Raw genomic sequence first — 112,262 nt, forward strand, 5'->3', positions numbered from 1 at the left:
GTCAGATGAATAACCTTGCCAAAAAAATGAATGCCTGTTACCGACGCCCCTAATGATGATTATCCAATAAGGGCGCATTGATATAGAATCTATATCAGGCACTTCCCTATAAGCTGTACTTAGACGGCGGATACAAGTAGATGGGGTAGTTGGCAGCGTCTTACACCCCCCCCCCCCTCCCCTCTCCAATAACTAAATGGCAGACATACAATAGTTGAACATGCTTTAGCATTTTATTGATAATTTACAACGGGATTTCATCTAGATCTCTTCAGAAACAAACGTCAGTAGTAGCAAATAAATTTAAACAAATAACCTTGTACTTTTCCCCACCATCACCACAATATGTACACTGAATGCAAACATCTTTAAGAGCATATTTAGCACGGCATCATGTGAAAACATAATAGAAATGACACGTATCTGTGGTAGGGCTGTGTCTGGTACACCTCAAGGAGAAGGGCTTAACACGGCCTAAAACGTAAGGAGAATACTTCTGGTATTAAAGCATGTACAGTGAGTTCCAGTGAAAGTCATATATACTTCACAATACAGTGTATAGCTTATTGCATCCCTTCCAGAAAAGTCCAACACACTTTCAGAGCAATTATCACGCACGCCAATCTCTTGCAAACCATTGCCTGTCACAGTTATATACACAGCGGTTCTCAAGCTGTTGCAAAACTACAACTCCCAGCATGCCCAGCCATGGTGAAGTCGTCATGGCATGCTTGGTGTAGTTTTACAACAGATTGCAGACAGTTTTAAGGACTTTGTCCCTACTTCTCTATCCAGTAAAACTTCATTGCTGGGTGACAACAATGCCCCCATGGATAGTTATTGAATCCCTCCAACATTTACAAATCACACAGACAGTGGCTCTTACGTCTATTCTTTGGCTTTCCAGCTGTTACCCTAAATATCCCAGCTACCCTGGGACTTGTAGTTAACTATATAGGCTGTGCATTTGTATATGTAAAGGGGATTGTATAAGAATAGAAAAACATGGCTGCTTGCTTCTGGAAAGGGCGCCACTCTTGGTCGTGTTTAGTATTGCAGCTCTGCTCCAATTATTTCCATGCTACAATACCAAAAACGACCCATGAACAAAAAGGCGATGTTCTAGAAGAAAGCAGTTATATATTTCTAACATTACACAACCCCTTCAGCGTCAAATTCACTTTGTATATCCAAATTCTACATCAAACATAACTTGTGGAGAAGAAAAAAAACAAACTAATAGTGTAGTAGTGGGATAAACCGAAAAGTGGACCCAGAGCAACGTGAGGTCTGGTGATCTGGGCACTCAATACTTGGGTTATAAAGCTTGGCACCTGCTGCCGGAGGTACCACGGGAGCCATATCCCCTGCCCGCTAGTGCGCATTGACCATGTAACTAAACAAGCATTCCATGTGCTATGTTCTGCAAATGCAGAAATGAATCAAAGTGCAAATAGTGTTCTGCCCCTCCCCCACTTACAATTCCCATCACGAACATAGAAAACACAGCGTTCCTCGCCCTCCTCACCATACACTTCCCTGACGTCTTCAATAACACATTTGGTCTTTGAAACTCAACCTGCGCTTTACACTTTCCTCTCTGCTGCAGTCTTTCATCTACATACAAATTCCTCCTTCCGACATCCTTTTTCAGTGTTAAAAAAAAAAGTTTCTGGGCACTCTCAATTGGCAAATAAAAAGGATTCCAACTGGAAATGAAGATGAAAAGGTGAGTGAATATGTTGAACCGCCTACGGTATAGTGTCCATCACGTGTTGAGATGCAAGGGGTCCACCCGGTACTATGCACAGGCGTTAAAACATTGTCGAAAAGCATGAAATTAAAGTTATTTACACCGGAGACCTCTCTGTGGTACCAAAGAACAGCCAATGTGCACTAGAGCACAGCGATATAGTTCTTGCAGACGTCCTATGGCATCACCACGGAGTGATGCAAACACTTGGCTCGCACTACGACCACTAGGGGGAGCTTTATAATACAACTCGGGACAAAGTACTGTAGCCTCTTCTGTTCTTACGCAAGACATACTGAATGTGAAATGTCCTCCGACTGCAGCTGCGTCCTGATGAAATGTTTCCAGCACTTGTTCTGCAGTTTCCAGTGTGAACATAGGATGGGTTCTATACAACTCAAGCTAGAGTTCTCTGCCGGGGCTTTATGCGCGGGTACAGCTGCAAAACACATGACAGGAGGAGGAAAAATATTAGGATTTACATCTAATAAGAGCAAACTAACTTTTCTGTAAATGTTTATGCACAGTCCACTATACTGCCAAGGCATTAGGTGTGCGCAGCTTTAAAGGGGTTCTGACACGGAAAAAAAAAAATTTACTTGCCTGGCCAGGACCGATTGCCCTCTGTCCGGCATCTTCTTCTGTGGCTTCTAGAAGGAGAGCAGGAGCAGTCAAAATGACGGCTTCCTGCTCTGCTCCGTCTGTCAACCACTTCCGAGGTGAACAGACGGGCCACCCACAGTAAGCACGTCACAAGCAGTGCTAGCTGCGGGCAACCTGTCCATCCTGGCTGAACTCCAGGATTCTGCGCTTGCGCAGTAGAGACGTGGCGCGTCCTGACTCCTGTCAGAAGGCACCTCTCCACCGCGCATACGCGCAATCCCGGAGGTGGGCGGCTCGTCGGAGGAAGAAGGCTGCCTGCTGGGAGATGAGCCCCTGATGATGACAACAACAGGAGACAAGGCAAGTTATGTTTTTATGCTTTAACAGCCAAAACTCGTGGGTTCCCTGTGTCCATTAGGCAGACCAGGGAACAATGGCTGCTAAAGCATAAAACGTTATTCATGTCAGAACCCCTTTAATATAAATGGATATAAAATATATAGTAACTGCTAGGATCAGGGATGACACTGATATCTAGGGGGTTAGAGGGAGGGGGCCTTAAACAAAAAAAAAATCTATAAAAGCAGGTTTTATTTGACACAACTGTTACATAAAAAGAGAAAAAAATATTAAACAATTTATATATATGCTTATCTATATATACACTCTATCCCCACAAACGAAAAACAAAAGTTAATCTATATGGCTACATGAATTAAAAAATACTATTATTGTGCAAAATTAGTGGAACATGAAAAACGTATTCAGTCTTGCTGTAATCATACCAACTCATAAGAATAAAGGCACCACATACCATATTGCATAAATTTAAAGGGAACCGATCAGCAGCTATATGCACCATAAGTTATGATGCTTATAGTTGATAGGTTCCCTTTAAGAACCAAACAATGGGGAATTCTTTTTTTTTTCTGTAGTGGAAGATGAAAAGAAACTTTGCGAAAGTTAATCCATACATTGTATGTACCCCAAATTATGGCAGTAAAAATAAATACAAGTCCCATAAAAAGCAAGTAAATATACAGCTATGTCAACAGAAAAATAAATAGTTAATTGTCTAAATTGGTCAAAAATTCTAAAAAAATAAATGTAAAATCCTGTACTTTTTAGTTGAAAAGATGTACAACCCTACCAAAACTTCATGGCTCGGGGCAATTAACAGATCACCCCAGGCCCAGCAGGGCAATCAGCTGATTTTTTTAATGTTTGTTTAATATTTACTCCAAAAAGTAGTCCTCTAGTTCTCCTGTGTGTAACACCACGTGTGTATATTGTGCAATTCATAACGCTGCTATAGTGGTGACAACAAAAACCCTATTTTAGCTCCCTCTGTAGGTGGATGATAATCGACAAAGGACATTTTAAATAAAAGGGGCAAGTAGATTGGGCCTTGGTAGGAGTAAAATTAGTGGCTGGGGAGTTTTAAGTTATTTTATGTTTTTGTATCATACATTCTGAGTGACAGGGACTTAAATAATGCACGAGCACCTGACGCTTATGCAAAACGCATCCATACCATGCAGGAGGCCTAAAATTCGTGTTATGCACTTTGTTGAAGGGATGATTGTTTTATTTATCCTTTTTTTTTTTTACATGTTTTACTGTATTATTTTTTTTACTGTGGGGTTACAGGTTAGCAGGGAGCACATTAACCATGTGTTCCCTACTGTCCCCACATACTATTGGTAACAGCCCATCAGATCACTGCTAGCAGAGATCAGTAGTCACAGACGTGCAGAAAAGCTGCACCATTGCATCCCTGCGGCAGGCCTCCCAGCAGCTCTTCACAGCAGGAACTGAATGTTTCTGTCCTTCCAGGACCAGGAGACCTTATCAGTACGTCAACTAATCACTTGACAATTGGACCAAAGGCTGTTAATTATAGCTTTGAAGAATCAGCAAGCATGTGATCCCTGCTGGAAGTGGGACCATAAATATATAGCAGCTTGGCAAAGTAGCACGCTGCTAGCTGCCGTGTGAGGTGGTCGGGAAGAGGTGAAGAAGTTAAAGGGGTATTCCTATCTTAAGCATTCCATAGGATACACCATAAATCTGACAATTCTCAGTTACATTATAGTTGATAACAAAACCACAATCCCAGCTGCTGTAGAGCCTCTTTGTGAAGAAAAAGGAGGCTTCATATCAATCACTTAATTCACATGAAGCTGGTGGGGCAAAAATATGAACTGGGCCAATAAAAAGGGACGCAGTGCAGGTAGTCAGTGGAGATGGAGGTCCTCCACCCCCGTCACAGCTGTATGGATCCATAATGTGGAATCAGGTGGTTCTGACAGTAGAATGCACTGCACATCACCTATAGAATCGGATGGCTCTGATGTTAAAACACGCCAATTATATAACTTTTCTTTATTAATGCATCAAAAGTAGATATAGTGAAACCTAATATAACATTAAAAACTGAACTGAAATATCTTACCCCCAACAGGTTCTTAGGCACATATCCCTCCTTATCATTCAGACGTGCCCACCACCAATCTGTCTCCGTATCATCTTTGCGCCTCAGGATTGTAATGGCATCACCTTCTCTGAATGACAGTTCATCGGCATTCTGTGCTTCATAATCCCACAGACCATATACTAGACCTTTATTCATGACGCCCAGCTTCTCTTGAACACCTGCGTGTAGTAAGGAGGGTTAATAGGTAGAAAGAGATTCCAATTATTGGTCATCCAGTTCATGCTGCATGTAGGAAACATCAGTGTTTACAAAAGAAAAACTGAAGTGGGGAATACAAAGTTAATAGAGTTGGTCTCCTTGTCGAGGCCCTTCACCTATTAACAAGAGCAAAAAGAACATCTCTAGGATATGTTCAAATAGTAGAAATGCTGTGGATTTACTGTGTAAAATTCACAATATTTCTACAGTACGAGCAGTGTGGATGCGATTTATTTTATTTTTTTTACATCTCATCAAAACTGCAGAAAAAAAAACCAGCAGTGTAAATTGACCTGCAATGCCAAGTTTAAATTCACTGCAGATTTTCAGCATCTATTGCACTGCTTCAAACGATGGAGTGAAATCCATGTGTTATATGTGGACCGTGATGCAAATCCACGGTGAATTTTCTACTGCTGAAAATATGCTACATGTGAACGTAGCCTTTAGAGGACTTGACACATCCATGCATAACACATGAAGCACATTCATCTTAATCCAAATATGGAATATTTATTTTGTGCTGTGGTGGCATTGCAGAACACTGAACACAAAACTTGTCTGGTCCCCTCCAACAGCCCTACAAACTGATACTATATTGTATCTGTATGGGCGCACTCTATATTTGCCATGTTTTGTTTTATTTTGGGGTCCACCTTAACATATCTTCCGATTTAGCATAACATTTCAGAAGATGTAATGTCCGTGTGCTGGGACCCTACCAGATGTCAAAGCTAAAAGTTGAACGGGCGCAGTGCTCTTTCCTAGAGCGATAAGGAGGATTGATGAGCAAGAGATGAGATATTGGAAAGAAGCTGCTCCGGTCTTGGCTAGGAGAGAACCACAGGTGACATCCTTACGTGTCATATTTAACCTTGAGCTTTTCCACCATATACATTTATGAAATATCCACGGGATACCCAAAATATGCAAAAAAAACCCGATATATTTTCTATACACAATAATGCAAACGCTTAATTTACCATAAAGGAACTGAGAACACTGAATATATCCCTCTTCCATCTCTTCACACTTGTCTGCAGCGGTCTCTATATCACTGATTGTGGTCGCAAAAAGGGCTGCCCCGCATTCCACCAGCATCTTGCAGAGGTGAACACTGTTACATGAGGCGGCGCAGTGTAGAGGAGTCCTGACAGAGGGAAACACAGCAGCAATGAATGACAAATGATATAGTAAACTCATCTGTGCCCATCTCCTGCACTGCCCCAGAACAGTACTTGTTACTCGGCCCCCGGCATAGTCAGCGGTTTTGTAACATGACTGTTAAAAGGGCGTTCCCATGATTAAGTATGTCACTTCTCTGTTAGGTCAACCAAAGCAATTGTAAAAACTGCTCTCATGTCCAAATTCGGCTACATGTCCCGATGCGCCTGGCTTATTTTTTGGTGACTCTCAGGACGTCCACCTAATGTAGCTGGTCAGAAGCTGCTTCTAGTGCTTTGATGCTTATTGGTTGGTCTGTACAATAGCAAGAATCACTACACTGCTGTGTATAAGAGGATGCACTGAGGTATAAGAGGTCATATGGCACTGAGCATAGGGGTTAACATAGGCGAAAACCAGGACATGGCACATATATCCCACAGGAGAAGACAATGCGAAGTCGATTTTGAAGCCAACTTCTCTTGTGCGCAGAGGATTTCTGAGAAGCCACTATACCCGGGATGCGATTAAGCTGATTGCAGAGCCATAACAGAACATCTCAGCGCAATGTGATGAAGTCCTGAAATGCGTGCTATTCACTGGTTATTAATAAAGAGAAGGTTGAAGCTTTGACTCTGCATTCTGTCTTCTCAGGTTGGGTGAGCTTTTGGTCTGCATTTTGCACAAGGGCAGAATCCAGGGAGCTGGAATAAGTCGACTCTGTGGTCTGTCATTGGGTGCCATACGTCACACATTGGTGACCATCAGACCTGTTATCCCCATACCGGTGACAGGCACTACGACTAGAAAAATTTAATATCTACACCTGGGAGCATTTTTAAAAAGATTAAAAATGCGTTATATTTTGGATGAAATAACAGAATAAATACGGGACAACCAGTTTAATGTGGTCATGAGCACAGATATAAGAGAGTGGGCAGACAGAGAAAAGAGGTTGGGGGGGGGGGAGAAAAAGAGGCTGGGGGGTATGAAAGAGAGAGAAGAGGCTGGGGGGTATGAAAGAGAGAGAAGAGGCTGGGGGGTATGAAAGAGAGAGAAGAGGCTTGGGGGTATGAAAGAGACAAGAAGCTTGGGGGTATGAAAGAGAGAGAAGAGGCTTGGGGGTATGAAAGAAAGAGAAGAGGCTGGGGGGTATGAAAGAGAGAGAAGAGGCTGGGGGGTATGAAAGAGAGAGAAGAGGCTTGGGGGTATGAAAGAGAGAGAAGAGGCTTGGGGGTATGAAAGAGAGAAGAGGCTTGGGGGTATGAAAGAGAGAGAAGAGGCTTGGGGGTATGAAAGAGAGAGAAGAGGTTTGGGGGTATGAAAGAGAGAAGAGGTTTGGGGGTATGAAAGAGAGAAGAGGTTTGGGGGTATGAAAGAGAAGAGGTTTGGGGGGAGAAAGAGAGAGAAGAGGTTTGGGGGGAGAAAAAGAGAGAAGAGGTTTGGGGGGAGAAAAAGAGAGAAGAGGTTTGGGGGGAGAAAAAGAGAGAAGAGGTTTGGGGGGAGAAAGAGAGAGAAGAGGTTTGGGGGGAGAAAGAGAGAGAAGAGGTTTGGGGGGAGAAAGAGAGAGAAGAGGTTTGGGGGGAGAAAGAGAGAGAAGAGGTTTGGGGGGAGAAAGAGAGAGAAGAGGTTTGGGGGGAGAAAGAGAGAGAAGAGGTTTGGGGGGGGAGAAAGAGAGAGAAGAGGTTTGGGGGGGGAGAAAGAGAGAGAAGAGGTTTGGGGGGGGAGAAAGAGAGAAGAGGTTTGGGGGGGGAGAAAGAGAGAAGAGGTTGGGGGGGGGGGAAGAGAGAAGAGGTTGGGGGGGGGGGAAGAGAAGAGGTTTGGGGGGGGGGGAAAGACAAGAGGTTTGGGGGGGAGAAAGACAAGAGGTTTGGGGGGGGGGGAAAGACAAGAGGTTTGGGGGGGGGGGAAAGACAAGAGGTTTGGGGGGGGGAGAAAGACAAGAGGTTTGGGGGGGGGAGAAAGACAAGAGGTTTGGGGGGGGAGAAAGACAAGAGGTTTGGGGGGGGGAGAAAGACAAGAGGTTTGGGGGGGGGGAGAAAGACAAGAGGTTTGGGGGGGGAGAAAGACAAGAGGTTTGGGGGGGGAGAAAGACAAGAGGTTTGGGGGGGGAGAAAGACAAGAGGTTTGGGGGGGGAGAAAGACAGAAGAGGTTTGGGGGGGGAGAAAGAGAGAAGAGGTTTGGGGGGGGAGAAAGAGAAAAGAGGTTGGGGGGGAGAAAGAAGAGGTTTGGGGGGGAGAAAGAGAGAGAAGAGGTTTGGGGGGGAGGGGAAGAGAGAGAAGAGGTTTGGGGGGGAGGGGAAGAGAGAGAAGAGGTTTGGGGGGGAGGGGAAGAGAGAGAAGAGGTTTGGGGGGGAGGGGAAGAGAGAGAAGAGGTTTGGGGGGGGGGGGAAGAGAGAGAGAGAACTCATTAGATAGGCTGAGCAATATTGGGTGGTGTCAGGGACACGTAGATATTGCTCGTGTAGATTAGGCCACCCCGTATAACACAATTTTGTGATGATCTTAAAATGTAACGGGGACGTAACTAGCTCATCAATCATCGCCACATTATACTAGTTATTTAAATTCAGCATCGCTTATACTGTGATTCAGACCACTTACCACCCATCGCTGTCAGCTGCATTCACGTTAACACCAAAGTCCAACAAGAACTTCACTATGTGGTGGTGCCCGGCGCACACAGCGTTATGTAGAGGCGTGATACCTTCATCATTGGGTTTGCTGGGATCCTCCACCTGTTGAACAGGGCACACAGTAGGTCAATTCTGAGAAATCATACCCACAAAGCAGGAAATGTCTGAACAGCAGAAGATTTTTCCATTAGTGTTCCTGTTTATGAAGCAAGGACTCCATCACCACCGTACCCCTTGTGGAAGGGAGTCATACTACAGACCAACCTGAACAAACAACGTAGCTCGTCAGTACTGCACCCCCCAGGCTGGTCAGGGGCATTATTCATTTCGTATATTAAGCTTTAAAAAAACCATGTACCTCATAAATAATCCTCTGAACTAGATCAAACTCTCCTTCTAGAGATGCATCGAGCAACAGAGCCAGAGGGTTGAACTTCACTCGGAGTCCATGTCCTGTCCTCTCAGAGTTTGGTTTCTTCAGATTTGTGCGCTTCACCTAGAGAAAATAGAGAGGGGGTTAGCCGCAAGTCATTACATTAGCAACACAATAAACCATTCTACTATTACACAAGGAACAGGATTGTACAGCATCACAATACCCATGTACATTACATATCCTATACACAGTGTAGCAGGGTGTGGGCTTCTTGTAATTGCAATGACTGCGAGTCCATGGACAGAAGTGTGTCCAAACACAGTCTTGGAGAAGAGATGGAGTACAGTTAATCCCCCAGAAACCAGCAGGGTAGTTATATATAACAAACGTATCTGTGTGTACAGCATTAAAGTGACCCTCTGGTCCTGGACAATCAAAGATGGCCACACTGCTCCTCTGACTACCTGATGCACAGTGAACATTAGTATACTTTAATATCCTGCCTTACCTAGGCATCCATTGCAGTACTACAGAACTGTTATCTAGCATTATGTTCCCTGCCATCTAATGCTCTAGCGAGAATCTTAATTAGCGTTCAATGTGAACAACGAATGATAATTCATTCTCTTAAAAGGGTAAGGTTGTTTTAAATCAAAAAAAAAAATCAATGCTTGCCTATTCCTTCCCAGTCAGTCTTCTTCCAATATCTTCTACTCTCCAGTCTCCCGGGTCACCTCCAGCCGGCCGCATCCTCCTCTTCTTGTTACGATGCGTCCATTCTCTGCATTCTTCTTCTGGCAGGTCAGTGAAGCTCACGTCACTAGTGATGTAATGTTCACTACCTAGGAAGGAATGCTGATCTATTGCCAAGACTTGCGCATGCGCGCTGTCTTGCTGCGAGAGTTCATATACTATTGCAGAGAGACTGAACGCATGCGCAGTCTCTGCAATAGCTCAGCACTCCCTGCTAGGCTATGAATTCTATGTCACTAGATACATAGCATACATTGCCCTGCAGGAAGGAGACTGCAGAGACTTGACGCTTTGTACCGGAAGAAGAAACACCGGCCGGCTGGAGGTGAGGTGACCCGAGGAACAGGAGGAGCCAGGGGAAGATTGGCAAGGAGAAGATGCAGTAAGAAGGCTGACGGGAAAGGAATAGGCAAGTATTGATTTTATGTATCAATTACTCAGCGCCTCATATTAGAAAAAAAATAAATAAGCAACCTTATTTACAATTAAGTGAGTAACAACTCACCTGGTGCCCAGTGGACTTCTCTGTAAGGCTGGGTTCACACTTGGCGTATTCCCGTCGGAAATCTTGCGGTTTGGCCGCAGCAAAAACCGCGAGATTTCCGCTGGGAGAACCGTCGCGGTTTAAGCCGCGGCGGCTTTGAAGCGGTCCGGCCGCATGCTTTTCCGTTGTGGCCAGCTCTCCCACAGAGGAGAGCGCGGCCGTGACATAAACAAACAAAAAAACGAAAGTAAATAGACATGCTGCTTCTTTTGAAACCGCGGCTGCGGCGGCCGCAGCCACGGTTTCAACCGGACTTACCGCAGCAGATTAGCCGTCCCGTGTGGACGAGGTTTCTGAGAAACCTCGTCCACATGGCTGGCTAATCCCGAGATTAGCGGTCGCGGGCGGTTTTGCCGCGGGCAAGTCTGCTGCGGCAGAACCGCGGCAAATCCGCCCTGTGTGAACCTAGGCTAAAGAGAAGCCACTGGCACCCGAAATCCACGATAGCCTTGAACAATATTCCGGGCTCTAAAATCCAATATTGGAGAGACGTCTCGGAGTTGCAACCCTTGGGAGGGCTGTATTATTGATTTTTGGTTTTCTAATGACAGAACCGCTTTAACGTTCATTGTTCAGTTTATGCATGTATGAAAAACTGAATGACAATCGGCCCATATAAACAGGCAGTTAGTTGTTCTACTATGAACGACTGCCTGTTCACTGTAAATAAAATTCCTTTAACTCATTTTCCACATAGTTTGAAATTCTGGATGAGCAAAGTTATCAGATGGATGTGGGTAGGTAGATGACAATTATTTTTAAAGCTAGACATGCTCAACAATGAAATTCACTATAGGAAAAGTGGGGGTGGTGTTCACTTCTTTGTTATGAAGCAGCCAAACCATAAACCATAACTACGATTTCTACATATCTGGAGATAGCTGCACTGTTAAAAAAGTTTCAGAATACACCAAGATCATTCAAAGCTCAGCTAGCTGTGCTGTAGAGGCCTGTCCTATATCGCTGACAAAAAGTAGTCATTGTCTGCAATGTAACAGATACAGTAGAGCTGCAGCCCAGTCACAGTCACAGTTTCTACAAACCTGCTGGCTCATATTACATTTTTCACTCTCTCCTCCTCTAATACTCTTCTACACACTTCCTGAATTAGTGCTGAAGCTGCTGTAATCACATGACTGCACTAAATAGCAAGTTCCATCCATAGACACACAAACATCCTGCACTTCCCTGTGTGGGTAAAATCTCTTTTTTCTTTTGGCTCCTGCAGCTGACAACAGGCAGAAAACAAAGGACTGCAGTAATTCAAGTGTCCTTCTCTTCTGCCCATTATGAATTGGATGGTGTGTGCAGTCCATGTAGTTTTTAAGGAATTAATACAAAACAATCAAACTTCTTGGTAATGAAGGCAAATTCACTTCTACACAGTTCTGTTTTCCCCATCTCTGTATTACATATAGTGGTTCTTAAGACCAGATATGGAAAACCAGACGTAGTTCAACTTGGAACATTTCAAAATTCAGGAGATACCGTATATACCCCAGTATTAGCCGACCCGAGTATAAGCAGGGGCACCTAATTTCGCCACAAAAACCTGGGAAAATTAGGTGCCTCAAGTATAAGCTTAGGGTAGGAAATGCATGGTCCGTGCACCATTGCTTTCATTGGAGCTGCGGCTGCTCACGGCAGCCCCATTGAAATCAATGGTCTGCCAGCAACCCCTGCCAGTAATTTTCAGGGAAGGGCTTTAAATATAAGCCCTTCCCTGAAAATCATCCCTAGCATGTATAAAAAATATATATAAATCACCTGACAGGGCTCAGGCGCCTCTAGCCGCTTGGGTCCCGTCACTGTAATGAAGTTCTTTCAGTAGGAGGGGATTTAAAATCCCCACCTGCTGAAAGGGCTGCGTCTGATTGGCTGAGCACTCAGCCAATCACATGCAGCGCTTAGCCATTCGCTGAATGACAGCTGAGCACTGCCTGTGATTGGTCACAGCACTCAGCCAATCACAGGCAGCCCTCGGTCATTCATTGAGTGCCTGTGATTGGTTGAGTGCTCAGCCAATCAGACGCAGCCCTTTCAGCAGTCGGGGATTTTAAATCCCCACCTGCTGAAAGAACTTCATTACAGTGATGGGACCCAAACGGCTAGACGCTCCTGAGCCCCGGCGGACAGGAGTTTATATACTTTTTAAACATTCTAGGGATGATTTTCAGGAAAGGGTTTATATTTAAAGCCCTTACCTGAAAATCACTGCAGGGGTGCCAGCAGTCCACTGCTCTCAATGGGGCCTCCGGCAGCAGCCGCGGCCACATTGAAAGCAATGGGAGAAACTCGCGACTTGAGTATAAGCCGAGAGGGGGCTTTTCCAGCATATAAAAATGGGCTTAAAAAGTCGGCTTATACTCGAGTATATACAGTATTTAGAATTGAAAAAAAGAGTACACTTATGAGTGGGTAACAACTGAAAGAAACTCCCACATCTATAGGTTTCTACTTACAGGAAGAGTCTGTGATGGGGCACTGGGTGGTGAAGCAACTTCCTCTTTCACTGGAGATGCTACTTCAAGTACAGGGCTAGGAGTTTTCTCAATGGAAGGTACTATGACTGGATTATTATTATTGTTGTCTTCTGTTGTTTCGGATATCTGGTTTATAATCTCACTGCTAAGTTCTTCTGTGATGGGTGAACAAACCTTATTGTCATTATCATCTGCTGAGATCTGTGGTTCTGGTGGTTGTGGTGGTGAAGGAGGTTGGGGCAGAGAATGTGTAGAGGGGACAGCAGCTGCTGGCAGAGAACCTGCCTCTTCTATGTTACCATTAGGGCCAGTGTTCCCATTGTCCACATCGGCTAAAATGCCAAAGTCCTGCGAGTTGCACTGTTGGTAGAAAGGTGCGGCCTCCATTCCTCCAGCTAAAGTATTGAAGCGCTGATAGAGAAGTTTCTGTATGTTGGGTCCGCTGGGACCTTCTGGCTCAGTTATAGAACTCCGTTTCTTCAGAGGTCTTGGAGCATTGGCAAGCTTTCTCCTAAGGGCTTCTAAATCTGCATCACTTTGATATCTAAGAGGTGAATGCACTATTGGGGTCAGTTTGGTGGGGCTCAGGGGACGTGGTATGTTGTCCACACCGGTATTTTCAGCTGCAGGAGGAACAGCCTCTCCTTCTTTGTCAGCATTAGGAGGTGGTCCAGAATGTAGGAAAGGAAGTGGTGAAGAGTTGGACGAACCAGACTGGACAACTGGTTTTCCATACACTGAAACACAGAGATACAACACATTAAAACTGAAGATTAACCAACTGTAAGGCATCTTCCATCATCACAACAGCTCATTATTATCACAGCATGCATAGGTTTCTTGTCAATTTTGCTTTAAAGGGGTTTTCAAGATTACATTGATGCCCTAGAATTAGGATTCGCCATCAGTGTACAATTGATGGAAGTCGCAACCCAGGCCCACTTCCGATCAGTAGAAGTAAAGGACAGCAGCAGCTCCTGCTCAGCCTTCTTCACTTACATAAGGTACAATACCAGCCGTACACTTACAGACGTCACAGTGAGTACCACTGCCTCTTTGATCATATATTGATAAAGATTCCTTAGGAAAGGCTAACATTCTGAAAATTCTTTAAGCCACCTATAGATTCCCCTAAGCTCTGCTCGTTCTGCAAGAAAGGGACATTACAGTTTTGGGTGAACGGAGTTCATTCTACTTCCAACAGCTGTAGCTTCAGTTCTATCCATGCTATTGACACGCTTTTAAGGTCACTGATAGAACGGAAGTTTCAGCCATTTTAAGTGGAGCCAGGAATACCAAGTTTACAGCTGCTACTCGGTCTGTGTGCAGGGCTGGGGAGATGAGCAGCAGCAGAGAACAATCTGTGATTCTCTTTCTGCCCTCCTGTCATGGGGAGAGGTAACATTCATGTTATCACACCACCCCCTTATCAATAGGAGAACATATTTGCTCTCTAATTGTCACATATGGGTTTTTTCACCCATTAAAAAGGAATGAAAAGAGGACCACTTGCTCATCTAAATCACATTTAACCCAGCATTTGCTGCACTAATTGCTGACTGTAGAATCTAAATGATTTTATACAAAATAAAATGGCTTTTCTACTCCCTTAGGACTGTCTTATACAAGCATTTGGCAATTGCATATTATGCGAGTGGGTTTTGCACGCATAATACGCTGCACCAATATCGCATAGGCCACCATGCTGCACCATGTTACAGCTCACATGAATTGCATATATTACGCAAGAAAAGACGTACCATGTTCTATCTTGACGCGCATTATGTACGCATACACGCCAAGATAGTGCATGATGATGGTCGGCCCGCAGCCTGTATACAATTTCATTGCGCACTGGCTGCATGACGAACACATATCACGCAACCCACACGCTGCGAGATACTATCGTTTGAGCCCGGCCTTATACAATGCTTTAAAAATTTTTTTTAAATAAAATAAAAAGTACATATAAAACCACACATAATTGATATCACCACATCCGTAGCAACCCATACGATAACATATTACATTTATCCAGCATGGTAAATCCCATATAAAAGAAAAAAATTAGAACCACCAAAAGAGTTTTCTGGTTATCTTCCTTCCCCAAAGCAGGAATGAAAAGTTATCAGAAAGCCATATATACCTCAAAATGGTACCAACAAAAACTACAAGTCACCCTGCAAAAAGTAAGCAACCATACAGCTCTGTCAATGAAAAAGCTCTGTTCTTAGAATGTGGCACCATAAAAAAATGTTATCAAAGTTATTAAATTCCTTAAATGAACACAAAATTGGTTTGTATAAAAACTAGGAGTTCATCCCGCAAAACATAAGGTGTCATACAACTATAGTGAGGAAAAAATACAGTTCTGACTGCTGGAACACAAAAGGGAGAGGATATACTGATTTTAAGGCCAAAATTAATTACGTTACTAAGGGGTTAAAAACGCACTGAAAGGTGAGTTACACGCCAAATTTACAAGAAACAAATTCAGAATCTATAATTAAAAAATAAAGACATTTTCGGGAGGGCGTTTCCAATTTTAATGTGATTGTAAAGGGTTAACGTCTGGTGGAGATTCTATAGTCATATTATACGTATAGATTTCAGGCAGTCAAGTCACATTTGTATTATACCTAGTGGGGCAGAAACTCATCTCACAATATCACTTAAAATTTTTCAACATTACTGAAAACACTGTTACTTAAGACGTTTTAAGGCTCTTTTACACGGGACGAGTGTCGGTCAAACGATGGTCAATACTCGTCCCCATGTATCCTCGCGACCGTGCTGTTACACAGGAGCGAGTATCGCTCACAGCGCGACCAGCAGGGAGGCGGGGCGGATGGAGGAGAGTTCTCTCCTCTGCCCCTCTCCATTCATTGTATGCAGCGGTGACTTAGTACTGTTTACACTGAATGATCATTGGGGGATTTTTCCCATGTAAAAGGGCCTTTAGAGAAGGTTTGTAAAGAATTGATTACACATAACGCATTGGTACCTGCTTTGACAGATTTGTTCAAGGTGTTGTATACAGCCTGTTGATAGTTCTTTGGTGGAGTGGATTGTTGAAGATACATAGAATAAATAGAGCTGGAGTTCACAGTTTGTGGCCCTTTTCTTGGGGACTGAGGCCTTGATCCTTTCTCGGCCAGGAAAGGTCTTATAGCCACAGTTAGAGGAGGATCAGGTCGAGTGTCTGTTCCAGGGAACATAGGGGAAGAGGAGGGTGGGTACGTAGGGCTCGGCGGCACAGAAATTCTTTGTTGTATCTGTTGCGAGGAACCAGGAGGGTGGACGTTGCTCGTTGTTGGTAGTGGAAGAGGTCTTGTACGGGTCGTGGATCCAGACCCAGGTCTTGGCAAACTTCCATCCTTCCTCCTTTCCAAGGAATTTGTAGCACTCAATGGAAGAGGACCCTGGTACATGCCGTAATTATGTGGCAGAGACTTGCTCAACCCAGGCATTGGAGATGGCAACTTCCCAGCATCACCAGACTAAAAGAAAAACAAAAAAAACAGCAGAAATAATTTGGTAGTCCAAGAGAACAAAAACCTGCCATAAAACCCAACATGCATAAAATTGCTTAAAAGTGTCTGGTTCTTTAGGACCAAAACACTGGTCTTTAAAGGGTTAAAGAGGACTTGTTACATCCTGTCAAAAATGGCTGCATGATTTTACAGCCAACTATTCACTAATTGCAGCACCCTTTTCTTCTTCTAGCTTCGCCCTTCCCTTGCGATTGGCGCCATCAGTTTTTGCACGTGATACTAATACATTTTTAGGTGAGAGTGGTCTCTACCGCTCAGTGTAGGTGAGGTGTAGAGATGAGCGAGCACGCTCAAATAAGGCAGTTACTCGAGATCTCCCCACCCCCCTCCGCTACCCACCGCCACCCCCACCCCCTCCCCGAGCCTGCTCGGACGAGAATGCAGTTACTCGAGAAGAGCGACGCTCGCTCGAGTAGCTAACTTATCCGAGCGTGCTCACTCATCTCTAGTGTGATGACATTTGAGTGGTGAAGACCGCCCATATGACAACTAATAGGCACTGAAGCGAGTGATCTCTGTGAGCAAAGAAAACTTTAAAAAAAAAAGCAATGCAATGTGTGAATAGTCGGTTGTAAAGGTATTCCATTGTTAGAAAGTCAGTGACCTCCTCCAATAAATTTGACACATACTTCTTTGTTAAAATAATTAAAACCAGAAACTAAGATTGCCAATTACCCCTTTTAATTCGCTTATTAAGGTCTAGCAAATGTGTATTAATGGAAGAGATAAGAAGCTAGAACTAATGCTTGTAGTCATACAAGGGACAGTGGCGGAGACCCAGCACTGGATTTTGGTTTGCTGTATGTATCGTAATAGAAGGTAAGATACCAACCAGCTTCTCGGTGGGTCCTACAGCAGCAGAAGGTAAGGGCTGGCTGGATATAGGAGCGGTCTTGAAGCCGGGCTCCATACTTGATTCGTTCCAGTCTGAGGTGTTGAGTGGAGGCGTCTTCACCACCGCCATTGTGCTTTGTTTCAGTGTTGGCCAGCTTGTGTCATTACCTGAAAAGTCAAGATTGTGTGACCATATGGAAAAAAAACAGATACTTTCCAAATTACAATGAAGTCCAAAAATTATTGAGATTATCTTACAATTATCAGAACTAAGAAATGATTAGCGGAAACAAATTCAGGTAATGAATCATCGTGACAATGGGGTTAAAATAAGTTTTTATTTTCTAACAAAGCATTAGTGTTTGTTTTTGAAACCCTAAATCTTCCCCATTAAACTACATCTACAGGTGATCGCGGTGCGGTATAAGGATTTATCACACATAGGTGATGTTCACTAATGATATCAGTGTGTAAATACATAGGGTCTACTGAATCCTTTCAGTGAGCTGATCACCAAGGGGAAGCCTTGGGACAAATGTAGCATTACATGGTACCCAATGAGGTCAATGATGGAATATATATTCCCGCAGAAGGAGAGACACTGATTGCACTACTTATCGGATTAGGTTATATAAAAAAAGGGAAGGGGGAGGCCCTGTGGACCACCTTTATGATGTTCACATGTCCTCAAATGGTATATGGATAGGGACTGTCATGGGGACAGCCTTCTTAAGAACGTTCTCTAGCCAAATGGTATTGGATTAATATTGTATTCCAAGATAGCACAACTTGCTATTAGTACTTTGGTTTCCAGCTTTGAGAATACCATCTGAGACAGTTGCGACGGATTTACTGCCCAATAGCCATAGTCTTTATTGTCAGGCAGCTAGTCGTTAGCAACAGTCTCATGTCTGACAACACCAGTCAACCTGAGCATAGAGGAGGGCATGGACGTAAACTACATCTAGCTCTTACTGCCATATTCATCATAGGTTTTACATTGTACTGTTCTTCATAGGGCGCTGCCTGCATTCCCTGAATTGACAGACAGTGCGCACATCAGTTCCAGCTTATAAAAAGTTTCCATGCTGTTAATCGGTGTCCCCAGTGACCAAACACATAAAACAGCTTCTCGCTGCCCCAGTTTTCACATCAATTAACAAACCAGGGAGCTGGTGGAAAGAAGGTCAAGAGGCCTATTAAAAAAGATAATTAACCTGTATTTAATTTCAATTAAAAATGATGTCTCAAGAATAGAACAAAACCCAAGGCTTTGACAGCGACTATGGAACTACAAGTACCAGTGGACCACACTTGAATCTATATTACTATCCCTGGGTAGCCATAATCTGGCAGCCTATAACAACAGATCCATAAAGGCATAAGCAAAAATTTGGGCGAGGCCTCAAGACTTCCATTTTTACAGGATCCATGACGGATCTGACATTATTGGGTCATACTGGGTCCAACAAGTTTTTTTGTGGGTATGAACAGAAGTTTACACTAGAGTAATCCGTATTAATAACTAGCCTGACATAGAGATTCTGCAGAAACATTACTGGGCTTGCGATCCCACATTAGTGGCCCAAGTACTGAAGGATGCCATACTGTTGGGAAGAATTTGGCATACATCCTTAAAAAGTAGGAAGCCTATTTAGGGGTCTATGCAGCAAGCTTAACTTTAAAAGCCACAGAATGGCACTAAATGCCCTTGTATATTTGTCCGAGGTTCACACTATGGGGCTAGAATGCAACTTTGACCTATACATCCATCAAGAAGAAACTGATAACAATCATGTAATACGGACATATTTCTCCTACTTAGACCTTCAAAAAGCTGCCAGCTGTTCCCCCCTTCATAGCCTACAACATTTCAGAAGTGTGAATGAGACACTATTCCACTCATCATCCTTCAGGAACCAAATGATGACAATATGGGTATTGTCCTGATTAAATCATACAGCCCCACAGGCTTCAAATGTGTGATGAAAAGTGAAGTTAGTGAGACCATCATAAGCAAATGTGCAAGTCCTGCCCTAAAACTACGTGCAATCACTCAAGTCTAAAAGGGATCGTTAGAAATATCAACCAAAGTCTAATAAAGGTCCATGCTCCTTAGGCCTAGTTTCGATCTGCATGGGAGGCTACATTAAAAGCCAGGATAAAATATCACATCCTATGCTACTTAGTCTGGTAAATTACTAATCACCATGACCCTATTTAGTCTATACGGTGCCATTGGTGTCTGGTATATAAGAGATCACTTCCATTGTTCCGCTCCTATAACGGAGCAGTACAAAAGGAATTGAAAAACACCAATAGGAGCGAGGCCTCAGCCAGGTTTGTATATGTTATTTATTGTTCTGGGATCTTCATTATCTACAGAAAAACTAAAACCACTATGTAAATCTTCCCACTTGTCTAGTGCAGATGAACATCTCTAAGGGGCTGATGGAGATCCCACTACAGCTCTCACCAGAGTGCATGAAAATTACTGCGCTAAGGAGGATTAGAGAGAAGATCTGGTGTGATTGGCAAGCAAACCGTAAGAATTGCCGCTGAGCAGACTCACTGTGCAGGGCGTCAGAGAGGCCAGGTGCCTGATGGAAGACACTGTGGTCAGAAGACTGGAGACAGGAGGTGGAAGACGACCGCACAGGATCCACTAGAATGTCTAAATCTGAAACCTTCCAGGGACCTGGAGATTTTTTCACATACTCATTGTCTCCTTCTATTGGAGGACAACAGGTAGAACAAGGTGGCCACCCCGAGGAAAAATACATCACGGAAAGAGGGAAGAGAGAGAAAAAGGACAAAGACCAAGAGGAGATACAAGACACAGGACAAGACATTAGGATGCAAAAAGAATGGTGATGTGAGAAACAGACAGAAACAGTCGTATAAGTACAAGAGATAAACAGCAGTAGTCATGATATGGTGTCAGATGGATCCAGAATCTTTAAAGGAGAAGTGTCAGATCCTTGAATCCATCAATTAGGTTACATGATAGCTAAATTAACAACCTTATATTAGACTAGTAGATCAGAGACAAATGGGGAAGGAGAATGATGGTCAATCTGCATATCCAGTTGTAGCTCAGCCAGCTTGAAGTCAATATATCCCATGTTATTCCATGTTTCTTGGCTAAACTAAATAGGAAAAGGAGCCTACAATTGGCATCATGGGCCAATACTGACCCACTAAGTAGTATGATGCTTAGTGAATGTGTCCATCTTTGAGCACCATTTTAAAAGCTCATATATAAAAGTAAAATAAATTAAAATCAGGGGGTGTAACTAGAAAAGGCTGAATCTCATAGCAAACTTTTGAATGGGGCACCCCTGTATGACCGCCTAGATGCCATAGTCACTAGTGTCCACGGCATCTAAGGCGTTAAACTGCCGGGATCGAAGGGAAGGAAATAAGCTCTACTATTCTGCTACTTCTCTGTTGGGAAAAAAAACAAGTTGCACATGTTTGCACAATAATGTGTGACTTAATGATAGCCTCATATATTTTAAGAAAGTGGCTATGGTTTCCCATAGCCCATTAAGATTTGCTATAATTTATGCCAGAAAGTGGTGTAATTAATAGCCAAAATCTATACCAGATTTCAAATTGTGGCACAGAAATGGAGAGAAAACGAATTAAGAGTGTTCCTCTTGATACATTTAGCGTATTTTTCGACAGCGGGTTTCATATCAAGACTGGCATTCTAAATGTGGGTCATAATATATATGCTCTAATGCATGTGCTTGTGTATATATATATATATATATATATATATATATGTTCCATAGACACTGTATGTGCCAACATATAATATAGTGCTAAAAACGCATTAACATTTATCCATGAGAATACTACTTCCAAGTAGTCCCTCTCCCCCACCCCACTGTTAGGTAGCTACATGTTCCATCCCATTGTCATCTATATCTTGCCCGTGTCTGCTCTGACTCACTGGGACTTAATCCACCCGGGCCAGCGCTTGTCTTGGCTTTGCGTTAAATAAAATGGTGGCGGCCGCAGCTGCTGTCGCGCATACGCCATCCATAGCACGCACTACTAACTCACTCAACATTGCAGTAAGGCGGCTCCCCCCCAGCCATGGCCGCCAAGACCGGAGGATCTGCCTCCTCGAAATGTTTGGCAGCGCGAGTATGCTAAGATGCAGACACGCAGACCGTGAAATAGTTAGGTCGCAGTAGTGACAGGCAGCAGGTGCATTTAGGAGCAGACGGGCCCCGTAGCAGTCGCTACAGCAGTAGTTCAACCCATGATTAAAATATATTTTAAAAAGATTACAATGGGGACTAAACTTTTAAGCACTTTGCTAATACTTATTTTGTACAGCCTGTATCCATTCATATTCCACTTACATCAATGAACAGTGAACAAGCTTGGGATTATTATTAGAGATGAGCGAGCATGCATGTCCGAGCTTGATGCTCGTTCGAGTATTAGCATACTCGATGGTGCTTGTTACTGGAGCGAGCACCACGCCGTGTTCAAGAACATTTTTTGGCCCCTCCCTGCTTTACCACTTCCTGCTGTGACGTGCCAAGCGTGCGCATGTCTACAGCAGTGTCTGGCTGATAGGGAAAAAAAACACTCAGCACCCGGTGGGTCCATTGCAAAAATGCTCGAGTCTACCATTGACTTCAATGGGGTTCATTACTCAAACAGAGCTCTCGAATATTACAAAAAGCTCGTCTCGAATAACGAGCACCCGGGCATTTTGGTGCTCGCGCATCTTTATTGATTTCACCTACAACCGAGGCACTAGGGACTGTATGGTTAAGATGGTCCAGCGAAAGATTTCAGCTCTAAAGCTTACAGAATTGGGAGTGCAGCTCTGGGCTACAATATATGCCAGATAAAATGGCATACCCCACAGATAGTCTGTATTCAGTTTGTATGGAAAGGGAACACTTCATTTATGTAGAGTTACTGTCTTCCATTCTTTGGCTTAAAAAGTTGGTGTAATAATCCTGTAGCAATCCCGTGATTCTGTATTCTACTAGTCAGTAAGATAGAACTACACAGTACAAGGACCTGCACTTCCCCTTTAAATGAAACATGACAATACACATAATATGATGATGGTTTACATATGGATGATTGTTAATGAGCAGACTGATCACTAGAAGATATCTCATGAAGAGAGATAAGTACAAAAATCCTACAGGGAATGTACAGTATTTACTTTTGCTAAGGCTATTTGGTATGTTCATGCAGGAAACATTACAGCATGTATCCATCATACACCTCTGAAAATCCCCTGGCCTGCCTAAGCAAATACAAAATCAGTGATTATTTCAGTTCGACTATACAAATGCATAAAATTGGGCAGAGAGTTGAGGAGTGCTGATTAGGACCTCCACTGTCCACAGAGAAGAACTGGTACTAAGAGTGGAGGACCCAATCCTCCAAAACCAAGATGCCCATAGATGTCAAGGGACATCATGTAAAATATTCATTTCTACTGCAGTTGATCAAAGAGTCTCAGCAATGTAATCTCCATAATCAACTTACTGTTTGGAACTTGTCAGAATAGTGGTTCTCTATAACTTTCTAGATGCAATTCAGAAACATTGACTTACCAGACTTGGAGCGGGGTTGTGTCCCACTAGCAGCAAGAGATAGAGACTGAGGTTTGACTGGATCAGCAGGTAGCGGAGGATAGTTCACTGTGCTTGGAATTTGGATGTAAGGACCCACTGCCGCTACGCGCCCCGAAGCGGATAATGTGGACTGAGGAGATGGCGTTCCATTGATGCGGTTCAGCTGTAATGTGAAGACGAAAACATGTCAGTGACACTATAAGTTATGAGCAAAAGTTGAAGGAAATGATAAAATGCTGCATATTAAGAATAGTGCCCTGGTTAATAGTAAATCTTACGGGAATGTTCTCTTTTTGACGTGCCTCAACTTTCTTCTTGTACAGGCGTTCACGCAGCTCATTGATTCGTTTGTCCATAATGGCCACCTCCATGTTGCGTTTGTTTAGCAGTTCCTTCTGTTGCTGGAGCTTTGTGTTCTGCTCTTGGTTGAGACGATTTCTGATCTAGAAAGCACATGAAACGTTCACAGGTTACAAAGGAAGTATTTTGTTTTACAACATAATTGACTACATTAATTGTGGGGGTTGTTAGCGATCTGCACACTAGAACAAGCATGGTTATGCACAGGCCATCACCATCAGATCGGCGAGAGTCTGACACCTAGCACCCACACACTGATTAGCTGGCTGAAGGGATCATGGCGCTCTGGCAAGTGCAGCATCCCCCTGCACTGTTTACCAGGCACAGTACCTTACATTTTGTAGTGAGAGTGTGTGGTACTCCAGCTTGTTACAGCTCAGGCCCCTCAAAAAGATGATCCGTGGGGGAAGGTTGGGGAAGAAGGGGGCGTGGGTGAGGGAGAAGGGGGGCATGGTGGGTGAGGAAGAAGGGGTGGGGCGGAGTCAGGGAGAGGGGGTGAGGGAGAAGGGGTGGAGGAGGGGTCAGGGAGAATGGGTAGAGGGGGGTGGTGAGGGAGGAGGGGGGGGCAGGGAGAATGGGTAGAGGGGGTGGTGGTGAGGGGGAGGAGTGTTAACAGTCAGAACACCATATCGGATTATCTATTTTACTGTTCAATATTTTTTATTTATTTAAAATATCAGAAATTACAGCACATCCAAAACATATTAATAACATATTATCTCAAAACCTTTTCTGTGGAAGGTACATCTTTTAAGATGTCATAACAATTAAATTACTTATAGATTTTCTTGAGGTGCTGAGTAATTTTGATGCACTTATGAATAGAAAAGGAATGGGATGATAGGAGGGAGGAGTGGGAAAGATGGGAGTGTGAATTAGTAAAGGGAGAAAAAGGGAAAACAAGTGGGTGGTAGGGGGGGTTCAGGGAAGGTTATAGGATCTCTTTTGAGAAGTAGAACTTGAATCTTTTAAAAAACTATCAAAATATGAGACAAACTTTATGTTTTTATAAGACAGAGTCAGCAAGTGAGCACGAGTTGGGAACAACTACTCAATGCATCTGTGCTCCTATCTACTGTGGACTGCTCTACTTTCTATTTATATTGTCTAAACTCAAAATTCTGATCAAAAAGTGAATGAACCGCGGAACCCCTCGAGATCCATTTTAAATGGATGTATGAGAATCTTCTAATTTAAGATAGTTTACCCAGGGATCCCAACTTTCCCTAAAGACTCCAATTGTGTCATTCCTGTAGGCGTGTATTTTTTCGTAAGAACAATGGTCTGATATCATCTTAATTAGCTCCTGCTCTGAGGGAGTCTGGGGACATCTCCAATATCTTGCTATCAGTAGTTTGATGGAGAGTAGCCCATGCATAACAAATTTTCTATGTTTACTGGGGATCCCCTCTATTCCCAACAACAAAATCGCCAGTTCAGGTGAAGGATGTATATCAATTTTCAGAACTCTTTTCGGGATTATCTATTTTAACTACAAGCCATCAGCATCAAAGTTCCAGAAGATCACTAAAGGTGTCATTTTTTTTCAGCTGGGATATGTCATTTTGAATGAAATCTACTTTAACTGTGACCAGTCAAACAATTGATTTAAATGCAGACAGCTTCAGGTTTATTGCCACTCACCTGCAGCTCTTGATAAAGTTTCTTCAGCTCCAGCGCGGCAGGACCGGTCATTTGTCCGTAAGCTTGAAAACCATTTAACTTTCCTTTCCGCAGGTCCTCCAGCTGCTGGGTCAGTTGTTCCACCTTCAGCACAGCAGCCTGTAACTCCTGTTGCTTCTCCTGAAACATGTCACTGATGTGCTCAATTTCTGTAGCTGCAAAGTAATAGAAAGACACTCAATGTCAAAAAAAAATAAATAAAAAAAGTCAAGCACCTGGAAGTTATCAGAATCGAATGAAACTTTTTGTGCTTGTAAGATTGATGAACCTTGTTGTGTGCGGCCGAGCATTATCCTGCTGCCTCTTGGAAGCCGCCATGAGAGGAACACATGTGGCTGCAGAATGTCCTAAACATATCGCTGAGCTGTCATTCCCCCCCCCCCCCAGACTATCACACCAGCATGGGGCAGTGTGCCGCTCCACAGCAAAGGCAGGACTGAGGCGCTCACCCCTAAGTCTCCAGACATGAACACGGCCGTTATCAGTGCCCAAACTATACCTGGATTCTAGTGTGATCTACTGCAGGAAACAAAGGTATGAGAAGCCTAGACATTTGCCCAAGGATGCTATTTCTGGACCTTCCCTACAGGGACTAGTCTGTACAAGTGACCAGTATAGTCATGATGGAGAGACCAGACAAGAATGCCCTGGGAATGGCTGTGTGTTGGCACTTACTAACTAGAGATGTGCGGGACTGTCTAGTGTATTAATACCATATTCCTGCATTATCAGGCTGAGTTCACACCTGGCAGATTTGCTGCGGATTTTATGTGGATTTGTGCAAAAAGCAAGTGAATATAATGCTACAAATTGCTACAAGCCGCTAACATTTTCCACATAGAAGAAGAACATGTTGTGGATTTTACCACAGGGGTGAAGTCCACTGTGAATCCACAAGCAGATTTGCCTTGCTCTTGTGGCAAGAGTCACGGTGGAATGTTTCAGCAGTTAACCTTACATTGGGCGCGTCACATTTAGCTTGAGAAATACCGGTCGTGTAAGGATTAACATAATTATTGTTCACATGATTGTACAACTGGCATAGATTAACAATTGTTTGCATGCAAATATTCTGAATTGGCAATTAGCTACCCGATTCTTGATATTCATACTGCAGGACCCAATCCAACCAACAGTAAAATGACAATCACTTTACAATTGATGGCGCTCTCAATACTAGATTGGTGGGGGTCCAACTCTTGGCACCCACGTCAATCTGCTGTTTGAAGAGGCCGTGGCGAGCGACCCCCTTCCCTTCATTATTTACCAAGTACAAATCGGTGGTCCAAGTAGCGTCTGAACCCGGTATTAAAATTAACTACAGCTTTGTCCCGTTCAAGTGAATAGGACTGAACTGTAATACCGGGCACAACCACTACTAGAAGAATGGAGCAGTGCCTGGTAAATAATGAAGGGGGACAATGCTTACTGGAGCACCACTGTCCCTTTAAATAGCGCATTGTCGGATGTGCAATGAGTCGGGACATCATTTTTAAAGTCTTGGATAATACATTTAAGACATTTTTGAAAAGAAGCGTGGGAAGATGCTGCAAATATGCCCCTGCACCATTATTAAAACCCATTTTTACTGATTGCATCTCTTAGGGTGTGTTCACACATTGACGGCTTCATTAAAGTCAATGAAAGCCGTCTGACCTACGGCCAATCTACAACTGACATTGCGGATAGGTTGCAGGAAAACAAAGACTTACATTTGAAAAAAAATCTGCTCTGCGGTCATCCGAAATACAGAAAGGCAAAAAGGTACGCAGGGTCGCCGGCTGGGGAGAGAGCCAGATTCTACTGCGGGCTCCCGATAGGAGGAATCTGACCCGTCCGTGTAAGACTGGCCTAAAGCAGATAGGCCCTGCAGTTCTGATATAGTGAGTGGAAACCCAGTGATAATATGATCAGTGATGACGCCCTTAGAATAGGAGCAGGGTCGATTATCAGTATCATAAGCAGCCGCATTACCACCATTCAGGCATTGACTCTTTTTTTTTTTCGGAGACAACCCCTTTAGTACAGATCTTAATTGGAAAAACCTACACAAGTTTCCATTCATGACTTTGCTGTAGTCCACTTGGCCCCTCATGGCACGGATCTTCTTGAGTTTGTTCTCCTGTGTCTCCACTCGCTCCTTCAGCTTCTGAAGTTTTTCCGTCTCGGAGACCGCCTGCAGCTGACGGCGCTCCTGCTGCTTCAGATAGCGTAAGCGCTGTTCCTGCCAGTGCAGATAAGAGAATAAAGTTTAGGAAAGGAAGAGGATTACACGGGGAAAAAAAATCTAAACTGTGCCTGCTGGAAAAAGACAACAGAGAAGGTAAACAAGGATTCCTAAACATCTGAGCGTCTTCCTTTGTTGGTCATTTCCTGAGGCCTACAGCCTTTTTCCTGAAACAAAAAAATGGCTCCCTTACGTCTTAAATGGAAGATAAGCAGCGGAAAGCTCCTTGGAGATAAAAAAAAAAAAATCTTAAAACTGTGATGAGTAGAAGAGCTGCAGAGATAGGAGAGCGCGCCAACCATGCCAGCGAACATCACCCATACCTCTGAAAGGTCATGGAACAATCTGTGACAGTACGACTGGCACCGCTGATTCTGCACAGTGAGTCAGCTAGAAAACACAAAGAACCTCTGACAGAAAAGAGGACAACTAAAAGCCGTGCTAGATAAAAGGACGGGTCACATCGGTCCCAACATACAGGTATATGAAGCCTACATTGTGAGAGCGCACTGCCTGTGCAAATAGGCACAACAGCCATTCAGCCAGAAAACACATCACATGCATGTGCAAATTGTAGACAAATGTAAACTTCAAAACCAAACTAAATGCTAACCCACTTACAGGATCTGAATGTTATTGCAAAGTAAAAACCCAATTAACAGCAATTGGGGTGCAAGATTATATAGGCACAGATAGTACCACCTCCCTGTAAATGTTATCAGTGCAAACAGTAGTGCCTTGTCTCTCCCAGTAAATGATCCAAGTACAGGTAGTACTGCCTCCCTGTCTCTCCATGTAAATGATATAGATACAGATAAGACTTTTTTCCCAGTCTCTCTCTGCAGTTCAGGTAAGTACAAATAGTACTGCCTCCCTGTCTCTCCCTGGAAATTAGGTAGGCAAAGATAACACTGCCAGAGTCTCTCCACGTAAATGATATAGGTACAGATAGCACTGCCTATCAGTCTCTCCATATAAACGATGTAGGCACAGACAGTACTGCCTCCCAGTCTCTCCATATAAACGATATAGGTATAGACAGTACTGCCTCCCTGTCTCTCCATTTAGACGATGCCAGCGCAGACAGTACTGCCTCTCCGTATAAACAATATAGATACAGACAGATAGCACTGCCTCCCTGTCTCTCCATGTAAATTAAGTAGGTACAGACAGTACTGCCTCCCTGTGTCTCCCTGTAAATTATGTAGGCACAGACACTGTCCCCGTCTTTTGCTGTAAATGATGTAGATACAGATACTACTGCCCATTCGTCTCTCTCTGTAAATGATGTAGATACAGATACTACTGTCTCCCTGTAAATTATGTAAGCACAGGTAGTGCTGCCCCCTTTCTATCGCCTCTAATGATGAAGGTTCAGATAACACTTCCCCTCCCATCTCTCTCTATAAATGATGTAGGTACAGATACTACTGCCCCTGACTCCCGCAGTAAATGCTGTGAGCGTAGATAGTACTGCCCCCTTGTCTCTACCTGTAAACAACGTAGGGTACAGATATTATTGCATCCCTGTCTCTCCCTGTAAATGATAGTATTGAGTCTGACTCTCCTCTCTTTTGTGCAAGTCCCGTTGCAATAACATATGCTGCTACAATATACAGAGTATCTCATATGTTTTGAAGAACCCAAAACCATGGTCAGTGACTAGCAAACGGTTTTGGACCTTAACCCTTTCCAATCCACTGTCTGACCTCTGAAGACATTATGATTTAAGGCTGTACAGCTCCGATGTTGGAAGACGTCTGTCGGGGTTCTCTTACTGTATATTGCCAGCCTCTCTGCTCTCGGAGCCTATCTAACTTGTCACCTCCTGCAGTACTGGCTTTAGACAGCAGATAGCGCTGTTGTATAACAGCAGAAAGAGAGTAAGCCCCCTAGGAAAACCAGGAGACAAATTGGATTGGAAAGGGTTAAATGGTATAACGGTAATACCTGGAGCCACATTTCATTTAGACTTTTGGATTCCCTTGGTTTAACAAGCCAACTACATGTGGTGAACATACAATATTTGAAAATAATCGGGTATTGAAAATACACCAGAAAATGGTCTTACATGCCTTACACCATATTTATTATGTGTCTTAGACACTTTTTAATGTCCCCACCACCACCACCTCACCCCAAATTTGAAAAAGGGGTGTACTTTTATATTTGGAAAGGGGTGTAGCCTACATACACCTTTTCCCACCAAAATGTGGCAGAATAATGGCCCAAAATCTTTCCATACCAAGCCAACGAATAGGTGGTAAAAGTCAGACTAGACAGTCTGTGCCAAATGTATCATCCAGCAGAGTCACTATGATTAATACGGTCTATGTAAGTTTGCACTAATAGAAATCTGCCCCAATGTCTGTGACCTGAAACCTTCATGTAATTTTGTAGATTGCTACAAGTGAACTACGCACCAGCAGGCAATTACTATTAAAAACGCAGCTGGCATTCAAATGAAATGTAAATTATTGTTGTGTATATAATAATTACAGGGTTTAATGAACAACATACATCAGCACATTTTATTGCATGTAGTCAATATTCTATGACAAACGTTTTTCGTTTTTTTTCTTCAAAAAAACAGAAGAAAGCATCTCAAGGACTGTGCCGTTCCGGACATTGTAACTGGACCATCCTTCTCTGCTAGAAAAGTTTGCCAATGTTACACTGATAGATAACATCCCACCAGTGAGACACCCAGCAATCAGCTATAATCTGTACAGCAACCTGGCAGCAAAAGTGTTCCATTCTCTTGCAGCGCCACCACTGGAGAAAAGAAGTATTACACAATTTGAATCAACCATCTGTTCATGGAATGTATGAACATACCAGGCAACTCCCACATGAGATACTCTTTGGTGCCACTCTCTTCTGGCTAATAGATGGAGATACTGGCCATGAATTGCCCTTTATTAATGCTAAATTTCCTTGTACTGCATTGGAAAATGGGATTTTTACAAGTAAAATTGTTCCCAGCAACAGAAGCCAAGTAATCTTGTAGATATGATACCTTTTAATGGCTAACAAAAATACATGATGTTATAGCGAGCTTTCGAACCTCTGTGTTCTTCCTCAGGCATACATATGTGTTCCTGCCACGATTGGCGTTTGTCCAATTCCCAGTCTCTTTATGTATGTAGACTCTCAGACTACCTTATGTACAATGTATTTCAGTAGTCTAAGACACTCCACCTTGCTCTGGGGGGCAAGGGACCAAGAGGGGAAAGCACAGAGTGCAGACATTAGCAGCTCTGGTTCACCCAAGAGCAGGGGGTGTGTCTCAGACTACTGAAGCACAATGTGCATAGGGTCGTTTTAGAATGTGGCAGCCAATTAACATACATGAAGGGTGGACTGGTACTAACCACAGCAACTGAATAACGACAGGGCACCAGTAGGTCAACTATAGATTCTTTATGTATAGTGACATTTTTACTGTGAACTAAGGGGGTCGCTTTAACCTATCGTATGATTCTAGAACTATGTTACCCACCTTTGCCACTAACATCTGTTGCTGGTTCTCAATCTGTTGCTGTTGGCGCGAGGCCATATCCTGCAGCTCTGATAGCGTCAGCTCCACTCTTGGGTTGCCCACCTAGGTGAGGATGAAAACAAAATGTTACTTAAAGGGAAAGCCTTGATATAGGTAAAGAGCACAAAAACCATATATACATAAATATATATGTCATGGTTTACCACAATATCCAGGTGAATGCAGTAAGTGTCAGACTGTATGCACATGTCATATGTCAATTTGCCCCACAAACTTTGATCACAACAGATGAGGAAAAAAATAGAAGTCTATGTAATCTCACTGGTACATATGGAATATGTCCATAGGAACCTATTCGCACGTTATACAAAGAGACTATATAGACCAGATGCATGACCACCATTCCTGCACTCCCCGTCCTGCAACCTCCGTTGATCAGCACGCATTTACTAAAGCATAGGTCACTTTAATTCTACTTAATCTCATTTTGACAGTTTCTAAAATAGATGACAAAATAATCCAGTAAAGTGAAAGAAAAGGATTTCCTTATGAAGGATAAAGTTAGGTGCCAAGGAAATCTCTATGACATCCCAAGAAATCCTTTTCCAAGGTTCCTTTTATAGCGCTCTACGGGATATACAGTGAACCAGAGCAACGCCAAACAGGATAAATACATCCTATTCAGGACCAGTGGAGTGAATGGAAAGTTTTGTGGTCATGCTGGGACTTCTGGTGCAACAGGCTATTAGAGTCCAGCAGGGTACTAACTCTTAGCTATGAGTTAGGCTCAATTCACTCTGTCTGATTCTCTCCAATATGAAAAAATCTAGAATATCATTATGAAAAAATATTCAAAGACATTTTTTAGTGGAAAATAAGCTTTTTAGAAGTCTGACCAGGACAAAACTGGAGTTTGTACGGAGGCACACTGAGCCTCTGCAACTCCGCACTACGGACTTCATGTGCCATCGCATGCTACCAACTTGCCACCCAATATTGTATCCTAGAAGTAATGCTCCTATTGCAGAAACCCTCCACAATATACAGAACCCAAACAGAAAAAGCAAAATGTAGACATTTTTGTATTAAAAATAAATCATGCCAGAATAAAGACGTCTGAATAAACAGAGATTCAGTTCCATAAATACACAAAGCGAACGCAGAAAGGTCAAGTACACACCGCCGCAGAAAAGTAAAGCGAACTGCAGCAACACTGTACTAAATTTAACCGGCTATTATTATTACGCATGGAATGCAGCACACAATGTAACATTCTTCTCTTCAACCCCTTAACCAGCTTTGTAAAAAGACCTTCGATCCCTTGCGTTCTTCACGCTCTCATCCCTGGAATGCATTCTATATCCTCCCTGGAAGTCAATGGGTTACAGAAGAGAGTGCAAATCCTGGAGCACAATTAGTCTAAGAGCCAGCAGGAAATCCTCTTAATTCATTCAGCATTAGAGAAGCTGAAACAATGCGCAGCCGCCCCCTCCAAAGCCTGAAGGAAAGTGGCAGAAATACAGCGACTATGTAAAAAGGGAAAAGAACCTGTAGCGTGATGCGCTGCGCCTTCCTCCTCACCCACATGGCGACAGGAGATTTAAAGGGAAATGCTTGGGACAGCTCCTAGAGGAGGTCACAAGCTCCGGCGAGGCGGCTGCAGGCGGTGAGGCACGTGTTACTCTCTGGAGAAGGTGAGGAGTGTGCAGATGAGTGACAGGCGACAGGTACGTGCCTAGAAGCGTCTCGCGTCCCAAGCAAAGAGCATCTCCGCTTTAAAGGAGGACAAACAATCTCTGGTATAATCCTACACATTCCGCGACTTAACACCAAGCCCCGAACATTAGATCCTCCCTTCCCAAAGCCACAAAATAATAAGCAGCAGGCTCAGACAGCCAACGCGCCCGCCGTATACACGGGATAGAAGGGAAATAACAAAATAATATCACGGGTTCACTAGTCCTTGTAATCAGTCTACAAAACTCAAGGGCTCATTCACACGGATGTGAGCACATTCCGGCCGTGTCAATACGCTGCATATTTACATAACCGAAAATCACTTTCGCCCGTGTATTTTGCGCACTCCTGCGGGTTTTTGTGCACACAAATAGTGTGTATTTGCGCATGCGGAAAAAGTACGTAGAAGAGCTCATATATTTGCTCCGTAAATACATAGTGAATATGCGTATTTGCACTGGTCCATTATCTCCAATGGTCTATTGCAGCAAAGTAGGGCATGCCGCATATTTTTTCACGTAATCGAACATAGTGTGAAAAACTACGCTCATCTGAATGAAGCCATTGAAATCAATGGGTTCTAATCATTGCGTATGGCGCACATAATACGCTGCACAAATATGCTCATGTGAACGAACCCTAATAAAAGTATTCAAACAATATAGGTTATGATTTAGAAGGAGAAGTATGTATGTATTAAGGCACATATACCACTAGGCAGGGCCCTATATGAGATGCAATAACAAATTAACGCCCCGAGGTATGTGTGCACGCACTTATCACCATTGTTAAACCATCTGAACCAGCTGAAGTTAACCCTGGTGGTTCAGCAGACCGACCAAGAAGCAGAGTTGGAGAATTCTGGGCTATACAGTTATACACACAAAAACTTACTTTGAGGGCCACTCTGCCAAAAACACATTTTTCTATCCCAGCCTCCTCTCACATGATTGGTAGAGCCCAGCGCTGCCTTAAAGGAGTTGTCCCGCGCCGAAACGGGTTTTGTTTTTTTTTCAATAGGCCCCCCGTTCGGCGCGAGACAAACCCAATGCATGTGTTAAAAAAAAACAAAACATTTAGTACTTACCCGAATCCCCACACTGCAGCGACTTCTTCCTTACCTTACTAAGATGGCCGCCGGGATCTTCACCCACGATGCACCGCGGGTCTTCTCCCATGGTGCACCGTGGGCTCTGTGCGGTCCATTGCCGATTCCAGCCTCCTGATTGGCTGGAATCGGCACACGTGACGGGGCGGAGCTGCGAGGAGCAGCTCTCCAGCACGAGCGGCCCCATTCACCAGGGAGAAGACCGGACTGCGCAAACGCGTCTAATCGGGCGATTAGACGCTGAAATTAGACAGCACCATGGCGACGGGGACGCCAGCAACGGAGCAGGTAAGTGAATAACTTCTGTATGGCTCATAATTAATGCACGATGTACATTACAAAGTGCATTAATATGGCCATACAGAAGTGCTGAACCCCACTTTCTTTCGCGGGACAACCCCTTTAAGAACAGGTGGACAGCAGCAGATGGTTGCAGACCTTTATAGATGCACACTACAATTTCAGGGTCGGGATGACTTCAGGCCATGCGCACAAAAGGGAATACAGCCACAATGTGAAGAAACTGCAATGTTTGAAAAGCCAAAGGAGACCCTCTGTGATATAACGTGACATGATCAACCAATCAGGACTTTGTACTTAAAACACAAAAACAAGGTCTTGTCATTATGTCGTAATGAAATAATTTCGGCAAATCAGCCAAGAAATTAAATAGTCGTCATAAAAAGAAATTAAATCAAAGCCATATTAATTTAATTCCACTGTACAAGTTTATGTGTGTATGCTTGGGAAATATATACACTCAAAGGGGTATTATGGCAATGGGACTAAGTTTTTACCCATCCACTGGATGGATGAAAATTGATAGCTCTTTTGGGGTCCAACTGCTCTCAAGAATGGGGTAACCCATGTCCCCCCTCTTTCACAGTCTCTCATTTCTGCAGTGTAGTGGGGAATGTAGCTGCTGGTCACACATGCGCAGCAGCGGTGGCTCCATTCCCCTCAATGGCGCAGGCAAATAGCTGTGTTCGACTCCGTTTGTCCCATTGAAATGATCGACTGCTGAGTCCGGACGGGACTACAGGGGACGTGCACTGGCGTGGGACACAGCAGGAGTGTGGCCACTTTGCGGCTATTATAAACGCATGGAAATTCTGCAACAAATCCGTCCCATGTGAACCCAGCCTAAGTGCAGATTTTCTGCACCAATTTCTGCTACGTGTGAACATACCCTTAGGTTGAATGACCACAGATGGATTTCTACCACATTTTCCCTGGCGGAAATCCGCTCATGAATTCCACAGCTGTTAGCTATTAGGTTCAATAGAACCTATCTGCCAGCCAATGCTCACATGCAGGATTCTACAGCGGGAAATAAATCGTAGCATGCACCATTTGCCATGGATTTGGGCCGCAGGAGGTCTCCAGACCGCGTAAATCCACGATTACCAGTAAACACTTTTTGTTTTTAATCGCGGTACTCCCGCAGCGTAAATCCATGGGCGTATCCCGCGACACTTGTGGCCATTCACCCTAACTCTTACAGTATTGATAAAGGAAGCCCTTTTACTATTAGGTTATCTCTAGATCTGCGTAACCACTTTCTGAATCTGGAGACCTGCTGCACTAATACCACACAGTACTATACCGGATCTCATCCTGATGTCATTTAACCAGGATGACATCAGGATGAGGAATATTCTTCATACAAATTAGTTCTGATAAAAGCTGTGTAAATGGCCCAAGGTGATCGCTTGCAATCTCTGATAATTACTGCTTCTATAATTGCAATGAAGATCAGATTGTGGAATGGTGCTGACTGCTTCTTGTAAACAGGAGCCTTCTTCAGTCATCGGCCTTGTAACAAGAAATGTTAGAATGGAAGTAATGTAAATTCTGTGGAACTGCTCGTGATACAAACCGCAGACTAGAAGTCGGATCTTCCCAGAATGAGTGTAAACCCAGACCCCAGGCATAATGGGAAATATGGTCACACCCTTCCTGCAGCTGTGTATGGGGTCATCATGAGACCATAGAAACAGGGATTTGCGCGTTTGACTGAATCAACTTTTAACCATTTCCCTCCAGGCAGCATACAGTATAAACTACTTTAACTCAAAAGTGTACAGATTTAAAGGGGTATTCCAGGGGAATGCTATTGATTACCTCTCCTCAGGATAGTTTATTGGCTGGGGTCCGCAAATTGAAACCTCGAACGATCAGCTGATTGGGCACCTGCTTTTAGAGCCGCTACACTCGAGAATATGGAGCGGAAGCAGATGCTCTGACCCATGTGCTGCATCGGCAATAACCAGCACCTGTTACTACATAGGCGTTGCACACCCATGTGTAGCAGCGCTGACAGTGGGCGCCAGATCAGTTGATCGGCCAGAGACCTGAGTGAAGGACTCCAGCCGATCAACTACCGATGACCTATCCTGATGGTAGATCATTAGCAGCACTTTCCTGGAATACACCTTTAATTGTTCCAAAGCAACTAAAATAAAAAAGGAAATTACATTTTAAATAGTCAATTAAAAATATCATACTTGTGTGTCTAGAGCAACTATGCGGACCATTGTCTCTCCATAGTAACAGAGTACAAACATTGTGTAGTCTGATCCTGCAGCCATAATGATTTTCATCTGTCCTCTAATGTCTCGATAACATATTTGGTAGAATAATTAGAATTAGGAGACATATAGAGCCATTATGATTGCCATTGGGATCAGACAATCACACCAAGAAGTATTTGTAGTTTGTTACCACGGAGACCCATAGGTCTGCATATGAGCGGTATACACAGAAAAATTAGATTTTTTTTCCTTTTTAAAAAACACATTGGAAAGCATTGCCCCATTCATACATAGAATTAATCCAATAATAGAACGGAGCTGTGCCATGCTATCAAATTAAAATAAATCTTGTTATTTGTATAGCGCCAACTTATTCTGCAGCCAACTTGGTTCTGTACCACCAAGTTTGGCACTCATTTTACCGACCTCGGAAGGATGGAAGGCAGAGTCAACCTTCAGTCGGCTATCTGAACCATGTAGCTTAGGACTGCCTTAGTACTCTGCACCACACGGGACTATCAAATGTTGTCAGCCTTTCAATTCATACCCTGCTGGTTTCCCATGTCTCCCCATTTTTTCAGGTCCTTAACCCCAATAAAAGAACCAATACCTGTAAGCCAATTTTTCTATATACCTTGTAATGTAGAGTAATCACCCCATTAGGCATTTACTGGGTTAAGCGTGGTGTATGTGTTGGCTTCTATCCTCTACATAAGTTTGCCATCAGTATCTGCGGGTGTGTATAGTATGTGTGGGTGTATGGCGTTCCATCCTTGTGTGAGCAAGACCCTGGGTATTGCTGGAGAAATCCATACGACACTGTTTATTACAGTAATTCCAACAATGTGGGTAGTGCCACCTCCTACTGGCAGAACTCTCTAATCCAAGGCATGCCTCACATCTGGAGAGCCACATGCGGCCTAAAGGATGGGCTACAAAAACAAAATAGACACTTCACAAAACACAAGCAATTAAGGAGGATTTTAAGCAATAGACCACAAGGAAAAAAAAAATAGGGAAAAAACCCCTTGGTACTCAGTTGAAAAGACTTAATACCTTTTTGGGTCAGTACCCAGCCAAGCCCTCAGAATGCATGTATGTAATTAACTGCCCGAAGCGTGTGCAAGGAAATTAATTTGCGACACTGGGCAAGTGAACCGGATAATTATCTCTATAAATTGCCTGAAAGGCAAATTCTAAACATTTTTATTACATAACCGGCGAGCACTACTATGTGGTTGATGCTGTTCAGTGACCAAGGATCACCTGTGGGTCCAGTAAGTTTGTATAAAGGGTTGAGTGTAAAAAGAATTAGGTAGAACAATAGTAAGCTTCCCAGATACCCTAGATTGCTGGCATTGATCCCTGGTGCCACCATGCTATACTTCTGAGTTAGCAATGGATTTTTTTTCTTTTTTATGTCCGGCAGGCTTTGACCATTTCAGATGAAGGAATTAGCCAATGGCCGTGCACAGCCGTTTCCTTCAGTTCTATCGATTTGGAATGGAACGACAGTGCACAAACTTGACCGTCGCTCTATTCTAAACACCTCCTGACCTCAGTAGTGCGGTGGAGATTCAGAGAACTTGGGACTATTTTAGTGTTCAATGAGGTTTCCAATAATCATATTTATTATCTAACACCTATTTAAGAGAACACCATTAAAAGTGCCCATCTCACCAAAGTTAACCCTTTTAAATGAGTCCGGCTCTTGGTATCCCTGGCCGTTGACTAAACAGAATATATGAACAGGGGTGATTGTCATGGGACAACCCCTTTAGGCTGAGTAACTACTACAGGCATGGTGTAGGACATATAGGAGCTTATAACCCCTGCAGCCATATAGCAAATAAACACATTCACGGCTAGATCTTCTACATGAAGGTCTCGAAAAGAAAAAAGTGACATCCAGGATGGAAGTTTACATGGGAAGTCCTTCATTATGTGGACCTCCGCTGTTTACACAAGAAGTAATATGCTGAATGCAGCATTCTTGTGCTGCTGACTAAGAGTTAAAAGCTTATTAACAACCCATGGCCGTGTGAGGGAGGTCAGGAGAAGAATGACCCAGAAGCCTGGAGAGGAGACCTCCTCATATACAAGCACGTGCACAGGGATTTTCGGATTATGGGCTTTCAGAAACTGATTCAAATGTTACGGGTTACTCTGAATCATGGGGTCACTCGGTTATTCATACCAGCAAGCTGATAGGTTACTATTCTAGTTTGATCAGGTTTTCTATAGTCATAGAGCTGCAGACCGGCTGCAACACTCATATTTAATCTAGAAGGCCAAGAAACAAGAACATTGTGTTCATATGTGCCTGTTGAATATCTCAACGCACCACCATTGGTGCGAATATGAATGTTAGTAGTGAGATGCTATAACAGCCTGTGAGTAATCTTTCCACTAAAACACGGCTGAGGGAATTGATATCCATTTAGCTTCAAAACCACTTAAATGTTCGGGCACTAAATGTTGAGTGATGAGGCCTAGCCCGAAGCTGGCGAACCAGTTCAGTCCAATAGGAGGTCAGTCAAGTTTACCAACACTAAACCACTTCTGACGAACCTTATTTTGTACCGTGGACACAATAGTGCCGGAGTCGGAATAGCTTCAGGCGTGTGTGCGAGTCTACTTGAACTAAGCCAAGAAGCTCCCGATAGGTTCTTGGGTTGAAGTTACATCAAGAAGGAGCTTAGAACTCAACCATGAGTGTTGTAACCCTTGTGCTTGAGCTCTTGGTGCTCCCATTCTGGGACTAGGGGTCTAGGACTTAGCTGATGTTGCTTTTAAACCCTTCTTCATCACAAAACAGCATCTGTATGACCGTCTACATACTTTCAGGCATTAGTCATTGTGCGCACCTCAGTACATCCGGCCTAATATGTATAGCTGATTCTGAGAAGCAAGTGAAGACCCAGAATGTCGATATTTCAAAGAAATATTGGTGCCTTATTAGTATTTTTTTTAAAAAATCAATCTTCTTAGCTCCTGAGATAAGCAGCCCTATATATTAAACTTTTGGTTACAGATACTTTACCTCCAACTAAAAAATATTTTGCCCAAAACACAATAATAGACTTGTAGCTGATTACATTACATTAGTAAGCAGAAGCAACAATAACCCAGAGATATAATTTTAAGCCCTGAACTTCTTAACAAGTTATTTAAAGCCAAAAGAGTGTTTGCTTGGCAGACAAGAAATTATGGGTTATGTTCAAGTGTTTTCACTCTCTGCCTGGAAGAAGCTTTAGGTAGAGGAAGATATCGGAGAAGGGGATTAATGTGTATTGCAACACATAAGAGCACAAGGCTTCTTAATGTAAGGGTGCATCTACCGTGTTTCCCCGAAAATAAGACAGTGTCTTATATTAATTTTTGTTCAAAAAGGTTTAACTTGCTTACATGTATAGCTGCCTGGACACTATTTAAATTGACTTCTTTAATTAACTGTTAGCAGGGCTTAATTTTGGAGTAGGGCTTATATTTCAAGCATCCTCAAAAAGCCTGAAAAATCATTTTGCATCCTCAAAAATTTAGGAAAATCATGCTATGTCTTATTTTCAGGGTGTGTCTTATTTTCAGGGAAACAGGGTAGTACATTAAGGGCGGTGTCCTCTTTACTGTATATACCAAGAACAGGAATGGATCCCAACAAAAGGGGAATCTTGTCCATTCCTTATTGCTCTTGCTGGCATCCAATCCGGTTTTAAAAGGGGAAAAAATGAAAAACAAGAAGAGTACATGTATGTGTATAATATAAAAGGTGGGGAAAGACCGGCATTGTAAGTTGTATTCAAGACTGCTTTTAAAAAAGCGGAGGGTTAGGCCGTTTTCACAGAGACGATAAAATTGTGCGATGCGAGTGTAAGTGAAAACGCAGAATTATGGAACCAATGCTTTTCAATGGTTTAATTCCCATTTGGAATGTTTTAACTCATGCGATGTTGCGAGATTTAAAAATCGCAGCACGTCCCATTTCTCTGCATCTTCGATTTCTTCTAGCCCGTGTGAAACTAGCCTTAGGGTGGCATGGGTTAAATATACAATGGCAATGAGAAGGGTTTTCATGGGTAAAAAGTTTAATCAATGGGAAATGTTAGAACTGCAATGATATATACACTTGCGCCATATTCATTAACCCCTTGAGGACCAAGGGATATTTGTCCCAAAGTTTCAAACTGTTTCAAATTCAATTGAATCAGTTAGTCCTGAAATGGTTAAAGCACTTTACTACCGTATGTATTATTTCAACTTTATTTCCATTCCAGCTATTCGTAAGGTCAAGACAATATTAAAAGTCAATAACTCCGGCCAGAGGTAAAGGAAACCGAAGCTTTACCTTCCAACTTCCTTATAGTAAAGCCGTGTCCATCATTGTAACACAGTGCCTATGGAATAAGAAATGATGGTAAAATATCCTATGTACCGGCTCTGCAAAGCAGTAAGTGAGGAGTCAAACAGAAATGACATTAAATCTTCCTATTCTAGATAATCTAGACAAATGAAATAGTTAATGGCTAAACTAATCTTCATTGTTCCTATGGCGATATGCAATAAACTGATGCCTCAATGGAGATGGAGAGAAATGAGAATTCTATATTTTGAACATGACCTTACATTTTGGAATGTCTGAAGACTCTGATTCCAATCTTTGACCTCTATGGAGAAACGTTCTTTATTAGACTTTTATTAGGAATCTTTTTGTTGTTTGTTTTTTAGGCTTTTATTAGGAATTGTGAATTGAAAAATGTAACACATAATATTGAATATTTTTCTTTGCAAAGGCCAAAATTCCGTAGATAAATTTTCTGCATATAAGAGCAGAAATGACATTTTTTCCCCCTATTTTTTCTTATTAACATTCATACAATTGTAGAATGCTTTTATAAACACACAATGAAATACTTCCATTGTTAACAGCTTTCTGTACATGAGCATCTAGCAAGAGCCCCACAATACACAGACATCCAGAAACAATCCGTATAGCTAACTGGCATCCTACCAAAGTATCCCTATTGTGAGCTGTACAGAAGCCGTTGCGCGTGCTTTATCATACACTTATACTAGACTCTGGAAAATAATCCTGAACACCAGATAATCCAGCATGGAATTTAACACCCATTTTAAGGGTGTAAAGATAGAAGCCTAAAGTTTCTTGGGTTCATTAGAGGGCTAAATAAGTGAAATGGCGCAGATAGAGGGGTAAATATGAATACAGTCAAATGAGCACAAGAATCAAACACCAGGGTAAGAACGTGACCGGTAGAGCTCCATGCACAAGGTATAGCGGTATACATTTCTAAATACAGACATACAAATTCTTATTTATTGTGTTTTCCACAGATTTGTGTCTAAAACGACACCAGAATTAAGGTGCACAGAGTTTTAGATAAACTTACAAATAGTTTGTGCTAAAAAGAAACAGATCCATCCAGTCGGCCAATCCCACCCCCCCCCCCCCCAAAGTGGGCATGACAAGCTTCTATTTATCATTCTGACACATTTATGAAACATTACGACAAGAACTGGCGCTAATAAAATCTAATAACGGTTGGTGTAAATAAAGAGGCATTTAGCACAAATCTTCTGGTGCATTTTTTGGCACAATGGGTAGTTTTTTTTCCCCTTGATTTTGGCCATTTTTTGTTTTCTCATCATTATTTTGACTGCTGACTAAATTATTTTATATTAGCAGATGATGCAGAATAGAATTTTTGGAGCAAAACATATTTCCAATTGCAAACTGGTGCAATTTTGGCACACAAAGAAATTGGTGCATTTTTGGCGCATCTTTCCTATTTTCGTTGCACCGCAAATCGTACCAAATTTACACATCCATGTGCCACTTATGTAAATTTGGCACAGTGAAAGACCAAAAAAGAATTGGAGCAATATACACCTATATTCATAATTAACTGCCATTTTCTCTGCCATTTACAAATTTTTCAAAATGTACACAATTTAATGGGTTTCCTAAAAACAGCAAAAATATATTTGCAGATCATCTAGCTTCCCATAAAAAAAATTGATTCCAATATGTACATCCATGTCTTAGATATGGGAATTAGATCCTACACCCCATAGGATTTCCATAACAACTGCATGTATAGAAACACACAGGGTATAAAAGTAATGTAGAGCTAACTGGTGGTAGATGAACAATTCTAATATTGGATATAAATAAATATATATTACACACACACACACACACACACACACACACACACCTATATTACGCACGCACATACCGCTGTGACGTTCCCCCATGTGACAGTATAGGAGGACACTTTGATCTTGCTGAATTCTCCATCAGAGCTGATCTCCTGAACGCTCTCCAAGTGGGTCAACTCCATGACAGGTTTTATTTTAAAAGTATTGTTATCCCAAAGGAGATTTCGGTAAAAAAAAAAAAATCAAACCATTTGGATCAGGAAGGAAAAACCGACTGTGGCATATAAATAGTCCACATACACTCTAGGAAAAGTAAATTGTAACCTCACACTGTAGTGGCGTCCGGCCCAGTGGCACACGGCATTATCAATATGAAAGTCTACCCTTGTGCGTGGATCAGCAATCAGTGAATGGAAAAGACTAGTGGATTTTGCCAGCAGTCAGACACCTAATCAAGGCAAGATCAAGTTAGCTGTCAGCTCCCATCAGCGTCATGTCCTGCACACTCTGTACTTGCTGCGCGAGGTCTGCATGCAGCACATCACATCCCCCCACCCACCCGCATACCCTCATCTCTGCTGGTAATGTGCGGGCACCTTCCCTTTACACAGTATTTGCATTTATCCAGAGAGAGATTTGTACTAAATGAATTTTAAACATGTACAAATAGGCTCCAGGGACGGCAAGCGCTGCGCTCGCTAATCGAGAACTCCGCTGTTCAAGACATGACATTAATTTAAGAAAATAAGGGAAGCGGGGATGAGGAACGGTGGAGACGCTTCGTGACTCATACATTATATAAGTGAAGGTGATCGGAGGTTTCTGGCAGTAGTGGTCTTCTGATGACGGCAACCTCTGGTCTGAAGCCTCTTGAAATATTACCTTAGGGGATTGCATTTTGAGCCTTTCCGTAACATAAAGTTAACCTGCGAATAACTTCCTTTACAGGTTACTTTATGATGTATGGAAGTATTGAGCATATCCTGCAATCATATTCCAAGTGCCCTTGTTTTAGCACAAGTTAAACAGACTTATCTGGCCAGCTGACCAAATAGTAGGCTGGCTGACAACAAAGAAAACTGGTAAGTAGAAAAAAAAAAAAAGAAAGGAACAGATAAGAAATATTCGTGGTGAAATGACCAGCGTATTAGCACATTTTTCTACAAACCGTCAAAAAACCAAAGGTTCTTACATTTATAGGCATTGCAAAAATGGATGAGAAAGTTAGAGAGCTAATAAAAATCACATTTGCAAACTGAATACATTTATGGCATTGACTCTAAAGCGTACCTAACTTTTCAGAATAAGCTACCGTGTACACACAAGAGGAACAACACTATTTCTGACCACTATATGGCATGTATTTCTCCACAGTACCCCATCTGCAGGGGTTTTATATCAGATTCTCAATCCTCTCAGAATTGGTGGGTGAAGCCTGGCTGCTGTTACGGTGTGTTCTTTAAACAGAGAACAACAGATCCTGCTGTCTGTAGCACACACAGAGACATATCATATCTCCCGGTATTGAACAGTAGAAACGAGCAGTGCAAATGTGAATATAGTAGTAAATCACTCACAAGTAGCTCTAAGCCTATCTGTGCGTCTATCCTTCTTCCCTCTGCTCTTCAGTGAGCAGTAGTCATCCCCCTCCTACACGTCCTGCTCTTTGCCCTACAGTGACATTACTTAAACAGCAGGCAGTGGATGGCAAGTTATGAAGGGAGACCTAGTAGGCAGCACTTTAGGGTGATTTTTCATCTCCAAAACGTCATTTTAGATAGTTAATAGCAGGTTTGCTAGTTATCACACTGGCTATCGTATAAGCATAAGTTTTTGAAAAATTAGTGATCATTTAAAGAGGTTGTCAGATTATGAAGTTATCCCCTACCCACAGGATGGGGAATAACTTGCTGATCCGTGGGGGTTTCACCACAATGACGTCCACCGATCTTGAGAATGGGACTTCAGTGTCCCACTCTGTCACTAGGGGGTCACTTCTGCCCCCACAGTGAGGTCACTCTGAATGGACCCCTGGCCGCACATGCTTGGCCAGCGCTCCTTTAATTTCAATGGGACTAAAGGAAATATCCAAACAAGTGCTACTTGGATATCTCGATAGTCCCAATTGAAAGTGAAAGGAGCACTGCTGTGCCTGTGCGTCTAGCACTTTATTCAGTCTCCTCCTAACAGCAGGGTGTGCTGTAACCAGGAAGTGAGGACGCCAGGGGACATGGGACCCCCGTTTTTAAGATCGGAGGGGGTCTCAGCAGGAAATCCCCCACCGATCAGAGAGTTATCCCCCATCTTGTGTAAATTGTTTCAAAAAAATACTACATGGTTTCTGAGAATCATGGAGTTTGGGCTTCCATTTACTGATAAATTCTATATAGGGACTGTTTATATGGGATTATTCTTGTATGCGGTTTTTGAGGAATAAGAAAAACTCAAATACTTTGTACATTTTATTATATATTCACTATATATACAATTTTTAGATTAATCCGATATCCTCATGAGAAACGTTTTAACCACTTGATCTGTATGGAAAAATGCTGTAGGAGGATTTTATGATACATCGGATGTAGGAGGAAGATTCCTACTCAGATGCCCTGATAAATACAAAATAAGTGAAAACCGGTTGGATGAACAAGGATATACTGCAGATACTGGATTTGCTTGTTCTATATGTGACATGCCTGATTCAGTATGCTTTTACATGCGAGTAGGAGTAATATTGCAGCGAGTTATTCTTGGCCCAGAACTTGCTATGCAGTATCTTACGTCTAGCCTCCGGATACTGGTGGAGGTGGATGTAAGTTATGCCATATATCTCTTAAGCCCTGACTTCAAGAATCTGCACCATGGAGCACAATGAAGGAACCCATACATGTGAATGGGACATGTTAAAAGTAGGGAGAATGGGCAAGTGTAAGGATATGGCCATCACAATTTTGCTCTTCTTGATGTCACCATGTCGACTTGGTCATTAAAAGGGCAGGACTTGTGTGGTGGTCACTGTATGCAGTAGTTAGTACCTACCATAAAGTGGTCCGAAGGAGGACAGCCAATGTATTAGCAACTGGGTTATGGCCTTACAAGGGTCATTGACATACATGGGAATGATGGTTAGCCACCGTCTGGTCTGATTCCAAAGAAGGGCTACTGCAGTACAAATGGCTGCAAAAGTATGTTGGCTATGATAGAATGGTGGCAGTGGACACTAAACCGATATTTGGTAGGGAAAATACAGAGATAGAAAAGGCAACTCCTTTTGGGTGGAGCATAAAATTATAAGGTCAGTCACATAAAAAAATGTAGGCCAAATGGGTATTTTGAGCTCTTAGCCATGTGATCAGCATTGAAAACCTTCTTAAATGCCCCAAGAAGAAATAGATTCAAATAACGGTATCTGCCAAACACCCCATTTGGGGGATAAAGCACGTTGTACGAGGTACATAATAAAGAGCCTTTATATTTTAAATTAGGCTTCGTTTGGATATTTGGGCCGTCCTGCAGAGCAGCGCTGCTTGAAGTTGCTTTTTTCTTTGGATCAATTCATTCTACAGGGTGGCCATAGAATAGTAGGCCGGCACCACACTCTCGTGAAAGCGGACTAAAAGAACATCGGTCTTTGTTGCCCATACCAACCAATCAGAGCGTGGCTTTCATTTCTTATACTGCTGAGGTAAAATGAAAGCTGAGCTGTGATTGGTTGCTATGGGCAACAAAGACCGATGTTCTTTTAGTCCGCTTTCATAAAAGTGTGGATACTCCCCCCCCCCACCACCACCACCACCTGTGGAAAGGTGTCAGAACGCAGAACATCGCAGCGTGATGCCTATAAAGCTGTGCAGTCACATAATAGCTACTATTATGCTAATGGTTTTCAAAGGGCTTGTACCACAATGGACATTTATCACCTATTCTACAAATGTCTGAGTGTTTGGGGCTCCATCACTGAGACCCCCCTGATCATTAAAACGAGGGGCCAGAGTCATTTCAGGGAACCCTTTAGACTCCTTTGTAGCGCCCGTTTGAGAGGCAATTATTTTACATTTATTTATTTTTTTGTTCCCCCCACTAATCCCTGCAAATTATATGGCGAGGAACTATAATTATAATTTGGAACAGAATTCCGAAGCAAAGCAGTAAATAAAATACACTTTCCAGAAAACAGCTTAATGGAGGTGGGAAACTGAGCAAAACCCTGAACAAAGGGAAGCAGTGTGTTCTTCATGTGCGGTAGATACGCGGCAGGTACCAACATGCATGGTGTTAATTACCCGTCTACAAAACACCATGATCTGATGCCATGTCAGGGTGGCAGCACACAAGATGCTGAGAACACCGTGTATACAATATAAAGCCATTAAAAGGTGTTTGTCACTTTCTAACACGTTCTAAAAGTACACGGTATATGAAGTTATGTAACTTACTAATTAATATTTTCTATCTGACATTGTTGCCAATGTAAAGCCGCATAACGCACGTGACTGCTCTGCCTGCAGTCTCTGGACGGGTCTTCGCCTCTGAAGGTATTAAACCATTCCAACTCATGCCCACAGATAGCAAAGCTCTGTATGTGCAAATGCAGACATGGCACAGACATGACACGACGATGAGACAACAGGTTTCCATCTTGCACTTGCACATATATCCTACACTGGCAGTGGCACTTCTTGAATTGCAGAATCAGCGCAAAAAGGAAAGAAAATAGTAAATTACATAACCCTTAAATATACACAATACTAAATCATATGTAGACTACGGAATAAATAAGAACCAAAAAAAAAAAAAACCAACAAAAAACTAAAATGCATTTTTTATACGACTAGTCATACACATGCAGATAAAATAGCTACAACCACCACCAACAAGCATTTGTGCCTTGCCTAGATGTGTGCTCTACAGAAAAGACCCCAGACCGGGTGCATGGGTCAAACAAGGCTACTTAGAAGTGCTTCATTCCAGAAATTTTAACAAAAAACCCACAAAAAAAACAAAAGGATTCTTTGGGACTCTCAGTAATCAGGTAAAGAGTGTCTCCATGACCCCTTTACCATCAGGGGAAAACAAGAATCAGCTAAAGGCAGCGCTCCAGGGATAAGGCGAAGAAGATGACCATATGGTAATTTCGAATAATCGGGTGTGATGGTGAGAAAATGATTTAGAACTCACTTGACGTGCCCGGCCTCCCTAGACAAAGGGGCAGGCCGGCCTCCCTAGACAAAGGGGCAGGCCGGCCTCCCTAGACAAAGGGGCAGGCCGGCCTCCCTAGACAAAGGGGCAGGCCGGCCTCCCTAGACAAAGGGGCAGGCCGGCCTCCCTAGACAAAGGGGCAGGCCGGCCTCCCTAGACAAAGGGGCAGGCCGGCCTCCCTAGACAAAGGGCAGGCCGGCCTCCCTAGACAAAGGGCAGGCCGGCCTCCCTAGACAAAGGGCAGGCCGGCCTCCCTCCAATCACAGTAGGCAATATAATCAACAAGGTTATGCTGGCTTCGTCAGCCCTTGTCCACCAGACATTCACACATGGAGCGCGCCAATGGGAGTTCCGAATCGATAGATTGGATAATATTTAAAGGAATAAGCAATTGTAAGACCATAAAAGACCCCAGCGCTCAAGGAGATAAGCCAAACAGAAGGGTATAATATAAGTGAAGTACTTACTTCACAGGGGTGTCTCAGAAGAGAACACCCCTAATCCAGGAAAGCAGTCTAATCCCCTTAGAGACTCCAGCTAAAATCAAAAATAGCAGTAGGACATAGATTGGAAGGCAGGATACACAACCTCCCAATAGATGCAGAGAGCCCAAATGCTAGCTTCTGGAGCGCTGGGGTCTTTTATAGTCTGACCATTGCCTAATTATTTACCATCAAGGGAAGGTGCAGACTGCAGTAACCAAGGGGAGACTGATTGCAGTGCAGGCCGCATGTGTTCAAGTCTCTCCTTATTTAGGTCTATGGCAGTTCTAGAAACCGCCAAGTATCCCCACCCTCAGACTGCTATACAATTCTCTGCAATTCAATGTCTATGTTCAATGTGTGCACCAGGAGACTCTTTTAGTGCATATGTTAAGACGAGTCCAGAGCCCTAAAAGAACCAACTTTTTGGCATCTATCAAGCAAGTATACATTTTGTTAATAGTTTAAACAATAAAAAGTTACAGTTTACACTATTTTTAACATCGCCACCTAAGCACGATATATGCTACTGCCTATGTCCGTCTTCGTTCAGCACATATATCACAGGCTTTAGCCAGCATATACGCCAAACATAACCCATACATGAGCACAGCTACTACACATCATCAAGTACAGTCTGTACGGAGGGGAAGTTTCATACAGGTTTCCATGGTAGTTTTTCAAGTAGTTTTTGAGCCAAAGCCAGAAGTGGATTCAAAAGGAATGGGAAATGAAAAGGAAGAGCTTTAACTTAAAAAAAAAACAAAAAAAAAAAAACTGTTGCATGAAAAGCTGTCAAATACCAAACGTCTGATGAAACGATCCTACGGCCTTGTTCACACAATGAGAAATCTGCATTAGATTTTCTGACACGGAATCTGTGTCAAGAACGAGCATTTTCATTTTTCTTTCCATGACACAGACTTCAATTCTGTGATGTGTGGATTCCTACTGAAGTAAATGGTATTGCAAAAATACGCAAATTCCCATGTGCAGTCCACGTTGGAATCCACTTCAGAAAAATTCCATGTGAACTAGGGGCTTTGGGGTTATTTCACACTAACATCAGATATCCTTTACAGAGGTGTTCAAATCACAATATAGGTTGCTGCCGGAAAAAAAAAAATAGACGTATAACGAAGGAGGCTGAAAGTTTCTACAGGAATATCAGATCAATGATCTCTTACATGCCATGACTGGAAAAGCTCAAATCAAACAGCAAAACTTAATAGCCAAGTTTAGAAAGATATCTGCTTACATATAATAACCACCTAAACAATGCAAACCATAACAAGCCGACAACATAAGTTGGCAAGTCAACACAACCAATTCCAAATCTCTGAAATGACTGGCGACTGTATTGTAAATAAAACACAGCAGAAAATTCACATACTTTACCGCAATGGGCTCCACCAGCTGTTGCAGAGCTACAGCCTCCAGCAAACTTGAGGCCCATTTAGACAACGATTATCGCTCAAAAAATGTCACTCAAGCGACTTGAGCGATAATCGTTGTGTCATTTACAGAACAAGATGATCGCTCAAGATGTTCCCGCTTGTCTTCTGCATCCAGCTGTTCTCCGCTCCGAGCGCCCGGCTGTTATACAGCCGAGCGCCCGGCTGTTATACAGCCGAGCGCTCGGAGCAGAGGATGCAGAAGACAAGTGGGGTGTCCCCGCTTGCCTTCTGCCTCCAGCTGTTTTCTGCACGGAGCGGAGGATGCAGAAGACAAGCAGGGTGTCCCCATCTGTCTTCTGCATCCAGCTGTTTTCTGCATTGAGCGTCTAGCTGTTATACAGCCGAGCGTTCCATGCGGGATATGGAGAACAGAGCTGGACCACTCTGTTCTTCATACCTAGCCTGTTATCAGGGAGCAGGATACAGCTGAAACAATAGTATTAGCTGTATCCTGCTGTGAATCCCTATAAGGCTCATGATGAGTGATGGCTTAACAAAAACTGCACAATGTCAGTTCAGTTAGACACAACTATTTTTGCTCAAAAGACGGCTTTAGAGCGAATTTTGAGCAATAATCGTTGTGTTTAAATGGGCCTTTAGGCTGTCAAGGTCAATATTTGCAGGACCACAAGTTGGAGAGGATTGCTTTAGGCTACGTTCACATCTACGCTCCATTATTAATCCATGGTACAAGGAAATACTTCAAGAATATCAAAAAACAAAATCCTTGTCCAAGTCCAGCCTACTTCAGTACTTTACCAAAACTAAGCTCTACCTTACCCCAAATATATCAGAAGAAGGTCCAACTCATTAGAAAAGTCAATTATGCAATAAGCAGTTCAAGTAAAAAAAGATGGTGACAGACAACAAGGTAAAAGCATGCAATTGAAAACCCATGAGCTCAACATTGAGAAGTCCAAAACTGGGCATCACAGTGGAACCACGCCCACCATGAATCATAAGTCACCCATTTCAACTGCTTTAGTAATTCAACAGCAATGATACCAGGCAGGAGCCACGTCATGTAATACACTGGTGGAATGGTAACTTTTCATACCCCATTTTCGACACGCTTCTCTCCAGTGATCCCGTTCCTCTGGTTAGGAGCCTGACGAGCAGCTGGAAGAAAAGAATAAATAGAATAAAGTTCCACTTAAGAAAAAGGGGGAAAAAAGCCACAAGTTGTTTTGTATTTATTTTTTCAAATGGCCTGTGAAAAATAAGGCTTTAAAGCAAGCGACCTCAGCTTTAAAACTTGCCTTTACCATTCAAGGAACATCTAACTGCACACGAAAAAGATCTGAAATGTACTGGAGAAGCAGGGATCTCTCACATTGTAGGCCGGGGTACACCGACTTTCTGTAGCATTACCGATTTTTGGGGGGGTTGGCCAGATATAAAATATCTAATAATGGTCTCTCCTAAGGACAGACTTTCAATATTAGTTCAGTGAAGGGGTTTAGGGGTGTCTGTCTCCCGGGAGCCCCCTTGATCAGTTATTTGTCAGGCCAGTGAGCTTGTGTACAAAAACAATTTCTGCAAGAAGTTGACAGCTCTCTTCCCTCTGCAGTGCCCATTCACTTCAGTAGGAACATTTCCTGTAATACCAATCCTGGTCACTGCCGAAGAAGCAGAGATGTTTGCTACCTGTGGAAAGTCGCTCCATGCATGAACTCACTGCCCGGGTGAACAGCTGGGCTGTGGGGTCCCAGGAAACAGTTTCCCACCAATCTACTATTGATGACTTATCTTGTTGTGGCTGGTGTGTCAATAGGGTGGGCCTAACAAAAAGGGGTAGGCTTATTTTTGTTTGGTGTTAATTACTGTGGGGGAAGACTCCCACTGCCAGTCAATGGTAGACAAAGGGTCACCTTCATTTTTCCACACACACATTGTGGTATCGTAGACTCAGGGGTTCTTGCAGAACATGTATATTTATAACGATATTATGTGACAGGTCATGTGAAACTCTTGATTGCACACAGGGGGATCTGTTCAACTAATTATGTGACTTCTGAAGTTAATTGGTTGGACCACAGCTGAGGTTTCAAAGCAAAGGAGGGGAATACAAACGCTCACAACGTCTCTACTTTTTTTCTATTTTTAAAATAGGTTTTTTTCATTCCACTGCAACAATTTCAACTGTTTTGTCAGGTCCACTACATTAAATCTGAATTTAAGTGCATTTTAATTCCAGGTTGCAATGCAACAACACAGGAAATACACCAAGGCAGTGAATACTTAAGGCACTGTACATTGCTATGGAAATATGAACTATGAACTATTGGGTAGTATTGCATCTTGTCACCACCGGAAGTGTGGGTGGCGACAAGATACAGGCTGCTTCACAGCCCATTCACGCCCCCAGGAGCTGATTGGCTGGGATGTCTGCTACAGCCGGCCAGCGGGTGGCTTGCCCCGCTGGTATAACAGCTATCCGTACGATCCCCCAGGGGGCACACAGCGGCTATGGGGCCAGGCTGACCGCCGGAAACCCAGCGGACAGCAGGCCTGCAGAGTCAGCGGTGGGGGGTGGAGAGGTTGTCGGCCGCAGCGCGGTGGGGGAAGCCTTCCCTCACTGCAGCTTCGGGGTCAGGAGCACCGAAGCTGGCAGCGTGAGGCATACCTGCAGCATGTGAGGCATACCTGCGGCATGTGGGGAAGTGGGAAACAATCTACGGAGCCGGGACTCAAGGCACACCTGCAGCATGTGGAGAAGTGGGGAACCCAATCTACAGTCCACAGCCAATCGGGAGCTTGGGGCGTCAGAGTGGCGTTCCTCCATGCAAGCCCTGTTAAAACCCCTAGCTTCCGGTGGTGACAAGGTACAATAGTACTGAACTACTGACTGACTGCAGCCGCCACTAGAGGGAGCCAAAGAGTTTATTGCATACTGTTACATGGAATTCAGTAAAAGAACAGTATGCAGTAAGCTCTTGGGCTCCCTCTAAGTGGCAGTCAGAATTGTAGAACATTGTCTATGCAGAGTATTTGGAGCATGGTATCAAAAAAAATGACACTGCGATCACCATAAAAATATATTTAAAAAAAAATAAAAAATTAGCACCAATTTTTGGGTGGGATAAAGGAGGCTATTTTTTTTTACCCCCTGGATTGTATGATGTTGCTTTAGACTTATTGCTGCACATTTTCCAGTGTTAGCATACTTCTTTGTGGCAGTAGTGGTTTATTTCCATTTGCATGACTACTTGGAGTTTACACAAGAGGTGATTAAACACACAAATAGAGGAACCCGCCAGTATAAGCAGACCATCTTCCTAGTGCATGTCACGTACGTTACAATCATAAGTGTGGCACCAGTGCACAGTGTCCTGGCACGGGCTCTGCTATACATCAAGTGGGAAAGTGTCATGATAATAAAGTGTGTTGGCAGCCTGCCAGGCGAAAGAATATAACAAAGGCCAACATTCCTGCTCGGGGGCATTATGACGCACGTGGAGCTACTACTCTGACTGGAGGCACTCCAGCTTTCCAGAATGCAGGAACATAAATGCGCCATTCATCACAAGACTAGTTTATAAAATAACAAGCATGGGACGAACAGAGCAGGATGCCAGGAAGTGGTACAATGTGTCAATACTAACACAGGGTAAAGTTATTGGAAAAATACAGCTTCAAAAACAGCATCACATCTATCCTCAGGCTGTGTGTAGTATTGCAGGTCAACTTCATTTACTTCAATGGAGATGAACTGCAATACCAGACAGACACAAGCCATGGACAGATGTAACGTTGCTAATGGAAGAAAGCAGGCATGCTTTTCAAGTTTTGTTCAACGCTATATAAAAAGGGCATTATGTATTGGCTTCTACAACTCAGCTGTACGTCGCCTTACTGTAACGGGGTTATCCCACAGAAACACTTATCTATCCACAGGATAGGAGATAATGTATGATTGTTGGAGTTTGACCGCTCGGTCCCCCAGGAATCACAAGAACACCGCATCCTCAGTCCTCCTAATAAATGGCATGGTAGTGGGCATGCATGACCACCACTCCATTTACCATCTCCCTCAGTCCGATCCAAGTGGTGGCAGAGGTGATCATGCCGGCACACCATCGCTCCATTCCACTATGGTGACTTGGGTCTCATATCCCTGGCAGTCTCAGTGGTCAGACCCCAGCAATCATACTTCTATCACCTAGAAAGGGATTATCCCTAAAAAATTAGTTATGTTGCCTCTTCCTGTTCCTTGGTTCTCACAAACATGACTGCTATTGTGGGCAGCTGTTCAGTTATGCCCTACTGCACCCCCTAGTTTAGGTTTTATAGGAACTGGTGCAGCGTTTCTACTTCGTAAGAGCATATGCCGTTACTGCACAATTGATACAAGAGCCCTATGTGCTTCGTTGCGTTAAATACACTCATCATCCTCCATATCGAGACACCAATCAATATTTCCAGTATTACTGGACACTTACTCTGTTCATTGCTATCCACTGGAAAATCCTCATGGCGTAGAAAGAACTTGACCTCCTCCCTTCGAGGACCCCATTTCTGTAAGTGCTCAAACATCAGGTGATCAAAGGGTAAAGGTCGTTCTAAAGAAAGCAAGAATACATTGTAGTAAGATAGATGTAGAATTGCAGTTTTTGCATTACAGAAAATAAAGTTTTTACATGAAAAATAAAAAAAATAAAAATCAAGCTTACAGAAAGGTCATATATTTGCTATGCATCCATTCTGAGTATCATAAATGGACCACATAACTAACTCCCATTGCACATGGTTTATGCAAATGCAAGTTACATCATGAAGGTCCATTATAGAGACACGTAAAGTGCCAGTGGCAGCCCATCCCACCGCTACAGACAGAAACTCAATACTGCAACCAGAAGTTGAAACAAATGGTCACCTGGTAAGTTATTTCAATGAATATCATGTCAGTATGCACAAAGGAACAACAAGAACAGAGGAAGCCAACTCGGGGGTGGGAATATGAGAGGGAAATAAGTTTGTGCAGCTATTTTTCTATATATTCCAAATCTAGAAATTTTAAAATCCATGAAAACCCCTCTGAAGTGTACGTTTCTTTCCAGTCACTCATTACTTTCTTAGAAACCTGTAAAGGTGTTTTTTGAGATCCTTTACAGCATTTGTGTGATGATGGTCACATGAGTTGGCCGTGCCATCACTAGAGTGGGCAGCAGTCACTGAGATGGCAGGTCATCATGCATGGGTATAAAACACATGTGGTGGGGGACCAGAATAGCAGCAGCGAAGGAACAGTGAACAAGAGGTAAACATATCGATAAGTTATTTAGGTAGGTGGTACATATCAAAGTAACATCCACATGGAGCAGTGGAAGACAGGCCACCTTCTTCCACTGCTCCACGATCCAGCTCTGAAGCTCACTTGCCTATGGTAGGCACTTTCGGAGGTAGCCACAGGTTGGCATGGGCACTTGTACTGGTGTGCAGCTACCCAGCCCTCGCTAGGTGCATCAATGAGCCTTGAGCTCCCATGACCCTTCCTTGGTCCATGTTTGGTAGATACTAACTACTGCATACTATGACAACCGTACAAGATCTGCCATTTTTGGAGATGTTCTGACCTAGTCATCTACCCATCACAATTTGGCCCCTGTCCAAGTCGGTGAAGGTCCTTACACTTCCGCATTTTCCCTGCTTCTAAACACATCAACTTTACATATCTGTCCATGGTTTTAATTTTATAGTTGCATTAATGTATAGTTTTAACATTTCGGGTAGAGATGAGTATCAGTATTTTCAGAGGAACCTGCATACATCTGTCTGTTGTAGACAGAGGCTTGTTTCATCTACTTCTATGCTTAGCCTTCTGATGATGTGAAACATCAAGAATGTTTCATTAATCCACTTGTAGCACAGAACATATAGGAGATAGTGCAGGATGGACGATCAAAGGGCTTCTATTCCTTTTGCTGGTACCGAGTGGTGCAAGTATGAAGGAGAAGACAGACCGAAGACAGGAACGTCTCCTGGGTAAGTTTGCCGCATTAATAATAATTTTTAAAAAACGGAGTCCACTGTAAACTAAATATCTTTGGTGACCTTGACTGTCTCCGCTTATCGCAAACATTAACAGCTGTCTGGGCGAGATGAGCAACAGAGCCGCAAATGATTATATTTATTAGGCTCAAAATCCATTACCAAAATGAGTCATCAGGACGAGAAAGAGGGGGAAGACAAGTGGACAAAAATACATGAGTCAACCCGGCTGCGTTTCTGATTTCATAAAGGTTCTGTCAGGAAGCAGCTCGCGCACTCGGAAGCGACGGCCGCGCTAATGCATTTCAGCAGCAAACATCTGGAAGCTGGAGCCTGCAGCACTGACAAACTTTAAAAAGCATTAAATGCCTCCAGAGGAGGGGGAAGACGAGGGGCCGCACGGTGCCGAGCCCATCCAATCCTGTTAGATGAAGTGTCCCTTATTTTACATGCAGCAGAGCAGGAATTAGTACATGTTATTCATCCAAATTGTTATTTGGAACAGAAAAATTATTCAGCGGTGATTAACGGAGCAGAAAACAGCAGACGATCCCAAATAGGACAAATCTACAATGTATTCAACAAGACGACTCCAGTCAAAGTCACTATATAAAAGTGTAACTTCTAGTTCTTTACTTATATTATACAGCTCATTAGTTAAAGTTATAACATTACTAATTTAGTTAATGTAGGTTTTTACATCTAAAATTCTCTTTGCAATCTACAACTCCCGGCTGGATCAGCGCCTGGCTGCAGGGTCTCACAGCGCCCACCTGCTGGTTCAGCGCCTGGCTGCAGGGTCTCACAGCGCCCACCTGCTGGTTCAGCGCCTGGCGGCAGGGTCTCACAGCGCCCACCTGCTGGTTCAGCGCCTGGCTGCAGGGTCTCACAGCGCCCACCTGCTGGTTCAGCGCCTGGCTGCAGGGTCTCACAGCGCCCACCTGCTGGTTCAGCGCCCAGCTGCAGGGTCTCACAGCGCCCACCTGCTGGTTCAGCGCCCGGCTGCAGGGTCTCACAGCGCCCACCTGCTGGTTCAGCGCCCGGCTGCAGGGTCTCACAGCGCCCACCTGCTGGTTCAGCGCCTGGCTGCAGGGTCTCACAGCGCCCACCTGCTGGTTCAGCGCCTGGCTGCAGGGTCTCACAGCGCCCACCTGCTGGTTCAGCGCCTGGCTGCAGGGTCTCACAGCGCCCACCTGCTGGTTCAGCGCCTGGCTGCAGGGTCTCACAGCGCCCACTCGCTGGCTCAGCGCCTGGCTGCAGGGTCTCCTAGCGCCCACCTGCTGGTTCAGCGCCTGGCTGCAGGGTCTCACACCACCCACCTGCTGGTTCAGCGCCTGGCTGCAGGGTCTCACAGCGCCCACCTGCTGATTCAGCGCCTGGCTGCAGGGTCTCACAGCGCCCACCTGCTGGTTCAGTCTCTTGTTGCAGCGTCTCACAGCGCCCACCTGCTGGTTCAGTGGCCATGGGCATAGGGTAAAATGCCGCGAAGGTCGCCGCAGAGTTTACCGGTGTTTGTGATGCTGGCCCTGCTGGCAGATACCGCTTGTGCATGGATCAACAAAAGTCCATTTACTAACATTGACTCCATTCACCGTGTATCATATGGCCGGGCACAAAACACTGCGTTCTAAATTGCTGCATTTTACCGCAAGTTCGAGTGGCATTTTTCAATGCATTGTACAGTGTTTTTTTAATGCACTCCATCATTGTGATGGGTAATGCAGAGTGTTAAAAAGCACTAAAACGTGCAAAAATAGAGCAGATAGCGCTAGAAAAATCGGTGTTTCTAATGCAGGTTTGCGAAGCGCCATTGAATATCAATGGAAATATTGTACTGTGATTAGTGCAGCGTTTGAAACCTCGCGCTAACCTGTGCGAGAGCGGCCTAAGGGTGTATTTACACGTTGCGGTTAACTGCAGGTTAAGGCCACTCACACATGTGCTTTTACCTGCGATTTCCACGGCGTTTTGAACGTGGTACAACACTCCCATTGATCTCAACGGGGCCTTGCAGGCCTGTGCTTGAACGTGCCAATTTTAGAGCACTATCTGCTCTATTTTGTCGATTTTTCGTGCTTTTTAATGCGCCTTATCACCCATTACAATTATGGGGTGCATTAAAAACTGCTATCGAACGCCATAACAACGCTGCATTTTACTGATGTTAAAAAACACATCACACGAAAACCGCAAGTTTGTGCGTTGCGATGAAAAGGAGGCTCCACAGGGAAACATGGGAGATTTATTTAAAAATCGCACTCTGCAGAATAATAGAACATGCCGCAATTTTTATAAATTTTTTTTTTCAACGTCGCAAGAGTAAAAACACCGCATATGTAAAAGAAACTATTTAAAGTCATTGGTTTCCCAATTCTGCTTCTTTACTCACTCTTGCATTGCAGGATTTTATCACCCGTGTTAAACCACCCTACAGTCCAATGCATATGGGCGGATTTTTGCTGCGGAATCCACGGCAAGCATCTGTCCACGGATTCCGCAGCAATGTCCATCCATAGCGTACAATGTAAAATGATTCTTCCACGCACACGAGCAGAAATTGCTTGCGATTTCCACTTGGGGAGGAAAAAATAAAATAAAATAATAATCGCAGCATGCTCTATTTTCGTGCGGGACTCGCACAGACGGCTTCCATTGCAGTATATGTGAACAGGATTTGTTTTGATCACATTCACTTTAATAGTTAACATTCTATTGCTGAAAACCCGCAGTGTTCCCCCATGTGTGAAGGCACACTTATATTGGTTCAGGGTCTAGCTGCAAGACATCTCTGTTTCTAATTTCTAATGCTTTGGAAGGAACCTCACATCAGCCTGCTGGATCATTATCTGGCTGCAGTAACATGCCCCGCTGGCAAGGTGCCAGGCTGCAGAATCTCACATGCCCATGCTGGTGCACAGTCTGGCTACAGGGCCTCACATCTCGCTGCTACTTTAGGGTCTGGTTGCAGAACTTCACAATTAATAGGGTATAAAAAATGCAGCGGACAACCCCGTTAAGAAGAAAAAGACAGATTTTCAGTTTTAGAAATTCTGCAGCATGGGGACACAATGATGTGTATGGCTGAGCAAAAAATATATTAAAGTCTTTAAAGGGCCTGCGAAAGCCACAGTGTACTTACTGTAGGTTTTATCATCAGTGTACTTACTGTATGTTTTATCATCATTCATTATCATCAGGAAGTTGTTCAGACTGTCTGAGAACCCTGCACAATGCCCTCAGTAACCCTTCGCAGTCCTAAACTAGCTCCATTGTGCTGCATGAATCCAGCACACACAACAGATATCTACAGGAAACCTGTTCCATCACTCCTCGGTGATACTGCTTTTTCATTAACAATGATGTATCAGCAGATCTTAAATTATCTCATCTCATTTCTGCTTGTCAATCACATTCAGGCTTCCAGTCTGCTTTTCCGTTTAACTAATTGCCCTTTTAAAGTTCACTGTAAGTATTTTAATCCATCATGGATGACGAAACTGAAAACAAGAAGATGTAGCAGTCTTGGAGATATGTTATCTCGAGTCTTGCATAGCACTATTTCACAATAAATTGTGCAAATCCCAGCTTTTTATAGAAAAGATCGCTCGGCTGAATAGCCATGTTGTGTCTGTGAAATACATGGAGAGCACACAGAGCCATTATGGTCTATTCACATTGGTTCCAGTGTCCATCAGAGGTGTACGTTAGGAAGATTTGCTGACAAGTATCTTCAAAGTCCCTGCATGGGTATACAATGGCATATAGTTCCCATAGGCTCATACGGCTAAAAAGTCTACATGGATGGAGGACTAGACCCAACAAAAACATCGGCACTGCTCATAGATGTCCAGGCTAGTCCCAGATGGATTCCAGCATGAAGGATTTTATAAAATACGTTTACGTGTTATGAGCCTGGACTGGAGTCTTCCTCAGACATAAGGAAGGAAGACCCCAATCCAGGGTCATAATGCATAGCTGTATTTTAAGTTCTTCATAGTGGAATCCATCTTGGACTTTTCATGACACCTGTTAAAGCGCCAACATTTTTGCTGGTCCATCTAAATAGTCTGACTGGAGAGAAGCCCAGGGAAATGCGGTTCTCTCAGTAACTAGAGGATTGCAGCTCCAGCTTCCTGTTTGCTCCCAATAGACTAGCATTGATCTGGGATGAAACGCTAATGCTGGGTTCGGGTTCACACGGGGCGCATTTGCCGCGGAAATTCCGTCCACACAGGACGGCAAATCCGCTGCGGCTAAGCCGGCAGAAGCCGCTGCTGCGGCGCAGATTTGCCAGCCGCAGCATTTTTTTTTTCCCCACTGCGGCCGCACTCTCCTCTATAGGAGTGCCGACCGCAGCGGAAAAGCGAGCGGCCGGGCCGCTGCAAAGCCGCCGCGGGTTTTGCAGCGGCGGTTCTCCCGGCGGAAATCTCGCAGTTTGTCGCTGTGGCCAAACCGTGAGATTTCCGCCCTGTGAGAACCCAGCCTAAGGCTACCTGTCCACGGGCGTTGCAATATCCCGCGGCAGATCTCCACCACGGGAGCCGCCACCGGAGAACAGGAGCCAGCTGACAGATCTCCGCGGTGAGCCTGAGTGATTTCCTTCAGCAGCCCATGTCTAAAAATGTATCCTGCATGCTATACTTTGTTTTAGGAGATGCATCCGTATGGAATAGTGCAACAGAATGGGCTATTGTATACAGCTGAGAAAAACGTGCACCGTCACACCAGGCCAACGAAGCCCAAGGACTCTCTTTTGGCCTCTGGTGAATGGAGGCTATGGATAAGATTGCTGTATGTGCCAATCCCAGAAATCAAGGGTCAGATGTCAAACTAAGCAATTGTATAGCATCGCTCTTAACCATGCACTGTGCAGGGAACTGCAACCCAGCTGCATCTGTAGGGCTGTGTTGTAGCTGCATCCATACTGGATAAATGGGACTGTCACTGTGCGGAGAAAATCTAAAGCACTTATTCAATAAGAATATGCCACACTTCGTATAAGGAAAAAATCCCTTTAAGTTTATTATGATTTATATCAATTACATATTGGACAAATGATATGAGATGACCTACCGTTCCCACGCCACACTTCTGCCAGGTGGCATGCGCCTTCTCCGGGCTCCTTGCAGAACTCCACGACATCTCGGCATGTTGTCTCAGGAGTTATTGGGACTTCAGTTAATATTTGTTCATTGTTGCTAAGAAACACTGTTAAGATAGTCTGAAAGAGAAGGAGACAAAGCGCTGGTTACATTGGTCTGCCGTCAGGCTTGTCTATGGGTGGACAACAATGCTTGGTGCCAAAATGACAAAGGGCCATAAAACCAGGTAAGGAACAATTCATCAGCTGTCAGCATCACCTGCTTCCCCACAATGCTCTGCTCATTGGCTTATTATGAACTTCCCAACTGTCTATCGAGGACTTTATATATACTAAAGGGAATGTAGTGCCCAAAATGCAATTCCCTATGACCGTACTAGGGTAAAAATTGTGGCATGTTCTGTCGGCTTTTTTTGCCTTTTTATGTATCTAGGTTTCCATATAAAGTCATCATTTGTTTGGTTTGGGTGAAAAAAGGCACAACAATGCACTTTACAAAGCAGACACACATTTGCCCTATCGCTGAGTTTTTTTGCCCGCCCAAAACCGCAAACGCCCATGTGGAGGCACCCTACGGATCTATTCACAAGTCACAGCAATACGGTGGACTTTGCTGTGACATATTAATAGACTGGAAAAGTTAGTTAAGGCACACAGGATGCAAGTTAAGTATGCAAATATAAAAACGACTACATGCATAATGATAATGTGCGGATATAACCCGAGTACCGACATCCACCATGAGTTTATTTTCCTGTCTGACTGTGCAAACACAATTTTGGATTCAAAAACTAGGTCAATGGAAAGGACGATTGCTCACATGTCAAACAGAACAAAGCCCTTCTTATTTACATTTAGTTTCTATTTAACACCCTTCCCTAAAAGTGGCGGGATATATGGCATTGCTACACCTATGTGATAAAATCTTCTTACTTCTCTACACCTGTCTGCCGATTGAAAATGGTAATTTTTTACATGCGTGCCGTTTCTTACAAAACATATCTATATTATTAACGTGAAATCCACCCCCCAAAAGAGGGAAAAATAACTGAATTATTGTGCAGTTTGTTGATAATTTGCACTTTTTTCTTCCAAACAGTATTTGTCTGACACATTAAATATATCACTCAGTGTTTTTCCCAGACTTGGGTTTTCTCTGATGGAATGGGGGGGGAATAAAAAAAAAAAAAAAAAGGATTAGAACATCGCTTAAGACTGTTCATATCGGTAATGGGGCTTCGTCATGCACCTGTATCACGAATTCGGTCACATTGATGAAAAAAATAGCAAAATAAGCACTGCGTTTCCTGGCAAAATAAGGGACCACATTATAAGTCAGTGGGATGACTGGTAACTGATGTGCAATCAATATAGCAGAATACCGTGGCTTGGGATATGAAAGTAACCCACAAAGCAGATGTGAACAGAGCCCAACAACTTTTTTTCCCAAAAATACATATCCCCCCCCCCCCACTGTAAAAAATATATATAAAAGAAACAATGTAAATAATAAAAGTAAACAAAGTCACACACTGAGAATCCAATAGTGTGAAATCAGGAAATCTTCCTACTTCTCATTCACAGAAAGCATAGAGGAGCTTCCTAGATGCATGGCTTACTTCTATATGATATATCCATATTTTACCTTGACATATGGGAGAAGAGACTAAATATACACAAATAAACAAGCGCAGTAAACGTCCGCAAACAGTCAAAACAAACAGATGTATTGTCAGACAAACGACGCCAATCACACGATTATCCATCAATCTCTCTCGATGGGATATTACAGGAACTTAGATAAATCCTAACCATTCTATTCATTGTTTCTGAGTTTTAGGCACTTGTATATGTCACCCAGTTTTCCCAGAGGCCGGAATGGTAGATATGCCTCATCACACATGCCTTGCATTGCTTATTGCCTGGCAGAGCTGCCATTCAGGATCCTATGGGGAAAAAAAATGTTGACAAATCCCCTATGGAAGCGTTGGCTGTCCGTCACCGAGGATTCCTAGATACGGATGCAACAGACGGACATGAAGACGTGTAAATCTTGTGAGTGAATTAGTAATGGCTTGCCAAGGTGGAGTAGACTTGCTGCATGTACAGATATTCTAGAAACTCAGCTTTGCTACATCTGTATAACGAAGAATCATCCGGTGTTCCTGTGACTCTACCTCCTTTTTCAGGATCGCCTTGTCCTTCTTCTTATGAGAAGCTTTAGCTCCAGTCTTTTCCCGTGGCAGCGGCTTGTCCTTCGGTTTATTTATGAGGCTTTGAAGGATCATGGTGAACAGGTTCTTCATGTGGAAGTCCACGGATAAAGGGGATCATTTAGGGGAAAGCAATGATAAGACCTGTGCAGGCAGCAGGCGGGCTGGCAGACTGCTGCTGGGATCCAGAGGACGGTTGTGGCTATGAGCGCTGATAAGCAGCACTGAGGACACAAAGCAGGCCATAGATGTGACAGCTCGATGATATGGTGGATTACGTTTCACCTAATTAGGCAAACAAGCGCAAGGAGAGATCTGTTGTACAACCCACAACCCTGCCTGCGAGTACACAAGGGGCAAAAGTCAGCCAAGACCAGAAGTGCTACTTCCTAGTAGGCAAGGAAGATAGGACACTATAAGCAGGACCCTCATCTTAAAGGGCTGGTATGATTACTTGGGCCGGCGAGGTGCTAATGTTAACAATGAACACATTGGATTACACAAAAGTCAATACTTTTGTGCCTCAACTCTGCCCGATGCCTGTGAATGGGAACAGTGATTGCAATACCAACCCAGGTTATTGCAAAGCCTATACAGCTCTCTGCTTCCAGTTCCGGAAACAGCGACAGTGGGCACCCGAAGAGTGACAGTGAGTAGTGGCAGACACCCACCGATTAACTATTGATGCTCTGTAGGAAAAGTCATTAATAGTTCAGACGTGAACTCCATTAAGCTGTCTAGACCTGAACAAACCCTTAGCTGTGGGAAGTATTGGGTCTGTACAGGTTTTCCGCCTCTGTTTCTATTAACTACAAGTAGCAGATACTTCGAATATGGTAACAAATTGAAACTCAAACTATATTGTTAAGCTACAGAACTTTTCTTTAAGGTTTAATCACAAGGTGCCGTGAAATTGCATTTTTAATTTTTTTTGCAAAAACATTTGTGAAAATTGCAGCAAAAGAAAACTTGATTTGCCAGCACTATGTGAATATACCTTTACACAAGGTTTAAGTTGGCAGATAAGTGAACGATCTAACTTAAAAGGGGTTGTCCAGGACTTTGTGTATCTGTCATCAATAGAGGAAATCCAGAGATAGCACATGAACAAAAATACACCAATCTGAAAAAGGCCTAAACGGGTTTTCCCCACCCAAAGCATTTATCAGCTATCCACAGGATAGGTGATTAATCTAGGATCGCTCTGGGACAGACAGCTGGGATGCCCAGGGATCACAAGTAAAAAGTCGCCCAAGTGACTGGAACGGTGGTACGCATGCATAACCTCCACTCCATTCATTTCTATGGAATGATAGCCAAGTGCTCAGCTATCCATACAGACAGTAAATGGAGAGGTGGTCACACAAGTACACCTCCGCTTCCTTCACTAGCAGAACTTGGGGTGTTCCATTCGCGTGACCCCTGGAGGCTCCAGTGAACATACATTGAAAGCCTAAGGTCACCTTCACATCTGCGGTGGGGGTTCCGTTTCCCTGCTCCGTTTGGAATCCCCTGGTCGAAAGGGTCCATCTTATAACGAAAGTCCACAGTGCCAAACGGATCCCATTGACTATAATGGCGTCCGTTCGGTTTCCACTCAGCTGCCCAGCATTCTCTCGGAAGAAAAAGCGCTGCATGCAACACTAATTCTTCCAGTATTTTGTGCCGGATCTGTGAAGGAACCTGAACCGAAAGTTCCAGCGCAGACATGAAAGCAGCCTAACCTTCAGATAAGAGGTCAAAAAATATATATAAATTATTGTGGGAAACCCCTTAAATAAAATAAAGGCAGCAGATTTGGTATTCGGGAAATCTTACATTCTTGATCCTCTCATTTTGCACAGTTGAGTGCTAGAAACATGTACCAGACTATCAGAATTTCTGATTCTAGATTAATGGAGTGCCATTGTAAAGCATATGCTTAGCATTTGACAGAACTGGAATCTGGTAGTGGTCTTCTCCATGAGGTGGTCTTCTGGAGAGCTTTCACTATTATTAGTAGTATAATATCCAAAAACTACAAATGGGAACAGGCTGAACTAGTTGTAGATCTGCAATACTGGCTGCAAAATCTCGTATGCTTCCGCCTCTGCATCCGACAGCATTACTACACGGGACAATAATGCGATGAGACAGCTTCGGGAAGGAAGAAGGGAGGAGCGCGGCATTGTCCTAACAAAACATTCAGGCTTTGTGTGTAGGATCCATACAATAATATCCTGCTGTAACGTGCTGAACCAGGCGGATTGAGGGACCATGTGTTACACTGGAGATTGTTCATTAGGCAAATATTACGCCCTCGCTTTTTGAATGGGCCCAAAAATATGGCAGTTAGCAGTAAATGAACGCTAACTTTTTAAACAACTTATGTTTATATGATAGGCAGTGTGATAATTAGTAGAACTGCTAATTACTTTACTTACTTATCTACTGAAAAATACCTCTTAAGTGCTGCCCCCATTCTCCCTAGCTTGCTGTCCACTCTACTCACGATTGACTGTAGGACAACTGAGCTGGTTATAAGTCATCCTGCTCATTGAACTGTATGCAGAGAGGACAGGGAGAGAAAGACGCACACAAACACTGATTCTGAAGCTCATGCTGAGATATTTGTTGCTGCGTATACATATGTACACTGCAAAATTTTGCCATTACCGCATACTTCATGAAGGTGTGTGCGATTTTATATATTATGCTGTATATCTAAATCTCCGATTCTCCATCCTCCCAGAATGCTGCTGCTGTGCTCTTTAGACTGTGCACAGAGAACTGCGGAGAGCTATATAAATAGAGAGCAGAATCTCTGCAGTTCTCTGTGCACAGTCTAAAGAACACAACACATAGCACAGCAGCAGCTCCTCCCACCAACTCTTTCAGTATAAACAGGCATTTTTGAATGACAGCCTGCACACATTGAATATGGCGGCCATAAAAGTTTTCTCCAGCGCACTTTGCCTCCATTCAATTAATGCCTATTGCTCCTGTATGATACCACAGGAGTGATAATTGTTAGGACAGCTGTCAGGTGCTTAACCACCTCTAAAATCCCTATAGGACAGCACTAGAGAACATTTGACAATGCAAAGGTCTACATACCAGATGGTACAAAACTACATACCTGAGGCAATCCATCTATCAGCCATTATCAACTGCCCGTTCTAGCTGTACTAAATGACACCCATTCAAATGAACCGATGACCCATGTAAATCATGGTTACTTTGTGGCTCTCCAAGTGGCTCCTCACCATGGTTTATAGACAGGTTTGCTTAAGAGGAGACACCTCTCAATGAGTAAATTCAGACAGGTCTGTTTTTACTGCAAATGTGCTGCAGATTGAGTTGTGCACTCACTATATACACTGCAAAGGCGCCTGGTATTTCAAATATGCAAAATACTCGGGGCAAACCAACGTGGGGGTCTTTTTTTTGTTGCATAAGTCCTACGGCATAAGGACAACCATATTAGGAGAATTAGTCCATATTGGCTGTTACAGTCATTCAAGCTAGCTAAATGTACAAGGACACCTGGTGAAACCATCTGAAAACGTTCTTTCATCCAATAGTGCGATGAAAATTTTAAGCAAGGCCGACTTGTTTCCAGGTGAGGAAGGTTTCTTATCCGTTTAGCTTTCCAATGAAATCCGGAAAAGTTATGCATGAAACTTGGAAAAGTAGGATCATTAGAAAAGGAAGTGTAAGAGTAAGGCCGATAACTGAAGGACAATCTATCGATCATAATTTATAGATTAGGACACAATCAGCTTATTTGATGGGACGTAAAGGAAAAGGCTAGTTTTCGGGTTTTTTAAAGTTCTTCTTCCCCACTCTCCTGTATCTGCTTTTCATTTTGCAAGGCTGTAAAAAACAAGAGGGCTGCCACTACTAGAGGACAGACAATTATGACCGCAGAGACACTTACCATCTTCTCTATACAGACATAACAACACGAAGCGTCTGCACAATGGTTTAGGACATGTACAGTAATCCCCAAGTGATCCTCAGGAATGCTCTGGCTTCAGTAGACCAATGTCCTGCACAACATGTTTTCTTGCCGGTGCTGAAAAGTCAATGGCAAGGATGCAGAATTCTTCCACCTCAACACATGATAACACTCAGGAGTAAACATTCAAGGCATGAGAGGCAGGAGTGTGGGGTGCAGGAAAGACCAGCTATGGTCCTATTTAAACACAACATGCAGGGAGCGCTGTTACAAGTGAGAAGATCTGTGAAAATAAGGAGAATGGAACAATTCCTCTGGAGCGCCACCTATTGGATGGCAGCAGTCCTTCAAATCAATGGCTGACCCTTTATATAGGTCTGTACAGCAATGAGTGGGAATTGAAAACCAAGCCAGAATCAATTCCCAGTCATTGCGCTACAGACCTGTATAAAGGGCCAGGCGCTGATTTGAAGGAATGCCGCCATCCAATAGGTGGAGCTGCAGAGGTATTGTTCCATCCTCCTTATTTGCATATTACCCAGGGGAACATGAATGGTCTTATAAGTCTCCTCACTGCCCTTCTTGGTCCTTTCGAAAAGGAGTGATGTTACCCCTCCCGACCCAAGATTGGTGAAGTGTCACGTGTACGGGGATGTTGAGTATTGAGGGATGTTGTAAGACAGATTTGACAGCAAAGAGAAATGCTGGTATACAGTATGCTTCAAGTAAAAGAGAAGGAGAATGGAACCTCCGGAGAAATCAACAACAGATCGGTGGTTAGAAATGGATACTCATACCACATATCCCCAAATATAAGACCTAGCCTGATCAGGGTCCTCCTGCTGCTGTCCAGAGCTCTGCCATGCATCCTGCAGTCCTTGTTCCCCCACGGAGGGTCACCTCCTGGTTACGGGATTCAATAATCATACCTCCAGGAAGCGATGGCTCTGATTGGTTGAGCAGCACTCGAGAACCAATCATCGAGCGCTGCATTGATTGGCTGAGCAGCGGTCAAAGAACCAATCACAGCCAACGTGCTGCGGAGGCGGGATTTATGAATTGGCCAATGTCATGGCTCAGCGCGTCGGAGCTTTGGAGAGCAGCGGAAGGGACCTGGACCGAGCCTGCTAGGTAAGTATAAGACATCGCCTGTAAATAAGACCTAGCGCCTCTTTCGGTCAAAAATTAATATAAGAACTGGTCTTACTTTCTGTGAAACACAGTACTTCTGAGAGGGAAGGAGAGCAAGGAAATCAAGGAAAATCCTGTCTCAACCGTCCAAAAATCCAGGACGGTCTTCAGTTATACACATCATTTTCTTACATGTAAGAGTGAAGAGAACAGAAGTACTAGCTGTGTTCAGAACTCTGGAAAGCTGATGACAACTTCTATGGCAGCAGTGTTTTAGTCAATCAGATTTTCCAGAGGAAGAGTTAGGGGTGATTTTTTGCTAATTTTTATTCTAGCTGGAATAGCTCATTAGAGAGGTTTCCTTAGTTTTAGACATCCATCAATTAGCTAGAGCAGAACCAAAAGAAGGGTTCGTCTTTCCCTGGAGGACCCAGCACCAGCGTGCCTTTTAAAGACAGCATACTGATTTTGTTGGGCATGATGTACTACTTATTTCCCCTGTGGAGGCGCTGCAGGGAAACTGAGCACTGAATCAAGTAGACCCCTCTGTACGCGTTCTGCCAGATATTTTCTGCATCCAACCTTGGGCATATCTACATAAAAGGACAAGAAGGAGCATGACACTACTCCATGGAAAGGATCAGGAAGTATGAGAAGCAGGACTGCAGAATACTAACGTTCTCCACATCATAGGAGTCTTGGACAAGTAGAATAGGCTGGACAAAGACTAACCTGAACTGCCGGTAACCCCAATCTAAGTTGTATCTAGTGTAAGGCTATGTTCACATGGGGTAATTTGCTGCGGACGGTCCACAATGCAAAATTCACATCAAAATCTGCACCATTTGGTGTGGATTTCGACATTGAATTTGGTGCCGAATTTAAAGAGGGGGAATCTGAATATCTCCTTCACATTGCTGCTACTGTAAATGCTGCAGCTATTCTGTACAGAGGGCAGAGACGCCCTTAGGCCGCTATCACACATGCATTTTAATGCACTTTTGCGCTGCATTTTCAAACACATTCTACAGCGTGTTTAACGCACCCCATTATTGTGATGGGTGATTAGGTGCGTTAAAAAAAGCTAAAAAGCACTAAAATAAAGCAGACATCGCTAAAAAAAAATCTCGGGGTTAGAAACGCTGCGTTTAAACGCTAGCCTGCGAGGCCCCATTGAAATCAATAGGAGCACTTTACAGCACTAGGCCTCATGTCCACGGGCAAAATAGGATTTAGAATCCGCAGCGGATCACCCGCATGCGGATCTGCATCCCATAGGGATGCATTGACCACCCGCGGGTAGATAAATACCCGCGAATGGTCAATAAAAGGGAATTTAAAAAAAATGGAGCATGAAAAAATCTGGACCATGCTCCATTTTCATGCGGGTCTCCTGCGGGGATGGCTCCCGCGGGCTTCTATTGAAGCCTATGGAAGCCGTCCGGATCCGCGGGAGACCAAAATCAGAATATACTCACCTGCTCCGGATCTTCCCTTCGTCGCGGCTTCATCTTCTCTCTGTCGCAGCCGTATCTTTTTTCTTCAGGCCGGCGCATGCGCGCGGCACGCAACCGACGTGCTGTGCACATCGGCCGGGCCGAAGAAAGAAGATCTGGCCACAATGGAGAGAAGATGAAGCCGCGACGAAGGGAAGACCTGGAGCGGGCGAGAGGTGAGTTTATTCTTCTCTTCAGCGCTCATGTCTGCGGGGCAGGAGGGACCCGCTACGGATTCTCCATGGAGAATCCGTAGCAGGTCTGATTTTCCCCATGGACATGAGGCCTTAGTGCTGCGTTTAAAACACTGCGCTAAACTCTGCAAATATGCGGACTGTGTAAGAGTAGTTTTGTGCCTTTAATGCACTATCCATACCATCTGCACATTACAGTAACCTAGCTGAAGACAGATTGCCGGTTTAAAATAGAAATAAAAATAAGGCAAAAGATGGGAAATTAATGAATTCAGCAGAAAAAAGTGCAATTTTCTGGTTGCGGTAACTGGAATAATAGAGTCTCTGCTAAAACGGGCTTGTCACAAAAACCCAGAAAGAGCGATTTCATTACTTTATTTTAGATAATACCAGATAAAAATAAAATATGAGCAGTCCGCCAATCATTTCAATAATGACTGAGATGGGAAAATCTATTCATTTCACAAGTCGTCAACAAATCCGAAGCTCTGCCAGGCTCGATTCAAATGTAATTGACAGTTTGTTTTTGTTTTTTTTTCATTTTTTTTAATGTCTTCTTAATGAAATGCAGAAGTGAATTTTATCTTAAATAAAAATGTAATAAAATATAAGAAAAATCAAAACATGAAAAAAATTAAAATTCTGAGATCTATGAAATAGCAAATGCATACCGTGCCATGCGTATGAACTCGGACTCCTGATTGGCTGAAATCGGCACACGTGGCGGGGCGCAGCTACGCGATGACGCATACAAGGGGGCGGAGCCAGAACGCCGCTGCTGCCGGACCGAGCCGAAGGGAAAAGACCCATCTGCGCAAGCCCGTCTAATCGGGCGATTAGACGCTGAAATTAGACGGCACCATGGCGACGGGGACGCCAGCAACGGAGCAGGTAAGTGAATAACTTACCTATGGCTCTTATTTAATGCACGATGTATATTACAAAGTGCATTAATATGGCCATACAGAAGTGTATAACCCCACTTGCTATCGCGAGACAACCCCTTTAATGTCTTCTTAATGAAATGCAGAAGTGAATTTTATCTTAAATAAAAATGTAATAAAATATAAGAAAAATCAAAACATGAAAAAAATTAAAATTCTGAGATCTATGAAATAGCAAGTGCATACCGTGCCATGCGTATGAACCCGGCTTAATAGTGCCAATTCCAGAGCAGCAGCTCAAGAGCATTATAACAGGAATTATTATTAGAACCTTTAGCTGTACTTCTAATGCTAATTCAATTAGCGGTATGTACACAGGGATTTATCCCGGTCTATAATGTGTAGAGCCGCATATGGCATCATATATGGGAGATGAACAGGCAAATCTGTGGAACTGTATCAATGACGAGTGATAACGATCAAAGACTTCATGCTGCACATAAAAGATCTGCATCAGACGAATCAGAAGCAAATCTGAATATGACCTTAGGAGTAAAGTCTATAGTGGTTTTGACCAGAAAACCTCTTTAGGGTATGGTTACACATAGCTGAAAAGCTGTGGATTTTCCACAGCTGAAAATTCTGAGGCAAATTCGGCAACATTTCCGCATCCAAAACAGTTAAAATCCACAATATCAGTGCGGATTTTGACTCAAAATGAGCTGCACATCCACAGCTGATTTCAGAAGATACCACGCTCCCACCTCAACTCTGAAGTCTTTGCTTTCTTCACCTGGCACGAGGCAGCCTCTATTGAGCGCAGAAGTGACCTGATGCACTGCACTCACTAGTGGTCGCCGTGTGCCTGGGGGAAGGAAGCACTGAAAATGCGAAGACTTCAGAGATGAAGAGGAGGTGAAGAGAGTATTGTTGTATCTTGACGCCACCAAGATGATGGGTGGAGACGGGCTGAGGAGAAGGGAACACCCAAACCTTCTCATTGGCAGCTGTATACACACCCTCAGCAATCTAGGAAGCTTGAAATTGGCTGCATACAAACACCTTCAGGCTTCAAAGAGGGAGGGAGCTCCAGTCGCCGCCATTCAGGGCTCCCAGTGTCACCCCAGCTCCCACTGTAACTCCCCCTCCTGGCGCTGATAGCCACAGCCTGGCTCCTGCTGATAGCTGCACGCCGGCTCCCGATGTCACCTGGCTCCCACTGTAACAGCCACTCTTCCTGGCGCTGATCAATGCAGCCTGGCTCCCAGTGTCACCCCAGCTCCCGCTGATAGCCGCACGCCACCTTCCTTCTCCTGGCGCTGATAGTCGCAGCTCCCCAGCTCCTGCTGTTACCCATACTGCCGCTGCTAGGCGAAGGCTGCCTCTGGCTAGCATAGCCGCCGATTCCCAAGCAGCGCCAGAGCAACTGAATGGCGGCGACAGGAGCTCCCTCCCTCAGTGAAGCCTGAAGGCATGTGTATGCAGCCCATTACAAGCTTGCAACAACCTAGGGGCAGATCGCTGAGGGTGTGTATGCAGATGCCAATGAGAAGCTCTGAACGTTCCCTTCTCCTCAGTCCATCTCCACCCATAAGCCTGGTGGCGTCAAGATACAATAATACTGGAGAACAATATGTTCTAAAATCAGATGCAGATGCACAGCTGATCTCAAGTCAACTCGAGTAACTGGTCGGAAATTCTACATATTTTCGTTACATGTGAACATACCTTTAAGGGTGGTTTCATGCCGGCGATAAAATTATCGCACAATGCAAGAGTGAGTAAAAAACGCAGAGCTATGAAACCAATGATTTTCAATGGTTTCCTTCACATTTGCAATGTGAGAAAAAAAAAAGTCACGGCATGCCCCATCTTTCCACGATTTGTGACTTTTTTTATTGCCCATGTTTACCTATGGAGCTTCCCTTTTATCACATTGCAAAGCATGAACTTGCGATTTTTGGGTGATGCATTAACATTAGGAAGTCCTACAGACTTTCGTGGTTTAAAAAAAAAAAAAATAAAGGGCCTAGAAAAATCGCAAGTGGCAGCGATGTTTTTGCAAGAGAAAGCAGCGATGAGGCTCAAAAATAGCCGGAACAAAGTCGCGATTTTGCCGCAATTTACAAACTGAGATATTGCGATCGTCCGCATGAAACTACCCTAAAGGTAAATCACTGATTTACTGCAGATTTCACCAGTTCAATTTGACTTCATTTGAAAGGGTGAAATCTGCACCAAAATCCACAGCAAATCAGCTATATTTGAACACACCTTAAAGCGGATTCAACAACCTGCAAGTTTTGGTAAATGGCTTTATACCCCTATAAAATAATTATGGACTATTTCGTCTTATAACTAGAGATGAGCGAGCATGCTCGTCCAAGCATTAGCATGCTCGATGTAGTCGTTACTCGAGCCGAGCACCACGCGGTGCTTGAGAAAATCTTGACCCTCTCCTCCCCACCTGTTTTCAATGAAGCCGTGGCTGCTGCCGGCGGCTCCATTGAAAACAATGGTCTGCCGACACCCTAATTGTTTTTCATGGAAGCGCTTTACATACAAGCCCTTCACTGAAAAACAATAATTTTTAGTGTAAAAAAAATAAAATAAAAAAAAAAAAACTTACCCTCCGCCGCTGCAGTGTCCCCCGCAGGGACGAAGAACACATCTGCCGCATGCGGCAGATGTTTTCTTCATCCCCGCTAGTAAAAAGAATTCCCTAAAAAAACCCTTAAAAAAAAATAGTGTAAAAAAAAAAATATTTATATATATTTTACACGCACGCACGCACACGCACACACACGGGCTCAGCCGCGACTTCTCCGTGCTGTCCCCGTCTCTGTACTCCTGATCTATCAGCAGGCGGGGATTTTAAATCCCCGCGTGCTGATAGATCAATAGTGCAGAGACGGGGACAGCATGGAGAAGTCGCGGCTGAGCCCCGGCAGGTGAAGGTCTTTAAATATAAGCCCTTCCCTGAAAAACCCTGAAAAATAGTGTAAAAAATATTTTTTTTTAAATACTCACCTGCCTTCAGCTGCCGGGGCTCAGCCGCAACTTCTCACGCTGTCCCCGGCTCTGCACCATTGATCTATCAGCACATGGGAATTTAAAATCCCCGCCTGCTGAAAGAGCGGATTGTGATTGGCTGAGCGCCAATTACTGGGGGGCTGGCAGCAGGATCCACACATGATAGCTGCGGTAGGGAATTGAAGATTTCCTCTGCAGCATCTGTCACAGATGTGGCAGATGTAGCAGCAGGGAATTCTTTTTATTAGCGGGGATAAAGGGAAACATCTGTCGGCAGCAGCGGAGAGGTAAATTTTGTTGTTTTTTTTTTACACTAAAATTATTGTTTTTCAGGGAAAGGCTTATATGTAAATCCCTTCCATGAAAAACAATTCAGGGGTGCCAGCAGACCATTGTTTTCAGCATAGGGCAACTTGAAAAATGCTCGAGTCTCCAACGGACTTCAATGGAGTTCGTTACTCGAAACGAGCTCTCGAGCATTAGAAAAAGCTCGGCTCGAGTAACGAGCACCTGAGCATTTTGGTGCTCGCTCATCTCTACTTATAACTATATATAATTGGGATGCATCCTTGTACAGTTTGCCACTATCCAATCAATCAGTGCTGATCATGTCAGACTGTTTGAGGACACACCCCATTGACATGGAAAACGGTAACATCCAATTCTCAGTTTATTCGTAGATTTCCAGGAGGTATAAAAGAGCTCTAATAAAAAAAAGGTTCCAGAATTGTTACTTCATGGAGAATACAAGTACTGTATATACTAAACTACTTATCAGAAGAGCTGACAGGTTCCCTTTAATACACAATATAGAAGAGATGTGTAATAATCCCTTGTTCCCATTAAATAAACAATACAGTATGACATACTTTTTCATGGGGCAAAATGATCAAAGCTGCCGTGATGAGAACTGCAAAATTGCATTGCCCGAGGTATAGCTGAAGAAGTTTGTCTTTCCAGTTAATGTATTCATATGTATATAATTTATTGGTATTCATATAGAAATGTCATATTCCCTCACGCTTTATAAATTTAGATTATGTAGGGGGCTGCAGGCTGCGTTCTCCGTATATTCTTGGTCGGCCGAGTCTATACCAGGCCAGGCGATATATGAGGCTGGCCGAAGTCAGGAAGAGGCAAAACTCGACTGGGGAGTCTGAAGTCCCCTTGTACACCTGGGTTAGCAACTGCATTATTGGACTCGTGGCCCCGTTCCAGCCACATCAGTTCAGGTGAAGGCCAGGTTTTAAAATGGACTTGGCGGGCACCAGAGGCAGCGTGGGTGACTAATGAACCCGGGAGGCATTGCCATTGCTGCAGAGTTTTATTTCGAACAGCCAATTAACCAAGCTGAACATCTACCAGCTGCAATGGGCCATAGGAGGAGGCGAGGGATGCTAAGGAACAGTGTTGTAGGACAGACTTCTATCACAGTCCGTTCTACCAACCCAAATGTTCAGAATCATCTTGGGAGGGTTTCAGTCCAGAAGATCATTGCAGCCTACAGATACTGCACTGCAGGAGAGACTCCATACCCACACCAGTCTACGACCTCAGCGCTTCTACACTTCCTGTCTTTTCCCGCTAACACAGGTTCCTCCGATCCACCCTTGCTCCGCTTATGTTCAAAAACGGACATGCAACCCTAAACACAATGAGGATCTGGAAGTGTAATAAAAGCGCAGTGCTCCCATTGATTTCAATGGGAGTGAAGCCAGTACTTTGACTTCCTCTCTTGACCGTTGATCAACGGGGATCAGAGCATCGTATCCCTGTCGATCAACTAGGGCAGCGTGATTAAGCAAAATTATTTGGATTGATTCATCAGCCCATTAAGTGGCCCTCGATTCAATTTTTTCCTTAAATGGGCAAATTTGATTTTATTTAAGTGGCCGGCACACCACAACATTTCCAGAGGCAGATCAGAGAGCACACCGTTTCGGATTCGGTCTCCAGCAGGGTTAGGATGCTGCATACACTAAGCAATTGATTGGAAGTAAAGCATATCCGGCCGGACAGAAAGATTCAGAGGTGTGATGCCTTGCAGCACTTTTATATTGTCCTACTTATACTAAATAGCTTCTGTTTGTGTCTTCAGAAGTCATGGAGAGACCCATAAACTGCTTATGATTTCAGTCGCTTTGCATTGCACTTTACCAGCCTCTCATTAGGTACTAACGGTGTAATGGGCCGTTCTTTTAGTGATGCATAACCTGGCCCAAGTAACACCGACCAGAGACAGTGCGGGGTCAGCTGGCTGCCGGATAAGGTCGATTTCTTGCAGGGGCGCTCTGTCAGTTTAGGCAATGGGCCCCTAGAGAGTCACAAAGCATTAAAAAAAAAAAAAAAAAAAAAAAGGTCATAAAATTAACTTTAAAAAAAATTAAATAAAAATCTTTCCCTCCAAATCACCCTTTTAATGTAAAAAATAAAAACATTAGGTATTGCTGCATGCATAATGACCCACACTATAAACATATTGTGTCCATTTTTCCATAGGTGAATGGCTTTAAAAAAATTAAAAAAAATGTATGTACCCCTAAAAGGTAACAATGGAAACTACAGCTTGTCTCATAATATAGAAGACGTCACGCAGCTCATTTGATGAGAAAATAAAAGTATAACTTGGCCTCTTATGCCTAGATTTTCACAAAAAAAAAGAAAAAAAGTTTAATCAAAGTCAAAAATCATCCAGAAGTTCAAAAACAAAAATCAGAATACCCTTTGATCTGGAACAATTACTCTATTTGTTGCAAGCATTGTGGTGCCTTCATGGATTACAACGTGAAGCTGTATTGTAGCTACGCAAAAGTAATTCAAACAGGAACTCTGTTCCTTCAACCTCCTGACCAGCGCAAGTCTCATAAGTCACACCCTTCTGATCGTAAAGTTAGGAAAGTCTAGCTACATGACAATAACATTATAGGGTAACCGAGCGGTGGTGAAAAAAAAGCCACTCTGAGGCTAGTTACACAAGGGCAATAGCGATTTTGCCGTGAGAAAAATGGCATCTTTGAAGGCAAGCACTTCCTTTTCTCGTAAAAACATTGCTGCCGCTTGCGATTTTCCCACGAGAAAGACAATAGGACTTCCTAATATTAAAAATGCATTACGCGTTGCGATGAAACGAAGGCTGCAAAGACAAATGGGCGATAAAAAAAAAGGAGCAAAATGCAGAAAAATAGGACATACCGCGATTTTTTCTTTGACGCAACATCGCATGAGTGAAAACATTGCAAATGTCAAGGAAACCATTGAAAAGCACAGGTTTCATAATTCTGCGTTTTCACACGCGCTCTCGCATCATGCAATTTTATCGCGTGTGTGAAGCCGACCATAAGAAGACCTTATTACTTACAAACAAGCAGTACTCAACTTCAAGAGTGCACTCACTTCTACAGAACAAGACTACTCCACCACAATCATGTCTTTCTTCATTATCCCACAACACCGATTATTTAAAGACATAAATGGGTTGTGTGGAGAACAAAAAAAAAAAAATAACTGAAATCAAAACAACTTTAAACCCTGCAGTACAAATTTTACAGTCCTCATACTGCCGCCTCCATACGAGCACCTTCTATCCTCACTTATTATGCCCTTCTCCATTAGGCCGGTTTGACATGGCCAAGAAACGCGTGTGAGATTTGTGTGTTGCGAGAATAGTCCTCTGTGCATTTGCTGCTACTGATAACAGGTAAGTTTCTCAAAAACTGCTGCACGGATCCACACAGCAGCCATATCACTATGATCAGTGTGACTGTCACTACTTTGTACTGCCCTCAGAAAAGGGTGCAAAAATATCATGAGAGAGTCTCTTTGCCCAGAAAACTGCATCCCAGCAGGAAATCATCTCATTACATTTCCCAGAATGTTACAGAGTAGATATAACAAGAAATACACTTTGTCATTCTGTGCAGGCATCACATTTATATTATATTAGGTTGTTATGACATAGATGGCTCACAGGAAGCCCCGAACATATCTCACAGGTCAGTACGACATGCTTTATCTTCCATAGGATATATGGGAGCAGAAGACCCACCAGAGGGCCTTAGCTAATACTATAACACTGGACGTACAGCCTCACCTTGTGAGGTGGCTAACTGGACCCTAGAGGACTGGCAACGTGTAGCATGGTCCAATGAGTCACAGGACCTTATGTTTCAGGCCGATGCGGTGCAGACCCCATGTAGCCATGGATCTCCGCTATCAACAAAGCACTATGCAGACTGTTAGTGATTCAACCATTTGTTTTCATGACACGAATACACTATTCCACCTAAACACGTCATTGACCGATGCCCATTACGTTTCCCTGCTTGGTGACCATCTACTGCCCTTCATGGACTTCATGTACCCCACAACGATGGATATTCCAACAGGGTAATGCACTGTGCCATCAGGTCCAAGTTTTCCAGAACTGGTTTGAGGAGCATTCTAGAGAGTTCCTACGAATGGTGCAGCTGCACAGTCACCCAACATGAGCCCAACTCAGCACTTATGGGATGTAGTAGAGGTTCATACCCAAGATGCCGCACCTTCAAGTACCACGGAGCTACGGGTGGCTTAAAAGATGGCTCAACATCATTCCAGATGTCTTCCATCCACCTGTGGAATCAATGCCACATTGAGTTGTTGCAATTCACTGGGCTAGAAGGGGCCCTATACAATATTAGTTCCAGTCCCGTGACTTTTGGCATGTTGGAGTACGTCATGCCAGATATGGTTCTCCACCATGCCCTACTGAGCAGAGGTGGTTAGACCAGAATTAGGTGTAGATACACAGCCTGTGCACAGCAGGAAACCCTGGTATAAGGAGGAAACTGACCAAGTTGTATAAGCAACACTGCGTTCATATACCTAGCTCTAACAGTATATAGAATAAGAGACTAGCGCTGAAAAGCTTAACAAATATATATTTTATAGATGCTACACCAAAGCAGTATGTCATGACTGGAGTATCTATTTAAGTGACATAGCAGCTGTACAGAGGAATTCTTGTCCCTAATATGGAGATAGGTTATCTAGTATGGCGGGACCATTGTTCTATACTGGTCAAGGTTGCTAGGTTCACTCACACAGATTCCAGAGTAAACATGATATTCCGCTGAACTTCTATTATTAACTGTGACTCAAAAGGAGACTATTAAAGGGGTTCTGACATGCATAATGTTTTTATGCTTTAGCAACCATTGTTCCCTGGTGTGCCTAATGGACCCAGAGAACCCACGGTTTAATGGCTGCTAAAGCATAAAAAGATAACACTTACCTTGTCTTCTGTTGTTGTTGACATCGGGGGGTCATCTCCCGGCAGGCGCTGCTCCTCTTTTTCTGTCTGCACGAGCCGCGCCGCTCTGGGATCGCGCGCATGCGCAGTGGAGAGGTGCCCTCTGACAGGGGTCAGGACGGGCTGCGTCTCCACTGCGCATGCACAGCACTCCGGAGTTTAGCCGGACGGACGGGCCGCCCACAGCAAGCACTGCTTGTGACGTGCTTGCTGTGGCGGTCCGTCCGTTGACCTCGGAAATGCCTGACGGACGGACCAGAGCAGGAAGCGGTCTTTTTGACCGCTCCTGCTCTGCTTTAAAGGCACAGAAGAAGATGGCGGCTGGAGGGGACATGCCTGGCGATCGGGCCAGGCAAGGTGAGTACAATTTTTTTTTTTTGATGTCAGAACCCCTTTAAATACCACATATTATAGTTAGAGGCATTTTTTTTTCTTTTTAAGCATTACCAAGTTGGTCCACTTCACCCACCCTATTCATAACTAGAGATGAGTGAGCACCAAAATGCTCACGTCCTCGTTATTCGAATTGAGTTTTTTGTAAAATTCGAGAGCTCTAGTCAAGTAACGAACCCCATTGACTTCAATGGGAGACACGAGCATTTTTGTACAGGACCCGCCGGTTGCCGAGCTTTTTTTTTTTCTGTGTTCGTTCTCCCTCTCCCCTCCGCCAAGCCAGCCACAAACTACCGTTGACATGCGCACCGGGGAGGGGTCAAATCTGACACGTCAGCAGTGGGGTGGGGCCAAAACTGGGGCGGGGTCAAACACAGCGTGATGCTCGGTCTAGTAGCGAGCACCATTGAGTATGCTAATACTCGAATGAGCATCAAGCTCAGAAGAGTATGTTCGCTCAACTCTATTCATAACACATTTTCTGTTAAAATACTGTAGAAAACAAGTTTTTTTTGTTTGTTTTTTAAAAACAAAGAAAAACAAAAAATTAAAAAAATATAAAAAAAATCACCCAACTGCTCCCATTCCACTGGTGCCAGATTCCCTGCTGCAGCGATGATGACATTGGCATCAGGGACATGGGACCACTGCAGCCAGTGATCAGCTGCTACAGTCACACATCCTGTTGGGACATCATGAGCGCTTGCAGTAGGAAGCAGAAGCGGTGGAGGATGGGACAGAGGGAGAGGATTGGTTCACTGATCCCTCACATCGGCTGGCGATCTGCTGCAGCAGTCACTAATCCAGTTGTCAAGACGTCATTGCTGCCGCAACAGGAGGCAGACCGCAGCAGCGGGATTGGGCACCGGCCGAAGAGATTATGATAGTTTTCCACTACCATGAGCAGGTTTCAATTAAATCATATTGTAGAGACTTTTTAACACCTGAACTGTAATAAAACTGATGTGTGTGTGTGGGGGGGGGGGGGGGCACTCCTATCAGAATATGAACTCGGCCTTGTTATTCCCTTGTCACGGTATTGGAGACCGAGATTTGGGAGAACCGACACTAAATGGAATGTTGCCTCACATCTGTTTCATCTATGCAATTTTTGATTGTACAACAATTTTTTTTACTGCATCAGATGACTTCTAGACAAATTCTTCTCAACACCAAATCCGGTCTCTGCACCACTGATTAATAATACTACCCCGCTCTCTGCTCTGTTATTGCATAGTAAAAACTTCTCCCCCCCCACCGCCCCTACAATTAACAAAACATTTTCACATAAAGTTTAACCAATTTCCTCTTCTGTTGTGTTGTATAGAATTGTTTGACATGGTGAGACCCACAAAAACTCCACCGGGCCGCACCAGAAGGAACAGCGCAGTTGTAAAGTCTGAAGACTGTTTAACTGGCTGGAAGGGGAAATGACGATTGGGTTGATGATTTACTGGCAGTTTGCTAAGCCTCGCTGCTACAGGGAAAGTGTATAGGATTACGTATAATAGCAGGAGAGGATTATGCGGACATCATTCAGGTAATCTATATTATAATCAATTCAAGAAGGGAATAAATTATGTATTCATAGTGTAGTTTTCCCTTAAAGGGGTCGCACAGCATAGAAGAACATGGCTTCTTTCTTTCAAAAACAGTGCCACACTTGTCCACAGGCTGTCAGGGGCATTACAACTCAGCCCTATTGACTAAAATGGAGGTGAGCTATAATACCACACACAACCCATGGACAGGTTTGAAGCGGTTTCCGGAACAAAGCAGACATGTTTTCTTCTACTCTTGTACAACACCTTTAAAAAGGGATATTCGGGTTACTTCATGTTATTTCAAATTTTCACCCATCCACGGATGATGGATGGGTGGGGGTCTGATCACTGGGACCCACACTATTCCCAAGAAGAGAATCCCGTTTTTCCATTCCTTGTCGCTTCCGGGTGGATACTCCCACCCGCAGTGACATCACTGAAACGCGCAATTCCGTCACACAAAAAAAAATATGAATGTTCCATTTTCCCGGCGCATTTGTGGCAGAAAAAAAACACATCTTGAACTCAATAAACTAATTGGCCCAAGAACGCGCAAACAGTACAGGCAGTTGCTCGCGCACATATGCAATGCCAATGCGCAAAAACACATATGCTCGTGTTGGTTCTGGTGCATCTTGTCTCCACGAGAAGTATGGGTGGAGACAAAGTGATGGACTGTATCTGCCCCGTTTACGCCCTCATTCTCCTGATTGACTTCCTGGAGGGTTAGGGGTAGGGTTACGCTGACAGCAATAGCAGGGAGAGGGGGGGGGGAGGGTTTGCCATGCCGGGAGGGTTAGGGTTACTGTTACGGTTAAGGGAGTAGCTGTGGCTGAAGTTTGCGTTGGCTGGAGGGTTAGGGTGAGGGTTAGTGTTAGGGGTAAGGTTAAAGGAGTATCTGTGGCGCTACTTGCGAACACGGCTTCACTAGCTGGCTGAGCAGCAGCATAAGCGGCCACAGCAGGACAGAGTGACCCGAATGCTGCAGTAGCAGCACCTGTAGCTGGGTGCTGCGGACGCGGCTCAGGCCAGCAGCATTGGAGGGTGACACCGCTGTTTGCCACAGCCTGAGTAGCATTGGGGAAGGGAACGCAGTCTCTAACCCTCGTTGTTGGTAGTGGAGTCAGCACTGACACCCCTGCACGGCAGCGGCCACCCATGACACTCACACAACGTACGAGCAAAAATTGTTTGTCCCGCTGGGGACAATGACAGCGGGGAGCAGCCAGGAAAGAAGGGAGCGCCATGCACACGGACATCAGCCTGGAGGGGACATGATGGAAGAGCAACAGGGAAAGTTAAGGGACCAGCCCCAGCCAGTCAGGAGCTTGGGGCGTTCCGCAAGTCCACCCAGACAAACCCATTTCTCCACCCAGGACAAACCCTGGTCTCCACCCATAGTCCCAGTGGAGACAAGATGCAGATGTGTTCATCTGCGTCTCCAGTGCAGAGCCAGCACGACACCCCGGACGGAATAGTGCACCATGCTGCGCTATTTAATCTTGGAGAATTTTGAGCAGCATGGAGGAAGCGATTCATTATAGTCAATGGGGTCTTTTGACACCACTTGAGTCTGGGATGTGCCAGATTTGGCACTTTCGATATTTTTGATGTTCAGCTCCTAGAATGGAGCTAAACCATGAAAATTATATTGGAGCTGCAAAGAAGGTGTCAGTGTGGTCTTAGATGTCTAACTGGATCACATATTAGCGGTATGACTATTATACAGTACCCGTATTTCTATACCTACACATATATAAATACCCATAGAAACAAAATGTCACTTGCAGAAAAGATTGGATGGAGACTGACTTCGCAGCACTTAGTTACCATAGAAACAGCAAAAAGCTAAAATGCTGAAATTCATCAATTCTCCTTGAAGTCACACACCACATCCTCCACCATCCTTACAGCGGCTATGCACATTATGAAGGGTTTTAGTTTTTTTCTTAGTCCAAGTATTGAAAACAGCACATATATACATGTAACCACAGGCATGAATGTCAAGGGGCATATTTTACTATGTGTGAATGAGTGAAGTGACCCCAGCACGCGCTACAGCGCCTCTGTTCTGTCAATCCTGGGACAACATGGTCAGATTACCTGTGTGCTGTCGGATGCAGGTGGCGCCCAGGAATCTTGAGGCACAACTTGTACTCGGACGTTTATATATGGTCTAAGAGATCAGCTGGAAACCAGGCACTAAGGGCCCATGTATGCAGACATTTTCTGTCCATGTGCGGTCTGTATTTTTTACCAATTTGAATATGGACTGCTCAAGGACCCATTAGGCTGGGTTCACACTGGGTGGAATTGCCGCGGAATTGCCGTGAAGACTTTTTGACGACAATCTTAAACCTGAGCCTAAGCAGCAAAGTGGACGAGATTTGCAAAAATCTCATCCACACGCTGCGGACAAGCTGTTGCAGCCAAGCTGCATTGAAACTGACTTGCCGCGTAGAATTCAAAGCCCCAGCATGTCAATTTTATCGCAGTTTCCACTGCAGACTTTCTCCTCTCTACAGGGAGAGATGGCCACATCGGAATACAGGCGGTGAAGCAGCTTCAAAACCTGCGCCGGACGGCTGCCTTTCTGCAACGGAAATCTCATTGAATTTCTGTGGATTCCCTCTGCAGACATTCCGCATTATCTAATGCAATCCTATAGCAGCGTACACGGGCGGAAATTCTGCGGGAAATCCCGCTGCGGGATTTCCACCCGCGTGCAGGAGGCCTTAGGCCGGCTTCACACAGCCGAGATGGGCTCCGCCGCAGAATTCCGCAGCGGAGCCCGTCACGGCACCCCCCAGAGACCCCAATACTTACCTCCGACTCCAGCGTCCTACGTCCTGCACGGCGCTTCGGCGCACATGCGCAATAGAGCTCGTGATGCGCCGCAGCGTCACGTGACACGCCGGCCGCATCATATGACACGCCCACAGCGTCACATGACGCTTCAGCCGCGTCATATGATACGGCTGGCAGTAAGTGGGGAAGCGGTTTCACGCTATCTTCCGCTGTGCTGCAGCGGAAGATAGCGTGACGGACGGCTTCCATTGACTGCAATGGAAGCCGTCCACACGTACACCCGCGGCAAATAGAGCATGCCGCGGGTGAGGACGGATGATTTTACGGTGCGGAATTCCGCACCGTAAGCATTGTGCTATTAGGTTCATATATATATATGCGCATCTATGCAACAAAAACACATGCACATTCAAAAGAGGAAATCAGGCCATTTCTCACAGACCAGGATTGTGTAAATGAGCCCCAAGTGTTGAGTTCCCCTACAGCTCCAATACATTACATGGTGCCCATACAAGTCAGTGGGCTGTTTGTGTAACGCAGAAGGGGTTCTCCGCAGAGAGACGCCCTTTTGGCTGCTCTCCACTCTGGCTGAGCGATGAGGGTCCTGAACAGAGGAGGTGGTATTAAGGTGGTTGCCCTGTGAACACTGTCACAGGAATATCCCTTCACCTCAGAATTACCTATGAACATATGAAAATGGGCTCTCTAGACCATCCTAGGATGTAACTAGGACAGGTTGAATAGAACAGAGTGGTTATGTGCCAGGGCTACAAGCAGAACTACCGCCATACTGTTCAACATTCCTGTCAGGCTGACTGGTAGGGACGACTAGTGGGCTCTGTTCTCTGACAAATCTGCACAGTAATATACGAAAAAAATAAGATATCAATGTATAACCAGCCAGGAGTCGGGAAGAATAGGTGAAAACCCTACAGGAAAACAGGAGAGTAAATATTCTAACCAAGAAATGGATGAACAGAACTTTTAGCACCCGATGGAAGTACCCAATAATAATAATTGCAGGCCTTATACTATATTTATTGGCTTGTTTTCATCCAAGTTGGAGTCTTCCTTTGAGAGGATTTAAAAAAAAAAAAAAACACTTCAAATTCTTTTGTTGTTCATCCCAAAGTGTAACGCCTGTAAATAGACGCCTACATATGTAACATCTATAAATATTTTAGTCAGCAGGTGACGAAAAGATCAGAAAACCCATTAGTGGTGGATTGTGTAGATCCTCTGTGCTTACTAATCATCCATACAGCGTGAGATATGTAATCATGTTAATAATACCAGCCTGCTATGTGGATATGAAGCACTATGAATGTAATTCTCCCGTGACTAAACACCCTGACATCTAACTGTCGCCACCCTCCCGGCGGGTTACGTGTGATGGGTGGAATGTCAGCACGTTTTATTAGGGCTGGGGTTAGACATGACTGCAGTGATGTAGCATGTTATGTGCTGAGCTACAACCATGGAGCGCACAGAAGGATAGTGATGGCGTTTATCATTGGCGCAGACAGCGGCTCATCTGTATGGACGGCTGTCCTGTTCAGGGGGCAGTGCCAGGCACCGCCACACTGGTATGTGTTGCCACTACATAAATAGAGAAGCAAGCCAACTAACCAATTGGGGGCCAAGGGATAAGACCCAAACCATAATACATTGATTGCCTATTCAAAAACAATCAGCTCCCTTTTCATGCGCTCCCGATGACTAGGTAAGGGACCCTCCCATAAGCAGTTGTGGGAACCCAGTACTAAATGGAGGGAATACATTCGTGTGTATGATCTCATGCAAAAGAATGGAGTTGATATTTGTGCGTCTCACCACGATTTTCTTGCCCATGTGCAGCCGGCCTCAAGCAGACAATTCCTTTAAATGAGAATCCCATGAACACATCTGCATGGGTTTCCACCTGGAATACCTGGTGATCAACTGCTCTCTGGGCCAGTGTGCTCATACAATGGTGAGCTGATTTCTGCAGGAAGCAGACAATGAAAGGCTTGGTATGGCAGACCAATGGGAACACTTATAAAGATTTTACTCCAGTTTTTCACTTAAAAAAAGTCTAATTTTTGTGTAAATGTGTATTTACACAAAAGAATTACGACTTTTCTCCTCTCTGCACCCGCCCCTCCACTTTTCAGAAAAGTGGGTGGTGTTTGTCAGGAGGGTACATGGCCTCCCCGGACTAACAGATTTATGTATAATTTACACCAGGAACAACCCGGTGTACATTTCTGTCTAGACACACAGAGCTACCGGTGTGTACCTTTTCATATATTCAGCGCACAGTGTGCCTGGGGAAATTGTACTGATTCTACTCCTGATGCAGGAAATGTCAGCTTAATAAATTCCTATTAAAGTAAAAAGGAACTTCGCCTGTAATACCAAGACTGGCCCCCACAGTCTGAACAGAGCTGTCTACTTCCTGCAGAAATCAGCTCAGTGTATGAAAGAACTAGCGCGACAAGCAGCTGATCGGTAGAGCACCCAGATACATTTACACAGCCACTTCTCCATACGCTTCTCATGAATAATCCAATGGAGAGAAGCAAGTCTACATCCGAATGACTGGGGAGAACGCAGTTTTCCTCTGCTATTGCGATCTGTGTTAAGGAGACCATATTAAGGAGCTAATGTAGTTCTATAGGACTAATCACATGGCCATATTTTTTACAGCCGTTTTTCAAAAACACAGCAAATACAAAAGGCAAATTTTTATTTTTTTGCTTCCGTATTTGTATTCTTTTCTTTTACAGATTAGTATTTACCCAGTAGAAAATAATTACAATATAGAGGCAAATACGGATGAAAAATTAATGACATGCGAATGTAAGGTCTTTTGAAACATGTCAAAAACGCAGATCTGTATTACGGATGTGTTTTTATGTGCTTGTCCAAAACTGGCCCTAGGAGAAGTTCTCACATATCTGGCCCTAGAGCTCACAAAATACATCTGAAGTAGTAAAATAGTCTCGCAGAACCAATTCTGTGCTCCTATCTAGCAGATTACTTTAATGCAATGAGAGACAGTCATCAAATTGGCCAGACAGCTCTTTTGGCTTCAATCTCCATGATACCTAAGCCAGAGAGAGACTCTGTGGACATACAGAATTATCGCCCCATCTCCTTAATAAAGCTCCTCACCACAATCCTAGCGGCACGTTTAAATATGGCCCTTCCTTCACTGGTTGGTAAAGATCAGGTTGGATTATTCCCAGGCCGTCAGGCCCCTGACAGTGTCAGAAGAGTAATCTACCTCACCCACCTCTGTAGAACCAGAGGTATCCCAGCCATGCTACTATTCCTAGACATACACAAAGCTTTTGACACTCTAGGTTGGGAGTACCTGTTCTTGGTCCTTGTACGGTGGGGGTTCCCTGGCGAGTTCCTCTCATGGCTATGAATATTATATGCCCATTCCAGGGCCTTTGTGCGTTATAGGGGCTTCTGCTCAGATATCTTCCCGATCCACCAAGGGACGCGACAGGGTTGCCCTCTGTCCCCTTTACTTTTCATTCTGGCCGTAGAACCTCTGGCTATTAAACTCCGCAATAATCCTGATACAAAGGGGATTGAGGTCGCTTCAGTACACCACGAACTCCCACTGTTTGCAGATGATTTTCTAATGTTCATAACCTCTCCTCACACTACCACACCCAACCTTATGGTAGAACTATCCAGAGTCGGGTCTCTCTCCGGTTTAACAATTAACCACTCAAAATCTAAAGCATTTAACCTCACGCTATCTTCCGAGTCGATAGCTTTGCTCCATTCAAACTTTTCCTTTCAGTGGGCGACGGGCTCGGTGGACTACCCGCGCATCCACTTGACAAACTCCTATGCATCCCCTCCTCCGCAAAACGAGGGTACTCCTGGAAAGTTGGAGCCACTACTATATTTTCTGGATCGGGAGAGTTAACTCCTTAAAGAAGACGCTCTTTCCTAAGCTGTTATATTACTTCAGAGCTCTTCCAATACAGGTACCTGGATATATGCTGAGAACTCTTCAGCCGATGTCCCTTCGATTTGTCTGGAACAACTCAGTTCCAAGATCTACCTTGTTTAGACACAGACGGAAGGGCGGTTTGAGAGTTCCTAATTACTTAAAGTACTACCACCAGGCGGCCCAGGTGGCTCAGCTAGATCTCTTACACTCCTCCTCTAACCCCTCTCTGGGTGTCCTTAGAAGCAATTGAAATACACCCCCTTAATACAGACTATTTTATGGATACCGCCTAATCATAGGCCCCGAATCAACAATCTCATTATCAGCCACTCCCTTCATATCTGGGACTCCATAAAATATTCAGGGAAGCTAATACCCCCTCACCTGCCACTAATGCCACTCCTGCGAAATCCTATGTTTCCACCGGGAATGGAGTCACCCCAATCCTTTGTGAATTGGTCAAAATCAGGCCTCACCAAAATTATACCAATTGCTTTCAATAAATGGACCCACCCCTTTTCCTACCCTACAGGAAAAATATAAGTTACTGCCTTCGGAAGGGTTTCGGTACCTACAGCTAAAACATTTTATTTCCTCTCTCCTAAAGTATACACGTTCTCCATTGACCTTAACCCCATTTGAGAGATAGTGTTACGCAAAAGACCCCATTTCGCAAATTTACTCAGGATTGGTGCATTCCCCCTACCGCACACAACATACGTAACACGTTGGGAAAAGGACCTCGGCGAAACACTCTCCGAAGAGGACTGGACCCAGATATGGGAATCTACTAACAGCAGCCCAGAAATATATCAATGCTAGGAACTTCATTTAAAATCTTGTTCCGCTGGTACTTAACCCCAGACCGAGTGGCCCATGCAATACCCGGATGTTCACCCAACTGTTTCCACAGATGCTCGACTTCGGGAGATATGCTCCACATCTGGTGGTCCTGTCCTTGGGTAAGGAGGCTATGGATTTGAGTTTACTCCCTAATATATTCAGTCACAGGCCAAAACATACGCAAAAACCTTTGGGAAGCGTTATTAAACAAACGAATAAGTAATGTACCCCCCGACTCTAGAAAACTTATTTTTTTCCCTTTTTCTAGCCACAAAACAAGTTATTGCCCGTTCATGGCGCAAAGCTTCCTTGGACTTTACCGAGGTCAAGCACAAGATGAATTGGTATCTAATAAATGAAAAACGGACCTCTATTCTAGCTGATAGGCATGGAGAATTCTTGAAAATATGGACTCCTTGGCTAAAATATACTCTCCCCCCACAAAGTAATGGATCCCTAGCCTCCCTGTGAAAGCAGCAATATCATAAAATGCCCACTAAACTGCCAGCCTACAGCCCGAAGCTGTCTCTTGCAGTGTCCACCCCATGGGAAAAGCTCCTCCTGTCTCAGAAGTTACCCTTACCCCCGTCCCAACCTACACCTATACCCCCTTAACTCAAGTCAGTCCCTGGCCAGGCCGTTAGTATTCCGATTGTATTCAATAGCAGTCCAACTTCAAGATTGGACCAGGACACCGAGGAGGAGAGTATTCTTCATTTGAATTTCAGCCATGTTTTCTTCTCTCTTCTCCCTCAATCTACATAATTGTGGACGGCTTGTGTTGTGTATTAATGAGACTATGACATATTCTAGTCAAATGTTTATTGCATTATTGTAAAATTTGAAAATTTCAATTAAAAATTATAGTAAGAAATAAATAAATAAAAAAATAGTCTCCATATATTTACCGCACAGCAGCCATAGACTTCTATTGAGCAGATGGACGCCCATTTGGCGATGTTGCTATTATTTTTTGTGTTAGTAGTACACTTTTCATACCACAGAATTAATCAGGGGTTCAGCGAGGTTTGACTGTGTTCAAACTTTTTAGCAGGCACGTAGAGGAAGAATTAAAAGTCCACTATTAACCAGCTTCTCCCCCACTGAAATCAATAGAACACAACGTGAAGAGCACCACAATGGAGGCGTCAATACTCTCCAGGTTACCAAGTATTATCAGTCACACTGAAGAGACGGGCAGTCATCGCCAAACAGCATTACCTGTACTAAGAGGAGGAAGATGGCAGCCGGGGGACACAAATGACCTTTCGAGAATCAGCGTGGTGAGTGACGTTCTGCGCTCAGTTATCTCATCCCACTAAGTCTTATTGGGCAACAGCAGACTGCCAAATATATTGATTCCTATTCGCGAAAGCCAGAGACCTACATATATAGAGTAATACACCCAGAAATGGTACAACATATAAGCTAATTGGCTTCTGCTACATTGTTGTTCTTTTTTGCCTTCCTCTGGATCAACAAGGGGGGGGGGGGGAATGGAAACAGGCTGAACTAGATGGACATTGTCTCCCTTCAGTCTAATATACTATGCCAGTTTAAGGCGGGATTCCAGCGAGCGTACATGTATTTCTGCCGCATATTTGCACACACAACTGCTTGAGAAACACTTCCTACAGTCGAAACGTTGCCTGTATTTTACACTATGGGGGAATAGAAGTTGATTTTAGTTCACCATCTGACGCTGCTACTATCTTTGATCCTCCGGAGGTATACGTCAGGAGTATTCGCCTGCGCAGGCATACACGGGCGTGCGTCACCCACTGCCTCCCATTATAACATAGGACGACTCTTTACAGGCGAGCGCAGCACACTACGCTTCTCTATAAGGGTATACCCTATACGCCAACGCCTGGCATAGGCCGAAAGAACACTCTTTGGCCTCTGCCAGCTATCTGCAATACAAGGCTAAAATTGAAAAGGGAGATATATTTTACACACACCAACAATAGCGGTATTATAGAAATGTATATACCTAGAACTAACAATACACACAGATTAAAAAGAAAAGACCCTGTAGGGATCAATAAGGGATCAACGACTGCCAGAACACCCCAACGGATCACCAGGACAATCCCGAGCAGCCAGATATTCAGGACACCATTTAACTCCTAAATGCCAGGCCAGCCATCCCACCAAGATATGACCTAGCAGACCACCATCATAGATCACAGCTCCATGTCCTCCATCCAGAGGAGCCGGACACTGCAGTGCCCTTCATGGAGAATCACTGCAATGTGCCAGGGCTGTCAGTGCAGGGGATGCACAGCAGGCAGCATCCATACTCCGGCTGAGCCCTGCACCACTGATATATATTATATACACAGGCTATACATAATCCACATGCACTGACATGACTGCAGCTGCACGGGAGATCACATGATAATGACAGCTCCCGGGGCTGCAGCTCTTACCGGCATCATGTCTGCAGCGGCTCCGGTGACAGCTGGGGGGCCCGGTGTCTGGGCTCAGTCCCCCACCCCCGCCCTTAACGTCCTGCTCGCTGCTCCAGGGATCGGGTTGGGAAATCCAAGCACGAAATGGCTGCGGATCCGCAGGGCAGGCCTCTCCTCCCCCCGCTGTGGCTTCCTCCTCCTCCTCCTTCCTTCCTTCCTGGCGGTGGCGGGGATAGGTAGGACACAGGTTGGGAAGGAGAGGGATGCGGCGGTGCAGGGAGGAGGAGGAGCGGCGGGAGGGGGGAGGGACGGGAAGATGGAGGCCGGGGCGGGGCGCAGGTAGTCAGATGGGAGGTGATGGACGGCTCGTGCTGTGAGTGACAGCTGTGGCCCTGATGGACAGCCGGGCTCGAGGCGGGGTCGTGACGTCACAGAGAGGAATGTCAGGAATGAAGCAGAACCGGGCGACACAGAGCAGCTCCGCCCCTCCGGCGGCGCTCAGGTGTGCGCGGACATGTGTGCGGTCCCCGGTGACTCAGGACGTGCCGGCTGCTGTCACTGTCTGAGCTACAGGGAGCGGGGCGGCCGCCGGGCACACGGCAGATATAGCAGCAGATATAGGATTCCTGCTGTGCAGGCCCCTATAGGACTGACTAGGTGCGCAGGGTAACAGGTGCGGGATATGGGGCCGGGATGGAGGCTTTACCCCCCTGCAGCTGACCCAGCAGTGCTGTACTGCAGGCGCCAGGGGCAGTAACATACATGTGTGTTGGGGGCTGCACATTGCGGGGTTCCTTTTCCTGCTCCATTCAGGCGAATCTCCTTGCGTAACTGGTCCGTCTTATGACTTAGCCTACGGCCTCATGTCCAGGGGCGGGTTTGAATTCCGGGATCTATGTGGTGTACCTGTGCGGATGATCCGGAGTTCAAGCCGCCCATAGGCTATTCATGGGCGCCCGCAGCTTAGTTAAAGCATGCGGGTTTGTCTTCTGGACCTTCCACTCCGGAAAACAATTCACTGCATGCTGCATTTTGCCGCGGGTCCCTTAGGGACGGCTTCCATTGAAGTCAATGCAGCTGTCCAAGCAGCGGCACCCCCGGACCTGTCAGTCGGGGTGTGCTGCGGGAAAGCAAGAGATTCTTAAAAAATCTTCAATGCACGGAGGAGATGCCGGACGACGCGCACGCGGCTGGAATGTCCTCATGCCGCGGGCAGGGTGGGATTCCACGGCGGGGCTCCAGCCCTCGGAACCCGACCCACTCGTGGACATGAGGCCTAAGGCATGCAGATATTCACTGCGGATGACCTACGAGTCGTTGCGTAAATGAATTTTAAATGCTTGTGGAAGATTGCAGATTCAATGGTTTTTCCGTGAGATGTACAGAGGATCATCCAAGCGGGGGGAAAAGCGCAAGCCCAATGGTGCCCTCCCCCACCTCCCTGCCTGGTCTCCAAGTAACCTGAGAAGTATCCGCCTACATAGAGATCAATGGAGCCTGTCTGCGTGGAATCCGTACTAAAATGGAGCATAGTGCGATTTATTTTCCACGTGTGGAACCCGCAAATCAAATCCGCATGTGTGCATGGAGCTAAGGACGCTCCATGCTTTCCTACGGGTGACTTGAACAGTGGATCTCCCATGCGGGTGCCGATCGTGGATTTCGCAATTCAAATCCACCTGTGTGCATGAAGCCTAACCGTGGCCCACGGGCCCCATCGACTATAATAGGGTCCATTCAGTTTCTGCTCAGCTAGCAGGTATTTTCTTCCGGTATCTTGTGGTAGATCTGCAACAGAACCTCCAAGGGCAGATGTGAACCCGACCTTAAGTGGATACAACGCAGTTTACTAATGCTTGGTTAGCGCTATAACTCAGTCCGTAGCGTCTAAATAAGGTGTCCCTAATATTGTGCACACAAGTGTAAGGGCTCACGTCCATGACTGTGTTTTCACCATGTATTACGCATGCGTTGCACGGCCACATGATACGCGATGAATGATACATGTGCGTGTAGATACACATGAGGAATAGATCGCAGCATGCTCTGTTTCACTGCATAGACCGCAGAGTAAGCCATATACAGTGTATAGGCAGCATATGAAACGCTGTCCATACACAATACATTGCGTACAGGCGGCAACTTATACGCATCACCACTGTGAAACAGAGCAGGGAATTCGGAGGGAAAAAAAAGTCGCACTGCGCATGAGCAGCCATACGCAGTCTCTGCCGGCAGACCCACTGTTTACAAAATCAATATGAGGCTTTACCCTGTGGGGAGGCGGGGAACACTGTGCCTCCCACAACAGACCTTTGATACTAACCTGTAGGAGACACGGAGATCAAGAACCTTCCCTAAATAGAAGAGTGGGGGTGTAAATGCGTTTTACCAGCACCTTCACATGTAATGGAGGGTCTCTTCCTGGGAATTAGTTGCGAATAACAATAACTGGCAGCAGTACAGCATATAACATACTGAAAATAACATCAGCAAGTACTGAAGTCCTGAAGAAACTGTACATATATACTGGGGTGTATATAGAGAGTCCCGGGCACAAAACCTCCAGACCACAATGGAAGATGATCCTTGGATGACTGTAGATACAAGATTCCACTGGAAGATGACCAGCAGTAGATCAGGAGATCTAGCATTACAAACTGGACCACTCACTCCCTATTGGCCATCAGATGCCTAGCTGGCCCTATGCGTTACTACACACTGACCCTAACTAAGCTACTATATGGCCTCCTTCCCACGAGCGTGACGGGCTCCGCCGCGTAATATTACGCTGTGAAGCCCGTCACGGCGCCCCCCAGAGCCCCTATACTTACCTGCGGGAGATAGCGTGAAATCGCTTCCCCGCCCACCGCCGCCGCGTCACCGCCCGTCACCGCCCACCGCCGACGCGTCACCGAGCGTGTCACGTGACGCGGCCGGCCGTGTCACGTGACGCGGCCGGCCGCGTCATATGGCGTCATATGACACGCGGCGGTGGGCGGGAAAGCGTTTTTTCACGCTATCTCCCGCTGGTTACAGCGGGAGATAGCGTGAACGGACGGCTTCCATTGACTGCAATGGAAGCCGTCAGTGCGTACAGCCCGTCCTCACCCGCAGAAAATAGAGCATGCTGCGGGTGAGGACGGGAGAAATCGCGGTGCGTAATTCCGCGGTGGAATTACGCATCGTGAGCATTGTGCTATTAGGTTCAATAGAACCTAATAGCTGCGGGCAACGCAGCGGATTTTCGCCGCGAATCACGCGGCGGAAATCCGTTCGTGGGAAGGAGGCCTATCACACTGAGTATACCTATACTGCATAGCTACAGTTTGAGGGCGCGGTCACACGAGAGTAGGCGTATTTACGTTCGCACGTGCGCAGCGTTTAGTCGCCGGAAAGAACGTTTTTCGGCGATCATGACCAGAGCTAGAAAGCGTATTATCGTTTGTTCCTACTTTGCAAACTATCTTTTCGGCCATCGAATATACGTTGGCACGTATTTCGGTCGCATATGTTCCGTTTTTTTTTCGGGTTGCCGTTTTTACGCGCCGTAAAATCGCCCGTGCGAACGAATACATTGGAAACCAATGCCTCAGATGGTCACGTTTATACGATTGGGCGCAAAAACGCGCCGTTTATGCGATCGTGTGACCGCGCCCTTACAGACTAAATTCTTGAATTGCCCGAACACAACAGCATTACATTACTAGAATTGTGTAATTTGCAGCTACACATCTAAGCCCCTGCTTCGGGATACAACAACTCCTGAAAGAGGTTTTCCGACACTGACTTTAATCCAACTTTTAAGTGGCTGACCGTTTAATTGCAGTAACTTAGGCCAGTTTCACATCTGCGTTCCGTCATAGATGCAACTGCAGATACCGGAAGAAAAAGCGCCGTACCACTTGAAATTAATTCCAGATGTGTTCTTTTCACAGCTAAATTATACAGCATTTTACGCGTCTCCTTGCGCATTGCGTGCATATTTGCGCCCCGTCCATCCCATTGACTCCTGTGGGGACCTCTGGTTCGCAGATAAGTAGAGCATGCTGTATTATTTCTTGTGCAACCAAAATGCACAATCAAAATACATTGGAATCAATGGGTTCTATTCTCTGCGTATTGTACGTGCAAATATGCCCATGTGAAGGAGCACCAACTGTCCCCCGCACAAATTAGCACAATACCTAAGAGGGAACAGCCCAATTCTCATTTGCACAAGGAAAGACTAGAAGCAATGGGATGAAACTGAAGGGGAGGAGACACAGATTAGATATTAGAAGAAACTTTCTGACAGTGAGGGTGATCAATGAGTGGAACAGGTTACCACGGGAGGTGGTGAGTTCTCCTTCAATGGAAGTGTTCAAACAAAGGCTGGACGTACATCTGTCTGGGATGATTTATTGATCCTGCACTGAGCAGGTAGTTGGACCAGATGACCCTGGAGGTCCCTTCCAACTCTACCAGTCTATGACCTTTGGTGAGGTTAATTTAATGTAATGAAGACGAACCAATCTGTTTTACAAGCCAAGGGCCTGGGTGATGCCACTCACAATAACCCACCACAGAGGAAGAATGCACTGGCCAGTGGGCATGCCTGCACTCATCAGTCATATATGTAGGAGTCAGAGTCTGGGAAAATTGAGGGGTCAGGGGTTCGGCTTATGAACTCCACAGCCCAGATTTATAACGTCCCGCATGTCATCATAATGTTTCTTTATCCGCAAAAAAAGGATACAGGAAAATGGACAGAGTTCTAACACAGAATTCTCATGACTGACTTGAGTTAGACTGTTCATATCCATATCTGCTGTATGGCAGAAAATATTACCCCCCTCAACAGACCACATTGACTCATGATCAGTAACTGCAGAGATAAAATGCTATGTGATATGATCATGCCCGAGGTGGAAGTGATGACACAGAAAGCAATGTATTAAACAATATCAATGTGTGATGGCTGCCACAGGAGCTCCCAGAAAGCTATGAAAACTTCTAAAGAGGTAATAGAAGTATTTATCAAGCACTTCAAAGTTACATTAAAGTCAGTGTCGGAAAACCCCTTTAAGGAGTTTTTGTATCCAGAAGCAGGGGCTTAGATGTGTTGCTGCAAATTACACAATTCTAGTAATGTAACGCTGTTGTGTTTGGGTAATTCAAGGATTTAGGCCGAACTCACATGAGTGTAATTTAATTACGTATTACACGTGCAATATGCGCATAACATGCGGTGAATGGAGGCAATGAAAGTACATTTTTATTAATCCATTCACACATGTGCATATTCATTGTGTATAATAGCCGTGTAAAAAAGAATCCAGCATGTTCTATTTTACCACATATTACGCGCGATAGAGCCCTATTGTTCTCTATAGGTGCGTGCAAAAACTATGTACATACGCAATGCCGTTGTGTGTTTTTACACAACATTCCCAAAAGACAATAGGAAGAAAGTTTAAAAAAAAGAGAAGACACCAGGAGGCCAGTGTGTGAGATACGCTGTTATGCGTAGGCATATGCGATCACAAACGCGGTGATATGCAGCGCCACGCACAGCATTTTACCATATGATCGTGTGAGCCTGGTATTCCAGTAGAAGATCTCGTAGATCTCTGGTATAGATGCAGCAATGCTAATTGATGATGGATCTTCATACACTCTGCACGGTCTATGAGAAAAAGGGAAAGTCTAAGACCAACTCCTGCCATAGCACAGTGTAAGTGAATGGAGCTGGTGGACACAGCTGGTGACATCAGTCACCGAAGCTTGCCTACCATCACCGTACTTGAGTGAGGGGCAGGAGAGGAGATGTAGGCTAAGTGTGTATTAAAGGGTCTTCACATCTCATTAATAAAAGGATGGCATATCGCTAGGATATGTCATCCTTTTATGATGGGTGGGCTCTGACGGGGGTAAGTATAGTGTTTTGTTTTTTGTTTTACAGCAAAAAAGGGAGCATTGTCATAAAGTGGAGGGATAGCTTACTAAATGACTGTCTACTGGGGTATTATTATTCAATGGAGGCATTATTACATTAATATTACTACATTAATACAGGGGATATTATAACTGAGTGGCCGCTTACAGGGGGCATTATTACTGAATGGCTGCCTACTAGGGCATTAATATTAATGGGAGCATTATTACTGAGTGAGGTAATTCAGTGGGTATTATTACTGAGTGCAGGTCTATTATTGCTGAGAGGCCACTTACAAGGGGTATTATTGCTGAGTGGCCACTTACAGGGGGCATTATTACTGAATGGCTGCCTACTAGGGCATTAATATTAATGGGAGCATTATTACTGAGTGAGGTACTTCGGGAGGGGGGGGGTATTATTACCGAGTGCACGCCTATTATTGCTGAGAGGCCACTTACAGGGGGTATTATTGCTGAGTGGCCACTTACAGGGGGCATTATTACTGAATGGGGACCTACAGGTGGCATTATTACTGAGCGATGGCGTTACAGGTGTATTATTACTGGTTGGGGCATAAGGAGGCACTTTTAATGTATGGAGGGCACTAAAAGCGGCACTGACTGGGGCCTCAGGGAGCATTAAATGGGATATACTATTACTGTATGGAGCACCACAGATGGCATTATTACTGTCTCGGATGCTATGGATGTATTGTGTAGAAGTGTGGTAAAGACTGGTGGGGTGCTGAAACGGCAAGGAGCCAAAATGTCTGTGTGCCAAATTCTGAGACGTGGCTGGGAGATGTCGTTATGGCGGTCTAGGCAGAATGGAAAAGGCAGGAAATGTGAGTCAAGTCAGAGAGACTGTTACCTGTGAGTCACTAAATACAACTGTACTCTGCATTTTTATTAAAGTATGAGCTATTTTTCGATGTGTCGCATTTTGCATGCATACTACCCTCATGTTAGATGGTAAATATATATTCTCTGTGGGTCCGATCGCTGAGACTGCAAGGGATCATGAGAATGGCGCCCCCTGAATCCCTATTGAATGCAGCGGCGGTGTACATGATGGACCACCACTCCATTCTTTTCTGTGGGACTGATCGAGATAACAGAAGGCATTGCTCAGCTCCATGGACAGTGACTGGCGCAGTGGTCATGTAGATGCATCTCTACTCCAGTCACTCCATTTTCATGATCCTGTGAATAGTTGATAAATTATTTTGGTGAGATAACCCCTTTAAGCTAAAGACTTTGAAGCGATCCTCCAGTTTCGGGACAAAATTCTGTCCTGGGACTGGAGGATGGAGGGGGGTATATTATCTGGAATTGATTTTGTCATCTGTTGTTCAGTTTCGACGGTTGAGGGTTCCATTCTTGGGCAGTCAATCAAACAATGGCCTACACAATCAACTATGGGTAATGTACCCCCTCCACCCTCTGATCTTGGGTCAGACTGGATGCTGTTAACATGAAGCCTGACAATGCTATTTGAAATGCTATAGTTGTCAGGCTGTATTTCGATAGCAACCAATCTGTCCCAAATGATTCAGCTAAAAGACGGATTAACGTCAAAGTTAAATATAATTGCATTAGTAATGAGATTTTTCTAAAAATAAATGTAGCTGAAGAAACCCTTCAGCATAACATATTGCCGAATGACATTTTACATTTTTGTGAAATCTTTATTAAAGTATGGTTGGTACAATCCATAACGAGGAAGTGTTGTTAGATGGGAAGCAATAAGGTCAATAGGAGTAAAAAGTAATATGTGGAATCTAGTGATGTAAAGAAAGGTCATTAAATAGAGGCAGTGCTCTCATTTTGTCATATTTTGGGCCTCTTGTATTGACACTCTTTTGGAGAGAGTGGCTTTGTTGCCTATAACAATCAGAGTTCTTATAGTTTTGTAGTTTACAAAATGAATAATAAACTTTAATTGGATGCTATAGACAAATAGGATAGTAGTATTAGCTAACTAACTCTTGTTAAGGAGGCTGGCCATGAGATTGTCCTCCGACGCATGAGCAGATAATCTGTCCCTTTTGTGGACAGATTCATGGTGTTCATTGGCGCATATATCGATTATCTTTGCACGTGCCGATAGGCACCCTTATGGCGCGTACAAGACTTTGTAGCGTTGTGTGGACGACGCCTGCTGCACCATCCACGTCAGAGGTGAGAGGGGCGGACTTTGGGGCAAAACAAGCTGCTAGGAGAGCCGGTCCGGCCCGCCCACTGGACCGCTCTGCCTCATTTACATTCGGACGGAGAATGTTTAAACTTCAATAACTCAGGTGCGCTTTTATCTACAGTTATACAACAATAATTGTGTGACACAGAGAACAGTCATAATAGCAGCGCTTAGATTACATTTCTTAAAACTGATAACAGGCTCCTCATTAACCCTTTCCAATCCAATTTGTATCCTGGTTTTCCTATGGGGGATTACTCTTTTTCTGCCATTACACAACGGCCTATCTTCTGGCAACAGCCAGTACTGCATGAGGTGACACGTTGGATAGGCTCCGACAGCAGAAAGGCTGGCAATATACAGTAAAAGAACCCAGACGGACGTCTTCCAACATCCAGCTGTACATCCTCAAATCATAATTTCTTCAGAGGTCAGACAGTGGATTGGAAAGAGTTAAAGTAAACCGGATAGTCTGCTCCTTTGCTTTACCTTCCTGCACAGTGGGGCACCCCCACAAATTCTTCTGCTGCATCAATACCACTTAATGGGAACAGCATTCTATTTTATCAGGTTACATTTCCAGGCTAAAAAGCATCATCTTTATTTATAGTATCCGCAGATAAAAAATGGCAGTACGTGATGTTTTGGCCGACACAGCGACCTTTGTCAAGCTAATGTACAATAGAACAAACTCCACATATAAATGCAGACAGAGAACCAATCAAAGAAGATCACAATAACACCCTCACATTACATACATGTGATTGGATCGTTGGAGAGGGCACCAGGTGGAGAGGCTAAAGAAATCTGTAATCCTCGTAGCATCCAGCGTCATCAACGTAAGTAACGAAAATAGATACCATGATTCTCGCGATGGTTCATGAAACCTGCGCATGTGCACCAGATGCCCATGACTTCATGGCACATCACATGCAATGCGTTAGAGAGACGGAGAAAGGGAAACCCGGACCTCTGCGGATGCGCAATAGTAGCCGCTGTCAAACTACTCGCAGCCAGTGCTGTAACGCCCTAAGAGTGACATCATCATATGTAGGAATGCTCAATTAAAACAAATCTCACTAAATATTAAACCAAGGTCAAAGAGAACCCTTAGTAAGCCCAATTTATGGGACAGTGAGGGGAAATATACAACACTATGGTATTCCCAAACTACTGGTGGATTGTGTACACTCGGTCTCACCAAATATGTTGGAAATGGATAAATCAGCCCCTCAATTGAACTATATATCCCAGCACATAATCATTGAGCCACAACATGCTTCATATGAGTAAATTTATTAGTCAATAGATCAACAAAGGTAAATTATCAAAGCAAAATCTTATAGAGAAAAATCTTTTTAGAGAAATTGTTCATCAATTAAGAACAATATCAATAAATGTAATTTATCAAATATGGCTGAATAGGGCAGAAAATAATCGTGAAATCAAGAGATCAAGATGCAACAGCGAAGCATTGCCGTCACATTCAGCCCCAGAACTCCACTGGAAGTGCCTCTCCAACGGTCCACTATAACACAAAGGGAAGAAAAAATACCATTAGTAACAGAATATGAAAAAAGATTAAGGCCTTATGCACACGGCCATGACGGGCTCCGCAAGTGGAATACCGCTGGCACACTCTCATCACGAGTCCTGATAGTTGACTTGTGTTTGGAGATACCTGATTTGACATCCGTGGTAGTCTCGCTAAATGAAAGCAGCTCACAGGGGCAGATAATCATATAGATAACAAAGGACGACGTACACGAATACGTACCATGGATGTCAAACCTCTCTTCCGTTCTTGGATGGGAAAAAGAGTCCCTTCTGATAAGATTACTGCAGTTCGCACAGTTGAGGCAAGGGTAACAACCCTGCTTCATTGTTGGTAAAAAAGAGCGACCAGCAGCAACAGGGGGAATATCACTGTTGGTGTTCACAACTAAGTCCCTGATATTTGGTCCTCATCGGTAGCTCATTAGGGAAGGGTTCTGAAATTCCTCCACATCAGGGTAACATTTTCCCAAAATGGGCCAATGTTCTCTCAATATATTCGATACTTGACCACTAACTGATCTGAAGACTGAGACAAGAGGCACACGTTTCGCCTGTGCCACCCTATTGTTGCCTCGGAGTGCCAAGTCAAGTGATACTTTGTGTATTTTGTCTGAGAGGCAATCCATCAAAGATTTCGGGTAGCCCTTTCTCAGAAATTCATTACACATCACGTCCACTTGGTGGTCAAGTTGTGAGTCATCCACGATGCTTCGCACTCGGAGCAGCTGGCTCCAGGGTAATGAGCGGATCATCTTAGGTAGATGATGGCTCCGATATTCTAACAAATTATTACGGTCGGTCGGCTTCACAAAAAGATATGTCGAACGCCATCCGAAACAGTAACCAACACATCCATAAACTGTGTCCGATGACTTGAATATGAGATGGTGAACTTCAGTTCCTGGAAGATATGGTTAACTCTTGATGGAATTCAAGTATTTCGGACTTCGTTCCTCTCCAAATGAAGAAGATGTCATCTATATACCTCCACCAGACCTGGACCTTGGTCCGGGCTGGGGAGGTATATATATGCATATATATACATCTCCTCCACCATATTCATATAAAGGCCAGCATAGGTGGGGGCCTCATTGATCCCCATAGCCGTGCTGCACCTTTATCTGTACAGGACACCATCATATAGAAAAATATTTCTACACAGTACCTTCTCAAGAAGTGAAAGGAGGAATTCGATATGCTAAGTAGACATACTGGATTTAGATAGATGTTCCCTTGTGGCCTGTAATCCCTTCTGATGTTCAATATTCATGTACAAAGAGACCACGTCAAAGGACCCCAACAAACTACTGACTACAATTGCTACACCCCTAAATTTGCAGAGGAAATTCGTTTGATCTCGAATGTAGGATTTCGCTTCAGTCACATGATTTCTCAAAACTCTATCAAGGAATCTTGAGGAGTTATTGAATAGAGATTCCCTCCCCAAGATGATGGGACATCCAGGTGGGTTGGAGAGGTCCTTATGAATCTTGGGGAGGGAGTATAGTTTCAGGATCCTGAGAAATTTGGGACATAGAAAATCTTGCAATTTGGTGTCAATAATTCCTGACTGGTGCATATCTTCCAGAAACATTTTCAAATCACTCTGGTATCTAGACAACGGATTGCTATCAAGCATTTCATAGGTATTGGTATCAGATAATTGTAAAAGAATCTCCATATGTTATTTGGCTGTATCCACGACAACAATGGCCCCGTGCTTATTGGCAGGCCTAATCGTCAGGGATCGGTCTTCGCTCAGCTGTTTCAAAGACTCCCTTTCGAGTCTAGAAATATTATTTTTGTGAGATAACAGACAATTTCGTAATCTCAACCTCTGTACGTCTGATCGAAGCAACTAGAGATGAGCGAGCGTACTCGGAAAAGCACTACTCGCTCGAGTAATTTGCTTTATCCGAGTATCACTGTGCTCGGGTCTGAAGATTCGGGTGCCGGCACGGAGCGGGGAGCTGCAGGGGAGAGCGGGGAGGAACGGAGGTAAGATCTTTCTCTCCCTCTCTCCCGCCCGCTCTCCCCTGCTCCCCGCTGCGACTCACCTGTCAGCCGCAGCGGCACCCGAATCTTCAGACCCGAGCACAGCGATACTCGGATAAAGCACATTACTCGAGCGAGTAGTGCTTTTCCGAGTACGCTCGCTCATCTCTAGAAGCAACCTATCAAATGTAAATTACTGGAAAGCTGCCCGATGGTGTAAAAGTGCTCTTGCTGCGCAGTCCAACGTCCCTCAAGGTGAACCCCTCACGGGGGTTGGACTGCGCGGCATCGGCACCACATGATTTAGTGTCTCCAGAAAAATATGCTTTCAACTTCAGATTCCCAGTCAGTCTTGTACAGTCAAGATCCAATGTAATGCTATTTCTTTCCCCAAACTGTCCCAGGATGGTGGGACCTATTTAATTTGGGGGCTGAGGAAGAGATAGCAGATGCTGACGTGACTTGGGGGACTGGCGGAGCCATGAGAAGATAGGTGAGTAGATGATGCAGCAAGAAGACTGCCTGGGGAGGAATAGGTAAGTATTGTTTTTTTCCCAATGACAAAACCTCTTAACTAGTATAGGCACAGTTCTGCACATGTTTTGAAATTGTATTCTCTTACAGGACTGTAGGTGACATGTTTTTAAAATGTATCATATCTACAAGATTATTTGGTTTCTCTTACAGACAACAATCACATTTTGCTTTACTGGCTAACACCGTACCAAACTTTTTTCGTTTTACATTTATGGAGTGTCATTTAGACTCGCCACAAATCATGCATCCCAGTTTTTGGGCTTGTGGATGATATCCCGGAGAATGTGGCAACCAGCACCCAGTATAAACGTTAGTTTTTTTATGCGAAAAAAGTAATTTTGCTCAATTGGAAACATCCTAAAAGGCCAACTACGGCTGCTGGATTTAGGTGGTCAATAATGTAGCAGCCCTGTATAAGTTGACATATCTGGTATGTGGCTGCCCTGATAAATCTGGTAAAGTTTGGGGTCATTGGACAAATTGCCCGCCGATCTCGTCCGAGTTGGCTGCCTAACTTTCTCCCCTTTGCGTTGATGTGTAAATGCCCTACTTTGTAAAGTCCTGACTATTCTATCTTTATTCTTGTCAGTTGCGCTATGTGGTTCTATTGTGTGTTATTGTTTTTACCCCTTGTTTATCCTGGGTTCACTGGTCGGGAATGTTTTTCCCTTGGTTTTATGGTTTTAACAAAAACAAAAAGAGAAACAACAGACTTTAACATAACAGGTTTATTGCACAGTTTCTGGCACAGTATTTTGGCATTTTGTACGTTGTCATATATTCTTTTATCTTGGTGTACTGCTATGGTAATGGTTTGATGTATTCTACATGTGTTCTTCTTTAATAAGCATTCATTTAAAATATATAGTAGTTTTAGAATAATGTGGTTGTTTCATTAAAATTATGGAATGGAGAATACTTTACCCAAAACACAATTTGCACACCGCAAACTTATGATCCTCAGCTGGGTAGGGAACCTCTACATAAAAATTTGAATCCCACCCCTGGACTGCCTCCAATATCAGCAGGAAATTAAAACATGAAAACACTCACATGTAAAGAAGTTCTCAGTTTACTGCTAAGACCTCGGCATGTTGGAGCGAATATTACAGTGAGGAGTGTTTTGTGGAAAATCTCATGCACCCTTCCCATTAGGGTGTGTAGAATACATAAAGCCAAATAGTTCACAGAAACATATGGCAAGCTCTATAGTAGAGGAGTGACTGCATTTATTATGCTCTGCCCATAGTGTTGTGCATATGCGTCTATAAAATGGCAATTTTGATATGTGGTTATTAATGTATGTACCAATAACACAGCAGTGACAGAAGAAGACATTACTGATTCATAGTTATAGAGTTTGCTCTTATAATCCAGTCATCTTCTTGTCTGTGTGATGATTTCATCTGTCAGATATGGGATGATTTTTTGCTGTAATAATAGGTTACACTTAGTAGATGAGGTGTGATTGAAATACATATCTACATCATCAGGTTACATGTAGATTTGCATTCACATTTCCCCTGCAGCAACAAAGTCAATAGTCATCCATGTAATATAGCCTTCTAAACAATAGGCGCTTTTAAAATTTGCATTGAGAGATGTTCCTTGATTGGGGCTACCTCCCATCCTAAGGACCCTTTTACAAAAGTGCCTAACAGCCATTCTAGCGAAATCGCCACTGTGATTTTACATTTAATTTATTAATTAAATTTAATCTGTGATATAGAGATATTGATAAAGTGTCTCCCAATTAAGTGTTTTAATCTCCCCTTCCTCCCTCATATTTGAGAGGCCTCTGATATCCATTGGGCTTTAGGAAGTCTTTTGATCACAATGGCAATAAGGTTAGCTAGTGACAGGAGGATGTTAATTGACCCCCTTGCCAGTGAGGATCGACACCTCTGTTATTTCCCAAAGACTGTCCGACTCCGAGGTAGATTAATGGGAAAATCTTTTAATAAGGGTTATTAGTCGTGCAAAGGTCCTATCCTGATATGAGCTATATTTTTGGAATCAGGTGGGCCAGCTGAATGAAATGCATCTACCCATGTTGAGGTCCAAAGCCCAGAACTCCCTAAACAGCGTATCCACGTACCTGGGCATAATTCATGTGTTATGGCTGATGTCGCTGAATAGATAAAATCATGACCAGAAATATGCCAGGCCTATATTCCCAATCAGAGGGCCTTCCACTGAGATATGGCCAAAATGTGGAATTATGATTTTTCCACAAGGGACGCATGCCCTCATCCCAACCTCCTGAATGACATCAGAGGGGGCTCGGGAAGGTGTGTTCTGAGGAATCCTTTATAATTCGGGGCTCCACAGACCACTGTTATCAGACTTCAGAGATACGCTTTGGCTTCAGGCTGCTCCCATTGCTTCAGTTACTATGCACGGATCAGAATCTTGGGTATGACAAATTCCAAATCTGGTATCTTTCGTTTATTTTTCTCCTTGTCTTATTTTAAAATACTGTCTTGTTTTATATACCTGCAATATCGCTAGAGTGATCGATCGTGGCTCGGCCGTAATACGTGGTCATAGCGGCGAGGCGCTCGGAATAGTCAATCTGCGAAAAATCGGTGATAGAGGTGGGATCGGTCGAGGTCCCCTCTCTCCCATCCGTGACATAATCATTTAGTGAACGGAAGTGAAGTAGCAGGAGATCTTTCCGGATTGCCAGCCTCCATTCACAGTAAAGAGGCAGTGGTTCATAGATATATGACTGTCTGTTCACACAGGTGGATCGTCGTTTGATTTTTATGCCTCCACGAACCGAACGACAAACTAATTATTTGTTGGCAGGATTTACACTGAACGATTCATTCAGATTCCTACGATCCAGCAAGAATCTGAACGATATTTACGAAGTGTAAAGGATACCCAAGCCATAAAGATATCAGAGTGGGGGATCCACTGTTGGGAAAGCCTTTAGAAGCCAGATTAGAGAGTCAATTCAAAGAATGTCTACCACTCTGGTAGACTCAATATGAGATTGTATTAGATGCTCATTCATTTGCATCTTACCCTGGAATATCTGGGTCTCTTTATTATGAGCATTTTGGGGGTCTTGAGTATCAAAAACTGTTAGCATACCCTAGTGATATGCCAATGTAAGAATTTCTTACAGCATAACTTTAAGAGCAGCTTCACACGAGGAGTATAAATGCAGATTTTGCTGTGGAAATTTTGCAGCATTTACCGTACAAACCATGTAAAGGAGATTGCTAAAATCTTCACATGCAACGGAAGATTTCTGCAATGAATCTGCAGTATTTTTGAAAAACGTTGCAGATTCTAAATCTACAACATGTCTATTTGTGCTGCGGAGTTACGTTGCTTATTTGAACTCTTGATATAAAAGGGTTAAAGTCTGCAGTACTTTCGTAAGTGCAGCATCCCGTAGGGTGACCCCGGACACATGGCATACGCTGGGGAGCTGGAAGGGCAAGATTCTGGCTTGTCACGGCGCCACTTACCACGCTCCCTCCTGGAGGGATGCACGCAGTCGAGGCCAGGGTAGCGCTAGGCCTCTTCCGGACACCCACGGCATGGGGATGCCCAATAAACATTAGGACAAGTGATGAGGTTGTCACGGGTGATGCTACCGTTCCGGAACCCACCGGCCTGAACATCGGCAGGAAAATAAAGGAGCCACAGACAGTAGTATAGTACCTCAGCTCCCCAGGAACGTTTAGGACCTGGAATAACTTTACTGGGTAATAACTTGAAACAGTACAAGGCAAAAATCAGCAATATTCCAAGTGCAGGCAAAATGAAAGATCTATACAGACAGATTTGATGATGAGTACCTCCACACAGAGATCCCAGACTTCAGGACGCCTGCGTGTGTGACAACTGTAGACGCATACCTCCACCCAGCAGTCCTAGACTTCAGGACGCTTGGGTGTGAACAGTTGAAGAAAAAGAAAGAGTACCTCTGCCCTGGACCTTGAGAAAGTCTTACTCACTGATTGCTCACTCTCTCTCTCGGGGGCTCACTCCATCTTCATCACAAAGACATGCACTCCGGGAAACCTCTCCTCCTCTTCCAACACATGAGGGCTGAAGGTTCCCCCATGTGCCTCTGTACTTTCTAGCAGCTCTAGAAGATGGACCTTTTCCCGCTTTCAAGCACTCACATTTATAACCTCTCTCATACCACGTGACAGGACTTAAATTGATACATTTACAGACAGTCAGCTCACACTTTGCAGATATTAACCTCTTATTTGCTGCAGCTGTGCAATAGACATAACAGAATGACAAGACTGCTTTGCACAGTGCATCTACATAAGACATTACATGTATGACATTATGGAGGGGGCCAAGAAAGCATGTACTAAGCCACTACATAAGTAAACTTGCAGCCAAATAAGGTGCATATTTGGCCACTGTGGATATACAACATATTTGCTCAGGGTTTTCCGTTGTGAAAAGCCTGCAGCAGATACGTTAAATGTGAAGGTTGTCTTAGGAAATTAGACGATTATTGCCCAATTTATACAATAATGGGCGGTAATTTTAATTTCTATTTCTTCAAACATAGATTTTATCTTAGAAGCCCCATTAAATATTTATAGCAGCAATTGTTGCTTGCTATGGGCAACTACTTCACCTTTATCTTTGCACAAGTTTGGTAAGTTTCTACTTTTTAGATTGAATTTCATATCTTCAATCACAGAAAATAGCCGTTACTTACTGACTGAGGAGTGCATATAGATGCATCCTCCTCTCACAATGCAGGTAGCTGACTACCAAATGGAGGAGCCAATAACACCTGTGAGGGCACCGATGAAACACCCAGTCGCACTGCCTCCTGATAATGAGGGGGGTGGATGCTTGGTGTATACTCCCACACATAGTGGATACAAGGTGCCAGACCATTCTGATATATGTAGTTCACCATGCAGACCAGCAACCTATTAATGACGCCATGATAATTCGGCGGGTTGCCCTGCATATCCATCAGTGAACCACATTGGTACTGCCACCCTAGGCTCCCCCTGGAGTCTTAATGCCACACTGCATGTGAATGATAGATAATAAATGCAAGGCATTGGTTGGATGTTGGCCAAGATACATGAGCCCACTAACCACTTCACGGTTCCTTGTGTTGTAGTGGGTCCCTACACTAACATAAATGCATCACAGAAGGGGAAATCAAGAATTTAAAACAATCACAGAAAATGTCCGTTACTTACTGACTGAGGAGTGCATATAGATGCACCCTTCTCTCACCATGCAGGTAGCTGACTACCAAATGGAGGAGCCAATAACATTATCATGGCGTCATTAATAGGTTACTGGTCTGCATGGTGAACTACATATATCAGAATGGTCTGGCACAATGTATCCACTATGTGTGGGAGTTTACACCAAGCATCCACCCCCCACATTATCAGGAGGCAGTGTGAGTGGGTGTTTTATCTGTGTCCTGCACGGGTGTTATTGGCTCCTCCATTTGGTAGTCAGCTACCTGCATGGTGAGAGGATGCATCTATATGCACTCCTCAGTCAGTAAGTAACGGCCATTTTCTGTGATTGTTTTTAATTCTTGATTTCCCCTTCTGTGATGCATTTATATTAGTGTAGGGACCCACTACAATGCAAGGAACCGTGAAGTGGTTAGTGGGCTCATGTATCTTGGCCAACATCCAACCAATGCCTTGCATTTATTATCTATCATTCACATGCAGTGTGGCATTAAGACTCCAGGGGGAGCCCAGGGTGGCAGTACCAATGTGGTTCACTGATGGATATGCAGGGCAACCCGCCGAATTATCATGGCGTCATTAATAGGTTGCTGGTCTGCATGGTGAACTACATATATCAGAATGGTCTGGCACCCTGTATCCACTATGTGTGGGAGTGTACGCCAAGCATCCACCCCCCTCATTATCAGGAGGCAGTGTGAGTGGGTGTTTTATCGATGCCCTCACAGGTGTTATTGGCTCCTCCATTTGGTAGTCAGCTACCTGCATGGTGAGAGGAGGATGCATCTATATGCACTCAGTCAGTCAGTAACGGCCGTTTTCTGTGATTGTTTTTAATTCTTGATTTCCCCTTCTGTGATGATTTTCATATCTTGAAACGATGACTATTCATTTGTTTATTTGTACATGTGTGCTCCACACCTAATAGTGTTTATATATAGTACATGTGTATCCTGTGCATGTACATTTGGTTGTTGCAACACTTTACTGTATTTTATTTCTTCTAACTATGTGATGACTAACTCATCATACTGCCCTCACAGCAGTGATTCCGGTACATGAAAGTGATGTAGGGTGAGACATCTGGGCACGGAGTTTAGAATGTACGGTATGTCATTAACATATACACTTCTGCTTTCCTGTATCCTCCAACTGTTTTATATTCTGATTATGTATGCCGTGTGTCTGATACTAGGATATATTTAGAGTGTCCTGAAGACACGTGAATTACTGTGCACTATTAAAACACTGGGGCAGATGTATTAAATGGGGTTACAATGCAAAACCTATTGATAACCTGGTGATTAATTATAATTAATTGCCAAGGTCTTACCTCTCAGGATCCCCGGTGATGAGCTGATTTCCCAACCCACTGACAATGCTGTGGAGCCAGACATTGTCATAGGGGATAGAAGCAGAAGTGCCATAACTGGCTTTACTCTCATTAAAATCAGTGGGAGCTGAAGTGGCAATTGCACTTTCAACACTTCTGCCTCCGAAACAAGGGTTGGATACGGAAGTGTAATGGCCACTGGTGTAACTATAGGGGGTGCAGGGGATGCGATTGCACCCGGGCCCAGGAGCCTTAGAGGGCCCATAAGTCATCTCTTCTCCATATAGGGAGCCCAGTACTATGAATAAAGCATTATAGTTGGGGCTCTGTAACAGATCTTGCATTGGGGCCCAGGAGCTTCAAGTTACACCTCTGCATTAAGGGGTTAAGAGAAGTTGGGGGCCCCAAGACAAACTTTTGCACCCTGGCCCATAAGCCTTTAGCTACACCCCTGGTAATAGCCACATCAGCTGCCACTGATTTCAATGGGAGTGAAACCAGCTATGATGACGGTCAGCGATTATCTAATGATGGCCTATCCTAAGGACCTTGACCTGCCTAAAGCACCATAAACTACCTTATGGTACTGTTAGGGCAGCCAAGTGCTGTATTAGGGGGCCAGGTGCTGTATTTTTCATACTTACCTGCTTCCTGGTTCCTATGCATTCAGCGCTTTTTCTTCCGTCCAAAAGCCAGGCAGCTGGACAGAAACAGAATGGACCCCGTTATAGTCAATGAGGTCCATTTGACGTAGTTCGGTTCCGTCCTGAGACAGAGCCGTTCCCCTGTGGGGAAAGCGAAACCTTGAGCGCAGATGTGAAACCACCCACACATACGTACATTATATTATGAAATGAATGAGCACAGAATTTCTGATCTAGAAATGGAAACTATAGTAATAAAGGAGTAATACATCTGGTACAGCTCTCAGTGGGGCCCATTTTCAGTTTTGCTATGGGGTTCTATGACCAACTCAAACTAAAAATATCTCAGATTATATTCCTACGGGATATTTATCTGCTGTGGCTTGGTCAATGCTAAATATAATAATTTGTATAGTGAGACAGTTTCACCTCCAGTGATCCCTCCGGTTACACTATTAAGTTGTGAAGGTTGTCCCATTGTGTTAGATATTGACAGCAACATCCACAATGACATGACAGATTCAACTGTGAGAAGCTTGTTTCATTGGATTCATCTGACATATTTGGATCAAGCGATTTAGTCAATTCATATAAATATCAGTCACAGAGATCTCAAATTGTGTAACAATTGCTAATTAGGGATTAGGGAAGGGATGTCATTCAAATTGCTATTCTAAACCAATAAAGTAATTGGCGGGGAGTAGCTTGTAAATCCATAAATATTTCTCTCGTTCTAACCATGACCTCGGGGCATACTAAAGGAAATCAAGATTTAGGGAAACTCAGAAAAAATGCAGGTATGTTATTAGATCACTTCCAACACAGTACCTTTCTAAAATACTTTTTGTTTCAGTTCCTCATAATTTTCAAGCTTTTTCATGGGATGACTGTCGGGAGCTTAATGCCTGGCAGCCATTCCAGCAACTGTCGCTCCTATGTTTTCACACAGGAGCGATGATCGCTTACTGAATAGATCTCTTCCGACCATCCGCCTCCATTCACAGTAAACAGGCAGTTGTTCATAGATGAACAACTGCCTGTTTATGTTCAAAAAGTTTTTATTAAGACAGCAGTTTCTCAAATATCAGTTATGAAACACACAATTATCAACAGATAAGTATTATATTGTCCAATGTCTATTGGGAAATGCTTACATATGCTTTGAGAGATATCACTGTCTCCTATTTTCAATAGATATAAATAGTAAAATAATTAAAACTAAGCCCAATGTGTTTGGGAAACGGGAAGGGGAAAGACAGGGCAGGGAAAAGCAGAACAGGATATTAGTACCAAGCCACTTATGGTTCCCCTTTGTCATAGGAACAGATAGTATATGATTACTCAGGTCAAGGTCTAACCCGTTAGGAACCAGTTATCGAACTTTCAAGGATGCCTGGATAGAAATCCAAGGTTGCCAGGTAGCCAACTGCCTGTTTAAATGGGCCGACAGTCGCTCAGTTTTTAGCTTTCCGTTTCAGCAATTAATCAGGTGTCTATCGGTCTGTGTGAAAGCACTCTATCAATGCAGTGCAGGAAGTAGTTAATGGCCTCAATGTCTACCTCCAGCTGACCTGAAAAGTTATGGTACTTGCTGTTCAAATGGCAAAATCCTGTTTGCCTTTAGCCTCCATTGGAGGAAGCTTAGGAGCTCACTATATTGTTAAGACACAGGTTAGATTCAACTGGACTTTACCTATAGCTATCACCTTTCCTGGGTACTAACAGTCTCTCTCAGTACTTATATACTCCGAAGACTTACAGAAAGGCCAAATTATATAACAATTGGACAGTCTGTTGAGCAATTATAGGAAGGGATACCGAAATGCCCGTGGACAGGGGGCCTAACAGATAATGAAGCAGATACATGATAGTAAACGGATCATAATAAACTGACAATAAGTGACCATAACACTAGATTTTCCCTAAGTCTTCCGCCTGATCTATGCCTGATGCTGACTCTAACATCAGACAACACTTTCCCTGAGTATTCCAAAACATATGTGTAATGGAAACCTGTCTAAAACACTGACCCTGACAAACAGTGAGAGAGCACTAAAACCCAGATAGCTGATAAACAAATTGAGCAAATCTGAACTAGGAAGCAAGAAAAGACAGATACATATAGGGAAAAAGCAATCAA

General features: G+C 44.1%; 1 protein-coding gene across 2 annotated transcripts; it reads right to left on the minus strand.

Moving 5' to 3' along the window:
* Nucleotides 1–210: 210 nt before the first annotated feature.
* Nucleotides 211–91,012, minus strand: PPP1R13B (protein phosphatase 1 regulatory subunit 13B). 2 transcript variants are annotated; one of them, XM_066608135.1, is made up of 17 exons: nucleotides 90,737–91,012; nucleotides 60,550–60,697; nucleotides 53,928–54,047; nucleotides 50,543–50,604; nucleotides 30,792–30,893; nucleotides 27,112–27,286; nucleotides 25,024–25,217; nucleotides 23,322–23,462; nucleotides 22,999–23,182; nucleotides 17,394–17,563; nucleotides 16,012–16,507; nucleotides 12,987–13,744; nucleotides 9,210–9,347; nucleotides 8,820–8,953; nucleotides 6,035–6,201; nucleotides 4,812–5,011; nucleotides 211–2,192 (listed from the first exon to the last, which is right to left on the minus strand). In XM_066608135.1, the coding sequence occupies exons 1-17, from the start codon at nucleotides 90,743–90,745 to the stop codon at nucleotides 2,151–2,153; spliced, it is 3,240 nt and encodes a 1,079-aa protein (XP_066464232.1). In that variant the 5' UTR covers nucleotides 90,746–91,012; the 3' UTR covers nucleotides 211–2,150. The 2 variants fall into 2 exon arrangements, with proteins under 2 accessions (XP_066464232.1, XP_066464231.1); XM_066608134.1 differs by having other exon boundaries at nucleotides 23,298–23,462; nucleotides 90,737–91,011.
* Between the last annotated feature and the right edge of the window lie 21,250 nt (nucleotides 91,013–112,262).

The sequence above is a fragment of the Eleutherodactylus coqui genome, chromosome 6 (genome assembly GCF_035609145.1).
Source record: "Eleutherodactylus coqui strain aEleCoq1 chromosome 6, aEleCoq1.hap1, whole genome shotgun sequence".
Taxonomy (NCBI): Eukaryota; Metazoa; Chordata; class Amphibia; order Anura; family Eleutherodactylidae; genus Eleutherodactylus; species Eleutherodactylus coqui.

Coding starts and splice junctions, on each gene's coding strand:
- PPP1R13B (XM_066608134.1), bottom strand. Junction 25,218..27,111: donor AGTCATGAATGGAAACTTGT/GTAGGTTTTTCC, acceptor ATTACTTTGCAG/CTACAGAAATTGAGCACATC. Junction 16,508..17,393: donor TAGGACCCACCGAGAAGCTG/GTTGGTATCTTA, acceptor TTTTTCTTTTAG/TCTGGTGATGCTGGGAAGTT.